The sequence below is a fragment of the Python bivittatus genome, unplaced genomic scaffold, assembly GCF_059951505.1.
Source record: "Python bivittatus isolate LINGU-HERP-01145 unplaced genomic scaffold, Pbiv_v1 ctg000410_np1212, whole genome shotgun sequence".
Taxonomy (NCBI): domain Eukaryota; kingdom Metazoa; phylum Chordata; class Lepidosauria; order Squamata; family Pythonidae; genus Python; species Python bivittatus.
The window spans coordinates 3802592-3936557 of NW_028277067.1; the positions used below are offsets into that span (position 1 = coordinate 3802592).

General features: G+C 40.1%; 5 protein-coding genes across 14 annotated transcripts; 3 read left to right on the plus strand and 2 right to left on the minus strand.

The window, feature by feature from the left end:
• Positions 1-1145: 1145 nt before the first annotated feature.
• Positions 1146-16865, plus strand: HROB (homologous recombination factor with OB-fold). 2 transcript variants are annotated; one of them, XM_025164855.2, is made up of 10 exons: positions 1146-1298; positions 5070-5120; positions 5366-6541; positions 7234-7317; positions 8176-8316; positions 9797-9905; positions 11238-11323; positions 12061-12210; positions 13202-13379; positions 14526-16865. In XM_025164855.2, the coding sequence occupies exons 1-10, from the start codon at positions 1296-1298 to the stop codon at positions 14606-14608; spliced, it is 2061 nt and encodes a 686-aa protein (XP_025020623.1). In that variant the 5' UTR covers positions 1146-1295; the 3' UTR covers positions 14609-16865. The 2 variants fall into 2 exon arrangements, with proteins under 2 accessions (XP_025020623.1, XP_025020624.1); XM_025164856.2 differs by lacking the exon at positions 12061-12210.
• Positions 16866-17179: 314 nt separating this feature from the next.
• ASB16 (ankyrin repeat and SOCS box containing 16) lies at positions 17180-24357 on the plus strand. The gene is made up of 5 exons (XM_007425346.3): positions 17180-17612; positions 19342-19609; positions 20384-20876; positions 21744-21857; positions 23890-24357. Exons 1-5 carry the CDS (start codon positions 17297-17299, stop codon positions 24073-24075), a joined length of 1377 nt encoding a protein of 458 aa, XP_007425408.2. The 5' UTR covers positions 17180-17296; the 3' UTR covers positions 24076-24357.
• A 1784-nt stretch (positions 24358-26141) lies between these two features.
• Positions 26142-33643, plus strand: TMUB2 (transmembrane and ubiquitin like domain containing 2). Of its 3 annotated transcripts, XM_025164854.2 has the most exons (5): positions 26177-26282; positions 26542-26778; positions 27554-27585; positions 29486-30046; positions 30829-33643. In XM_025164854.2, the coding sequence occupies exons 4-5, from the start codon at positions 29499-29501 to the stop codon at positions 31178-31180; spliced, it is 900 nt and encodes a 299-aa protein (XP_025020622.1). In that variant the 5' UTR covers positions 26177-26282; positions 26542-26778; positions 27554-27585; positions 29486-29498; the 3' UTR covers positions 31181-33643. The 3 variants fall into 3 exon arrangements, with proteins under 3 accessions (XP_007425405.1, XP_025020622.1, XP_087999505.1); XM_088143379.1 differs by having other exon boundaries at positions 26178-26282; positions 26542-27585; XM_007425343.4 differs by lacking the exons at positions 26542-26778; positions 27554-27585 and having other exon boundaries at positions 26142-26282.
• A 2360-nt stretch (positions 33644-36003) lies between these two features.
• On the minus strand, positions 36004-58130 carry ATXN7L3 (ataxin 7 like 3). Of its 2 annotated transcripts, XM_025164853.2 has the most exons (14): positions 57819-58130; positions 53372-53433; positions 51073-51196; positions 50075-50207; positions 48707-48878; positions 47122-47219; positions 45791-45813; positions 44885-44930; positions 43479-43510; positions 42781-42849; positions 41852-41895; positions 40451-40522; positions 38984-39117; positions 36004-37423 (listed from the first exon to the last, which is right to left on the minus strand). In XM_025164853.2, the coding sequence occupies exons 3-14, from the start codon at positions 51121-51123 to the stop codon at positions 37272-37274; spliced, it is 1026 nt and encodes a 341-aa protein (XP_025020621.1). In that variant the 5' UTR covers positions 51124-51196; positions 53372-53433; positions 57819-58130; the 3' UTR covers positions 36004-37271. The 2 variants fall into 2 exon arrangements, with proteins under 2 accessions (XP_025020621.1, XP_007425407.1); XM_007425345.4 differs by lacking the exon at positions 53372-53433 and having other exon boundaries at positions 57819-58129.
• A 15215-nt stretch (positions 58131-73345) lies between these two features.
• UBTF (upstream binding transcription factor) lies at positions 73346-119761 on the minus strand. 6 transcript variants are annotated; one of them, XM_088143380.1, is made up of 22 exons: positions 119573-119761; positions 119068-119341; positions 115285-115437; positions 113474-113649; positions 111870-111953; positions 107009-107164; positions 105293-105357; positions 103841-103961; positions 102111-102221; positions 101686-101819; positions 97309-97450; positions 93531-93572; positions 92366-92479; positions 91534-91689; positions 88017-88172; positions 86734-86844; positions 85914-86002; positions 84813-85002; positions 84499-84546; positions 83000-83068; positions 81691-81837; positions 73346-80503 (listed from the first exon to the last, which is right to left on the minus strand). In XM_088143380.1, the coding sequence occupies exons 3-22, from the start codon at positions 115340-115342 to the stop codon at positions 80390-80392; spliced, it is 2283 nt and encodes a 760-aa protein (XP_087999506.1). In that variant the 5' UTR covers positions 115343-115437; positions 119068-119341; positions 119573-119761; the 3' UTR covers positions 73346-80389. The 6 variants fall into 6 exon arrangements, with proteins under 6 accessions (XP_087999506.1, XP_015743077.1, XP_087999508.1 ...); XM_015887591.3 differs by lacking the exon at positions 119573-119761 and having other exon boundaries at positions 119068-119478; XM_088143382.1 differs by lacking the exons at positions 119068-119341; positions 119573-119761 and adding an exon at positions 118725-118910.
• Between the last annotated feature and the right edge of the window lie 14205 nt (positions 119762-133966).

A 133966-nucleotide genomic window follows, 5' to 3' on the forward strand; every position in this document is an offset into this window, starting at 1 on the left:
AAGCGAAATAAAAGAGTGTCTTGTAGAAATAGGGAGTAGGCCTGACAGACTTTTATTTTCCTAACTGGAATGCAATGAGTAAATCAGCATTTACCAGATTTACAATTTGAAAGCGGAGTACAAACGTTTTTCAGATTTCTCTTTTCCTGTTCACCGACTGAATTGTTTTAAAACTGAAAATGTAAAGCTTGCAGGTTGGATTAAAAGAGGCACTATTTCTTTAGTCTCATGTCAACAACCTCAATACTAATGTAACAAGCTGAGAGATTCAATGTGGCCTTTTAGTATTGTATGTTAACAGATAAAATTTCCTCAAGTTCATCTTGATTCTTGGTGATGACATGGACACGTCCATGTAGTTTCTGGGTAAAAATACAGAAGTGGTTTCTATTTTCTTTTTTTCCGTTTTTTTTTTTTTAACTCCTTAATCCAGAATTTCCTAACATTCTCCTTTCCCACTTTTCAGGACCAGCCAAGGTCAGCTAAATGCTGCCACCTATTGATCATGTAACTAGTTAATAAAATAATAAGCATTTATTCTAGCAGACAATGATGCCAAGCCTTTGAGTATAAAAATTTGGTTATGTTGAAACAATTATATTTTCTCTGTGGAATACAGAAATAATATAGTTCGTTTGTTTTTGAACCCATGGTAAATCTATTGGGACATTCAAGGTATATTGCCATATAGGATTGTACTATTAGTTGATTAGATAGTGTGTGAACTTAGAAAATTCAATAGTTAGGTTATATGTATAGCAACCATATACAGGCTGCACAAATCCTGAGGATCATGAGCTGGCAGCAAAAAGGTATTCAGTGTCTGCTCCATCTAATGTCCAGTCCGGATTCGATTAAACCTAGTGATGTGTGTTTTGTGCATACAAACTTTTCCAAAACGTAGGCACTACCTTCTGAACAGGAGGAGGAAACTAATCGTGTGCCAGTGAAGATGAATGAATCATTTGAACTTTATAGAGAGTCAAACACGCGTTGCAGTTTACGCCGGCCTTATAAACCGAGATCTCGGTTACAGTTGCGCAATCAAGGGATTAAATAAAGGAGGCGGGAGTTCAAGCGCGTGCGTAGAGAAGGAAATGAAGCTGTTTTCCCATTGCGCAGGCGTAATGAAGAAGAATGAACGTCATGCCTTCCGTCGGCGGTAGGGTGGCTGATTCGAATGCTCACCGGTGCGGCGTTTAGAGCAATGGCGGGGCTGCGTTTCGGGCGTTAAGGTTCTCCCTTCGTTTCTCTTTCCCCGAGAGTAGCGTTGGAGTCCCAGCCTTGCCTCTGCGATGGTAAAAGAAGGACGGGCGTTACCTGGGAGGAGGAATTAAATATAGAGAATGACTAGGTGTCTGTGCCCTTGGTTTCCATGCAAAGAAACTGAGGAAGCTCTGTTGACCAGCCAGGAAATCCCTGAGGTGGTTTACTGTTATAAGGTCAAAGGGTACAAAACCCAACGGTAAACGTAAAAGCAGTAAACATTTGAATTTAAATTTATAATTTGCCCCAGGGAATGTGTGAGTGTGCGTTATGTAGCGATATAAGGGAATGTGAAAAGGAGGTTTTAGTGTATATGAAAATATGCTTGTTATTTATTGGTTTAGAACAGCGCTAAGCAGCCGGTTGACTTTTGGAAAGTGTTTTGGACCGCAGCTGCAAATCTTTTCTCTCAGCCATGTTGGTTGAGGTTGTTTGAAGCAAAATGCCTGGAAGCTCCAACGGACTTATTCCTGATTTAGAATATTAATATTGGGCTTTGTGGCCACAAGAGGCTGTTAATGATTCTCAAAATAGTGGTTACACATAAAGCTGGGAGTATTTAAATAATATTTACCTTGCCATTTACCTTGATGTCTTTTTGGACAATGGTGGCCACTCTTGCCTTGCTAGCTGCTGTTAGTAAAAGGTACTGTATAGCGGAGGCTATGCCCACAATATATGAAAGCCCTGTAAAAAAGGATTAGTTCTATCCCTTTTGTTCTTAATTGGGACTGTGGTTTACTTTCCCACAAGGAATCCCCTGACTTGTTTCATGGTACACTAGCTTATGACCAGTTGTGTTTAAGTCACTGTTTAGGTTTTATGCATGCTTGCATATTGTTGATCCTGAGTGTTATATGAACTTTGTATGAGTCCTCCCTATTCAGGAAGTAAGTGTACAAATAACATCAAAGTTGGGTGTTTGTTTAATTTATTTCATAAAGTTAAGGAATATGATAGTGTGAAAAAGTCATCACTTCCCCTAGTTTAATCAATCCAATTAAATGGATAAGTAGGGCTAGTTGTGTGAGTACTACATTAAATGGTCAGAGCTGATATGGATCATCCTTGCCTTGTATAAATCTAACAAATCTTACATTGCAGTGAAGCCTCACCATGAGATTCTAGAAACATATGCCTCACTGAAAAGAACTTTATAAAAAAAGACAGTGATGCCCAAGTTTGAAAAAGATAACAAAACCATTTATAAAATACTGGGGCTCCACCAATTTAAATTCAGAGATACAGACTTGAAATGGGAAGATTTTGCTGTTTTCCTCCCCCCCCCCCCGCAAAGTGTGGCCACCCTGTCAAAATCACTTAGAACCTGGTGTAAAATTGTCCAGGAAGTTACAAAGAGCTTCAGAAACATCCAAGAATCTGCAGCCTCTCTTGCCTTGCAGAGAGGTCTGTGTTTATAGTTCCATTATCAGAAAGCATTGGGTAAGTGTGGGATTTCTGATAGAATAGCAAGTTGGAAGCCATATGTATGAATGAGAATAAATTCAATGTTTTGAAATGGCTAACTTGAAGTCTAGACCTTAACTCCATAGAAATGTTGTAACAGGACCACAATGAACAATTCATGTTAGATCAATGGGAAAATATGTGGAATAAAGGTTTGAAGTTTACTCTTAATTATAACTTAAAAGAAAAAAATGATGTACCATTGGTATTTGACACCAGATAAACTGTCCAAGATGTATAAAGGAATCTCAAATGTATGTTGGAAATGCAATCAGTGTGAAGGCACTTTTTATCATTTGTGGTGGACTTGTGAAAAAACTAGGAAATATTGGGATATGATATGTATTTTTATTCAAAAAATCTTAAAAATGGATATACAATTGAAACCAGAGACCTTTCTTTAAGGTATGATGGACAAACAAATAGAAAATATGGAAATTTGTTTCTTTATATAACAGCAGTGAGACTTTTATACACGCAAAAATGGAAAGACCTACAAATACCTACAGCTGAAGAATGGATATTGAAATTAATGGAATCAGGGGAGATGGCGAAACTGACAACTTTGATTAAAGAAAGGACATTGTTTAGCTTTGTTTCTATGCAGAAACCACTCTTGGATTTTTTACCTGATACACAAAAAAATGAAATTTTGATTTTGGGATTTAATGACTGATTTATTTTATAACTACAGAAATATCTTGTATTCTTTTTATATTTTTCCTGATATAACCTTATTTTGTAATTTTTTTAAAAATGTTAGAGTTAAGGATAGTTATTTTTTAGATATTGGAGTAAGAGGTGAATTTATTTTATACCTATGCCTGTACTAAAGAAAGTCGGAAGTTACTTTTCTTTTTTTGTATTTTTCTTTTTTCTTTTTTTCTCTTCTTTGAATCTTTTTGTATTTTACTTTTTTCTGAAACTCAATAAAATGTATTAAAATAAATTGTTAGAAACCCCTCAGATATTCCTAAGTTGAAGCTGTTCATGAGGCAGGAATCATCCAAAAATTCTTACACAGTGAGGTGAGAGATTGATCACCAGTTACAGGAGTGTGTTGTCACAGTGACTGCAGCTAAAGGTGATGTAGCCAATTACTGGAGGCAATTATTTTTTCAGATTGGCTTATTGTATATTGAATAACTTTATGAAATAAATACTAAGCGTTGGTGTTACTTTTTTCACTCAGACTCTGTTTATATATTAGAAGGACACATATGAAGCTCAGATAACACTCAGAGGCAAAGATATGGAAAAATTGAGAAAAGCCAAAAAGCAGCAAATATATTCTAACAGAATGGTATTTGTTTTATGTAGACTTGCAGTCTGTACAATTCATATTGGTTTCTACCCGGTTTGTTGTTCTGCCATATCTACCCTGTTGTTGTTTTTATTGTCATGTTTTCATGTTTTAAATCATTTGTAAACAGCCAGTTTCTCTGGGAGTTGGGTGGCAAATACATTTCCTAATAATGATGTCATTGCTCTATATCTATATAGATATATCTATTTAAATGACCAAGACATGTTATAGACTATGGAAATTGTATAGCCTAATCTCTTCATATTTCATAAAATACTGTGTTTTTACTGTAATGTATTAATTTACCTTTAAGTGGTGTTTCCAGAAGCTCTTTAAAATTACAATTTAATGTTGCTTATCTTGCACTGAACAAGTAAGGTCAGGTTCATGACAGTTTATGGTTAAATCCAAAATCCTCATGCAACACAAAGTATCTGAGCACAAAAAATAATGATTACTTTTAAAATCTATAGGTGACCTTTATTTGGATAATCCTTCAACAAACCTCTGTTGCCACATCTGTGAATGCAAGGAATGGATGGAGCCTATGGAAGGGCAAAATGAAAGGAGCTCCTGTATTTTAAAATAGAAATTCTGTAGAATTGGAATTCATTATAACAAGGAGACAGTTTTGTATTCAAAGATTCTTAGTTTGGATACTATTAGGTAGCAGTATTATGAAGTTTAGTAGAGAAGTCCCTCCTTGTCTTTAAAGTTACCTAAAAAGGAACTTCTTTTTTGGATTTAAGAGAGATTTTTAAAATTTTCCTTAAAAAAAAAAAACAAGCTCTCTTGTTAGATACAATATTTTGTTTCCAACAATGGTTGTTAAGTCTCCAGGAAGCAAACAGTACTTTTAACATCACCTAATAATTTAGTGGATTCAGCTTGTAGTATTTGTAACACAGAAAGGACAGCTTCATTGTAACTGCTGGTGAAGAATGTTTTGAGGTAAAAAGAAAAGTATTGGTGTGAGAAATCCCATGAGGTTTAGAGTTAATTTTGGAAATTATTAAATTGCTCTTCACAGGCCTGCAAGCTCCAGAAGTTGTTTTCTATGGAGGCAGAATTTGAAGATGAGGTAAGGGAACATTTATGAACCACAATTGTAAAGTAGGTGATGAATGAAATTCTGTTTGCTTGATGAAGGGGGACTATGGTCTAATCTGAGATAAGTCAGCCACAAAATCTTAGATCAAATCTCAATGTTCAGTTATTGCTCACTTCTGAGAATTTGAAATCCCCAAAACAACACACTCAGAACCTATACATACAACTGAGATATGACTTTTCATGGCAAGGCTTATCTTCTTTTGTTTTTCATAGGATTTCTTAATGGCTGTGAGCGATGTGGAGACGCAGGCTCTAGATACAACATCTGCTAATTTAAGAGGCCTGAGACCCCTTTCAGCTGGGTTGAGAGGTCCTGGCAATGCCCTCACACCAGTTAAGGATCCAGGCACCCGTAGCTTTTCAGAGACTATGCCCCCTATTTCACAGGCACAGAACTGTTCCAGACTTCAATTTGGAGAAGGTATCTGCACTACTGAGGCCAAAAGCAACCATATGCTTCCCCTGATAAGCAGCTTCAAGGTTCAAAAGGACCCAGCAGGCGTGCTAGCCAAGTGTGAATCAGGTAGCGCTTCAGGCAAGAGGTTTAAATTTGTGAACAGGCCTCCAGCTATATTTCCCTCTGGGGCTGCCCCCAGTGATGAGCTTGACAATGAACTTGTATTGGCTGCGTGCATGGATTTAGAAGAGTCTGGTATGTATCCAGAGTCTTTCAGATCTGACTGTGGTTCCCAGAAGCAGATGAGAGACAATGATGTAGAAACAGCCAAGAAACGACAAGTCACAAACTCAGTGATACCAGTGAATCCTATTGGATTGGATACTTCACAAATGAAAAAAACTCGAAAAGAAGCTGTTGATGAGATTGTCAGCCATCTCCAGCCAATGGGAGTTTCTTCAGAGTCAACTTTGAGGCCCACCTCCATGGATTCTGGCTTTTCCCAGTCTAACTTAGGAATGAGCAACAGTATTGGTTCCTTTTCAAATTCCAGTATTCAGATGATAAAGTCTGTTCAAGCATCTTTGGATAAATCCATTGCTGAGCGCAGCAGTCCTTGCTTGCCTCTAATTAGACCTTGCTCTCCCTTCATTTCAACAAGTACCCCTTCAAGGCTGCCCAAATCACGGGTATTTAGCCCCAGCTGCTCTGACTCTAGAATGGCTAGTAATGGTGGCCAACTCCATATCACATATGGTCCTTCAGTGGCAACTGTGGGAACCCCCCCTGTTATCCCTAAAGCCCCATGTTCAGTTACAGGTCCTGGAAAGCCTCAGACTCCTGTTGTCACCAACCACCTTGTCCGTTTGGTCACAGCAGCCAGCAAGACCCCCCAGCCAATGGCTCATGTTTCTCTGCGAACTAAGACTCGTCGCTTCCCAGGACCTGCAGGCATTCTGCCTCAGCAAATAAGAGAACACTCAGGAGATACAGTAAGTCTCTGTGTAGAAAGATTGGGAAAAGCCTTTCTAAAATATTTTGAACTATGTATATAAAGCAGAATATTCCAATCCTGCTCTGATAAGAACCTATAGTAGCTACAGACCATAAAAAGCAATAAAAGCTATCATCTGTTATCTTTACTTCAAAAAGATTGTTGGGTGAGTTGTCTTTACATTGGAAGTAATTCATGTCTGCCATTGTGAATTTGTTCCATTGCTTGAGATGTCAATAGTTGTCTTACTAGGATGGTGAATACTCCAAGTGGAATACAAAACCAAATTAGAATACTAATATAATTTAAAATTCTATTAACTATTCTGTTCCAAAATATTTTGTGACTTAAAATTACTGTAAATTGAGATGGGGGGATGATTAAAGAGTAAATGTTCTGCATATACTGCCGATAAAGGCCTCAGCATTTCTTCAAAGAATTGCCCTCTTTGAGGAGTTTTCTATTGGGTGAAAAGTATATCTAATAATTTTAGTATGCTGCTATACCATCAGCTTCTATAACAGTTATATGATGACTTGAAAGCACAGAATTTCTCCAGAGTATCAAGCTGAGCATCCTAAGAAATCTCTGCTTCCACTTAAACAATTAAAGAATAAGAGGGTTTTTTTTTTTTAATGTTCATAGTTGATATACATTTTTTTTCCTTTTTTCTCTTTTTTATTTAAAAAGCCTAATGGGAAAAACCTGGATGAGATTCTCATTGCAACTCCCCAGATGCCAATTCATGGGGCTGTGGCAAAACTACGAACTGAGGTAATTTAATTTCCTCTTCGAAAATTTTGTATTGCTGTTGAAAAACAGGGTAGACTTAAGATACTTACCTTTATTAGAAATCTATGCTGCCTCCATTCTGCCTATTAGCCTCAAAAATGAGCTTCTACGGGTGCTTTTGAGAGATCTTCCCCCTTCTTAAAGCTAGCAGCTACATTTTGGAGAAAGGGGATTTTTACTGTGTCTGTGACTAGGGGTGGGTGAAATAAGACTCTTCTTCCCACATCATACTGTCTAGATTAATTTTGTGTCCCATCCCCATAATAACTATTGAGAACTAGACATGCACTAAATGTGTTATTTGGTCCTGAGGCAGTTGACTATAATCACAAAAAAATATAATTTTCTCTTATCACTTCTTTCAAAGAGACTATCTTGAAAATTCTGTCCCTGCAGGATAATTTGGTTATTCTCTTTGCAGAGATGATAAGCTAATATTTTAAGGATGATGAATAAACTCCAGTAATTCTGGAAAGTCATTAATGATAGAGAACTTCTGTGGAAGAATGCCTTTGACCTCATGGTGGATAATCAAGTTCAGCCTTACTACTTTTGGAGCTAGAGGAAAATTTATAATATTTTTCAATAGTTGAGCCATAATTCTTGAATTACAACTATAAATACACTTTTATATACATCAGTATTTTTTTCCTAAATACTTGATCTAATTAAAGGTGAGGGAGAAGGTGAGTATGTAGAAAGATGAATTCAGTGTTGCAGGTATCTAATTGCTAATTTATCTGTATCACCAAAGTAAATAATATATTTCTAAGATGAATATGTTGCCCTGCGGTGGGTCTGAGGTAAATTTTCATCTGAGATTGTCTGCTATCCCTTCAGGAAATGCCTATTTCCCAACAAACGATAGAAGAAGAATTTGAAAGGGGCCCATGGGTTGCCATGAAAAATGAATTAGATTTGGACGAAGGAGATCCATCCTGTTTTCTTCAGATGTACAGCATTTCTATGGTGCTTCGTAAGGTAAAGACTGGAATTTGAATTAGTTTTAGGTATGAAGATTCTATGTCAACTGCAGGGAACAGTGTTTTTTTTAAAAATGCCTACTTGGTAGGATAATGAATGGTCAGGGAGCAGGAGATGATGCAGTATTACCAAAACCATGCATTTGAAGCTTCTCCAAAATATTTTTCTCCTCCTTTCTTACAAGGAAACCATCTTAAAAATTCTGTCCTCACAGGGTTATTTGATTATTCTGTTTGCAGAAGTGATAAGCTAACTCTTTAAGGATAATGAACTACATAATTCTCCAATTAAGTTTCTTTTGTTGTTGTTGTTGTTCAGTCATTAAGTCCTGTCCGACTCTTCGTGACCCCATGAACCATATCGCGCCAGGCCTTCCTGTCCTTCACTGTCTCCCTGAGTTTGCTCAGTTTCATGCTCATTGCTTCAGTGATGCTATCTAACCATCTCATCCTCTGCCATCCTCTTCTCCTTTTACCTTCAATCTTTCCCAGCATCAGGGTCTTTTCCAAAGAGTCCTCTTTTCGCATTAGGTGACCAAAGTATCTGAGCTTGAGCTTCATTATCAATCCTTCCAATGAGCAATCAGGGTTGATTTCCTTTAAGATTGACTGGTTTGACCTCCTAGCAGTCCAGGGGACTCTTAAGAGTCTTCTCCAGCACCACAGTTCAAAGGTATCAATTCTTCGGTACTCAGCCTTCTTTATGGTCCAGCTCTCACAGCCATGCATTACTACTGGAAAAACCATAGCTTTGACTATGCAGATCTTTGTCGGCAAGGTGACGTCTCTGCTTTTTAATATGCTATCTAGGTTTGCCATAGCTTTCCTCCCAAGGAGCAAGCGTCTCTTAATTTCGTGGCTGCAGTCTCCGTCTGCGGTGATCTTGGAGCCCAAATAAATGAAGTCTGTTACTGCTTCCATTTCTACCTCTTCTATTTGCCAGGAATTGATGGGTCCAGATGCCATGATCTTAGTTTTTTTTAACGTTGAGTTTCAAGGCAGCTTTTGCACTCTCCTCTTTCACCCTCATCAAGAGGCTCTTTAGTTCTTCTTCACTTTCTGCCATTAGGGTGGTGTCATCTGCATATCTGAGGTTGTTGATGTTTCTCCCTGTAATCTTAATTCCGGCTTGTGATTCTTCCAGCCTGGCATTTCTCATGATGTACTCTGCATATAGGTTAAATAAGCAGGGTGACAGTATACAGCCTTGTCGTACTCCTTTCCCTATTTTGAACCAATTGGTTGTTCCATGACCAGTTCTAACTGTTGCTTCTTTCTTTAAAAAGTTTAAAGTTTCTTTAGCCATCTGCTATTCTGCCCTGTGTCTCTTCTACGAAAGACAGAAAATATAATACCCAAGAATGTCCCAACATATCTCCTTTGCCTATTGTTAAGGCAAGATAACTTTTCTCACAATTAAATGCATTCCCAATTCATATTTGAGCTTTTCTCTCCCTTGCTTGGTTTCTTCCATGCAGGCAGCTCTGAAGCAACTCCCAAAGAACAAGGTTCCGAACATGGCAGTGATGGTTAAATCACTGATGAGGACTAATGTTGATGCAGGTGCTGAATTCAAAGACCCTACTGGTAAGGGTGAAAAGAGTTCAGCCTAGTGGGTGGGGTAGATAATGCCTTCCCTTGCAATCTGTAGCTTGGCTGGGTGCTTGGTTTGTGTTATGTGGAATAAAGTCCTTTGCCTGTACCATTTTGAGTGACTTGGCTTTGCTTGTGGGTACCTGAGAAAGTGGGCGGCCATTGCTCTGTTGATGTTTATCCAGTAGAACGTGTTGGTACACTTGTCTGGGGACTACATCCTAATGAAAGTTATGGGAAATTTCTCTGTTTCTGTGCTTTTCTGCATTACAAAGGAAGTACAGGCAATCTTTTCCTGACCATGCATTGCATGCAACTGTTCTATGATGTAGACAGGTATTGCAATGACAAGATGAATGATGTCAAAAAGTAGATGGGCCACAAAAAAAATTCCTAAGTTTCCCAAATGGATTAAACAATTAAATGAATGATTTTTGACACTTTGGTCCAGTAACATATTAGCTAACCAAATTTCAGTGTGTCTCAGTAGACAGGCTGTAATAGGTTATGGGGAATGTAAGTGGCCTGTCGGTTGCCCACAACTATTATCATGCAAGGAGAACCTAGCAGATTAAGAAGAAAGTCTTAATTTTGTTTTTCTTGTGATGCTTGGCTAGGTTTCCAGTATATTATGCTTTTCCATTAGTCAGCTAGCCAGTCTGGTCATCAGTTATTCCACACTCTGGGGGACTTGTATATTTTGCCTAGTGAATGTTGCTGCTTTCATGGCCATTCTGAGTGCCTAAGAATTTTGGAGTACAGTAGCCCAGTGATTCCCCCCCCCCCCCCAATTCCTTGTGCGCTTGGAGGAAACTGGAAGAATATTAACTCAGGACATTATTCCCATGTTATGAAAAGCTGTTTGGAGAAGTTGAAATACGTAGCATTTGGGCAGTAAAAAGTATGCTGTTGCTGTTTGTTTTTTAACTGCTAGAACTACTGAGTGGATTTATTGCTTGATTTGATCTGTTAAGGCCATCCAAATCTAAAAAGACTCTTGGATGGCTACATATATAGTCCAAACTTCTCTAGAAGAATTTGTTACAATTGTTATCTACACAACTGTGTTTATAGAACATTTCAGATAATATAAACTGTAAACAGTGACGTTGCCAGGTGATACCTTAAGTCTAAGCAGAAATGTGTAGCATTAAATATTCTGCTATTCATCTGGGAATAACTGCTGTGCTTGGGAAATAACAGATCACACGCTTGAATCCAATCTCTATATTCTATATAAGCGAATTAGAGTTACTGCTAGATGGCTGTTCACACATTGGTAGATTCTCTTTGTTGCTGTCATTTGTCTGATCTTCTGTCATACAGGTGAAATGCAGGGCACAATACATCGTCTGTTGCTGGAAGAAAAAGAAAGTGAATTTAAGACTGGTTCAGTGCTTCTGCTAAAGCAGGTAAGAAAGCAAGAAATTCAAGGCTGGATGAGCCTTGATAATTTGCATGCCAAAAGTGTTAATATGTATGTAAAATCTTTTGTTGCACTTGCCCTAATTGTACTTCCTTGACATTGTGCTGCCCAGCTATCATATCTTTCGGAAAATTTGAAGCATGTTAGAGTAAGATAAAGAAAAAAGCAAGTTCTTGGTGCAAGAAGCTTATAATGTATATTTTCCCGCTGTCTGATTCAAAAGCCTCTGGAACCAGAGTAAAGCCAATGTTTAGAGTCTGGCAAGAGATGAAAGAGAATTAGTAGAACAATATTATTTTTTTAGTGCTTTGTTCAATGAGAATTCTAATTATATAATAGAAATATTCTCTCCCACCCCCCATTTGACTCTTTTAATCTGAGTGTCTTAATTCCCTCCTGTTGACACATATATCCCTCCTGGTGTATTCTTCTTTCAGGGCAATGGACAGAAATCAGATTAACCATTGGTAATATTCTTATATATAGCAAGGCTGTTTCCCTCCTATTCTCCTCCTCCTTTAAGATGGCAACAAGAAATGGAGTTAGGATGAATAAAACATACATAAATCGTTTTCATTTCAGCAAGCATCAGTGGTCTTTTGGAATGGCAAGATTTGGACATATTCCATCTGCTTGCAGCAAATTGTTTAGCATGCCTGTACAAATTAGTTTGTTAGTGGTGCCACATATTATGGTGAAAAGAACTGATAACTATCTTCACAGGTGAGTGTGTTCTCTCCATCCCATCGCAATCACTATCTCAATGTGACACCCAGTAACTTGGTGAAAGTATATTCACCTGGTTTCAAGAGTGGAAATTGGCCTCAGCTATACCAAGAGATTCGGGAAACAAGGGAGACTGTGACACCACAAGTAAGGATGAAATGATAATGACAAAAATAAGTAACATTTTAATTGTCAAAAAATTAGGAAGATAATATAAAACATAGTTATAAATGTGACTATTGTGGGAAAAATGCAGGGAATTTCAGTGTGGATAGATAGTTAAACTGAGATTCAAGAAAGCTTAGTTTTAAATCTGGAAGAGCTAAATTTAGACTCATGTGGAAGTGACTCCTTTAATGAATAGTAGAAAGATATTGTGCTTCCATGAGACCCAGTTTGGTATCGTAGTTAAGGTACTAGCCTAGAAACCAGGAGACTGTGAGTTCTAGGCCTCTCTTAGGCATGAAAGCTGGCTGGGTGACTTTGGGCCAGTAACTCTCAGCCCAACCCACCTCACAGGGTTGTTGTGGGGAAAATAGGAGACAGGATTATTAGGTATGTTCGCCACCTTGAGTTATATATAAAAAAGGTGGGATAAAAATCTAATGATGATGATAATGATGTTCAGAGTACTTTTTCTGGATTTTCTTCAAAGCATGTACTACTCTAGTCCAATCTCATATATCAGCCAGTGATGCTTTCCCAATAAGTGGGACCCAGGGAAGGGCTTCTACACTTGATCTTTAACATGCAGATTAATATGAAGAAAGTGGCCTACAAGTATTCGAGTCATTTAGGACATAAAAGATAATCATCTTGAATTGTACCCAAAATTGACCAACAGGCATTGAAGGATATATATTATATGATACTATGACTGAGTATTCTACAGTTAGTGGGGCTCAGATTAAAACTCAGTTTTGGAGGTTAATGAGCTTTAGCTTATCATTTTGAACAGAATGATACAAAATAGATGAATGATCTGACATGGTAGAATGCATCTCTGATTTTTCCTACAGTTATTGGATGGCGTTCATGGTATGGGGAAGTTATAAACTGTGAAGGGTTCAGAGCTCAAATACTGAGTTTCTTAGCTGTCTGTGGGATTTTATATGTACATGTTGTCTTAAAATTACAGCAAGATCCTCCCACAAGTGCTGTGGTTGTGATGGCTGCTACGGATTACAGAAATGTGGAAGGATGTGAGAGGAATAAAAACAAATGTCATCGTGTATCAGCATCAAATAAAAGTCCATCATTATTACAAGAATCAGGAAGTTATGGAGCAGGCAAATCAGCTGAGAGAGCTGACTTGGGTAAGTAGAATGCTAAACAGCAAAGTTTATCTTCCTATCGTCTTTTACTACTCATCCCTGTGTACTTTTAAGAAATTGGGGAACAGGTACTTGAGAAAAGCTTTGCTGAGCTAGATGCTGCTTGCAAAATGACATATTGTCGACCCTCACATTGCATCTATTTATTTATAAGGCTGCCTACTATGAAAAATGTGATTCTGGGTGGTTTACAATAAGCCAAGAATGTGCAAAAAACAAATAGACAATTTCATTACAATGAAAAAGAAACCCATGATAGGTGTTCAGAAACTCTCAATTATTTATTTATTTATTTATTTATTTATTTATTTATTTTTCAAATTTGTATGCCGCCCATCTCCCCCAATGGGTGACTCTGGGCGGCTACCCTCCCCCAGACAGGGATTCCCATCATCCTGGTCCCAGCACCTGAGGAAAGTGTCAGGTTTTTAATGTTTTTCTAAAGGCCAATAGAGTCAGGCCAAATGTATGTTTGGGGGTGGTGGTGGTGGAATTGTTCCAGAGGGCAGGCATTGCAACAGAAAAGGCACACCTTCTGAGTCCCATCAGATGGCATTGTTAGAGAGGGGACCTGAAGCGTGTCCATCCTGTTAGAATAAGTGGGATGGGCAGATACTGGGAAGAAGTGGTCTCACAAATAACCCATTCCTGTGCCATGTAGGACTTTATAGGTGATAAGGTAACTTGCAACAAGTAATTTTTTAGCTAAAAATGTGTATGCTATAATGCTATAAGATGATGGAGAAATTGGAAATCCTGTTTAGTGTGTTTCATCTATTTCTGCTGCTACCATAGCTATATACTGTAAGGGCTAGCTGTGCTTTTTTTTCAAGGAAAGGAAAACAGAAATTCTTAGAATACGAGAGATGAAATGTTTTATTTGCTCAGTGTCATCTAAGTGTAGAATGTACTAAGCTTTAAATATGAACTTAAATATGAGCAGATCTACAAGATTTTTTTCTCTCTTCCATTTTTTCCCCTGGCACAGAAGAAATGGACACAGAAAAAAACAAGGCAGCCTCTTTCATTAGAGTACTATGTCTGTCATGGAACCTCTTCATGTAGCCCAGGGTAATTAATGTACAGTATTGTTAAAACTTGATCTGATTTCTCATATCGTCCTTGTAGATGATCTGGACCAGCTTCTTGGTGAACTTCCTGATGACTTTTTCTCCAGCTTGGAAGGACAGAGCACCATGACAGCTCACTGATGCTAAAAGACTTTGCTGGGTGGGATCAAGGACATAGTCCTTTGCCTATGAGTCCTTATGTACCATGAAATTGACTTCCTTGCAGGGGCACTTTCTAGTGGAGAAAAAAAAAATCCCCTTCATAAATCAGATATTAACATTCATGGGATTGGATAGAAAACAGATTCAGTAGCAAGATGGTTGGTTGGTAAGCCAATTTTCCTCCTACTTGTGGAATAATCGTCCCTTGTTGAAAGACTTGGCTGGTTTTTGTCAGAGATGCTGTATTATTGCACATCTAGTACTGAGGGCCTGCACCAGACCTTATTTCAGAGTTGCCTCTTCTTAAAATACATTTTGCAAGGCTATTGGAATGACCCATGATGACACTTTTAAACTATTAAGCAACTGTTACTCCATTGGGTTTGAAATTGCCTTTGGTATGAATTGAATGTCTACTTTGGTGCCTTGTTATAAACATTTCAGGCACAACAAACTGTCTTCTAACTGGTCTTCCAAAGCAATAAAAAAACACGTTAACTGATACTGTCTGATAAATAATTGTGAAAAATACATCTGTTGAAATCTTTCTGAAACTTAAAAAAGATTGTGTCTTTCATCTTTTATTAATTTTTCCCATTTTTTGGTTGCAGCCATTGCCTACTTCCCCTTTAAAACATAGAGCATATAGAACTTTTTAAAAAATGAAGGAATCAGCTGTTTAATTGCTTTTTTGTTAGGGTTTTAGGTTTTAGTTCCATATATTCATTGCATGTTCAGACAGAAAAGAAAGGGTCTTTGTGTGTACAAAGAGTTTTATATTCATTTAAGGGCCTTTGGATGCACATGTAACTTGGTAATATTGGATATTATAATTGAACTGAATAAACTCAATTCTCATTTTAGCTTTTGGAAAGTTAGGAAAATTGTATAATAAAAAGCAAAGGGAGCTTTTTATTATATGCTAACATATAGATGGAAAAGGACTTTGGCTATAAATATCAAGACAGAGGTCAAATTTCATGTACTCATTCAAATAAGAGTTCTAAGTCAGCTTGTGCAAAATATTTGCAATGCCAAATGGCTGTTAAACATTCCAGATGAATTGTATGCAAATTTACCAAATTAAGAAAACCTATTTGGTAGGAGGTTTTTTTTTTTAAGGGCCAGTGTGCCTGCCTGACAGATGAATTGTATGAATAAAAAGAGTATGCTGGGATTGGTTCTTCATATGCAATTTTCTGAGAAGTTTCCATGAGGATAATCTAGATGCTGCTATCTGAACAACGCAGGCATAGATGTCAGGATAAATATTTATGAAATAACTGAATGCAGTGATGTGCAAAACAGAACACTGGGTTGGAGGAGAATATAGTATTGAGAGAAAACAATCAACAAGGAAAGGCAGCATAATTGTTAAAACTCAGGGGAACAGCAGCACCCTTTTATGTGATTTCAGCCTGTAAAAGCAATTTACCCTCAGATGATTGTCTGATTAGTGAAAGGCAAAGAAGATGGTTGAAATACAGAGGCCACTTAGTTTTTCTCTTCGCCCATTTGGCATTTTCAATTAGTTTCAAAATTCTAATTCCTTAAAAAGTTTCAGGATCACATGGAGAAGGAGGCATTGCTCAATGATGAAGCATATTCTTTATGTATGAAAGATCCTGGGTTCAAACCTTCACACAGAGATTGCTAGTAGTAAATGGGGAAATCTGACTCATGGAAGGCAGTTTCACTAGCCCATATGTAGAACCTCAGTAGTACTGTCCTGCAGCACATTCTTGAGTGTGCACATTTCTTTTGCCATTCTGAATCCTGGAGAAAACATGCCATGCCATCCTGAGAAATTATTAACAGATATGCTCCAGGCTGAAATTTTGTTTAATGTATTATTTGAGAGAACAGAGTTGCCATTTTGAATCATGAACTTCAACTGCAGTAGAAAGAAAAAAGGAGAACCTCTTTAAAGGACAACATTGAAAAATATTATTTGTACCTGAAGAGATGCAGTACATTCTACTCCCTTGCTTTTGTATTGCTTAATTCTGCTCATCTGCACTTTCTGTGACTTAAAATAGTAGAAAAATTCCCCCAAAGCTTTTATGTCTTTATTTGTGTGTATCTGTGGCTGTCTATAGTAGACTTGCAAACTTTATTCCTTGAGCCCTTATTACATGGACTATCAACAATAATTGATTTAGACCTATTCTCAACCTGGCTGATACTTTGAAACAGCAACTAATTGTCAAGTTCCCTTACTTTGCCACTAAGGAATCTCAAGCCAATTTTCTTATATATGGCTGGGATCAAATAGATAAGTAATTTTGTTTAAAGTTTTAATATTATCTTTATATTACTTTTATGCTGCTTTTGTTTTTTTCATTTGTTACATTTTCATTATAATATTAGGTGGCATAAAAGTCACATCAGTCGATTAATTACTGATCTTCTAACTGAACTTGAGAACTGATGTTCCCTTTTTTACTCAGTTCTAAAAAGAAAGATGACACTGCTCCTATGATTACTCAATTCTATTTATAACACTGAGTAGGCTGGATTATTCTCTAAGTACACATATGTGCTTGTCAGTGAGACTTTGTCATAACAGTAGCTTTTTAAAATTGGAAATAAGGGCTGCTTTCCTAATGATTTGGGGTGGATGAGTTGGGCTACTATGTGAAAAACACTGAATTCCTTCCTTGAAGAATGTCGAAGGAAACTTTTACATACACCTCTTCCACTCTGCGCTCCTTGCGCCTGCAACGAGAAATGCTGGAGTGGGAAGAACGACAGAGGGCTGCATCTCGCCAGTGGGCCAGCCAGAGGTATCATCCAACTGCCAGAAGCCTCTTTTCTCTCCCCAAGCCCACCAGACGCCCTCAATACTGTCGGGATCCTGCTGTCCACAATGCCCTTTACACAGGAGACTTGCCAAGGATCCAAAGCATTTTTAAAGATGAAATCACCTCCAATTTGATTGTGGAGACCCATGCAGAAGAGCTAGAGTGGTCAGCTGAGCTGGGTAAGATGGGTTATCTGTAGCGGAGAGAAAGCAAGTTGTGTTGATTATTTTTCTTCAGTTTTGGGCCAGGTATCAGGAATTCAATGTTTGTGTTACAGAACAAAGGCTTGCGATATATGAACTTTAGTTCCATAAGAAATGGAGGGGAAAGAATCTCTGTTGATTCTTTCTTTTAGCTGGAAAAAAAAAAACGCAGCTTTGAGTAAAGTAGAGGCCCAGACAGGTTTATTTCCTAGACAGCCCTCCCTCCCTCAAATTTGTCACCACCCATCGCATTGAACAACTTTATTGTACTACCACCCTGCCTTATTTATGTGTTCAGTCATCCACTTCCATCTCTAAGCTTCCCATGTTTTTCTGCCATTATTTTTTTAAATATTTCCATTAATCTTACATAAAAGGAAAGAGAGAATACCTGTGCAATATCCCTTTGATTAGTCATGCAGTTTTGATTGAATTGTAAACATCTTTTAAACCTTTCAATAAAAAGTAGAGAAAAATAATTAAAACTATTCACTGTACCTACTTATATTCTTATCTAAAACTCTGATGAGAAAATAATACTGATGAAATTAGAATTGTAGTACGTAAAGTGATATCATTTATAAACATCATTGCAACATAGGTATTCTAAGACTGAATTAGTAACAGTTTTGCTGTGTTTTCCAGAGTTAACCGCCCAGAGTCACTGGAGGTTGGGCAGCATATAAATTTAATAAATTATGATTATTGGTTGCACAGTCAGCCAGTTGTTTAGACTGGATTTGACATTTTTATCCGCCTATCAAATCCTTCCCAAGGACCTGGGATAGGCAGATGTTGTTTGATGAAGTTAAAGGTATTGTCACAGGTTGTTGTTATTAATATTATTCCTGCTGTAAGATATACAAGCTTTCAATCTCTATTTGGTTTGGGGACTAGGGTCTTTAGCTTCTCTGTTTGAGGCAAGACCTGTGTTTATCCCTAATCCTGTACCTGTTTTGATTATATACTTGAATCTAATGATTCAGGTATATAATGATTATAGTCACCAAATTGTAATCCTCAGGAATTGGGTGAAAAGAAACCAAAGCATTTTAAATACAATGAATTCCTCTTTCTATTCCCCCCCACAGCCATATATCATCTTTTAAAAAAATAATTGTATAAGGAAATATACCATTGATGCAGAAAACTAATGCTGTAATTAGTTGTTTTATGTTTTGCATCTTTTATTCTCCTTCTTCCGTTTGTATCTTCATTCTGTGCTCAAGTTAAGCCTAAAAAGTATAGTATTTGCTCAGATCTGTATAATAAAACTGAATCAGGCCAACCTTCCTCCTAGTCCAGCTTTTGTATTTTTAGCATTTGAGGCAGTAATATTTCTTGGAAACCCAAAAATGAAGCATGGTTGCTGAGGACTATGAAAGTTTAGTTCATAAAACTAATAACTAATCATAACTAGTAGCTCTGTTGCCCCTGAATTTGTCTTCCATCTTTCTGTAAGCTCTCCGTGTATGTTATAAAATAAAACTATGTTTTACTGAATTCTGAATAAACAACAGCTTTTATATAAAACAGTCTTAAGCTTGTGCCCACCAACAGAACTAGTGGTAATGAATGCAACAGGTTAATCATGTGTTACAGGAAAAAAAAAAAAAAGTCCTCAGTTTAATGCCAATCAATGTACTTCTTTAGATATATGATACTCTTGTCCAATCAATTATCCCTGTTTATGTTGGTTTTACAGAGTTGTGGGTGTTGATTGCTCAGAAGAAGCACACTTCTCCATTGCGCATCACAGCTGCCAGGGGCTATCAAGACTGTGTGAAGCATCTGCTCTTGAAAGGGGCAGAGGTCAATGCGATTGTTGGCGGGAAAGCTGCTTTGCATGATAGCTGTGCCAACCACCATGAAGAATGCACCCGTCTACTCCTCCGCTATGGTGCTAACGCTAATATTCTTTCAGAGGAGAGACTGGCCCCACTGCATTTGTGCATCACTCAGGAGACTTTGCCGTATGTCTGGGAAGTTGAAAAACTTGTGGGTGTGATGGCTTGAAGGAAGATTAAAGAAAGGTTAATAGGAAAGTAGTAGCATATTTTGTAAAATAACAAAGAAGGCTCTTCAAGTGCAAGAATTATTCTTTGATGTTAAATTACTCTCTTGGGGTAAGACATGTAAGAAGACACAAATTAATTCCTTTCTGAAGGCAGGCTATTCCTATGGAAGTCTTCCATGCCTTCAGTATGATGGAAGAATGTATAGAAACCTTTTAGATTTTATTACCTGAATATGGATGAATTAATGCAGAAGTGCTAGTTTTAAAATTTCTATTAAATTGCTTCTGTCCCCACACAGGTCCAATTGCCCTGGGATGACATTCTTTTTTAAATTGCAGTGAAGTGCATTTTGTAATGAAGGGACTAGTTTACCCACTTTGGTTATTAATGTGAATGTTTTAGTTTGAATGCTTAATCCTGAATTAATCTATAATAAAGTTTGGACGTGTTTGTTTACATGGTTTACTTCATGATAAAAGAGATAATTGGAAGCCTTTTTAATAGGTCTACAGAATTACCAAATGTAGTGGGGTGAAGCCATATATAATTACAAGCAGTACAAGAGTGCTTTCTGATTAACAGTGGGGCATTTAGCTGCATGCACCCAAATCTATTTCTGCAATCTTCAGGGCTAGAAATGTATTTTAAAGCCAACAGAATTTAAGGTTAAATAGTAATGGATTGTGGGGACAGTTGCAAAATTCCTTAATGCAACTCTGTGCTTTTCAGATGTGCTCAACTACTACTGGAATATGGAGCTCTAGTGAACCAGAAATCAAGAGACGGTCTTGTTTCCCCATTGCATGTGGCTAGCAGGCATGGTCTAGAGGACCATGTCAAGCTCTATCTTTGCTACGGAGCAAATATTGCTCATAGAAACCAGGAAGGAGAGACCGCTCTCAACACAGCTTGTGCCAATGCAGATAGACCTGAGGAGGCTGGCCGGTACTACCAAGTGGTGAAGCAACTTCTGGATGGGGGGGCCAATGTCCAGATTGCTGGCCGAAAGAACCATACTCCATTGCACAATGCCTGTAGCAACTGTCACATCGGTATTGTGGAGCTCCTGCTACAGCACGGGGCAGAAGTCAATATTAGTAATTGTGCTGGCAACACCCCTATGGACTGTGCTCTGCAAGCAGTGGAAGATTACCCGGAGGAAGAGCCTGAAAACGTTATAGCCACATTGCTCAACCATGGTGCTGCCTCTATTAATCCTAAGGTAAGAGTGAAGCCTTCAGTTCTAGTGATTTCTTGCCCCATGGGTCACCATCTCTTGAAACTGTTGACTGACTTTTGGATTAGATAATATTTATTATATCACCATAATAATATAGGTAAGGACTAATGTTTGTAAGAAAGCATGTGCAATATTGTGGGATTGGGGTGGGAAAAGGGTGAATAAATCCTTTGGTTATGTAGAAGGGATAGCTGGACTGGTGCCTTTGTTAATGGAACACTATACTGGCGTAAAATAGAGTGAAGTACTGTTACAGTATAGCCAGCTACCAGCTATAAAAAAAGCAATCCATGCAGTTCTGTGTACACAGTGTTTCAATAGGTAGGTCAAATTCTTGCTCTTCATATTTTGACTTTTTTAATGAACACATTCTAACTTGTACTGAATTTTAAAATATATGGGCTAACTCAAGACGGTTTCCTTCCCGGACAAGGACAAGATGTTTGGTCCTTCCATTTTACATATAGAAGGTAGAGGATGCAGAATAGGCTGTATCCTCCAAGAGAGGAGAATGCTCAGACAGCTAGTAGGAATGGCTGAAGAAGACTTACCGCTACCTAAAGCTTTTACAATCTGAGGCAGTTGTTTCACTCTACATAAGTAGTAGGGCCAACCTTGCAGCCATCTCGTCTCTTCAAAGTCCACACCATCCTTAAAAGCTAAAACCTATCTCCTGGATGAAAGTTAACAAGATACTGTTTTTAATGTTTTCTCTCAGATTATGCTTGTTATAGGTGCTGTGAGAATATGGGGTTTCTGGCTGAAGACATTCCTTTTCCCTTCCAAGATGTTCATGCTTTTTGTATGCTTTTTTCCCTCTCTCTTTCTGCTTGATGCTTTTGCCCTTAGATGCTAAAGTTTTGTGCCTTGTCACCTCGATCTATGGAAATTGTTCTGAATTCTTATGACCGAATACTATCCTGTGATTCCTGGGTGGGATCTGTGCCCAATGAAGTGTGGCAAGTATGTCTAACCGACTTCCACTGTCCTCCATTACTTATACGTCACACTTTTCTACCATTATGTTGCCCTTCAGCTTTCTCTTGCTGAGTGAGACCTGGACTTGTATAACAGTGTATGGAGCAAGATGGGGAAATGCTTGATTAGAAATCTGACAGTCAAACAGTTTTGTATGTACCACAACTTTTTTTCTTAAAGGAGAAGTAATCAGTCATGTAGTCAGTCTCACCTCTAGTCATAGCTCAGATTCAAGTCATCTGCTCTTTACAAGAATTAGTTCTTGATCTACTTGATCTTTTGATTTTTTACAATAAGATTGTATATACTAGAATTGCTTCTTATAAATTGCTTCCTATAAAGCCTCTATAGTAAATAGCCATATCCTGCCTGCATTTTTACTACCATCTGACTACTCAGTAATCCAACACTGATCATGTCTTAAAATTAATGATTTCACCATCTAATATTAAATAACTCCTTTTGGTTTGGCTAGACTGGAGGGTTTTACTCCTTTGTATAATGTTAGTTCACTGCTACTACTAAGATGAAATGTGCAAGTCAAAGTATTCAGTGGAGTGGCTGAGGTAAATTGTTATACTTAAGTAGAAGAGCTTATCCCTGTTAGTCCTATAAGGTAGATCAGACTAAGAAGCCAATACCATATAGGTCTAAAACTACTTTTAAAACTACTCTTGCAAGTCTGAATGTGCTTCCTTCCTCCTTCACTTCATTTTTGTATCTTTGAGACATTTTCTCAAATTAGTTTCTTGGGATGGACTTAAGCTGCATTTGTCTGATCCTTGCCTTAGTACTGGCTTTTCCTCCTGTCCTTCAAGGCCATTCCCTATTTCTTCTACAATCTCCCTTTTCTTGTTAAAACTCCAAGACTACTTGTTTAATCTGGGCTCCCATCATGTTGTTTGAATGTTAATTACATGCTCTCATAAGATTAATTCTCACTGTGACAATCAACCTATATTCCGACTATCTACCACTGAACATAGGTTGATCATGTAGTGTAAGCGAGGAATCATATGATTCTGGTCCTGTCTGGAGAAATGTTGTAGGGTGGGGGAAAGATTTCTATGCAGTGAAAACAAGCATTGGGAAGAGGGGCTAGTCTAGAACTTCTCATTAATGACAGTACTCTGAGTACAGGGATGTTTTAATTAATTCAAAATCAACAGAGTTCTGGGAAATTCAACAGTTCATTCACCCTTTTGTTACTTTGGTTGGTCCTAATAAAAAAGTATTGTCCAACTGTGGATTTGGGATTTGGTTTTACAACTGAGCATCATGGCTATTACTGCTTTTTTAAAAAATAAAATCACATTCCATCATGTGAACCTTTTCCATACCATGGGTCCTAAGTAAGGCCTCTCACAACTAGGTTCTATGTGTATGGATTTAATTTCACAAATTATATATATTCCTCTTGAAATATAAAGTGGAATGTCTGAAATGACTTAAGCTTATTTGGCTAGTTGAACTGTGACATCGGAACAGCAACAGATGTCATAAACTCATTTACTAATCTAATAGACCAAATCTGGAAGTTATGTCAAGACTAAACAATAAATGTTAGAAAAATAGTGGAGGAAGAAAGTGCAGAGCTGTGAGACAGATTTTAACTCTTGCCTGTCCTGATGAGGTATAATAGGTGCATTTTAGGAACATTGTTAATATGTAATACACTAGTGTTATACCTGCATTTAGTAAGAAGGGTATATAGTGTTCTAAATGTTTGGGGAAAGTGGTTCAGAATTTGGAAATGTATGTAATAGTACATATAGTAGTATAGCTGAAGTATACTACACAATGTGTGTATTCCTGAAATGCTTGAACCACAGAATTTTGAACAAGTTTGTTCCATAGGGTTTGTAGTCCTCTATTGTTGAATATGAGAGTTTTTCTTCACAGGGAGCTATTATATTCATTTCTATATAATATGTCTGTTGCCTGATGCTAATTCTCTCACATCATATGGGCCATGTATGCACAAAACCACACTTGACTTTTCTTTCTGTCTTCACAGGAGCATCAAGTGTTTTATGATTCAGCTCTTTGCCTGGTGAATCAGCCTCGCCCACTGCAACATTTAGCTCGCTGTGCTGTTCGGAGGCAGTTGGGGATGCGTTGCCATCAAGGCATCTCCCAACTGAAACTGCCCTCTTCTTTGCATAAGTATTTACTTCTCCCATTGGAGGGTTATCTCAAATAAGATGAGGACAAAATAGAAAGAAATTAATTTAACGTGATTTCTTCCCCATTTCTGTGTTATCATTCTTTTAGCTGTTGGAAGCCTCTAATGAAAATACTATTATTGCCACTGAAATGGTGATTAAAGTGCAAAAGGCAATTCTTGTTACCTTGAACTGAATTCTTGTTCTTGGATGATATGCAGGCACAGTAATTAAAAGATAAATATGACTTGGTTGTATCACTTTGAATGTAATGCAGTACCCTTTCCAGGAGAATAAAATGCAGAGAAGTATGAAGAGAAGTTTTGACTGTAATGCGAGGGTGAGTTCTGTAAGAGACTCTGAGGCATACACATCTGAGAGACTGACTCAGGACTGGAAATTATTTTCCTACATGTTGAAGTTCCATCCACACAGTTAGTCTGCCTGCCAATGATTGTCTTATCTCTTTGGTATAAAGGATTCTCACAAATCTATTCTGTCCATCGATCACGATGGGGTTGATTCTAATCAGGCCAGGAGTATCAATCTCTATTTAAGAATGTAAGTGCCGAGGATAAACTCATAGGGAGATTAGGATCACTGGACATATTCTTCCATTCAGTCAATAATCTGATTGTAGTGACAATTCTTGGTGACTTATATAGTAGAGTTCACAGGGGTGGGGTGGGATGAAAGACTGTCATCAGCCAGCATGGCAATGACAATTTGAGCATTGGCAATAATGGGAATGGTCCTCCCTGTAATTACTATGTTTATCAAGGTCTAGACTGAAAATACTAAATTGGGATCAATTGCATGGCATGAAGTCCATGAAAGAAGTAGTATGCTGGGGACATGTTGAGAGAATGATGCAAACCATATGAGCCTCAAGATGAAGATTTTAAATCTTTGGGGTGGAATCTGGAAAAACAAATACTGTAATGTGCCACTAAGCATTTTAAAAAGAAATTGCAGTCTGTAAGATGGTGCAAGACTAGCAGTATTCTTGAAGGAGGTGACAGCAGCTTCATTAGTCTCTTTGTTTTTATAATTAGAGGTCCTCAGATGAAGATATGGTTGCAGATGAGGAGGAATTAGGTACATCATACCTGGATGCCTCAGATGGAGTTTTCTGCTGACTGCTAATGGCAACTTTTGTAGGGTCTGGAAACTAACCAAGCCACAAGACAAAACACATACAAAAATGGATGGATTGGTCTTACTGGGCAATTAATATAATCTTTCAAGTCTATTGAAATATCTACATCCATCCATCCCTCCCCTTCCTGTGAGTGTTAGTAGAACAGAGGAGGCTGTTTCTATTTTGAGTTGTAAGATAAACATTTCATGGAGAAAATCTGTGTGGTTGCTAAGAGTCAATGAATTGATGACACATAATAAATATACATAATCCTTGACTTACATCAGGCTGAGGGTAGCTTGCTTTCTTCTGGAGGAGATAAAAGTATGTATTTTCCTCTTTTGTGATAAGAGGGATAGATTATACTCACAACCTATAGTTGTCTGGTCATTAGCTATTAATTAGCTTCCTTTCCTGCAGTTGACGGATTTTAGATGATGAACAATTCTTCAATGCATTTTCTAAAGAGTTCGAAGAAAGATGTAAAACTGTATATTAATCACTATTATTAGAAAACAAAGATAGATACAATTAAAGTATTAAAAAGAAAAGCACAATTGACACATATAGCACCGTAGAGTCAACAACAACTTCCATCTAAAAACAAAACAACTTCCATCTAAAAGTTAAAAGAACTTCCACCTAACATTTCTTTGTATGTGCTCTTCTAGCAGAAGAAAAACAGCACGAGCGACTTCAGAATTTGTTAGCCTGATCCGGTTGCAAAACTCTCTTTGCTGCCATCTAGTGATCAGGCCGGGTTTTCGAATTACAAAACTCGCTCTGTTCTACGGTATGGGGCGAAGGGAGCTAAGTAGGACGATTACTTTTCTTTTTTTCCTTTTAACCAGCAAAGCATCTACGCTGGTCTCTCTCTCTTGCCGAAGAATAAATATATATATTATAAATAGAAAAAGTAAAACGCTAAGAACGTAGGTGGTCTCGTCGCATGCTTATCGCGTCATCGGCCTATTCTGCAGCCGCTGTTATAGCAACCAGCTTTGCAGCCGAGCAATCCTGTGCGCCTCGAGGTTACGTGTTCAGCGGTCGTTAGTGACGTATCTCCTTTGGGAAGCTGGAGGAAGAGACTCTGAGGAAGGAAAGGTGAGTGACAGCTTTATGCGTCCCAACGCCTCGGCTTTTCCCGCATTTCCTTGAAAAAATAAAATCCTATTTCCCCTGTTGGAAAAGCCGTATAGTTTGCTCCTGTTTCAGAGCTCCACTCTGAGCTCCCTCAACGACCCTTTTACGGGACTCCCTCCTCCTCCTCTAAATAAAAATGGAGCTTTTCCTCCCTTTTGATTTTGTTGTGTTCTCTGCTGCGCTGCTTTTAAATTATGTTATCGGTGCTCTGTGTTCTCAGGAGGCCTTTTTTTGCGCTGCCATATTGCCCCTCAGCCCGGACATCATTGGCTCCCCTCAGACATACTATGGAGCGTTGAAAGGGGGACGCTGACACACGGGAGCAGCGTTTCTAAAAGGCAGCATTGCTGGAGGAGGGACCTGCCTCTGGAATTTGGCACAGCGAAGAAATGAATGGAAACGCAGAACTACAGACTGGGGGAAACACTTTGGATAAATTTAGGAAAATGCTTAAAGGGTTTATTTTTTAATTAATATTATATTATAGTATTATTGTTATTAATTATATACATATTATAAATATATTTATAATATTTAAATTATAGTTTGTTTATAAATTTAGGAAAATGCTTAAAGGCAAGGTGAGACACAGCAACAACCACGACCACCACCCAGTTTGAAGAAAACATGCACAGGCACAAAAAATCCACTCAATTAGCCTTTTAGTAGCTGCCTCTATTTTGGAAAAGAAATCTCTTGCACGCTGCAGTGAATTTATTTATTTCTATTTATTTATTTATCAAATTTATATAGCTGCCCATCTCACAAATGTGACTCTGGGCAGCATAGAATAAAAGAACAATAAAACATATATTAAGTAGACTTTAAAAACAATAAAACATACATACCATGGGCGATTCTTAAAAATTAATACATTGTAAAGCTATTTTGCAGGCTCTCCATTTCCAAGGGATCCCCAGGCCTGCTGGAAAAACCATGTCTTGAGAGACTTGGGGAAGACCAATAGGGTTGGGGCTAACCTCACCTGCGGGGGTGGGGGATGATGTTCCAAATTGAGGATAGTGGTTAAAAAAATCTGTCAAATAGAAAGAAAGGATAGATGTTGATTGTTATCAGTCCAGAGTATTTAGTTACCTTCCAGATGTTGGACCAGCTCCCATCATCCCTAATTATCGGCATGCTGTGTTAGGCTTGAGAATTGTGGTTTAACAATATGTGAAGGTCCAAGGTCCTCAGTCTAATCGTCTGCTGATTTTTCCAATCTGTATTAGGTTCCCTGAGTTGGTTTTAGGATTTCCTATGGGTAGGTATGATCTGCTGCCTTTAAAACTGTTTCATCAAACAGAAAGCATGTTTTATAGTATTTTTATACAGAAATGTAACATTGCAACTTAGTTGCTGCATAAAAGCTAGAATAACTTCAGTAACAAGGATGATAAGCAGAAAGGGGAAAAAACTATCTCAATTCTGTTGGTTTTCAAACATCACCACTTTGCTTGCTATGCCATACTGAACCCCCAAGCGGGGGGTGCTGCAAGCGGGTGCACGCTACAAAGTGTGGGCAGGGGGGTGCTACAGAGTATGAGATCTCTGGGATAGTGGGGCTCCTCAGGAGAAAAAGCAGTGGGAGCAACTTACAGAAGTGACTTGTGACCTTCCTTGCTGGCTTCCCTATTGATTTTGTTTGTGGGAAGCCAGCAGGGAAAGTTACAAATGGCAATCACATGACCACAGCTCGCTGTGATGTCATAATTGCGATCTGGGCACCCAAGTGCCTGGATCACAATCACGTGACTATGGGGACCCTGCAACGGCCATGCCTTCGTGGACCGGTCATAAGTCCCCCTCATTTAGCACCATCGTAATTTTGAACAGTCACTGAACAAGTGATTGTAACTCAAGGACTACCTATACCAATTCAAAAGCAGCAATGTAATATATTCCATTACATCCACCTCAAATATTTTCATAAAGAAATTCTGTTTTGTCACAAACTGGTTCTGCAAATGGAAATTTCCTTTTAAACTGAAAATAACTATATACATTATTAAATATCTTAGATTACATGTAAACCCAGAGCTTCATTCCACTTATTACATAAATTAAATCTACATTTTCCTTGATGAGTAAAAAGAAGTTTTAGGTAGACACAGGAAAACAGTTCAGGCAATTTAAGTGATTTTCAAAGGTCCATTTAGACAAACTTAAAAAAAAATCAGTATCACTTTGGTCAGGAAATCCATTTCTGAGTGACTGAATATTCATGTCTACTATCATCAGTGTTTTTTCCCAATTTTGAGGGAAACTAAATTGTTAAACAAAAGAAGCTATGAAGAAAAAAAATTAAAATCATATGTTAATTTATGTCATAATATTTTTGTCCTATTGCTGACAACCACAATATTATATGAAACATTAATCAAGATATTAATATTATATTTTGTTCAATGACAACTAGCAAGGCTAGGCATTTTCTAACCAAGTGGACTCTGGTATTTCTTCCGTTAGTTTACTCTCTTTTTTTTTATTGCATAAGTGGCTTTTGCGTAGGAGAATTAATGGCCAGGCAGAATTTTGAATATGCATTTTTTAAAATTCCCATTTCAGAGTTTTATATTGTAGTATAGACAGAGGGTACAAGGATATCTGCAATCTTGGAAATAGTCTTCCCCCATAATTACTACATTATTAACTAGTAGTTAATTTTGACAATAATTTGCTATTTGTAGATGTAGCCCTCACATAATTTCCAAGTTTTTGTTTTGCAGCAAAAAGAGAGAACTTTGATAAAGACAGACATCATTTTGCCAGGAAGACTGCATGGTTTAATATGCGGTCCTAGCCTTTCAGATTTAGTTACTTATTCTTCACTATTTATTATTGTAAGGATTTTAAACAATTTTGTAACTTGTTTATAGTTGCATGAGTAAGGCAACTAAGACCAAATAGCAACTTGGTTAGCCTCAGTGAATTCAATGAATTAAGTTAAGAACTAGCTATTCCTATTGTTTTCAGCTTTACAGAAAAGAAAGCAAATTCAGTATGGTAGATACACTTTTTATAGGTAAAAATAGGTTTCTCACAGTTCTTTTCCTTGTGACTTAACTGTAGAGATATAGTACCGAAATCTTAATTCAGTGCTGTCTGAAGTTATTTCTAGTCTTCGATCCAGAACTGAGTTCCATCTTTTTTTCACCTTTTAGCTGAAGCCAAAAGATGGAGCCTCCTGAAGTTACCATAATTGAAGGTGTGGGAGATGAAGTGACAGTGGTGGCTGGTATAGTGGTTCTTATTATGGCCCTCGTCCTGGCCTGGCTCTCTACGTATGTTGCAGATGGTAGTAGTCATCTTCTAGGAACTATCATGGCCAGTGGAGATTCATCAGTGATTCATCTGAATCCCATTGAAAACTATGTGGGAAATCCCGTTTCCGAACAGTCTGAGCCTCAGGATACTACTGAAGATACTGAAGAGAAGGCAGATGAAGGTTCTGCTTCTGGCACAGGTCCTACGGTGGAGCAAGCTGATAATAGCAGTGGCTCTGATGCTGCTTTAGACTGTCTGTTGGACATTCAGAGTCTGCCACAAAGGACCTTTTCTGTAGATGGTGTTTCCCAGGAAAACCAGGGAGTTCAGCAAACAGTAGCCAACATGGAGGAGAGCGAGCCAAACCCAGGCTTCATCAAAGTGCGTCTCAAATTCCTCAATGATACAGAAGAAGTAGCTATTGTAAAGCCAGAAGATACCATAGGCATACTGAAGAGGTACTATTGAATATTAACATATATATGCTTGGTTGCTTTCTTTATTTGCCTGAAAAACAGTTTTAATTAACTAGGTTTAAAAAAATCATCAGAAAGTAGATTAGAATAACAAGGTATAGTTTATACTAACTTGTCATTATATAGTAGATCTGTTTCAGAAAGATTTGATTTTAGAGACTTCAGCATAGTTTAAGACTTTTCTCACTTTATAGTACATATTTAAAAGAACCTCAGCAGATATTCCCACTGTCACAACATGGGAGAGAATCAAACCCAGCTGCTAAACAGATGGATTTTAGTTCAGCAACCACCATACACTTTTTCTTCCTTTTTGGGATCATAGGGGATTGCTAAACTTGTTGGGAGTAATTTGGGTCTGATTCTTCTGCCATTAGAGTGCTTTCTTTCTCTCTTTGCCTTTGGACTACATCAGCAATATTATCCTGAGATAGGAGTGTATATACAACCATGGTTGCAATGGGAAAAAAGCACAGAAATTACATTGTTGTTTGTAGATGAGGGTTATTTACAAAATGAATGTTGAGCATGATACAGACTTTCTTGCATCAGTGAGTTGTTTAAAATATGTAAAAAAGTACATTGGTTTTAAGTGTTATAAATAACACTTTATTTATAAATTCTAGCTTAGGTATTTTGTGATGAAATCATTCTTTGTGATTATATCCATTATAAAGGATCATCAGTTTGTCAGAATATATTATGAGAGTTGAAACATCACCATTTTTTCCTGACATTCTTGTTTATCTATGTTCTTTCTAAAGCAAATATTTCCCAGGCCAGGAAAGTCAGATGAAATTTATCTACCAGGGTCAGCTTCTCCAGGACCAGGCACGGACTCTGCAGTCCCTCAACATTCTGGACAATTGTGTAATCCACTGTCATCTCTCCCAGACGGTTTCTGCCATGCCTGATACTGTAGTAGCGCCATCGGAAACTGGGGGTATTACTTTGAGCATGGGTGACTTGATGATTCCCATTTTTATGCTGATGCTGGCAGTCATCTGGTATTTCCGCATCAACTACCGCCAGTTATTCACAGCGCCTGCCACCATTTCCTTGGTTGGGGTGACTGTATTTTTTAGTTTTCTTGTTTTTGGGATGTATGGACGGTGAGCGCCTATTGGGGAAGAAAGGTTTCAATTACCCTTTAAACCAAAATGCTTTTTATTTGATATTTTCACTTGTTGTTAACATACAGCACCAAGGAAAGCTCTTACCCAGAATTCTACACTGATTGAAAAAAATGCTCTACAATCATTTGGAAAAACAACAGAAAACAAAGCCTTACTTAATTTCTACATTTTCTATGGCTATGTCTGGATATTTTTGAAGGCCGCTAGTAAAAGATGAAGATGTGATACATGAAGAAAAATAAGGCATCAACAGTTGCTCTGCTCTCCATTACTCGTTTTCCATTTAAAACATTGTCCTCTTCTATCACCTACATCTCTAGGAACAATTTGGCTGATCGCACCACAATTTTCTTCATAACTACAATGATTGGAAAGTTATTGATGATTGTACTGAAATCCAATTCCTGTCTTTTATGCTCTTGGATATCTTCTGAGTCCCCCAATAGAGGAGAGGGGCTTTTTAGCTTAAGTGTTTGCCTAATTAGTTTGTTGCTGCTTGGAGAAGCATGGAAGGAATGATCTTGATGCATCTTTCTCTTATTAATTCCACTGTGACCAATTATCTAGTGGTAAAGCAATGACCCAGTGCACTCCATGAATGCCAATGAATCTATCTCTAGTGGAGTGGAACAAATGGAACATCTGCCTTCTGCATTTCACATAGAGGAACATTAATATCTCAAAACCAAGTATTTTTGAGCTGTGTTCTGAAGATATCTGGCTGTACCTTACCTGTGGACTCCAGGTTTAGACAGTCCCTGCTAGAAGTGCACATGCACAGTGATGGGGAAGGCAGTTACTTGAGAATGCAAGCTGGATGCCTATGTGGTGCACCTTGTGCTTGCTTGAGAAAAGGTAACAGCTGCACTTTAGGCAGCTTGTTTACCTTTTATAGTGGATATATGCTGACACATGCCTGCCCAGTCAAGCGGAAGAAAGGTCTGGCTGCTGTCATCTAAATTTCTGAACGTTATTCATGTGTAGGTTAATCTAGCTATAGTTTTAAATTCCATTGATTTTACTGAGTCTCTTTGAAGCATGATTACTTCAAATGAATTAATTTTCTTGTAGATGGGAGTTAATGAAAGTATTAAAGTATTAAAGTCAAGTTACCTCCATGAAATTCACTGCACCATTCCCAGAGACTGAGCTAGAACAGAGAGTTATAACTGAGAGCTGGATTTTCCATTGGAGAGAAATGCTACTTTAAAACTAGGATTGGGTAAAATTAAATCAGCCCTCCAAAGTTGTGAGCAATCTCATTGGTCAGGAGGGATATTATGTTTTTAGGCATCATGGTTACAGAGAAGCTCAAGTTAAATCGCAGACTTAAACATCCAGTTTAATTATCAGTGCCAAGTAAATGTCCAAGTGCTGCTCAAAGCTACTCTGTAATGTTTTTCAACTGCTGTAGCTTCTAAAATCAAGGCATTAAAAAGAGATTATCAGAAATGTGTTTTTACCTGGGGCTGGGCAGATCCTTAGAGAGATGCTTTGGAGTGTACAGGAGTGTGTACGAAGTTCTTCTTTTCAAGTCATTAAAGCAGCAACATTTCTTCTAACGTCTCCGGCTGCTTCAGAATTGCATTTGTGGGCATGCACACAGACTTAGCAGTGAAGTAGCTATGCATGTACATGAATAGAGAGACAATTGCTGCTTCTAAAGAAGCTGTGCAAACCTAGAAAAATGACATTGCTGATTGAAAAGAAGTGCTACATGTGTGTTCCTGCACACTAAAAAGTGCTCTTTTGAGGGATTTGCACAGCTCTAATTTTAAGTTCATCTTTGCTTGATATGTTGTCTGAAATGTATTCTTCTTGTAAAAAAGAAAAAAATATATAAAGACTCCTGGAAGTTGTCTTTTCTGTGCAGACATTTTGAATTTAAGGCTAAAGGGAAAATAAAAGGCCTGTAAATAACTAAATAATTTGAGTGGTCAGATGGGGCCACTTATTCATAAACACCCAAGTAAAATATTCAATATTTTTAAAATATTGTTTGGATATACTTGCAAGTCTGTTGTAGAAAATAAAGACTTCCATAGCAAAATGTACTTATTATACAAGAGGGCTTTTCACATCAGGAAATCTTTCAAAAACTATCATAAAAATCTGTAATAGTAACCTCAGAAAAACTGGATGTTTTTGTAAGATGTTTGTACAAATATGATATTCTGTTGAAATCCAAGTTCTATATTTGGTAAAGTTACATTTCTGCAAACTGAATAATCATTTTAGGTAAGCCAATAATCAGCTTAGGTAAGCCAATCTTTGTTTAGTGTGATAATTTACCTTACTTTGGGGAAGGGTTAAGGTATCTGCAGAATTCAAAAGTCCATTTTTGTGTAGGGCACTGTTTTGTTGAACCTATTTTGTTTGCTTGTTACAAGTACAAAGTGCAATACAAAGATGCTGGCTGGATTCACAAGCCAGGATTAAGAAACTGCAGTTGCTGTTTTTCAAATAATATGCTATGCCCAAACAAGCAATTTTATGGGATGTATTGTATCACACAATATGTTAAGGCAATGACATAGTTCCCACAACACACTGAACCAGAAATCACTTCTCCCTTTTTAGTCTAGTCTAGCATGTTATATAAATTAAGATACAAAGTCCTCAAGCTACCCATGTTATACATGTTATACTTCTGCCTTAACAGTGAATATGGAACCTAAAGAAGGACACAGATTTAAGCTTTAGAAGAACAAAGGATATATACAGGGTCCCGGAAAAGGAAAAAATTGAGTATTTCCGAGTATCTTAGGAACTGCAGGTCAGAGTAGAACAATTAGGGATTTTAAAACAAACAACTCAGGACTCTTGTTTGTTTGAAAGACCTGTTTCCACAGCACATTTTAAGAAAAGCATGTGTATCATTGTAACATATTTCAAAACATTTTGGGGGGGAAAAAAACTGTTCCCTTTCTTTCCAAACATGTAGAGCCAAAAATAACCTAAACCAGTACCAAGCAGAGTTACAGTTTATTTACACAGGCATTTCACAATCCATAGATGGGAAGAAAAAAATTACAGATTTGACAGTTTTTTTTTTTTAATATCTAGCTACCTGTACAGGCTGAGATTATATAGACAAAACAATTTTTTAAAAAATCAGAGACCACAGTACAGTACTTTCTTCAATGATTTCTGCACATGTCCAAAAATATCACATAGGTGCAGTTTATACATCATCAACAAATTAAAAACCTCTCATTAATCCACTCATGATAGAATACAGGTTTTTTTTTCTTCAAGTGAAACAGGCCTACCTTAAAAAAAAAAACGGGTGCAGGTACAGATACAGAGCCATATATAAGACAACCTCTGTCCTCCCCTTCACTAAATTAATGTTCAAAAGCCCCCAGATGCTACACTTCCAAAGTTGCCTGAAACATGATCCTAAAAGCTTCAGTTGCAATCATGGGGAACAAACAAGGATCTAGTCTCACTCTTCTTTCACACTGGCCACCTTTACATTGCTGCAACAGTATAAATTTAGCCAGCTTTTTGGTGGTACATAATTTAAGTATGTAGCTACTCATTATCAGGCAGTGAATAGCAACTAATTTCCCACTTCCCCACCCTGACTCCCTTGGAAAGATTCAATTCACACCAAATAACTCAGCTACGTTACAAGGAGGTGTGAGGCAGTTGTCTATCCATGCTTACATAGCTCTCTTAGAATACTGAGTCATGTTTTCAAAAACATTTGCTAAATATGAAGTCTAGGCAATGCAGGAGTGATGTTTTGTAGATTGTGATCAGATGAAGGAACAAAAATCAAGATTTTTGCAAACAGGTTTTCCTTGTTTAACACACGGCACCACAAAGCTAGGTTTTCTACCACTGTCCAGCAAGATGTTTCAGGAAGGCCTGCCTTGGTCCCAGAATACTCCCTATGCATCATACCTTTTGCCCAAGGATATAATGGGGAGGAGAGAAGAAAACCAATCCCAATAGTGTTAACTTCCTATATATGCTACTTCCACACCTGAAACAATTTGGGACATTCAGTCATGCATCTTCCAGTCAGGAGCAGAAGGTGCAACAGATCCAGCATCTATGCCTTAACATAAGCAAACAGAATTTGCCCCCACATGTAAGAGCACCAGGAAAGGGTGTGGAACTCTGGGGAGGAAGAAAGAACTTGGCAGTCCCTTAGAGATTCTCCCTGTAAACAGTACTGTATGTGCTGAAAGCTTTCCACCTCAGGACAGTTGGTGGGGATTTTCTAGAGAGTCTTCCCTGATGGAATTGAGCTATGGATTTTAGCAGTGGAAAAGGTAGTTTCCCTCCTCCATCTTTGGAGCAAGGATTTTTTTTTTCAGTTGCTAGGAACAAAGAGAGGGAAGTGAAGCAAAAGAAAGTTGTCAGCCATCTCAATCCAGGGAACAGCCTCAAGCAGTTACTGTTAGCTCCTTGGATTCTCTGCTACTGCAGAAACTAGCTACAAACATTCCCACATTAGATGAGGAAACAGGTAAGCTTCAATAAAGTAGACTTATGGGTAGACACTACAAATGTTTTTTTTTTCATGTGCACATTTTTGGAATAGGAGAGGGCACATGTTCAGAAGTGGTTACATGGCTTCTGCACAGCTTTTTCAGTTTTTGTTGTACATCTTGTAAAGCTTCAGGAAAGGATGCAACAAAAAAGCAAAGAAGCAATACTCTCTCTAGAAGTAGTACTGCAATTTCAAGCATCCATCTACAAAATCATCAGACCAGCATGATTTATGGCACTAGATTTAAAACTGCAGTTGTCTGTAAAAAGAATAAAACAGACCAGGAATGAAGTAGAGGGGAAATATATTTTGGGGGTGGGGCTGGGGGAGGGAGAGAAAACAGTAAAACTATTAATCTATAAAAGAAGCACACATTCTTCCTCCCAGCCCATTATCCCTAACTTTCTTGAGTTTGGCTCTAATATTCCAGCACAGTTTAGATTCACTGACTGAATCATTCAGACCAAATAAATCATTTAAACATACTAAGTTAGAGAAGAATTAATGATAGCTGACAGGTCAGAGCACAGTCCTCCTGCCTGGATTCCACGAGATGTTAAACAGAGCTGTTTTAAAATTCAACAACTCAGATTTACAGCCAATTGTCAGGGATGTTTAAAGATGTGTGTTACCTTACATGTATAAAGTAATGCATATCCTTGAGTATTGGCTCATCAAGATTGGATAAATAGAGATTTGTGCCCAAGCACAAGGAAGCTAATTGTTTCACCAGCTTCCTGACATCTATATATCAGGAAGAATGCACCTCCATTCTAATGCTGCTTTGTACAAGATTTTAGAGATGCTACTGGTGAAGAAGCAGATAGTGTCAGGAAAGGAAGCAACAGTGACAACAGTAGCAACATCTGCTCAAACCTCTCTGCCCCATCCCAGCCTGTTAAGACAACTGAGCAGGGCAAAAACTCAGAGAGGAAAAGGCTGATCTACCTTCTTGTGCCACTTCTCCCAACAATAAAGAGCCACTGGAATAGACACTCTTAGAGGAAAGGGCAGGCACTGATTCTTCTCCATTCCGCCATACCCTTCCAAATCAGAACGAAAGAGCACAGGCAGGTTTACACACACAGATGCCTCCCAGCCCTGCCTACTCAGTCTCTAGCATTGCTAAGCAAATACGATGCCACCATATATATAGTCATGATTGAACATCCACTAACATCACAATAAATAGACAAATTGAAACAGGGGAAGAAGGAGGGAGACCGATTCCTCCCTGATTGATGGAGGTGCTGTCCATCTTTAAGGCCCTGCCTCAAACCACCACCATCCCTTTTCCCCAGAAGTGGTGGGAGCCCACTCTCCCCAAAGCAGTCCTAGTCTCTCATTACACATCTGGTGGGCACAGGGCTATGCCATGTGTGTGGGAGGCTTGAGAGGAGGGCAAGGGACACATGCAGCCATCTCTCTTCACAGTTAATTCTTTTAAAAGGTGTCCACGAGGGACCACTTGAGAGGATACCAGCCAGTTCCTGTCCCCTGACCTGGGTCAGAAAGGAACCAGAACAGATCCCCCCCCTTCCTGTTTTTCTCATCCCAGCATTATTCAATTGATGTCGTCATAGAGGCTGGGGGTAGGAGGGGCAAGTGGTTTAGGCTTCAGTTTCTTCTTACTGGAGCTCATTCCTGGAGCACCTCCTACCAGGCTCATGTGTGGTTTCTTCTTTTTGGTTTTTCGGGACTCAGAGTTGTTTGTACCTGTGGTAGGGAGAAAAAAATGCATGTGAACTATTGTGCCTGCCTCTTTTCAGTCCTGTTTTTCAAATACTTCCTTGTCCTCCAATGACTGTGCGCCAGTTTTGCATGGGCAACAACTTACAGTGCTTTGAAAAACTTCTCACTGCCCATTCCCAGGCTGAAAGGATGAATCGCTTCCACTGAAAAGCTCTGCCATGAAAGCATGAATTCTACTTCTGCTGTTAAATATGTGGTGGCCCATTCGCACATGTGAGTCATCAAGTGATGAGGATGCCCAGGAGAATCATCCCAGTATTACAACTACAAATCATCATCAATACAGTCATAATACAGCCCCTAGACATAAACATTACAGCACAGCGCAGCCAGGAAAAATTCAAATGCTATGAGTCAGTACTGATAATACTTTTATCAAATGAAAAGACTTTTCATTAAAGTGGTATCGACAGTGATTAAACAAATCTCAGAATCATTCTTGTAACAATATGTATCTGAGAAAAGTACCTCTTTTGTAATCCTTTTGCCAATCTGATTTGCCACACTTGCACTTACTGTAAGTGTGAGTCAGTAAGAGTAAGTTGCATACTCTTTTATGTCATCTCCAGCTTATAACTTAGGAGCATTTGCCTACTGGGTTTCTGTCAACCCCTTAAGAAACAGAGCAGTTATCAAAAACTTGTGGTTTTCAGATGTTGCAGAACAACAACTGTCACAGGCTTCAGACAGCACAGTAACTGACAGAGGATGCTAGGTTAGCATTTTAGCAAAATCCTCAATGGCCACTGGTTCTCTATCTCTCACTTAGGGGACTATTATTACTCCCAGGGTTTTCTTTTCTTACTGTGGATCTATGTACTCTGCTATGCCCTACACCTGAAGACCAGGAGTTGAGCTTTCTATATGCAGGGGAGTTGCTTTCACTGAGGTAATCAGCAAAGATGTCCCTGTGTACCTGTTACAGAATAAATGAACAAGGTAGAGGATTCTGGGCAGAATCTTCTATATACATCACTGCCAATGAATTAGCTGACCATAGTTGAAGAAGCCAAGAATAATAATAATTTCATGAAGAAACCATTAGATTCTTTGGCAAAATGTAGATACCTCTCAAAACCTCAACTTCTCCTGAGGAGTGCAGTTGTCTGCTTTCAACAGTCATGTTATGCCACCATTACAAATAGCATGATGGAATCCAATGATTCATGAGACAAAATGAGCTACTGCCACACATTCTGCAGCGTTAAGAACTAAAAGAAAGGCTGGAAAGTCTCCAATGCTGACATTGTTTAGCAATATACCAGGAGGTGATTGTGAGTAGGTATGAACAAGATAAACCAGATATTCTAAGTGATGATGCTTTGGTGTCCTTACTCCTTCCATGTTGAATAGAACGTGCGATGAAAAACAAGGCTAAGATGCAAATACTGTCTCACAATTAAAAGTTCACTTGTTTTCCCAGTACTTAAGTTTTCCCAGTACTTAAGTTTTCCCAGTACTTAAGATGCAAGTCATTACCACCTCAGCCTGCTCTCCTCCTCAGAAAGCCATACACGTTCTTACTTGCTTTTGATGAAGCCGAATCAGAGGGAGAGATATCTGAAGAACCATCCCATTGAAGCCGACTCATGAGGGCTTGACTCTCTGCCACATCAAAGCTATCATTTTCCACACTGCTTTCTGCCTCAGGAAGTGAGCTGAGCAAAGGAAAGCAAAGAAAAGAATATATGAGAAGGGGAAAAGAGCGAGGTCAATCACCCTAACTGCAGCAACAGCTACGCAGAGGAGCCCAGTCTGTGGTGGCAGAGCAACAGGCCATCTCCACAAAGCTTGGGGAGCAGCAGCTACAGTGCCTCCAAATGTTGCCACCGTCTTTCTTATGTGATAGATTGAAGACAATGATTAATACATAGGGAGTCATCCTGTGTTTAATTATTCTAATTTTATTTACATTTAAATTTCATTACTTTCCCCTAGCCCTGCCTACATTTTCTGGCATGGCACTGAAAAGTAACATGCATTTCTTGGACAGAAAGAGGCTGCACACCCCTGACATGCCCTGTGTCAGGAAGAAAAAGCAGACAAGACACTGCCCTCGACTGTTCCTCCACATTCAATGCTGTTGTCTCTTCCAAAGAGAGTAGTTAACTATACTTTAGTAAATGCTCAGTATTTTAACCCACACACTTAATTTTTCAGCTCAGATTCTCCTCCCTCTGGTAATTTATTTCAACCAGCTGTTTACTCTAGGAGGAAAACAACTAAGGCCGGCAATCTTTTCAGGCATCATTACATTATCTCATGTGATGGTGTGAATGCTCCAAAATAAAAATATTATTTTTAAAATGGCTCAAGTCACATGAGATTTCAGCAGTCTCATCTCCAAGATTCTAATGAAAATGGCTGAACTTGCAAGATTTTGACACATTTAATTATGAGCAAATATATACTGGGCTTCACCACACTATTGTGGGGCCTTGCAGAGAGCATGCTGCAACCCCAGGGTCTGCCATTCCTTGAGTGTTCACTTACAACTAAAAGAAGTAAAATCCTACAAATGTAGATTCTCTCAGTGCAGAATGTGTGTTAAGACAATGAAGAAGGAAACAAAATGTTTTGAGATGCGCTACTAAAGCAGGAGAATCTCTCCTTAAAACAATGACCAGGCACTGTTATTTGTACACTGCAGTTCCAAGACAATATACTATTTCCCCCCATTTTCCACTACTTTAAATAAAGAATATGAGAGCGGATTTCTAATTCAGAAAGATATGCTTGAAAATCTCTGGATGAGATTTGCCTAAGTCTAAAAAGCCAAAAGAATGTCAAAGTTATATTTTCTCGGGCTCAGAAAGAAGCCTACAGAATGGTAGGTTGCAAAGCAGTAAATTAGTGAAAGTTGTTCAGCTTCATTTATGCAGTTAGCAAAATTCAGCAACATTCATACAGTTAAACAGTATGAAACACATGAAATATACTGTGGAGTAAAAGAGTTTCTGTTCTGCATTCCTTCCATCCCATTACACTTACACAGAGGATCCCAGGAGGTAGACCCTGACTGACCTCCGCTGTTCATCAGTGTGCTGGGGGCAGCGAAGAGACCTTCATGCAAAGGATGAGATCAAAAAACAGTCACAGGTTATGAAATACATGCTTCCTGCTCCTTCACTGGCCATAAAGCTAACCCATCAAGATTCCAAAAGTAGGGGATCAACACTGTCAGGAAAACTAAGGGATTAACCAAATGCTGAGAGCTGGAAAATATATTGTGAGTATCCCACTCTGCCTCTGAAACGATCATAATTCACATACCAACAGGGCAAAATCTAGTAACTGGTATAGAATCTCAACAACTGTAGCAGTTCTTAACTTTTTTCTTTGAAAACAAGTTGTTTTCTTTTGTAATTGGAATCTGAAGCCTTTAAGACTGGGAAGCAAATTCAAACCTAGTCTTAGAAAACTGGCCGCTGAGCAGGATTTTTACTTTTCAGGGCAAAGAGTCTCAGTAACACCTTGTGAGAAGATTAAGTATACTAAGTTATATGAAATACAGACTACTGAACTTGAATTATATAATGTATGCAATCTACTTAATCTATTTAAAAACTGCTTTTTCTAGAAACAGAATTTGAATTTAAATGTTTAAATACAGAGTATTCAAGTTACAGTACCTTAGTAGCTGGCACTACTTGGCTAACATTTTTTGGGCTGGGATACAGGGAGCACTAAAACCCACAGCCATTCCGTCTTGCTAGGGTTGAGTTGGAGCTGGTTCCTCCCCTTCCAGACCCTCATAAGCTCCAGGTGCTGGATCAAAACCACAACGGCATCACCCCCCCAGCCAGGGATGGAGATGTACAACTGGGTATCATCAGCATACCGATGATTCTGCACTCTGTGCCATCGAATGGCCTCACCCAGAGGCTTCACGTAGATCAGTGTTTTTCAAACTTAGCAACCTTAAAACGTGTGGACTTCAACTCCCAGAATTCCCCAGCCAGCATGTAAGCTAGGGAATTCTGGGAGTTGAAATCCATACATCTTAAAGTTGCCAAGTCTGAAAAACACTGATGTAGATGTTAAAGAGGAACAGTGAGAGCCCTGAGCCACCCCACATTGCTTTCTTCAACATTTTTCTGCAATATCACTTCCAATGATACAGCTTTACTCGGGTGGCAAGTGTCTTGCAAGTTCCTCCAATTGTGGAAACACACTTTTCTCCCCTTCAATTTCCAATGCATATTTTTGCCCCGAGTGTGAATTCTATTTTGAGTGAACGGCAGTGAAAAGACCAGTTCTTCTAATCACAAGCAAGGTAGATTCCAACCAGTCACTGCAAATAGGGCAAATTTGTGACCTAGAAACCTTTGCACTAGCAACCAAAGCAACTCAAAAAGGCACCCAAAAACTAAAAGAGAAGATTGTTCTCACCGTGTACACATCTTCTTGGTGTGTTCAGAGATCACTCCGCATTGCTAGAGAAAAAGGACCATACAGCATAAGGTTGGTTGGTAGGCTGGTTTAAAGCGGGAGCTCTATCAAGGGTTCAAGTGTGGCAGAAGCAAGTTAAATTCATTCTAGCCAAACTTTACATTACAAATGCTCAAACTGTGTGTCTTGAGAAAAGTGAGTGCCATGAAAAATTAATCCTTTATTTTCCTATGAACAACCAGATTCATATCTGCATGTTATTAGTTCTGGCTAGTCTTCTCACAATCATGAGCCACAATCAGATCAGTGACTTGTGCAGAAACACTGAGAGGTGAGTACATCAGAAGATGGGTAGTTCTCACTCTTAAACATTCAAAAAGCAACTCTTTCAGAATGTAAAAGTAAAGGGCATTTTGACTCTCAGTGGACATCAGTAGTGGACATCAGAGATTTGCACACCTCCCTTTCCCTTCTGTCTTACTCCTGATTAGGTACTCTAATCCTCATGCCACTTGCCTTCTCCTTAGCGTCATTTGACCTTCATTTCGCCTAAGTCTTGCTTGGGTTCCCTCCCTCTTTCATATTCAACAGAGCAGCAACTGTACATTGCTGTAGTTAAATTAATATCAAGCCCATAATGAACAACGCCTACCAACTGTAACCATTATCTACCTCAAGGGACTGAAGAGTCCTCAAATCACTTCAAAGGGCCATTGGTAGGGGCTGTGTTCTCCTTTTGAAACATCTCTTCCAAATCACATCTTAAGCACTACACAGGCTCTAATGATCAGTTATGCAGACCCTATGCAGCGTTCCTCAGGGAAAGCATCTACCTTCAAATAAATAAGCTTTGGTTTCTTTCTGTTAACTGTCAATAAACAACAGCATACAGAGGCAGTAGCCACAAGGAAACAAAGCTAGGTACTCACTGTAGTTAGCAAAGTACGGAGCTCCTCAGGGCCCAGAGTTTCATAGTTGATTCCAGCAGAATTGTTATACTAGGGAGGAGAACACACCACCCCCAGATATTTTAAGTGTTATATAAATCACAGCAATCCTTTCATTCACATTTCCAACCATAAAATGAAATGAAATATTGTTTATTCGGTCAGTGACCAGGAAAATTTGAAAATATACAACACAAAAGTAAAATCAAATAAATGAGATAAAATACTAGCATAATAAAGATAAAATAACAAATAAAAATGTAACATACACTACTATGAAATCCTATTCTATTCTGGAGTCAGCAACATTAGAAGCCCCATTTAGAAGGCCACAAGGGGTAGGGCAATGATGCAGAATGGATGGGGCTTTGTCATGCAGCAACGAAATACAAAAATTCCTAGGGTGCATTCACTGTTTTTGTTAAAAATAATAAGCTTCTTTGAGGCTGACATTACAGTTTTCTTGCATTTCCTTTCTTAAAATGTAGGCATTTCTGCCATCAAATTCAGGCAATATGCTGGGAGAGGGCTCCAGGGCCACTGCTGTATTCAGACAAGCTGACTCAGGCACCAATAGAGCCTCTAAACAGAGCTACTGTAGAAGACCTTGTACTTCCTGAAGTCCTGAGGAGGAACATAGTATGATAGGACACAGAGTCGTTGTGCTGAACTAAACTCACCTTAAATGGGTCTGAGTTACCACTCAGCTCCCCTATAGGAAGAGGGAAAAAAAGATACACATAAGTAGCCATACATGCGGTCTCACTCTACCATCATGCTCAACAATATACATGCCAGAGAACTAGCATTTGCTTTTAAAGGCCAATTCATATATTCCATATGGCCATTTGCATATCAAGTTGCGAATAGAACCACCCCAAATTATGCCTCAGAAACCCAAATGTTCAATTTTGCATAAGAAAAGATACTGGCATTCAAAAGCATTCTAAGGCAGTCTAAAACATGCTTTACTCAAACTATAGTAAGGAGGGTTAATTAGTGAAGAAAGCAAGCTCAAACAGTGAACCTAGAAAGAGGCTAGCTACTATTCCTTCCAGTCAAGTTTCCAGGGTGATCCAGGACTCCCGTGGTTCAGGAGTCTTTTGTAATTCCTTGTTGCCATTCAGAATGTCTCTCTTTCAAGCAAGTTCATCTGCTCTGGGTTACCCAACTGCCATCACTACCTGCCATCTACAGTCCATCAAGCTTTCATTAGATACCTGCAAATACTCAGCGTTTCTTCTTCTCCTTTGACAGACCACAATGAAAGACTGCCCGTGGTAGAGCTACCATATCTTGATCACCCTACTAGATGGCGCCAAAAAGCTAGAATTTTATTTCTTTATCTCTTCTCTGGTAGTACTGTAGTCTGAATTTTGGCAGCCCAAATAGGGTAACTCTAATCCATCCTATGCCCTCCCTCCAAATGCCCAATCCATTTGAAAGCCATGACAACCTCTCCTTTGTTTTCTGAGCATAGCGCACACTGCCCATGCTTTCCCGCTAAAAACTTCAAATCAAGCAGGCTTTGGCCTACTTAAAGAACCACTGAGATATTTAGCAGGCTGACCAAAAATATTCTGGTAGTGCAACACATCAGTTAACCTTGATCTTCTCTTTTTACATTTTCCCACAGCATGCTTAAAGCAGTAACTGCCAAACAATGCTGAGACATATTATAATTCAGTGAGAAACCTGCTACTATATCAAGCAAGGTAAAAGCATCTGAAAGTCTGGCTACATAAGAGGTGCTCTAATTCACTTCTCCCAGCAAATCTATCCATGCTTGGTGTATTCCTGCTGTTTAGCTCCTGCTTTAGTTGTGCTTGTTTCCTCCAATTAATCCGGCATACCCACATCCATCACTCACGTAGAAACACAAGTAAACAGGGATTTCCAAAGGCAGGTACTGCTTGCAGTTACAAAGCCAAAAGTATGAATCTTCTCCACTCCAAATTTTAATTTTAATTAAGATACACAAAAGCTCTACAGGAGCTTGGGAAATTCTTTGCAATATACATTATATTGTGTCATACAGAGATCAGATGTGGAAACAATGAAAGATCATTTTCCACAATACACTTACCATTTTTATGTTTCAGGGACTTGGATCTTCGGGGAGAATTGGGATTCTGAAAGAAGTGAGGAAGAGTAAAGGGTCTAATTTGGTAGGGGGGGAACAATTCTGAATTTAATAGATCTTGCAACTAAATGCCCTCCCCATCTTGAAGGCCAGACTTTCCAAAGTTGTTTCATTCCAGTTGCAGGCAAAAAGATCAGGCTATTCGCTCAAGGTTTGAACATCAGTATCAATTCAGTCTGCAGATGGTTAGTTTTTTAAAAATGTTTTAATTGATTATCTGGTGCCCAAATAATGGCAAATGAGCTATAAATATTTTAATATTTAAAACAGAGGAAGCACAGACATTATTGTGAAATAAATAGGTTTAAAGAATGTTGTTGAAGTACAGAAATGGAACGTTCATTACTAGAGTGTCTGGGAAGGAAAACTCACATGCCAAGAATGTAGTGAGATCTATAAATATTTCTATGCCTGTTAGAGGCCCTCTCTCTTTTTTCTACATTTGGTGGCTTCGCTTTTTCTTCCTCTTTGTCTAACACTACCTGTGGAGCATGTAGCCTACTACAACTCAAAGGAGCCATATGACACAAAGTAAGAGATAAGAGCTACAGACTCACTGAATGAACTGATGAGAAAAATGTTCCTAGAGGACTCAAATTAAAGCACAATCTTGCTTCGCTTACCACTAGCAGCATTTCTCAGCTCTCAATCAAATGCACATGAGACTCTGCAAGCCAAGTTTCACAAATAGTATACAATCAGGAAAACTGAGAGAAACCAGTGGGTCTGCTTACATATAGAAGAAGAAATACTTGTCTTCATTTTTTTTCCAATGCCAACTGCTGTTTGCAAAAGAGTTAGAAATGCACACTTGGACAGCTAAATCAATATTAAAGGGCATGAGCTTACCTTATCCGATTTCCTCTTCTTTGCTAAGTAGGAGGGGGAAAAAGGAGCTATTTTATTACACATTCCCTTAAAACCTTTTCAAGCTAAAATTTTGGTCCAAGAATTATATGGAGCCCAGGTGGGTCTGTATGTTGGGAAGAATGCTCTTGAAGTGATACAGACCAAATTTCTGAGGTGGCTACTTGCAGTAGCCAGAGGGGTAGCTAATGCTTGTCTCAAGTTAGAAACAGAGATGCCTAAAATTGAGGTTAGGGCATAGAGACTGATATTAAACTACTGGCTAAATTCCAGTTTTTCCCTCTCAGGTTTACGTCAACTAACAATGGTTGATAATATTCCATCGAGTTGGCATAATGTCGTAGAACAAAAACTAATGACATATGGGTTATCAGCAGGGTTCATATGATCCTTGGGGTATGGTAGTGCCAAGCACACACTTCTGAAAAGATTAAATGATACTGAGTTCCAGGTGGAAGTAAATAGCTGGAACATGGAAACAAGGCCTGGCTACAAAGGGTTGTTGGGAGCGGCCAGCTAGCTCTATTTACATTCCTCCAATTTTTCTAGGTTAAGTGTATTTTGTCTGAGATCCCATATCAAAGACTGATTGCCCATGTGGAATCAGGAATATTGAAACAGTCCAACATATGTTATTTTACTGCAGTACCTATAGGACATTAGTAATGCATATGTCTTACCCCTGCTTTGTCAATACTCTGGAAGAACAGACAACTTTTATGATTGTATTTTTTTTCAGATTTCAAATTCTATACAACTTGGACTGCAGTAAAATACTGTGCAGCGGCAGTAAAAATGAGGCACCAACTGATGCAAGGTTTCCCATAGTTATAACTCAGTTTATTTGATAACCACCTTGATGTTATTCAATGTTTTATTGTCTTTTGCAGTTTTCTGTATTTCTGGCCTTTGGCTATAATGATGTCTGTTTCTCTGAAACATACATCCATCAGAGCAAGCCAAAGCCTTTCCACTCTCTTGAGGGCCACTTCTGAAAACTTTTTTGTAGGATCTTCTAGACCCATAGTAGTGCAAAACTGGCCAATAATAACTCAATGTGGCATTGGCAGCCTCTTCCACACCAAAGCTGGGCACTTATGTAAATCCAAATGTTTTGCATTAGACTCCACACCACAAAGTGCTCAAGATGCAGCGCTGCATCTTTGAACTCACCAGGCTCCACCTGAAGAGCCTTAAGTTCTAACTGTCAGAATTTCTGATTGAGTTGGCAACCAAATTCAAGATGAATTTCTCATTCTAGAAAGAAACTTCTACTATCTTTACAAAGAGCATACATCTTTGCTTCAGCTTACCTTTCTTCTCAGATCCATATGACCAGTCGTTATCATTTATGTCATCATTATCCTCTTGATCACTCTCAGATTTGTTCATGTTGTTACTACTTGCTATCCTGCAGCAGGAGGAACAGGAAAGAAGAAGAAGGGTTTTTTTCTTTTTCTTTCACGGTGAGAGACTACAGTTAGAACTGCAGCTTCCTACTCCAAACCACTAACTCACGCAAAGAGTAGCTGCCAGGACTCAGCGCTGTTCCATGGCATTGCCAGGCAGTGATGAAGCCCAAAGAAGATTGGCAAGTGTGCTATCTGAAATGGGTATAAATCCTAGGAAAGGGATGAGCAGAGTTCAGGTTTCCAGGATTGATGTTTGCTTCTTTTTTAAAACTAGAAACTCAGACCCAAGAACACAACATTCTCAGTTGAGAAACTGATTCTGAGTAACAACACTGGCAGCTTGCAGTCCTTCCATACAAAGATGAATTTCTAATTACCTATTCATTACAGTAGTATAATAGGGAGTAGAAGAAAGGGGAGATTATTTTACTGCTTCTACTGATGAACAATTTGCAGCAGAAAAGTCTTCCTGATCAACTGTACATAATTTAAACTTATCAGTAAATCTAGATCCACTTTATATCCACTACTGCCCTAGAATATGTTCCCAGATACTCAGATACCAAAGGGTTCTGCCAAAGAGGAAAACGCAGAAAGAGCTTCCTGAGAGTAGAAAGTTGGAAATTCTGTTAGGATTAAGTGTATTAAAAGACAAAGTCCAGTGCAAAACAAGCAAGCGTCTTAGTTACCAGCTGATGTCTCTATATTTCTTAGCATTTATAGCAGACTTCCTCAGCCTGGGTGCTATCTACGTATGGATTTTAACTTCCAGAATTCAGCAGTCACTATGGTGCCAAAACTGGGGAAAGTTGGTTTACAGATGGGACAGCATTTCACATATAACTTTTCAGCAATCCTGTAAAGGACGTCAATACAGACAGACGCAAACTGCAGTGGAAACAAGAGGCTAAGACAAGTAGGAATTGCTTGTCCAAGGAATTGACAAAGTTACTGCAGAGGTAAAAATCTGTACCAGGTACTTTCTGACTTGCTACTCAGTCCCTTAACTGGAATGCTACAGGAGATCAAACCACCACATTGTGCTGAGTGCATTCCTCCATCATGATGTATAAAGCAGAGAATTTGCTTTTGGGCTCAACATTTTGTGATCACAGGCTATTCCTTGCCATATTTCAGCAGCTGTGGGGAGCAGAGGCACCCTATGGAAACATGGATTTGATTGCCTCTACTACCTTTCATATCTCCACATCCTTTCCCATGGCAAACAGATGTAAAACAGTGGTGCAAAAATAAGCCATTTATCAGTTCAGCTTTTTTTAGTGGTGCAGAATTTAGGCTAGCATGACAAAGAATTATGCATTAGCAGAGAATAAGTATAACTTGATGCTGAGTAAAATCATAGGAATCCTAAAGTTGGATTTTCTTTTCTTCTTCTGATACTTCTTCTGGTTTCAAACATCTCATCCCTGGTCTCAGCTCTTTCCCTGCTATACTGATAATGTTCAGAGCATTCTCATGTCCTCACCTCCTGTTGGCAATGCGGCTGCTGTTCCGGCCCATACCAAGGCACTTCTCCAAGTGTGGGGCAAAGCGGGAAGCAGCAATGCTTCGGCTACAGTTTGGGCACACGCATTCCTTAGTCTTCCACTGGTTATAGACCTGGCCAAAAATATCCAGTCCTGGTTGATCCACAATTTCTGTAACCAAAGAAGAAAGAAGGGTCTCTCAGCTGAAGAGAGAGCCAGGAAAAGAGCTGCATATATAAGTATCTCAAGAGCTTCACCAAAGAGGAGTAGTTTAGATTGACAGAAGGTTAAAAACAATCCAGCTTGCCCTTCTTTTAAGATGAGCATCACAAGGAGAATAGTGACCTACAATGTAGTCATCACTGTTGCCACCAGAGCAACTCTAGATCCTCTCAGTCACAGAGAGAAGGCAGGAACCTCCAGACTCTGGAATGGCTCTGGCTAGCAGACACACATGCATTGCTCTTTAAACTGTACTTCTTTCCCCATCTCTGAAGTTCCTTCTGTTCACTTCAAACTACTAGACTTTGACTAATGAGAATCAGATTCAACTCTCACAGAACTCCCTGGATAACCATAGGCCAATCTCTCTCTCTCCCCCCCGCCCCACTTGCCTAGCTTACCTTTATTGGGGCAATAAAAATTAAAACAGTGAATGGGGAACAATATAGGATATTCTGATCTCCTTTAAGAAGAGACAGAATAAAAATGCACTATATAAGGATGAAATTTTGAGCTAAGCTAGTACGGTTGAATTCATCAAAACAGATTGCCCTCCTGCTTTAAACTCCTAAAAAAAGAAATTCTCCTGAGTTAAGCTGGGCTCCTGGTCACCTCATGGACATTTGCAACAATACAAAATGTCTTCTTCCAGGATATTTGTTTTATTTCCCAGACTAGCCTACAGATCTAGCACTCCTGGCCATCTCCCAGTCAAGTACAAATCAGGCATGATTCTTCTTAGCTTCTGAGCCCAAAAATGGTCAGCCAGGTGCTGCCACGAGCTGGGCTACAGCAAAAAGACAGAGCATAACACTGAACGCACACGTGAGCCAGATCAAGTGGTAGCAAGCATGTCTGATTTTAAACAAAAACATAGCAGCCCAACTGGCAGCTGTGTATGCTTAGCTAGGGATAAGTTTATAGCTGGGTTTGCACAAATGTATCCTAGACAAATGTCAGCCATAACAAAGCAAATATGATTTGTAACCCAGTTTTAGAGAAGCATGTTTAGTGTGTTGTGTGAATCCAATGTACTGTATGTGTAATCCTGAAATAGTATTAGTTCTACTACATCATGTAGCAAGGTTTTACATCCAAGCAAGACACCTGGTAAGAAGGGCTACTGGCTGCAAATACACACTTACCAAAGTCCTTCATACTATCAGGGTCTGTATCATCCAGAAAGAAGTAACCACATTTGACAGCCCGGTGCACCTCAAAGCACAAGCCCAGGCAAGTATCCTCAATCAAGTCAGTATAAATATCATGAGCCAAAGCCTGCAAGATAACAAGATCAAAAATGTCACAAGAACAAGAGACATTGGTGAGGCCTATATATTACGTTATATATTATATTTCCCAGAATAAAGATAATGTGTTCACTTTCAGGAAATAATGATGACAATTTTTAAAGCTCTTTCACTTTACATCTACAGTGGTACCTCGGGTTATGAACGCCTCTGTTAACAAACTTTTTGGGTTACGACCAGCTCCGGCTGCAAAAATTTACCTCGGTTTGCAAACTCCGCCTCGGGGTATGAACAGGATACGCGGCCATTTTCCCTCCCGTGACACGGTCCGTGGCCATTTTTCCGCCCCTGACACGTGGTCCCCGGCCATTTTCCGCCCCTGACACATGGTCCACGGCCATTTTTCCGCCCCTGACACATGGTCCGCGGCCATTTTTCCGCCCGACGTGGTCCGCGGCCATTTTCTGCCCCTGACACGTGGTCCGCGGCCATTTTTCCAACCCTGACACGTGGTCCACGGCCATTTTCCGCCCCTGACACGTGGTCGTAGGGAGGGGGACTCTCCCTCAAGCAATAGCCACCTCCCTGTCCTCCACGCCAGAACGGATTAATGGTAATCACATTGAACCTTATGGGGAAATTTGCTTCGGGTTGCGACCAATTCGGGGTGCGACCAGAGTCATGGAACGAATTAAGTTCGTAAACCGAGGTTCCACTGTATATACAAATGTCAGATAGATGACTCACAGCACACATATCTAGGCTAACCCCTAACAGACCATGGGCTTTTCGCTCTCTGTCCAAAAGAATATGCAAGATTTTTTCCTCCATTAATCTATCCATTTCACCATAGTCTTCTTGGCACTGCTCCATTCAAAACCTTTGCAACTTACCTCTAACTTGCTGTTATCCAGGCCCGACAAAGTCATTTCCTCCATTTTCATTTGCAACAGCTATCAGAAAAGATGCTGAGAACGCAACATAGTAGAGGCCAGGCTGAAATGGGAAGGGATGTCCCTGTATGAAGACAGGCAAAAAGATTCAATTATCACTTTGAGAAAATCTTACTTTCAAAATGGAAACCAAAGCAAAGAGTAAGAAGCTATCTAAGGCAGAAGTATTGATGACAGATTAATTGATAAAGCCTATAAATTAGCAACAATTTGGAAAAAGGCGCCCTTTGGGGCTGATTCAGAGCCATTTTTGAAAAGGCATTCTTGAAGGAAATAAAAGTTTATAAAACCCTATTTTGTAAATAGCCCTTGCCTCCAACAGTTTTTGCAAGTATTTCTTCTCATTTTCTAATATAAATTCCACCACTTTATTGAGAATTTAGTTGAAACCATATTTATCTGCCTCCCCAACTGACAGATCTATTGCTATTGTGTGGTAATGTATTAATGAGAAAGAATTATGGCCTCCTGCACAGGACTCAGTCTCAGAGTTCATGTAGTCCACCAAAGTACTTAACAAAGTAACTGAACAAGTTGCATGTTGCTGAGTACTTGGAACATGGTGCATCCTGACCACGACCTCTGACTACCCGACTAACTCTTGGGAAACTAATCAAACTGCCAGATTCCCATTCCATCCTCATTCACTTGTTGACTACAGTGCATACAGCTGCTCACTCTCTTGCTCTGGCACTGCTTTGTGTAGAAAGATGGGATATACATCTTAATTAGAGATTTATAATATAAATATAGCAAGCTTCTTTTTCTCCTCCGCTTTGTAAAATTTCATTCCATTTTATGGAACCAGATTGATACCTACCAATCTATGGCCTTAAAACTCTCTTATCCAGTGGCCCATTCCAGCTACTGACATGGCTTCTGAGACACACAAAGTATCAGAAGCTTCACGTCCATATTCCACTATATAATCTTCAGTCAAATCACAATGCAAGACTTAACTTGTCATTAACTTGGAGGAAAGGCATGTTCCTCTCTCTTCTTGGCAGTGAGCTATATTAATTACGCTGTGCCCACCCACCCTTATCATAATGCCATCTAACTTATGTTTTCCAATTTTTATGGCTGTCATATTTTAATCTTCTCAATAAGATCTCACATTTATTTACTGTTGTTAAGTATTTAAAGTTGTGCACATATACTATCTTGTTACAGCCTTCCAGGTGTTCTGGACTGCAACTACTGTACCAGTTGGCTGGGAATTCTGGGAATTGTAATCCAGCACATCTGGAAGGCATGAGTTTAGGGAATGTGGCTATACATTTCAGATGGGGAAGGGGAGTCAGGACTGAGAAAGAGTATATAAATAGCTTCCAAATGTGATACTAAATGAAGGAATTATATATATATGTAGCTCATTCTGAACCATTATATAGCTTTCACCCTCCCATTTTCCAGTTCTCCACATCCATACTTACATTACATCATCATTTATGTATCTAAGAAAGTGGGTGTTCCATTCAATTGCTTGCCATAATATATTGATTACAAGCTTTGCTACACAGTTAATCCTTCTGGAATTGAAGGACATCTGAAAATTTCCCAAGGACCTGACTATATTTTCAAACCTCTTGTTAGAGAAACCTCTCAAGGTAGCAAAAAAGCAGAGATGTTCAGGGTGCTGAGAATGCAAACAACATCCAAATTAATCAATATTTTTAAAAATGAGTTGAAAGTGGTTAAGGCCAGAGCCGTATAAATATCCTACGATTCTTAGGGAGCATGAAAAAGGGAGAGAGTGGGATATATTTCAGTGGTCTGAGGGTCTCAGTTTTACTTTTTGGAAAAGGCAACATAGACTTATGTTGCCAGCTCACAGTGATACCTACTGAAATCTCAGACAGCAGATAAATTTATGAATAATGTTCAGTGCTTCAGATGGGATTTCAGGATCAATAACCAGCAAAGCCAGAATAAAACATACAAACAGCAAGAAAGGAAATAATACTATGAGGTATACCAAATCCAAATATCTTTCAAGCAGAATCTATTATTTTAAGCACAGAGTACTTTTATAGCACTGGTTAATGAAAACACTGCTACCTTAATCCAGGATTATCTGCATACCAGCTCATTACATTTTAATCTATCATAGTGCATATAAGCAGCTATATCACTAAAGGATAGAAAACCACTGGTCAAATTTCGGACTGGGGGCATTAGGTAGCCCAATTCCTTTGTGCAAAAATTATTGGCCTAAATGAGAGCAAACCAGACCCACCATTTAGAAGCGGCAATTTCCATAATGTCCAACACTCCATCTCCAGCTTCAACAGTTGCTGACTTCACAGTGGAAAGGAAGGGGAACAGAAAAAAACATATGCAAAAGGGATAAAAATATCTGCAATGCCTCAAATGGGAGAGGACACAAGGTAAACTGACAAAACAAACTGATCCCATTCAAAGATACAGGCATCTCCATCTCTAGAAACATTGAGATTGTATGGACAGACTGTACACATGTGAGGAATGCATTCCAAACAGCCTCAAGAGGTAATTGGGAGATTCAGATGAGGCCACCAGTCAAATGCAGGGAACACCAAGAAGGAAGAAAAGTAGAAATTGAAAATAATCTATTTTAGAGCCATGGCCTTTCCAAATCAACATCCTCACCCACCCATTTTCTGTCTGACTCCTCTTGAGTTTCTCTTGCACCCTTCCACAGAAACCAGGGCCCACAAAAAAACAGCTTTCTTTTTCTTAAACAGTACCAGATTAGATAAAACTAGATTGTAACATGGTTATTTCCAGGATTCAAAAGTTTCTGTGACTCTCTCTCTCGCTTTCTGAGATTGTTCATGCCCTCAGAGAAGCTGTATTCTGTGTCAGTGTAAAGTGTACAGGACAGAGTAGAAAAATTGGGCCCCTTTGGAATACCCTTGCAAGCCTGGGCTGCACAGTACAAGCTTTGCTAATAAGGAGCCCCAGAGCGAAAAGGAAGCAATCTACATTTCAATGGTTTTGAGGGGGAGGGATGAGGAGAGAGAGGCAGAAGCATCTATATTAATGAGCTCTTATCCATTTTTGAAAAGGGAGAATGACCATGAGAAAAACCTATGTTGAGATTTTAGTCCAGTTAACTAACAGCAAGCTCAGATGCCCAGCCCACAAATCAGCTATGCATTGTGTGAATAAAACAGTGACCGGGGATGGGATGGGGAAAATTTTTTAGATAGATAAAGAGATAAAAATCTAATAATATAACAACATACATAAAAGACAGAACTACTGCATCAGTGTAACTCAAAACCTCCCTTGTTTTCTAACAACTGTCCAAAAATGCACCTTTAAAAAAAATCTATATTCTTATTCACAGGCAGCTGTTTTACATAGATATAATTCACAGTTTTTTTAAGATTGCAATGCCCTGTTTTACAGGACGCCTAAAAATGTGATGCCAACCAATAGTTTAACCTATGTATTACACCACAGCAAGGTTGGAACCTTTTAACAAAGGGTGTCGGTTTTTAAAAATCTCCCCCTCCCCATTTTTTGGGGGTGGTTGGCATTGAGAAATGAGAAAAATAAGCTGCCAATGCCATATACACATGAAAACCCATGAAAACACATACAATCTAGCATCAAGTCTAGATGGGGATGCAGAAACTGCCCCTTCCCTAAGCTAAGGGAGTTGCCATCTGCAGTTGATAGACTAAAAGATGCAAATGAACCAGTCTCTGTCTCTCTCTCACTCTCTCTGACACACACCATGTATTGTAATGGATTTGCTCAAGAGAAACCCATCCAATAGAAGAGAAGCACCAAGAGAAGCACTAAGGACTCCACAGAAACCCATCCCTTATTTTTTAATAGAGCTAGCTTACAAAGAATGGGTGGGCTTGCAAAGGCTGGTAATAATTTGAAGCTCTCTTTGGCTCCCTATTGTTGGGAAAAGGAGTCCTTTAACACCAGATGCAGCCTTCATTAGCTTAACAAAGAGAAAACAAAACCCTGACATTATAGGATACCCCAGATCTAATGGTTCCCTGCAGCCAGCCATCTGGAATCACCCTCCCTCCACCCTGGACATTGTATCCATGTCTCAACTCAGCTGCCAAATAGGGAGATTGTCCAACTGGAACGCTAGAAGACTACTCTCATTACCAATGACAAGACTGCACAAAGGTGGCCAGTTTAACCACCTATTTGGGCCACTTGTATCAAAAGTTGCAAATAGGAAAGAATTAATCATGTTCTTATTTAAACTGGCATCTCTTTTTTTGTACAGCATCTCTTGAAGCTCCCATAATTTTCTATTCCACTTCCAACCATCTCCTATCCAGGACCTTGGTGTCTCACTTCTTAATCTCTCTCTGATTTAGTCTTCCTCAAATACGCTGCTCGTCTACCTCTCTCCTTGGCTCCTGCACCACCAAATTCTGCAATAGCTAAAATATTCCTCTCTCTCAATTTGGAGTGCCTTTCAGAAAAGCTGTTTCAAGGACTCTCTTCACTTGGTTTCAATTTTTTCTTCAAGCCACAGAATCAATTCTGGTCACCAGAAGCTGAAATTTCCACCAGGTACTTAAACACCATGTAGGGTTAATTTGGAAACTGCCCTTCTCCTGCACAGCCTTATCTCTTCTGCAGGGCAAAAATTGAACTGATGCTCAAATATAGAGCCTTTATACTGGTAACACTGGATGCTGCACAAGCCCCATGCCTGGAACAAAACTGGGCCTCCCCCAGATGTCTTTATTCCCAATCCATGGGGTAATACAAGCCACAGTTACCCATCACAGAGGAAAATGCATTCCTGCTCTGCTCTAAGGCAACTTTGCCTTTTCAATTATTATGCCCACATTCTAGAAAGAAGCAGCATTGGAAATAAATCTTGGAGCTAAGTTCTACTTCAAGTTACACAGAGAAGGGTCTGGCAAAACAACAGAGATGAAGTAACCAAAGGTGGAACATTTTCAAAGCCCTGGTAGAGATCTGAAAACAAGACCAGATAATAATACTTAACTGCAGAAGAGCAACCCCAATAAAAGGAACTGGTGACCTTTAAGTTTTCTGGACTATAACTCCCATCACCCCTATCCAGGTTAACCAAGTTGGCGGCTGGAATCAGGTTGGGAAGACTGTAAAAACAGCTCCATCTTAAGAAGTACAAAAAGCTCTTGTTCCTTTTTTGCCTCCCAGTGACTTTCACACAGCAATCAAATACATCAGCTTATTTGGCATCTCATACTTTTTTTCTCACTAAATGGGTTATCAATTGAGTTACCTCTGTGAATGTAAGTATCCATGCTGTAATCACAACAATGATATTGCAACAATTGCATCTGCAGTGGGCAAAAACTTTTTGGAGATGAGATTTTAATTCTACTGGGGAGCAAAAAAGGAAGAACAACAAACATCTGCTACTTAAACACCATAACCTTCAGTGAACCCCCCTGCAGTGGGCTGGCATCTCATATATGTATATAACATTTTTACATAAAAGTTTCAAAAAAGGATAACCGTATTTCATTATAATCGTCCATATGATGTCCATGTTTGTAAGCAAATCACAAATAACATCATGTCTTCAACCCCAATTACTCAAACCTCCAAATGTGCTGGAACTGCAATTCCCAGGATTCCCAACCAGGAAGTACAGTTGCAGTGCATCTGAAGAGTGCCACTTTGAGAAAGGCGGATTTCATCCCTGCTCTTATCATTCTCACTTTTCCACTCCCACCCATCCTGCTTGCTGTCTTCTCACACATCCTTCAGGAAATATTCCATCTGGTAAAAGGAGTTGCCGGCCACATACTCCCCTTATTCAGCCCCACTCAGTTACTCTTCCTCACTTGCTCAGCCAATGCCTTATCAGATCAAGAACTGTTAGAATTAGCTTCTGGTTAATCCCAGCAGCCAAACATCTGCCTTGGAAACTTTCAGCTGTAGGTTCCCAACATTCCAGATTTTGAGATAAGCTGGGTCTAATATGAAGGTTCAGTGAAGGTTGGTTTGTTTGCTACATTTATATCCCATTTGTCTTTCAGGAAAACCAGGGCAGGACACAAGTTTTTCCCTCTCTCATTTTATCTTGACAACAGCCTAGAGAAGTAGACTGAGCCAAGTGTGTGGGCCAGGCCCAAGGTTACCTAGTAAGCTTTATAACTGGAGATTTCTAATGGGGCCTCTCCTGCACTCGTATGACATCTAACCACTATCCTGTGCTAATTCTTGTTAAGCCTGTCTGCCAATAATTTACTCCATCCTATACAAAGAAGAAAGTTGCTCTATTATAACATGTCAAAGGTCCCTCTAGCCCAGCTTTCAGTATCCAGCAGTGAGTAGTCCAATGCCCCTGGAAGCCCGCAAGCAAGGGTAAATTTAACAGCTCTCCCTACTTCATTCTCAGCCTCCCGTATTCAGAGGTACAGTGCTCCTGATCACAGAGGCTTTATTGAACAATACTGCTTAGTAGCTGCTCCTCCAAAGATTTAATTATCTTTTAATCAGCTCTCTGAGCAAACAATTCTCCTTCCCAATCCCCTCACTTCTTTAATCCCCAGCCCTGATTCTCACTTGCATCCCCCACCTGCTTATCCACCCCATTTCTTACTTCACCCCACCCCTGCCTATTTGCATGCCCCTAACCCCTCCCATAGCAGCCCCTGCCCCTACTTTACTTCAGCCTTCCCCAAATTATTGCCCTCCCCACCTCATTTACTTACCTCCACACACGGGGCAGGAAGAGGAAGAGAACTCTCACAACCGACCACCTCCCCCTCGATGGCCCGTGGCTGCCCCCCAGGCGGCCTGCCGGGCCCCAGGCGAAGCAGCCATGCCCCCTCCCCACCGGGCCCCAGCTCAGCGCAAGGCCCCTGGCAGGAGGAAGAGAAGAGAGAGCCGGTCGGATGGATAGGTCAATCCGGCCTAGCACATCCACCTCCTTTTCTTCTACAGCGGTTCCAACATTGGCGGTAGCAATAGGGAAGGAAAAGGGAGGGGGAACACCTTTTGCAATAGAGGCTCAACCGAACATGCTGGTGACGGGGCGGGCACTGGAGGAGGGGAGAGAAAGGAGTGGGGAGAAGAGCGCCCAATGGTATAGCTCTCAAGGGGGAGGAAGCGACCAATCGACGTGGCTGCTGTCTCCTCCTCCTCTCCTCCCCATCTCGCTGTCATTCAAGGTTGTTCGCGAGGAGCCGCTGCTTGCTGGTACATTGTTACATTTGTTGTAGAATGTCAGAATTTTCCGGGGTTGTGGGGAAGGGAAGTGGGGCGGCGGCGGCGGGGCGGGGGGGACAACACGTAAACTCAAAACTGGCGGATGTACATACTCGCATCTTTGTGCTGATCAGCTCGCTCCGGGACTGAGCCCTAGACACTAACTTTGGAAAACAAATGCAAAACGTGCCACTGAGCAGGGGCCGCAGGAGTTGCCTACTGTCCACTGCTCCGGCCAGTTCCTTCCAGATATTCAGGTCTGGAACCCATGAAGATAGAAGAGGTGGAGAAGAATGTCGCCCTGAATAACGCCAGCAGCCTCTTCCCGATCTGATGCTCCCCACTAGGTTGGGACTCCACTCCCGGAATTCTCAGACTCTTGGAATTTCTCCACACTTCTGAAAGGAACCGGGATTTCCAGCTGTGAACCCTCACTTCCTTTCCCGTCGCAAATATAAGCACGGCTATCCTGGTTGCCCTCTGAAAATCTGCTTTGCATAGCTCAGCCTTCATCCCAAGATGCAAGTCAGAGATGCAATTACAGGACAAATTCAGGTTTGAAAAATGCAGACCCACAGTCTAACTTGGGGGGGGGAGGGGAGGGGATGCACGTGGTATTAATGATTTCAGACAGATGATCTCTTCCTGAAGGATTTTCAGTTAAAAGGCAAAAAAGGTTGATATGTTAGCTTTTAATGTATAATAAAGTGGTTCAATACATCAAACAGAGTGTTTGTGATGCAATGTATAATGTACATTATCATTTTGTACATTATCATTTCAAGGGGCATGTACAAATGTAATCCTTTAGTGATGAACTGATGTTTTATTTTCCTTTAATCTGTTTTACTTCTAGGGGTTAATTTATTTGGGCCAAATGACGTAGAATTGAAGAATTCTAAAATAATATTTGTCAAATTAAAATTAGCTCAGTTCTTCATCCTTTCCTATCTTTTCATCTTTCATGTTTAAAAGATGTCTTCCTGTATAGAGGTTAGAGGTATGTCTGTAAATGAGTATTATATTTATTATTGTATTTATTCCTTTGTGTCAGTTTGTCATCTCTGTCACATGGACAAAGCAGTCACTGTAGATAAATGTTCAAAACTGCTTATACAAATAATTTGTTTAAGCATTAATCTGCCCTAATGACCTCATAAATCCCATTATTAAAGATTTAGTTGCAAGTAACAGTGTTGAAATACCACACATTATGGCATCATAATAGAAGGGCTCAACAAAGGATACAGAGTCTATGGCATTCCAAAACTCCAGTTTACATTCATGGGAGTGTGTGCAACAGATATGTTTATACACGCACACACATTTAAACAAAATGTGTATGCAGGTCTGCAAAATACCTTTGTGCTTGTTCACTAACATGCAATCAGGAAAAGTATAGAAGGGAAGGGAGTCTGCGTGGGACCAAGTACTGTATGTAGAATTCCACTTCAGTCCTCATGATCTGCCTTATTGATTAGATGGTGTATAGGGGCTTTCTTTGCAATAAAACATTTACTTGTGTGGATGTTACATTTCATGCAATTATAAATGGAAAATCAATGTATAATGTGAAAGAAGGCTAGCACCTGGATGCAACTAATTTACTGCCAATTCCCATGCCAGTTTTTGCCCATTTATATAATGAAGTTTGCAGAAGATAATGGAAGTGTTAGTCCAAACATATTGGAAGGACCTTAAAGTAAGGAATTAGAGGTATTAAACCACCCAAAATCACAATCTGTACCATCAAAACAAACTTATCTTTCTACTAATAATAGAATTAGTCCTAGGATCTGTTTTTCTAACCCTATAAGACCCTTCTCCAACCTGGGTGCCCTCCAGATATGCAGATGTTATTTCTTAGAGTTTTCAACAAGTGGCTATGCTAAATGAGGAATTTTGAGTTGAAATCAATTCAGCTGGTGGGCTCACAGGCTAGAACAGGAAAAGCAACAGTTTTTGGACTTTTTGTGTGAAACAGAAAAAAATGAAATTATGATGTATGGATTTGATGATTAGAAATAATAGTGGACAATAGAAAAAATGAAAGCTATGTTGTAAACTTAGAGTTTAGTGTAAATTGATACTTATATCTGTTGTGAGGAAAGTTGGAAGTCATTCTTTTTTGCCTGCCTGCCTGCCTTTTGACTTTATTCTCTCCTTCTTCATTCTTTTCTTCCTTTTTCACTCTTTAATATTAGTTTTCGTTAGTTTTTATTGTTCTCACCTTAAAATCTAATAAAGTTATTGGAAAAGCAACATAGACTCCTATAGATCTTAAAAACAAATTCTTTATGGAATCTAGTATACAAAGATTTATAATGTAATAAAATGCATTTGTCTTTACTGAGCTGCAAAACCTTTTGTTTTGCTGCCAAACAGATTAATGCATCTACTTCTCTCAAAGGGGTAGCATCAAGGTGGAACTTGCACTCAATTAAAGATTGCGCACTACACCCAGTTAAACTTCCATCACTGTGTGCCAACCACACATGTTGATATGGTATCTGATTTCAGCTTTTCCATTGAGGGCCTTTCTGCATTGCCAAAGTAAAGAGCTATCCACCTGTACTTGAGTTAGCAGAAAACGATGGCTGCATAAAATTTGTTCTCCCCATTGTCAATACACCTGTCCTGTGTCCATGGCCTCTGTTCTAGCTGGCCACTGAATGCTGGTGTCCTTATTAAACGTATGCAGGGCATGTTGCACAAAGGGATTAGTTAAACTTTCTGGCTTTACTCCCCCCTGCTTTTTGGAACCAATGAACAATCAGGACAGTTTGGGGAGGTGGTGAGTTTTGACAAGTGGCTCTACCCATCTCTCCTGCTTTATGTGCATGATAAAGCAGGTAAGGGCAGATCAACTTGCCAAATCCACAAGCAGGGTTGGGGACGCTCCTGCTTTCAGGAGAATGAGCCTTTTTCAAAACCTGGCACCTTCAAAACCCTGCACCCTCCTGCTTCACTGCACAATCTTAGGTTTTAAAAGACCTTTGCTTCCCTAACAACTCCCCAGCTTTTTCTGCAGGGAATGGAAAAGAATAATGATGGTGGAGGAAGTCCATGGGAACCTGGAATGACAGGACATGGTCACATCAGGTTGAAGTGATTAAGGAGCTGATCCTGGCCCATACAGTCACCTGACTGGGCTGTTAACAACATGGCTGGTGAAATGCATCAGATTTGACACATCTTCAAACTGCCACTGGTTGCTGTTGGCTTAAGACAAAACATGAATGCTGCTTTGACGTTATCTTACACATAGACTGAGGAAGATGGACATGGCAGAGTAAAAATGTTGCCAAGGAAGTTCATATGGTGGTTAGAATCGAGTGGGGAAAGGCCCTTCATGTTTAAATATCTTGTTATTATGTGGAAAGGTAACTTAATACACATATACTAATATTTTATATTTAAATTAATATTACATTAAATTATTTTCCAATATGGAGATTGCTTTTCTTATATGAGTTGTTTTCATGTGATTACAAAGGCAAACAGAAAGGTCTGTGTATGTGTGTGTGTAAGTGGATAAATGGGTAAAATACTTGTACATTTTATTTGTAATGGTTAAATATGTAAGTACCACCCTTTGGGCCAGATATTGTTTATGCACCAGTGTCATCTTTTGAAAGACATTTTTTTTACTCATAGCATCATATTCAATGTAGAAATAGATACAGTTTTCATGTAGTTTCCTGAAAAAGATATCTTATGACCATGACAACAAATATAACATGTCATTTGTAGTTGGAACTAATGGACTGGGGTCATATCACACCTTGATTAAATTAATCTCTGTTTTTGGATTTGCACTATACATTGAAGCATAAACTAACCTTGCAGCTATATTTACACAAATGGTGCACTTGATTGGTAATAACTTTGGTTGTTTTATTGCCCGGTTTTTAATTACCTGGTTAGGTCTGTTGTATTGGAAGACCCTTGATTGTTTCATATTCATATATACAGGGCCATCATGTTATTTGAGGTAAGCAACTTTGTGCAGAGCCCAGAAAAGGAGTAAGAATTATTAAGCCAAGGAAATTAAAGGCCTGGCTAAGAAAAAGAAATATAGTTAAACCTAATGTACACAAATGGGGGAATGTGGTGGCGCAGCGGCTTAATGACGCTGAAAGTTGCTGGCCAGAAATGGTCAACACTTCAGCGGTTTGAGCCCAGCTCTACGCAGCAGAGTGAGCTCCTGCTTTGTCCCCAGCTCCTGCCAACCCAGCAGCTCGAAAACTTACGTGAGTAGATACAGTAAATGGGTACTCTCACCCCAGTGGGAGGAAAAATGCTGGCGGCGCCTTGCACAGGAGACGGGAGCAGTTGCCGGTAACGCGGAAGCTGCGCACACCCAAAAAAGGCGAGAAGCAACAGAAACCCCGCCTCCTGCACTCGCCAGCTGGGGTCTGCTCTAGGAAGGAAGCACTGGCAAACCACTTCCGAAACACCTTGCCTTGAAAACTGCAGGGACTTGTCCAGGCAGTCGCCGCAGAATCGGTAACAATTGAGTGCGGATTAAAAAAAAAAAAAGTACACAAATACCATTCACTGTTACCTGCCTCTCCCTATCTTTCTATCCTTGCAGACAATACTTGTTTCCATCAATCTATGTCTATACATTGCTTCATACATTGTCTTTTATCAACTACATTTGATCGTGTACATTTGCTCTCTTTCAGGATCTCATTAAACCCACCCGATCATAACTTTCTCAGTCTTCTCCTGTCTCCCATTTATTCTTCCATATATTTGTTCTACAGTTTAGTTCTCATTAATTCTCTCCATATGTACAAACCATCTCAACATGTTTCTTTCAAACTAGTCACTTACTTTTAGAGTCAATCTATATTTATTCAGTACCCATTCATTCTTGACCCCGTCATAACATACTAATATTAGGTATGTTTGCTGCCTTCAATTATATATATAAAAATGGGATAGATATATCATCATCATCATCCCCACTGCATTCAACTTACAGTATGTTTCTCCTAATAAACCCAATTTTCATTTACACATACCAAAAAAGCACCTCTTATACACAAATATTTTAGCTTCTTTTGATAAACATTGACTCTTCACAACAGACCATGTATTACCCACTACCCTTCTATCAAAGGTTGTGCATCTTAACATTTTTTCAACCACTTCACCATCTTTAGTAAATATTCTACTAAGTACACAAATCCATTGTGTCCCTGTTAGAATTTTTTTGCCATTTATGTATAACTTGCAATGGTTTACTCTGTTTCTCATGTCAAATATAATTTCTTACCACTCTTACCTCATTCAGCAACTAAACATCTTCTCCATATTTGTACAAAATACTCCATAATTCAAGAGTATTCACATTCTCTAAGTTGGCAAATATGCAAACATACTTGCTCACATTCATTTCTCAGTGAACTGCTGAAGAGCCCATTTTGGTTTGCACACTCCCTGCCCAGTATGAAGCAGGGAGTGTATTTCCTGAATTTTGCTCCTTATCATCTCTTTTTACCTTCCAATCAGAATTCTGGCAAACAGTTTCCCTGGCACATTTTAATAAACTAATTTCCCTGTAGTTTCTACATTCACTCTTGCTATCCTTCTCATTGTGTAGGCCAGTGTTGTCCAAACTTGGCCACTTTAAGATGAGTGGACTTCAACTCCCAGAATTCCCCAGCCAGCATGGGGAATTCTGGGAGTTGAAGTCCACTCATCTTAAAGTGGCCAAGTTTGGACAACACTGGTGTAGGCAAACAGTAACCACATTCTTCCAGTGAGCAGGCACAGATGACTCTGCAGTCTTCATACCATGTTGAACAAATCACACAGCCTCTCCATGAGCAAAGCACTTCTACATGTGGACATTTCTCCAGATATACCATCTATACTTGCAGCATTACATTTTTCAGCATTCTTGCAGTACTTATGACTTTCCTTATTTTTTCTTGAACATTAATCTTTATAGCATTTGTTTCCATTCCACTCTTTAACATATATTCCCATACAAATCTCCAAAATGCTTCTTCTAGAATTCACTCATTTCAGTTTCATCCTAAATCATTTTATTTACTTTGCCAGAGGTTCCTTATTTAGCTCTCTTCACTCACTTCCAAAACATTTTGTAAAATTTCCATCAGAATAACTCTGCATTTTCTCTGCCTCTTTTAATCTAAACCTTTCCTCTTTTTGATTTCATCTTTTGTAACTATATTTTTCTCTCAATTCAGTATCTTCATCTACTTTTTGCAGCAATAATTCAATGACATTCATTCTTCTCATCCATAGCTTCTATCATTCTACCAAGCACTTTTTTCATGCTTCCCACTAGCACAGCTCCATACTGTAACATAATTATTTTCAGTCTGTTCCAAACAACTTCCACATCCTCTTTCTGTACAGACACTTTACATTTATTCTTCTGGGAGATTAATCTCTCTTCTAATAGCATTCCAAACAGGACTCATTCTCTCTCTTCTTCTTTCACTGTAGTTTCTTTTACTTCTGCTTTCTTCAAGATCCATTCACAATGCTATCAATCAATTCATTCATGTCATCTAGCAGAATAATCCCCCCCATTCACATTCACTTCCGAGTGTTGCACAATTTCCCCCCAAATTTATATTTTGTGCTTCCATTATCTGTCTCAATTGGAATATAATATGCAGCTATCACCAATGTGTAGATTTCTACTTTCATATGTATCCATAACAATCTACTGTAGACGATACCAGCTTATATTTTCTGATATACATTTTAAGTTCTTTCATTCAAAATTAAATCTTCCCTGCATGTATTCATCAATTTCATTCTGTAAGATTAGACCACCATCATTTAGATTTAATACACCCTTCCTCTTTTTTTTTAGTTTCATACACACATGTGACTTTCTCTTTTTTCCTTTTCAATCCAGTCCAATCCATTCATGTACTTTACCATTTAGTCCTCTTACATTCCAAGTTTTACTCTTCCATATACCATAGTCATCAGCAGGTGGGCACATAGATACCTTGCTTCCCACCCTTCCCACTTTAAATATCAATTACTCTTTTGTCAGGACAACCTTGCGAAGAGAGATCTCTTTGGAGAAGACCCTGATGCTGGGAAAGATTGAAGGCAAAAGGAGAAGAGGATGGCAGAGGATGAGATGGTTAGATAGCATCACTGAAGCAATGAGCATGAAACCGAGCAAACTCAGGGAGGCAGTGAAGGACAGGAAGGCCTGGCGCAATATGGTTCATGGGGTCACGAAGAGTCGGACACGACTTAACGACTAAACAACAACAACAGGGCAACCTTGAGAGTAATTCATTGTGGAAAGAAATCAGGCCTTCATTTTTACACAATTTAATACAGCCATGCTTACTTAAAAGTAAATCCAATTGTACTAAATTAGGCAAACTCTCAGGTACACTGGTATGAAACTATGGTCTGATTCTTCTCAAATGAACCCTAAAAAAGGAATGTTTTAGAATTTCTATTTGAGCAATAAAAACCTGAGATTGAGACTGATGATTTCCCCAAGGGCTGCCCAATAAATCCAAGATAGTATGAAAGATGGTTTTAAACACTTCTCTTAAACTAATGTTTCTGATATTCAGTCCATAGGTCCACTCTTACTTTTTTTTTTAACCTCAAATTATCCTTTAGTTCTGCCCAGCCATCACCCCTTCCCTTAATACGCACCTTTTGCAGTATCAAGCTTCCTCACGTGCAGATACCTCTTTATTTCCAGTCTTGGCCTCCTCTCCAATAGTAGGACCCTGCTTTCAAAGTTGTCCTGCCTGGCAACAGTTGCTAGGCAGCCAAGTTTAGTTCTGTTATAAGGAGCATCATTCTAAATGATGCTTCAGTTGATATGACTCTCATTGGCTCTCTTTCCACTGGTGCTCATAAGATTTTTTTTCCTTAACAGAACTACTTCATATGAGTCATTCCTAAACAGATTTATTCAAAAGACTAACAGTAAAACCATTGGAACAGTGCTTGAAGAGGTTGTGGGCTCCCCTTTGTGGGATGGTCAACCATCTGTTGTGGATGCTTTAATTTGGATTCTGGCCCTGGACAGGCTGGACATGACAACTTAAACAACCCCTTCCAATTCTAAGATCCTTCCCCCCCTCCCCACCTTTTTGTACTTTTGAGTCAGTTTTTGACTCCTGGCGACTGCCTGGGCAAGTCCCTGCAGTTTTCTTAGCAAGATTTTGGAAGTGGTTTGCCATTGCCTGCTTCCTAGGGCTGAGAGAGGGTGACATGCCCAAAGTCACCCAGCCGGCTTTGTGCCTCAGGCAGGATTAGAACTCAAAGTCTCCCAGTCTAGCCTGGTGCCTTTAGCCACTACACCAAACTGGCTCTACAATCCTAAATCCCTATTAATCAGGAACAGCTTCAGTTTGCTAGAACCTGCCCCTGAAGCATTACTTTGGAAGTATCTTTTCAAAATCTGTAATTTGTTGTACATTGCCTTGGTACTCATCAGAATGGATGTTGGTTTAAAATGATATTAATAAATAATATCTATGTTAGAAACCTATTTTTCCAAATATAGTTATCTTTCTCTACTCTGCTGAACTTGCTTTATTATGGAAGAATCCTATTTGCCCCAAGTAGCCATTTTTTAAAGAAAATAATTGTACTTTGAATTAACCAAGATATGAAATCTCATTGGGTTTGATTAACCTGTCTCCCTCAGTGAAATTAAGCTGTCAGATGTCTCCTTTATACCGTATATATACCGTGTAAGCAGATTTGCAGATAAGCAGATAAACCAAAATACCACAAAACTTTCAAGGGTGGATTTATTCATGGGTCGCAAATTTTTCACAGTATTTTGGTTAAAAATTTGAGGGTCTACTTCTTCGCGGATGGGCTTATCCATGAGTATATACAGGATATACGGGTACTTTAAAAAAATATTACGGTATATACTGTAGATAAGCCTATCCATGGATAAGCCAAATCCAATTTTTGGGGTGTATTTTGGCACCTAAAATTCTTGGCTTATCTGCAAATATATACAGTATATGTTAACTTTTTTTTTAAAACTTGCTTATTGCAGTGGCAGGGCTGAACCCATAGCATGAAAGACTGGAGGTTTCAAACCTCTTCTCTCAGAAACCTCGTGGATCTACCACCACATATCTTCCAGGGTACCTTATTGGGCATCCTCCACACTAGCCTCGGCCTGTGGGACAGAGATGGCTCCCAGAACCTGCATTTTTTATACTGGTGCATAAAAAGAAATAAATGCAGAAATAAATAATTTTAATAATACAACCTCTTACCCCTCTACTATAGAGGCATGTGACTAGAGATTCCTGCTGTGCCTCCCGTCCTTGGGAGTGAGATCAATCTCACTAGAAATAAACAAAATAAAATCTTATTTTTTAAAAAAAGGCTAACATGGTATATGAAACCTGATTTACAAAAATAAATGCAGTGTTCATAATAGACCACAAAAAGGTGCTGGTCTGCTATAATTAATGAGGTTAGAGAGGATCTCTGCTATATAAAATAAAATAAAATAAAATAAAAAAATCTTCTTGGTCATTGCCTGATATTATACAAAATGCCCCCCTTGTAGAGGGAAATAAGAACAAGAGACAATAAGTCTTAACTAGCATGTCCAGACAAATAAAGATAATTCAAAGCCTTGAATTCCCATTCCCATCCCTGTTTCAATTTTTAAAGCTGGAAACCAAACCTTCAAAATCCAGCTATTTATTTGCTGTATTATCAAAACCAAAAGAAACTCAGCTATTTTGCTGCTAGATTTCTGTGGCACCATTTCAGAGTGCTTCCTGAACCACAAATGAAGAGCTAGGAGCTATGGTCTGCAGGTCGCTCACTTTGTGTTAGATTATAACTCTAAGAATGTCAAGCTAGCAAAGGCAAAAGCCCTTGCAACCAGTTGTAATCCAACACCTGATTAATATACAGGATTATGATTACAGTAATTAAGAGGGAAAACCATCAAATATAGACAAAATTATGCTAAGAAGCTAAAAAGAAAGAGGCTAGGTGTGCCTTAGAATATAGTCTTTGTTCAGTCAAAATCCATTAGAAAAATCCCCCAAATTTTAATTTCTTGTTGGAATTACACTCATTTACTCTCTTGAATTCTGCTGTTAATATTAATCTGTGGGTTTATATAGAAGAAACTTTTGAGAAAGAGTATCCCTAGAAATTGGCTAGATCTTGTATTTGCAAGTATTTACAAGGATGGAAGAGAATCTGGAAATAAATAACAAAGAAGGAACTTAATATGAAAAGTTGTTTACACTACATCAGAGACTAGCACTATCTTTTCAGATTTGCAACAGCTGTCCTGGGTGTCCAGCATCACTGCTATGTTAAACTATAGGTAGTGCTGCTTAAACCCGGAATCTTCTGTATATACTGTATAGTACTGTAGTGTTTTTAGTTCTCTCTGCCTCTCTCCCCATCTGCCTTCTCTAAAATTCAAACTCAGCACTTTTCAGATGATATGTTGCACTTAGCTCACATTAAAATCATTGGGACTTGTGATTGTGATAAAATTCTCAGTTTGATTTCAACGAGATCTATGTGCAACCAGCTTAGCCTGGATGCAAATGTACGGAACTGACAACTGGATTCACATGTTGTGCTAATCCATGGTTTAATCATAGTTGGTTGAACATCTGTTGGGTTCACACAATACACTAAGTCATAAAGCATGATGAACAAACCTCAGTAGTTGAGTTCATAGAACTTGTCAAACCAAAACTGAACAAACCACTTTTGGGGTTAGTACAATGTGTGAACCTGGCTGCTGTGCACTGTGAAAAGATAGCAAAAGGCAAATAGCTAGCTGAATAAGAAAGGAGCTAGGCCAGAAATAAACTGGCCAATGAATAATATCCACAGGAACCATATTACTTTCAACAGCTCCAACCAAAATGGTTGTAAGGAACAACTGAAGGCCAGTCACATTGTAGAGCAGTGTTTCTCAACCTTGGCAACTTGAAGATGTGGGGACTTCTTGGGGTTTGATGACTGATATTTTTTATAGTTATAGAAATACTTTGTACTAGTTTTTTAAAACATTTTTACTATTATAGACATACTTTGTACTACTTTAAACTTCAGAGTAAGAGGTAAATATATTACATATTTGTACCTATGCCAAAGAAAGTTGAAAGTTATCCTTTTTCTTTCTTTTCACTTTTTCTTTTCTGTACTTTAAATGTCATTATTTTTCTGGTCTTTTCCTTTTTTCCACCCTTTTTTCCTTCTATTTCCCTATATTTTACTCTGTTGAAATTTAATAAAGTACTTTAAAAAAAAAAAAGACGTGTGGACTTCAACCCCCAGAATTCCCTAGCCAACATGCTGGCTGGGGAATTCTGGGAGTTGAACTCCACACACCTTCAAGCTGCCAAGGTCGAGAAACACTGTTGTAGAGGGTTTGGACTTACTCTCACTTATTCCAGCAGGTAAGAATAGAACTAATGGGATGAAACTTAAAGGATGTAGATACATATTAGACATTAGAAAAAAACTTCTTGACAGTAAGAGCTGTCAATCAATGGAATAGGTTACCTCATGAAAGTGGTTTCTTTCCTCTCACTGGCGGTTTTCAAACAGAGGCTGGATAGTCATCTAGTAGGGATGGTGTAGTGCAGTGTTGTCCAAACTTGGCCACTTTAAGATGAGTGGACTTCAACTTGGCTGGCTGGGGAATTCTGGGAGTTGAAGTCCACTCATCTTAAAGTGGCCAAATTTGGACAACACTGGTGTAGTGAATCCTGCAGTGTGCCGGGGGTTGGACTTGATGACCTCTTAGGTCCCTTGCAACTCTATGATTCAGTTAAAATGTATCTATAAAAATGCCAATCAAATAAATGTAAAGATCAAAGCTGTGACTCTGGGTTACTGTACAGCTAGCGCTTGTTTCTAAGAGGCATCATGGGGCTTTGCCTAAGAAAAGTCTCTTCCTAATCTAGGCTAGAACCCAGAGCAAGTCTGACTGGATTTCATTTCAGAATTTCCAGTCCATCTTTCTCAGGGGAGTCTCTGTGGGTATGTGCCTGCAGCCAACAAATTTATTTAACAGAATAGTTATTGGACCAAAACGTTAATCTCACAGAAAGAACATAACAATTACAGAACACATTCTTGGGGAAGAAAAGTTATGCAGCTCGGTTGCTTAGGCGTTTTATTTGTCACAGGTCAGCTAGAAAGTGTCTGTTCAGAAGCTGGTAATGCACAAATGCCAAGATCTATAAAATTTAGAATACAATAACATAATGTCTCTGAACATAGCAAAAAGCATCGAATCTAATGAATAAAAATTGGAGGGAGAAGCCAGAAAGTAGAAATATGACAATTCTCTTTTGGATGGGATCAGTGGATTTTAAAAAAGCCCTTGTTTTACGTCGATGATACTCAGTCACCTACAGAGGATCCTTGAGTGCCATGTGCCTCTTGTGACGGTGCCTCATGAGTATCAGGCTCTCAGTCTTCCAAAGGCTTATATAGTGCCTTTCAGCAATGCACCCACACTAGGAAGGGTGGGGTCACTTTGCCTTTTGGGTGGGGGAGTAAGGTTGGGAGGGGGAGCCGGCGGTCTCAGTAAGGCAAATTGTTCCATTTCCCCCATAAATGGACCCCATGGTCCAAACTAATGCCACTATTCAATGGCAAATGCGGCTGACGTTCAGCAACACAGTTTGGGGGGCAGGGGGGACCGGAGTTCTTTAAAGGTAGAAATCAGTATGGTTTGTCCCCCACCTCCATATTTACTTGGGAGCAGAAAATTCCTCCAAATCACACCATTGAACCCTGGCCATTTGACTGCTGAATTTTGGCAATGCAATCTTGAAGTAGTAGGCGGGACACACATGTGGGGCTGAAGGCTATAGGTGGCCCAAGCCTGTTCTTTAGAGTCTTTCAGAGTTAGTGCTGGGATCCCTTGTGAGGCCTTCAAAACACTTCCGTACCTGTCTTAAAATTGATGTTTAAAATGGATGGATTTAACCATAAAAAATGAAATGAGACCCTTGCATTCTTTAAAACAAAGCACCAGTCCAATATGATATTGTTCCAAGAATATCGCTAGGGCATTTTTAGGCATCTTAAAGAAAGAAATGTGGCGGGCACTGCAGTTTGGTGGTGGAAATCCACCCATATGCCCAGGGAAAAAAAAGTCAAATTTAAGCTGATGATAAGGAACATAGTGAGGGATATCAATGGTACAATGCATCTAATTGGCACTTTAGGAAATGGTTGTTTTGTGATGGGTGACATTCATCTCAGGAGCTCATTTGTGAGTGGCACCCTATCTCCCTACCCCTCAGTGGCAACCATTTTTGGCGTTTGCCAACAGCAAGCTCTCAAAACGCCAACTATCCCAAGGCTGAAAGGGACTGGGGATTCCCTGACTCAGCTCTGCCTGTAGAATCAAAGCAAGCTACTGTATGAATGGACTTCATTTTGCAAGTCAAAAATCTGAAGCCTGAATTGTGCCTTGAAACTAAGAATTGGGGAAGAGACAGAAATAGCCTTCAAACCCTTTATTTCACTGAAGTTGCCACAATATCAGTAATTGATTTTGAAAGTCCCATTTCAAGAGACAATAATCTGGGGGGCATAAATAATTTTATGACAAGTAACAAAAACATGGAATTTATTGTTGAACAACTCCCAGAAGGCCTCACCATTTATCATTAATCACTGTGGGGATTGTAGTTCAGTAACATCTAGAACAACACAAGTTGCCCATCTTTACCCTCTAAGATGGTGGCGACTGGTGAACACAGAATTGGACTCTGGAAATCAAGGCCAGTCCTAATTCTTTACTCAGTAGATCCTAGTTAGGGTTACCAGACATCCAGAAAAAGGACATGTCCTCCTTTTTGTCCTCATGCGCTCCATCTGGCGAGTACAGCCTTGAAATCAAATATTGTCCAGCTTTTTGTGTGTCTTGTTTTTGCTTTGTACTGTTTTTGCAACAGTAGTCGTTCAAACTTTTGTGTACCGCGACCTTGTAAATTGCCTGCTTCTTTCTTTCCCTCATCCGTCATCAGACTCAACAGCCTAGATTTACCTCATTTATTTCCTGATTCCAACAATCAGTTTCAATCTAGCCCCTTTCAAATCTATGATCACTGTAGTCTGTAGATCACACTCATATGGTGAAACTTGGAAAGCATGTTGATTTATTGGAAAAATATTGCAATTGAAAAAGCAGTCTTTCTGATGCTGGAAAAAGTAATTTCATATACATGTAGGCCTAAATACACTTTTTTGTGGTTTTTCGCTGTAATTTTTATTGCAGATGCCAAGAAAGTTAAACAGTGTGTCCTCCTTTCTAATTGTCTGTGTCCTCTTTTGCCTGTCCAGATATCTGGTAATCCAGTTTGGTGTAGTGATTAAGGCACCAGGCTAGCAACCGGGAGACTGTGAGTTCTAGTCCCACCTTAGGCACGAAGCCAGCTGGGTGACCTTGGGCCAGTCACTCTCTCTCAGCCCTGGGAAGCAGGCAATGGCAAACCACTTCTGAAAAACCTTGCCAGGAAAACTGCAGGGACTTGTCCAGGTAGTCTCCAGGAGTCAACAATGACTGGAAGGTGCACGTGTGCGCGCGCGCGCACACACACACACAATCACGGTGGACCTCCTCCATATAAGACTAGCATAAATTTGAATCATCCAGCCATAAACTTCTGAACAATAATTGTGTCTCAGTCTAGTGTAGTCACATGTATGCCATTCTGGGTTCCTTAAAAGAATGTCCTTTTGGAAAACAAATATTCATCAAGCTGGAATTCAAACCTCAGGTCTTTGTCAACCTGGGATACAGCAATGCTGCTAAAGGCCACCTCCAACTCTCTGCTAAAGTACTGTTGAGCAGAAATTGTTATCCTCAATAGCCATATATACAGGAAAGAAAAGGAACAGTTAACTTGGGACAAACTTGGATGGGGAGAAAAAACAGCCCAACCTATTTTTCTTGCAGTTTTTAAAGAATTCTTTGAAGTAATGACATGAGAACAAGAGTTTTATTTTTGCACTTTATTATCTAAAAGGGGAAAAGAAGTGTGGGGGAAGTTCCACAGTTTTAAGTTATTTAGACTTGAGGGTAAAATCCTAGTGAAGTTAATGCAAATAGCACAAAGTTATAAGGAAACCAAGGGATCTTTAGCTTTTCATGTCCCATTTATCAATAGAAATTAAAAATATTTTTGGCATTTTAAAGTTTTTTTTAAAAAAATCTACAAAAAACACATTAAATATTAGGAAAAAATGATTCATTTTTCACAAGGACCTCCATCTGGAATATCACATTTTGTCAACAGTGCAAAAATGCACTGAGTTCCATCTTCCTACAGTACAAACTGTTCCCTCCTTTCCCCATAATACTCTTTTTCTTTAAAAAAGACATCAGTACTGTAAGAATTTTACTTTAAAGAACAAGATTTTTTTTTTTAATCTTACTTGAAAAACACATCTACTAAAATGCAACAGAGCTGGTACATTCAGCAAAATCAAACCAAGTTTCTCAGTTTAAAGGAGACAGAAAGAGACAGAGAGAGAGGAGAGAGAGGATTACAGGATTGGAAACCAGGAGCTTCAGAAAAATGTTGATATAAAACAGGACTGGATTAATCCCACATATAATTGGGCACATTATATCAAAATGCGCACATGGCAGTGAAAAGTAAATTATCTGGGGAAAACCGCAGCCAGATGTGTGTATGGTAAAGGAGTAAATTAGATTTCAAATAGTTTGACATCCCATGGAGCAACAGGAAGCTCTCCCCAGTCCTATACTTTGCTTAATGCATTAACTTTTATGTAACACTCACAATGAAGTAAAACAAAAACTACGTATGCAGCCTCATCCTAAATGAGTATTTTCTACAAATTATTTTGGCATGCAGTCACATTTGCTGGATCACAGCAAGCTTTTAGTCTTCACCATTGTACATTTGATAATTAAGTTAAAGAAAACAGGATATTATTTGAAGTGAGATGGGTAGTGAACCATGCATATTGTATCATTTCATACATGGACAACATTCTGACAATTAGCTTAAAGGCAAAAATGTTTCCCTTTCCCAAACAAAAATGAGTGGAAGAGACTGCAAATTATATGAAAAGTAATTTTCCAGCTACTCACCTCCCCACCAAAGATATAGGCATGTACCTGATGATACCTTACACAATGAAATGGGTTCTGCTAGGAAACAATGGAAGGATGTTAGGCATACTTACCAGAGCATCCTCTGGATGGCAAGTTTCAGCTAACTGGCAGTAAGGATTTCACAGCAATGACAGGGAGGGGCTCCTCATGAATTGGAGATCCAAAGAATGATGCTGCCTGCATGATTCAATGGGCACATGGTTCACTGCACAAAAGCATCTTGTTTTGGCTTCCATGCAGCTCATGTAGCAATGAATGGGGAAGAACAGGAAGAAGGAAGTGTGTAGTTATCTGAACATTACACACCACAGTATAACTACATTTCTTCACCGGCTGCTGGAAAAGACATATCTTTTCCACGTTCTTCCAGTGGATGATGTGCAATAACTAAATTTTAGTTTTGGAAATATCTTGGTTTTCCAAAATAATCTTCAGAAGGTAACAGCCAATAGCAAGCAAGCAAGCGAGGAGGAGGAGGAGGAGGAGGAGGAGGAGGAGGAGGAGGAACAGCAGCAGCAACAGCAACAACAAAGACTGAGTTATGCAAGTTCCAGAGAAGACTGCACATAGCCTGCAGGGTTTCCTATGCTCAGGTGTCCTATTTAAAAAGTGCATAGACAATGTGCTGGCCACTGTGCATTACATTTCCTTTCAGCCACAAATTGCAAATGCTGCAGGCAAAGTCCTGGTGCATCTGTGTGCCCTTTAAATGAGATGCTGACTCTTGGTGAACTATACACCTTGTAGACACCAGCCTAAATTAAATAAGTCCTGCAAACAAGAATTTATTGATAGCGCATTGGTTTTCAGGAGTCAGAAAGCAATGGCAATACCTATTTTAAAGATATTTTTTTCTATTTTTTCCTATCTTATTTGCTAGTCATGCATTATCTTGCCCTTTCAAAATTATTAACTAAAGCATCAGTAAATGTTTGCCTTTTGTAATTTAGTTGTTCTTGTTCAGGTAAAAGCATTAATTTACAAGTTTTAATTCTAAACTTTAAAAACATTTCCCAAATTAACCTGGAGATTTACAACTATAGTTAAAAGTTCACAAAAATTAACCAACCTTTGAATATGATTTAAATGCAGACTGCTCTTTTATGTATTATTATGCCTAATTACGCTCTTTTATGTATATTAACCTGCATGATCTTACACCAAATATTGTACTTTTTCCCTGAAAAAGCTTCCCAAAGTCAAAACATGTTGCATCATTTTATAATTTCCTGCCTGCAGGCAATATTGGTTTTCTTACAAACGACTGAGGAAGAAAAAGCAAAAAAGTTATTGAACCTTAGTCCTTGCTATAACCATCACACATTTACACTTAAACTTTTCTGGATCATTCAAAGGAACCCAGACCAAAATGTGCTGTAGAACATTTAGATACAGGGAAGCTAACTCTTGAACGGTATGAATATATTTGTTACATTTTTGAGTATGCAAAAAGCATCTAGACTCTCTTCACAGTTAAGATCAATTTTATCTGTTGGTGTTCCAATATACGTGACAATTACTTTTCACCCCAATGGATGTACAAAGGGAAACCAATCTCCGCCAGCACTTCTTAGTGGACATCATTGGGACATAATTTACTGAGGCAGCTACTGCCACAGTGCAAGACATTTTCCTATCTCAACATGGGATTTACTGAGCATAACCTTGAGCTGATCTCCAGGTTAAGCCACTACTTTTTATCCATCCATTATGAGGCATACACAGGGGTTGTTGGTCATTAGGAAAACATTTAGGGGGAAAGCTGAAGGTACAAAGATAATTTAAGATAGTCAACAGAGTAGATGTACAGTTCATTGTATCTATGGTTTTCATTTGAGGAACTTAATGTGTTTGCTTGGCTATCTATTTGCTTACAGAATTTGGGTGGGGGACCTGGGCCTAGGATGATGCAAGTTGCCATCAGGGTAGGATGGTTCAAATTGGCGTAACATTTGACTAATACATCTTGTAGCTTCGATTCCCAGCTCCGTCACAGCAGCCACTAAACCTCAAAGCCTTAAACATTTAATTGAAGTTTCATGGGTTCTAGACCTGTGGGATTTTGCCTCGCATTTCCTAAAAAGCATGTATACAAATGAACCCTGTGCTGATTCAGCTCAACAAGACTGATTTGCAAAGGCAACCTGAACAAATTAAACCTATACTGGCAAGTGAAACTAAGAAAAAATGTATTAACCTTTTCCAAAAGATATAGCATGTATCTTCTAAAATAGAATGTTTGGACTGAAATACTTAAGGGGAAGAATTGATGCAACTTGTTAATTGCAAGAAAATGAGGACTAGTAGAAAAGAGCAGATGAGATTATTAAAAGTATCCCTTAAAGCTAGAAGACTAACTTGAGAATGAATCTAACAGTTGATTCAAAAAGTTCTAGTATTTAATGGGTGGATCTTCAGTGCTGACTATAACACCATCTCTCAATGTAACAAATTGAGAACTGGCAAAATTGACTACGACCATATAGTTAGACTTGCATTAGCATATGCAGTTTTTAACTTTTTTCAAATACGTTATTTGGAGTTTTAGTAGTGCATACAAAACCTTACACTGAAAGCCATTCATGAACCCAACCCTGACACTTTGCATCCAAAATCTAGCCTATTCATCTCTTTACCTTGATGCGCTTATTTCTGTATACACTGTGGTTTAAAATACAGCAAGTAAAGAGTGATGTTATGAAAAAAATTGCATCACTTTTTCCTAGAACTCAGAAGTGGGAACATGTGAAATATCTATTGATTATAATCTGAATTATAAAAACTGGAAAATGCAACTGACTGAATTATGATTTCAGAAGTTTTGAATTTTAACATTGCTTCACTTTCTAAAATTTCAATAGATGATCCTTAAAGCATAGTAAATTTTCCTCGGTTCCCTTCCCCCACAAGTCCTTGTGGAATAGAAAAGCATCAGATCACCCAAGAAAATCCTGAAGTCACCACAGCTGCGTACATCTGTTGTTGCTCCTTCACTTGTTTGGAAAAGGAGAGTTTGCATATCTCAGAATGGAGGTGACAAGGTGAGTTCAGTATAGCCTGTGTTAGTTAAATGACACCATTCTCCTCAAAAATAAAACTCTGCAAATCTCCTTTGACTATTCAGGAGGGCAAAACGGAGTCACAAAGGCACTGAACCTTTAAATACTGGAAACATTCCCCACCTCTAACTTCATAGTTCACTTTTAAGCTTGTCTATCACCTCGAGGACCAGAAACTGCAACTATATTGTGCACGCGCACGTGTGCATGCACACACAATGCATTTGTGTGTCCACTTAGGATGCATATCCTCTTGCGTGTGACAAACACACATTTGTAAGGTGAGGGTCTTTAACAAGCAACCCAAATCACACTTATTTCGGATGTGGGTTAAGCCCCCTTAAGTGATGAGACTGAAAGAAATTTACTGTAGAATTTCTTCTGCTTGCACATCCAAATACCTAAGAGTTCCTTTGTTCAGTTGTTTGTCAAGAGATTTCAAGTCCATTAGTATTCACCAAGTGACAACAGCCAACCCCTGCCCATATGATACTTGGAGAGGAAGGCTAGCAAGACATGATTTTCAGGAAGATTCACGCACTGGCACTTCTTAAAAGAAACAAAACGATTTCCCCCAAGTCTGCCACAGTATCCAAAGAAGGAAGCAGCAAGAAAAACTTGGTCTGGAAGCAATCACACCCTTCCTTTGAGTTTTCCACACTAACCAAAGGAAAAATCAAGAATAAATGAATGGTGGCAGGATGGCTCATGGTGCTTTTATCAGAGAAGAGACAGAATTTGTCCCCCACCCTGCCCCATGTTTGGCCACTAGGGTTGACAGGATTGAAAATGTCAGCCTCTTTTTTCATGGGGAGGAATAAGGAGTAAAATACACGTCTTAAGTCTAATTTATTATTCCCAGGGAAGTGTTCAATCACACCTTCCACAGTTCTGAGCAGGAACCCTAAACCAATTATGATTGCCAGCTGCTTTAAATCATATTTAACTGGTTGTTGACTGTAACTTTAAAAATGTGGAAACATTATTAGAACAGGAAGTTTTCTAATAAAAAAGGAAGCAAAAAACATGAACAAAATAGAAAGAGGAAAAGGTCTCTTAAAAATTAACCTGTCCAATTAATAGTAGGATACAATAAGCTTAGTTTCCGCTCTGAAGACAATAACCATTAATAATGTTTTCAAATGTATTGGCCTGTTTGGAGATGGTTTAGTTTCTTATTCACAAATCTTAGCCTTATATGTTCTCCACCCTTTGTATTTTACTTGATGTAGCTATGAAATCCAAGATTGGAATCTTTCACTTCTGTTATCACTTAACTTTGTTTTATTGTAATGCCTAGATACAAAATATAGTTAACTTCTCCTATGATTTAGGAAAACAAGCTAGGATTGCTACTTGTGATCTATACTCTTAGCTAGTTTCTCCTAAATCATAGCCTAATTTACAGAACTTCCAGAGATATTTAAAAGCCATGCTAAAGGAGGTGGGGGGAAGAGAACTCGTGTGCCAGCTGCCTGAATTGGTCTTTTCCTGACACATTTCTGTCCAGAGTTGAATGAAAATTCAGCTTAACATGTTCAAGACATGTTGGAAAAAAGCATACATCTGCATTTCTCTTATACACAGTCTCACACACATCATTCTTCCTCAAGAACTTAAACTACTGGATTCTGCATTGGGTAAGAGACACATGAAGAGCTTAATGTCAAAGAGGGAACGTTTTGTTGTAAAAAAAGATGGTTGTCTTACTTGGTTTATAAAATTTTTTTAAAAAATGCTAATGACACATATGATCCCCACAACCAACCACCCCGCCCAAAGACAGTCAACAAAATGCCCCATTTTGGTACAATTATTGGTCACTTCATTGTAAAAAAAAATATATATATTAACAACAACATCAACCCAAAGGGGTCTGGCTACTACGGTCTTTGTCCAAATGCTGGTCAGAAAAATGACAGAAAAGTCCACCTCCAGCAAAATAAAGTCAGTCACTTGGAGTTCTTGAAATTCTCTCCTTCTTCAACAGTATGCCAGACATTTCCCCTTTGCAAAAAAATAAAAAATAATAAAAAAAATCCTGTTCTTCAGTCCCTCTTCTATCCCTTGACCCTTGCAACACACTCACACAAAATATGACCCCCCCCAGCCCCATTTCCCTCAACAGGAAACGCTGGATATCCAGTTCGTCACAGGAAATAGCTAAGTGCAGCTGCAGCCATTTTGTTCTCTCTCTCTCTCGTCAAAGTGTGAAAGATCAAGACTATACAAGATTGTCCATTTTGAGGAGAGATGGGGCTCACTGGCAAAGTCCACAACTTCCCACAGCTCATGCTCTTTCGGAACCCATCTCTCCTTGGCTGTTTGCTGGGGTTGATGGAGAAAAAGGGGGAAATGTCTCTCACTGCCGTGTTGTTGTTTTTTAAAAAAAGAATTTGTACAAAGTCCCAAGCTGGTGGCTAGAACTGGGGATTGTAAGAGGGATGGAGATGAGAGGGGGAAAAAAATTAAAGGGGCCTGGATTTTGCAATGACCCTTATCATCTCTCATAAACAGAGATTTAAGGGGGGGGAAGAGAGAGAGGAGTATAGAATAAAATTCTCTCCCCACACTACCATCACCCACCGAAAAAGAAAAGAAAAAGGAAAAAGTACACCCCTCCGCTGGTTGTCAGCTTCTGTGTACCCTGCCCCCTGCTCCTCTGCCCCACAGCCACACATCCTTAAATGCGATATGAGGTCTGTGAAGAAAGGAAGCTAATTAAACCACAGTGATTTTTTTCCCCCTCCGTTTCCTCCCCATCCCAGCTCTCCAGCTGCAATGTTACTATTATCCGGAAAAACAAAACCGAATAAAGTACAGCAAGAAAGGTGGCAAGATGAAAGACAATTCAATTGGAGTCCGAATCAGAAGAGTCTCCTGAGGAGGATGAGGAACTGCTGCTGCCTTCTGATTCATTGTCCTCATCGTCGTCGTCATCCTCTTCGTCATCCTCTTCTTCGTTCTGGGAAAAGAAAAGGCGAGTTACAGAGCAAGTTGAGGGATGGTTGGGGGGGAGGCGGGAACAGAACAGGAAACGCGCTTCCTGTAAATCTGTCAGGTGGAGGAGCGTGAGTGCAAAACTCTGGTTTTTAAGAATCTCAGTATCTATTCACCCTTTTAAAAGACTGTTAGCTCGTAGGATACAGACTGACAACCTGCAGCCCAAACGTGCTTAACAAAGGCCTGTACTGTCTACAGTTCTCTTCCCTCACTTTGCCGTCCTTGTTCTGCTGCTGTTAAAACACAGCCAGAAAGATCCCTTAGATCTTGAGAGGGCTTGCAACCACTTCGACTCCAGGGTGAATTGGAGCATGGGGGGAAACTTGTTTCTCTGCTGCTATTATTAGCACGGAAGTAGGACTCTTGATTGCTGGAGGATGGGGGAGAGGAACAGTAAAATTTTCCATTCAGTGATCCTGTACATGTCACCTCTCTACTACTCACTAAAAGATAACCTCATTGTGTCAATAAAGAAACTTGTTCAATTTTTGTAATTTTACAGTTGGCAGAATACAGCTGTTCATTTTTTCAGTGAGTACATAAACCAATGCAGATGTCACAACATCTGGGTTCCATGTGCCTATCTAATTTTAGACGAGGAGAGAACAAGCTATTGCTGCTCCATAATGAGGGAAAAACCTTCTCCATGCTCACAAGCACCCTTCTGTAAGATCACCTTCCAAACATTACCCCAAATCCACACTACGAAGTGTTTTAGTTCATACAGTTCTATCACTGTTGTTCTGATAATTATTTGTAATGGGGCCCGCTCATTAATTTAAGTTGAGTTGAGTAAGCAATCACTGTCGCTAAAACCTGCCATTCTTACAATTAGTTTGCATAAAAGGTATGAAGTGGCTGTGTTCTCAACTTCATCGTAAGGGAGATAAGGTTGTTACTGAGTATTTACCTGAAAAATGTCTTTCAAAAAATAAAACCAGGATATCCTTAACTTGCCTTAACTGTGGTTTTCTGAAACATTTCAGTTGGAAAGACAGCTGTCACTAAGAGGAGCTTAAAAGAAATTCTCACTGCTGAGATGCTCTGCTGGAAAAAGGAAACTGTTGTATCCTGAGGGAAGGAGACCACGTGGAGGGACTTTGGAGGAGCCTGGATTGTCAAAAGCTCTTGGGATAAGCAGAGCCTTACCTCTTCCCCATCTTCACTCTCCTCTTCACTACTTGAATCTGAAGAGTCTCCTCCCTCCTCAGAGGAGTCACCGTTGTCATCCTCATCCTCATCTTCCTCTTCATCCTCATCCTCATCTTCATCATCTTCATCCTCTTCCTCAGACTCCTGTGGATCCAGAGAAGTAGATTAAAAACAAATTATGTTTTCAGATGAAGGGCAGGTACTCATGAGGACTACAATGAATTAAATCTAAAGCAGCCAAACATATTCCCATTTCTAAAAAATAATGCCTTAGTGCACAGATGCTCACGGAGGCACGCATGTGGTTCAAGCCTTAAATGAAACAGAAGGCATGGTTAGTGTGCAGGAAAGGGAAAGTCAATCCCTTCCCCAAAGGACTGTGATGAACATGTGGCTTTCCAGATTACAATTTCTATAATTCTCAACAGCTGACCAAGATCGGTAGAGTTAATGGTCAATACATGGAGAGCCATAACTTTCTCATTACTGCTGTAATGGGAGTAATATAAAAACAAAAAGTTGTTTTTAAAGTTCCCCTCAATTAAATTTAACTGATGCAGCTCCAGCTTATTTTGATTCAAGTAAGCATGCAAGCATTCCAAGATGCTTACCACATATCATCATAGTCCTATGGCTGCAACGGAGAACAATTCTTCCCTTATTACTGATTGGCAGGAAGAATGCTATTGGGAAAGTTTAGAGGTGTTGTAGTAATAAGATCAAAAATGGGAAAGGTGCTTGGGATCTGGTGTGCCACATCTTTTCTTGGGTTTGAATAATAGCTGCCTTATCCCAAGAAAATATGGGTTTGAGTTATGGAAGTAGCAAATGGGTACAACCACATGACACAGGCCTATCACTGCCTTCTTAACTGAAGCACTTTTTCTCCTGGGACTGCACAGCTGCCTTGCAAGCTCAGGAGAAGACACAGCTTCTTTAAAGAGCTGCCAACAGGTGCAGCAAGCACTCCTCCAGATCTGAAGCACTGCTCCCACTTTGGATCTGAATACTGCACACTTCAAGAAGACTATATCTCTTCTTAAGAGAAAAGATAAAAAGGAAGTTCAGCTTGGGCCCTACTACTACCTACAAGATCCATCAGCTGCAGAAACATTGTTCTGCTCTCATTCCTGTTGGAAAAAAAAAACCAATCAATTGTTGGGTACAGAATTTCTGGATTTTACAGTATTTCCAGGATCCAGTTACTACTTTGAAGCTATCAGCTGACCCCAGGAATAACATTCTCTGGAAATTTTCACCAGGCAATAGCTGTATAACATAGAAGTGGCACTGTTAAGATACTTACTGACTTGGACTGCATTGAAGGTTTCATTTTTGGGTTTGGGCCTCGCATCTTCCCCATGTTCTTGCGTTTCTGATGAGACAGAAGTGGAAGGAAGAGGTGGCAAGAGAGAAAATCAACATGGGACATGGCTGCATTCCTTTCCACAAATCAGAATCTAAAGGAGGCACAACTTCCCTTGCCTACATTTTTCATCCTTACTGAATTACAGCCTGTGGCCCTCAACCATACCCCTGAACAAATGGCACCATGGAATCTGATGCCGAAATGGGTAAAATGAGAAGGCCTTGAAGACAAAACTAACTTGACCCTTCCACCCAAGGATTATTTACAGCTAGAGAATTCTCTTTAATCTCCAGTAGTCTATCCTTTACTGCAAGGGTGGAAAGCCTTTTGGTGGCCAAGGATTACTTTTAGTTCTCTGGGGGCAGACTAAGGGCTGGAATGAGTGGAATGGCTTTTGGGGGAGAGGAATGGTGGTTTCCTCTGCTTTTTAGCAGAGTGATGTGTCTACTTTGGGGTATATCACAGTTTTTATGTGTTTCCCACCCCCAAATGGCAAGGAATTGTACCACCAGTTTTCAGCAGTAAGGGACAGAGGGGGTCACAAACAGCCACAAAAAGAGGATCTGAAGGCCAGGAGTTGCCTACTCCTGACATACCGCTACCATCAATTTCTCCTGAACTTCATTTTAAATATCTGGAAATTGACTACGCATCTGCTCCTTTCATTTTGATTACCAAGCCAGCAATTTCTAAACAGTTGTCCCCAGACCACATTTTCTTATATTGTAACCTCTGTAGTTTTTTCAAACTCTTATCTTGTCCTGATGTAGTAGCCCACAGTAAACATCCAACTGAAAGGCAGCCAGCATATATACTACCTAACTTGGTCTTCCCCAACCTGACTGCATTTCTGCTGATGATGGAAGTTGCCCTCTATCATCTCTAGAAGACATCAGTTTGGAGAAGGGTAACTAAGCATATATATGGCTGGAATGCCTGGAAAACATAATTTATTTGTTGTCCAACAAGACTTCATCTTTATCTTCAGCACGAATGTTCAGTGCGATTGAAGTGCTAAAGAAAAGGCGCTATGTTGTAATTTCAGTTTCACTGCCAGCCCTGTGTACACATACCTGGGACTAAAAAGTAGGAAGTGGATGAATGTGCATGGTCAGCCTACAATAACCCTGTCACCACTCTCTGTGTTCTGGTGCGCAGTTAGTAGCCACTTCAGTATTGCTATCCCTGACCAACAGTATGTCATGAACCCAAATCTCTATTAGCTCTGAAAACATTCACCTCCTCATATTCCACTATACCAAGTGGAATACTGCACAACATGGACTTTGAAATGCTTGGCAGGCAAATGCCACCTTCCTTTCAGAGCTACAGTCCCTTCCAAGCTACGTTCCGTTTCAAGCATAAAGCTCAAGAAACATTCTTTTCAGCCCAACAGATATGCAATCTCCCCCGACAAATACTTGCAAGACACTAACACTGGAGGTATGCTCCTTGTAGGCAGCTCTCTCTTGCGGTGACAAGCTCTGTAGAGAAAATAGATGGGAAATGGAAAACCAAAATTAAAAGCTGATCAGTGAAACAGGACAGTGAGGACTAAGAAGACGTGAGAAATCTGAATTAAAAGTCATGAAGGACCCACAACTGTGTGTTACTGATAAAGGAGAACAGTTTTTCATACAGAAGCTAGACGGGAGGACTCCACTTAAATTCTCAGTGGCTTTTTTATTGCATCTTGGGCTTATCAAGGAGCTGTTACCTGCCCTCTTCTCTTCCCCAGTTCACAGCTCACCTTGAGCCACATATCCAGGTGCACTTTGTACTGCTTCTGCTGTTCTTCAGCCAACTTTTTGTACTGATCCTTTTGGTTCTGAGAGATCCGTTGCCAGCGGCTCCCAATCTCCACCATCCGCTCCTTCAGAGGAAGGTGGTTGAGTTCACCATTTGAAAGCAGCTCCTGAGAAAATTTCTGATATCCATTCCTGATACACACAAGTCAGGGAAATTGTCTATTACTCTAACTTCTCTTCCAATTCAGTGGAGCAATGCTATTTAGAACAGGTAATTCATTTTCAACAATTTCATATATGGGAATTAACGCTGGGAGATATTTCTGGCTATCCCACTCTAAACTCTTTAACAAAGTTATCAAAGGTAGGGCTTTGTTGATGAAAAGATGAAGCCTTGTGGATAATTAGTGGCTGGGATCATTGTTATAATAAAAGGCAAGTTTAGTTCCAACTAAGTAAGATCTGTTTATTATCTACCCCATTCCCTGACACTTAAGGCTGTAACCTTCAATGGCATGATTCCCACAAGAGAAATGTGCAAAAAATCTCCATGTGCCCACCTCCCACAAGTCCTTTCATGCCTCCTTTTCATGGACACTCCAGCAAAGTATCTTTTCCCACCCAGCCTAGAGAGAAACCCAAACAAGCCACAAGAAGGTAAAAAAGCAACAGTATTCTTTCACAATTTCCAGACACCTGTTTAAACAAGTTTTTTCTTCTGTCTCATGAAAGTAACTGAGAAGTTTCATGAGATCACAATTCTAACTTTGCTTTACCAAATTTTGTGAAGTTATGCCCTTTTATTCTGCTGTTTGGCTGGGTTGTTGTATGAGAGCGTGTGCGGGGGCGGGATAGTGTGAATGCATATAGTGTATTGTAACTCTAATATGATTTTAGCCCTGTACGGTTGTTTTTTTTTTAAGTTGTTTTGGAAAAATTCTTTGAGAAGTTTACTTTGTACCTTGTAAATAAAACAAACAATAGGGAAAGGCTTATTCCACCCCCAAAGGTGGCATCTACAAGTACTAAGCCAAGCCATAAAGATACTTCCGAAGTCAAACACACAATCCCACATTTCTGCATCCTAATAAGCTAACACTTACATGGGGGGTTTCTTCGGCTCACCCTGGAATTTCATCTTCTTGGAGGCATTTGTTGAGCATGGGGGTGCCCTCATCTCACTCAGTTCTCGCTACAAAAGGAAAAGGAGGATTAATAAAGGCTGCCCTGCCCTACTTCCCTAAAGGTAGTTGAGTTTTCAACAAGGAAGGAGCACTTAGGTCTGCTCAACAGCCATGAAATCTAGAAACCTTTAAAACACAATACTAAAGATTAAAATTCTGTGCCAAGTAAACACTTAATCTGACACTTTGGGTAATGCCTAAACTTACTTAGCCATTTCAACAGCCTGTGAAATGTCAGCTGGAATGATACTTTCAATGTACTTTCAAGCATATTTTCCTGCACTAGAAACCTGATTTATGTTTTTTAAAATGAAGACAGAGAAGTTCATTCTATGCCTGATTTATTTATTAAATTTATAAGGCTGTTCAATTCCACAAAAATTCTGGGCGGCGTACAATAAATTCCTTCCTAAAAATGATACAAGTCAAAAACCACAGGTGTCCAGAACATAGACCATCCATTCTAAAAACTATACAGCAAACAGGACTTGTCACCCAGTCTAATCTGAAATCAGTGGGAAGAGCCTGATTTTAAGGGATTTTTTAAACAAGGTCAGGATGGGGCCAGATGGATCTCAGGGGGAATGTTGTTCCAAAGGGCATGTTTCCTAGGCCCCATCAGATATCACCCCTTAATGGATGAGATATGGAGCATCCCAACTCTGCCCAGTTTCCTACATTCCTAAAGAAATGACACATACACACATACTTGCTCTAATACAGTATAATTAACGCAAACCTCATATCGTTTTTGATCTTCTGCTGCTTTCTTGATCCACATAAGTTTCTCTTTTTTCTCCATATTATTCCAAGTAGCTTCCATGGCTTTTAGTGCTTTCCCCCTGTCATTCTGAGATAAAACAAAGACTGTTATCAGACTTTATGGACTCCATAAACTGCAGAACCATCCAAAGGTGGGCTTCCAATCATTTCAAAAAGACATAAAGTGGAAGGCACGTGTCTTTCCCTCCACATACTTACTTAGCATATTCACTTCCTTCTCTTGCCACCTATTTCCCTGGCATAACCTTTTGTCTTCTTCTCTGCTACACTTCCTCTCCACCTTCATTTTAAATCCCCCCCATAATCCTTTCCTCCCAGCAAGTTCTTTCTGGCATTTATTGAGGCACCTGACAATAATTACCTACCTTGGAGGAGCTGTCAGAAGCAGGAAAATATGTAAGTGTATATGTGGTGCATGTGTGAAGCTAGAATGGGAAACTGGGAAAGGCAAGCGTAACAGGGGGAGGCATACATATTCTGTAGCTTTGCTGTACAGTGGCTAGTCAGGCAGGGGCATTCAGGCTTTTTCCTCTGAAAAGGAGGGGGAGTTATTTGTCTTTGAATCACAGTACCACTTTCCAAATTGCTGGTACCGAGATGTAACACGCTAACAGAATCATTCCTGAGCGCCATCAAAATGAGGGCTGTTGTGAGCTTGGAACATTTCTGTTAAGACTGGAACCCCTGTCTCAAATTCAAAATGGCGCGTCAAGCTTGCAACAGGGTATTTCCAGTGTGAAATGTTTAAAATTTACAATGTTTTACACACTTCTATTGAATACATAACATCAAGAGACTGCCAAATTGTACAGAAACTCAAGTCTAAGCACCGTTCCTGACTAAAATGCCTAATTCAGAACTCAGTGCTCAATATGTGTGGCTGAAAAGAAATCTAGTTGAGAAATATCACTCTTCTCCAGCAGTTAAATAGGACTAATAGTTTATATATGGGCTCCCTCAAAGGTCCCAGCAAATAGCAGCAACTAGATGATCTAAACTAGTGTTTGTCAACCTCAGCAACTTATGCGTAGACTTCAATTCCCAGAATTCCCCAGGCAGCATGGGAATTGAAATCCACACATCTTAAAGTTGCTGAGGTTGACCAACACTGGTCTAGACTGATCTCAAAAAAATTGAACAATCAGACCTAATAAAGTCTTGGAAGGGAGACCTAAAGAAAATCTCAAAGCTATGAACATGTTTACTATTATGACCATGCCTGTCCTTTTCTCACTTTACCTTAAAGCGGGCAAGATAATCGCCAATAACACTTTGCTGCCAGATCTCCTCAGCAGTCTTGGGTGACTCAGGAAGTTTGCCACGATCTTCCTTGTCGGAACCATGTTTTTTCTCTGTCTGAGCTTTCAGGGCAGCCTCACGAGCCTTATATTTGGCCTAGATGAGGGAAGAGCAAGGATGGTCAAAATCTATGAGTTAATCAAGAGTTACTGGCTAGCTAGCCAAAAAGAAAAAAAGAAGAAAAATCAGCTGACTCAAATCCAATGTAATTAAGCTCTGAAAAAAAGTGTTTTACAGAACCCTGGGATTAAGTAGCTTAAGCGAGTTCGAAAATGAGAAAAACAGCAGATGATCTGCTTCATTCACCAAGCACCCCTGCAGGATATTGCTACATACCTCATTTATACCAAGCAGCATTGGATCCCACCCAATTTCTCCATGTAAACTATATATTAACCCAATAATATGCCTAAGAATCATCTATTCAGATTGAGAATATTTTGCTTGCCCAAGGTTGCCAATAGCACTAACAAAAAATTCATTCTCCCCAAGACAACAACTCCTCTTCTGGAAAAAAAAAAAAAAGATGAATTTGTTCTTTTCTGATCCAGTAAAGTGGATTTTAAGGAAGAACTCCCCCCCCCTTTTTTTAATTAAATGGTATGCAGGCTTACTGTGAAGCAAAGCGCTGGTTTCTAGCACCATGACTATCAAGAGTGCCTCTAAGCCTAAACCCTATCCTAGTAATTTTGTGAGGGTGCCTACAACATGCTTTCAAAATTAAAAATACAACCATGTGCTTTAAAAAGGACAGCTGGATGGAGGCTTGAATTATGCAGCTCATGCATTAAAAAAACCCCACACAACTATATATCCATAAATATTTCTATTAGTATTTAATAGAATATTATTATTTTATAATTAAAATTAAATTAAATTAAAATCAAAATTCTGCAAGAAAAACAGTATGATTATAAGCAAAAGCCCTTTTCATTTTTTACTTAAATAACCTATTATAAATAATTGGTGAGGCCCTCACTTCAAATTCTCTGTGGGAAAAAATATTATCTACAGGACACAAATGCCTTCTCTGTATGGAGTCCCCCCACCCTCAATTTTCCTGAACATTTCCAAGAAAAATTGTCTGGTATATAGGAATGTTTTACTTCAAATACTTTAAAAAATATTAATGTCCATTAATAGCCTTATGAATGCATTTCATGTTTTGTTGCTTTTTCTAGCAAATCAATAGACCATAAGTTTCAAAGTATTTAAAGTATGTTAGGTGTGAAGCCTTGCTACTTTTTTTCATTTGCTGAAAAAGTAAAAGATGTAGCCAAATCTGAATTTCAATGAGAAAGGAATTTAGATTTATCATTGTATTACTTATAAAATAGACTGATGTTTTGTTTTGTAGCATATTCATTTTTTTTTCCTTCTTAAGTTTAACTTCAAGAAAAACACTCCTGATTGCTATCTCCCAAAGAACATCTTTCTGCTTTGAATCTCTCTCTCTTTGTTTCTGGAAATGTGTTAATGGCAGGACAGGAACTAGTAGCTTTCATTTAAAATATTGCTACCTAGAAAAACAATGCTAATTTAAATGGATACATGCTTTTATTCTTCCTAGGGAAAGTTATTATCTATGCTTTTAAAGCGGTAAGCCACCCAACATCTTGTGGAGTCAGGCAGCCTCTAAATTATAAAATTAAATTACAATTATTATAGAAGGCAGGGACTATCAGAACTGCAGACCTGAAGCCATATTCTCTCTCTTCTGGAAAGTGCCTCTCTTGAGTTACAAAACAGCTGCAATAAGAATTGAAGCCCCCACTGCAAGGAAAAGATGTCCTCACTCAATTTGCTGGTATGCAGGAAAAGGGCTTATCTTGTATGGCTCCCAAACAAGGGAATGTGGTCCCCAAGAAGGTGCATTCCCCTCCCCCCGCAGTATTTTAGAATAATGCAAAAATCTATATCTTCGTCAAGGTTTTAACTGATTTTAATGATACTGCTTTTAGTTGTTCTACTTTTACTATCATGTTTTATGCTTTATTGTTGTAAGCCTCCTTGAGTGCTTCTATAAGGCAACAAGGTGAGATATAAATTAAATAATTAAAAAACAGATGATATACATAGTAGAGATGTGGCTGGACTTATCAGAATCCAGCTTCCTAGAGAATTCAAAATTTCATTTAGTTTCTTTCCTTTCTTTCCCATGCTTCTAGGCCTCAGGGTTACAAAGGCAATTTCAGTTAACGAAGCCTACAAGTGATGTGTTTTGGCAAATCTATTCTTATGCTCTCTTCCCTCCCACTAAAATGACATGGATTTTGCAAAAAAAGAAAGGATGAATATAGGAACTCTTTTAGTGGCAACAGCTAGTTCACTGTGCTTCTTCACTGCTTCCTAGATCAGTAAACATGAGCAACTAAAACTAGCTAACAAAATTTGAAAGCAGCAATTCAATTTATGAGAGCCAGTTTAGCGTAGTGGTTAAGGCATCAGGCTACAAACCAGGAGATCCTGAGTCTGGCCTTAGGCACAGAGCCAACTGGGTGACCTTGGGCCAGTCATTCTCTCTCAGCCCTAGGAAGGAGGCAATGGCAAGCCACTTGCAAAATCTTGCCAAGAAAACTGCAGGGACTCATCCAGGCAGTTGCCAGGAGTCAACACTGACTCGAAGGCAACAAAGATAGATAGATAGATAGATAGATAGATAGATAGATAGATAGATAGATAGATAGATAGATAGATAGATAGGTGGGTGGGTGGACGGACGGACGGACGGACAGATAATGCTCTGCAGCATAACGAAAACAAATAAAAATCTTCCTACTGCTCACTAGGACTTCCTTGTGCAAAGATGCTTTTCAGCTTAAGGATGCATGCTACAGACCATGAATGTTCACTGTAGTTTGATAAACAGCCCTGCCTTTACCCTAAATCAGCCTCTGATGCATGTACCTCAACCACACCAACTCTGCCTCATCCCTCTCAAACCCAACTTTCTAACTGGAAATCAAGGTGTGTGTATAATTCCCCCAAAGTCCCACACACTCTCCTTCTCAGGCTTCTAAACCAAGCCTCAAGACCTCTCCACATAATAGTCGTAGATGTCCTGGGAAATGGCGATTATTGAAGAATACCTAACAGGGCTCTGATTGGGCCCATTTTGGTACCAAGAAGGTACTGTCGAGGTCTGGCTCCACATGCAACGCCCAGCTAGGGAAAAATATAAGAGAGGCAACGCAAGATGGAATGGTAGGAGCGCCCAGACTGTGACGGAGCTGCTTGGTGCTGATGGCTCTGGAAAATCCCAGAACCCACTGCAGGTTTCTAGCAGGTATTTTTTTCTTTTCCTATTTTTTTAAGGGTGAGGGAGAGGGTCAAGATCCTGGTTTCATCTAAGTCAACAGAAAAAAATCCATGTGACTGAGATATCCAGGAATACATGCTCCCCCACACCTCCCCCCCAAAAGATGATTAGGAGAATGTGCATTATTGATTAAACAACCTTTTTTTTCTCTGAAAGATCATTCCACATCCGCGCCAGCAACCGGGCCAGTTCACTCTCCGACAGTTCGGGTCGCTCCTCCTGCAGCTGCTTGCGTTTCTCCTCCGAGAAGATAAACATAGCAGAAACGGGCCGTTTGGGTTTCTCAGAACCTCCCTGTTAAAGAGCACAAAGGGACTCGTGGTTGTGGAACTTTGCGTTTATCTTTTTTGTTTGTTTGTTCGTTTGAAAGCATTATGGAAAAAGCAAATAAAAAATAGTAAAAGGGAAAATTTAATTTTAGATCTGCAAACCTTATCTACTAGATTAATCAACTAGCATCTTACTTCATTAATCAATAGGGGAAGCCATTCATACCAGTGAGATCAAATTTTAATTGGTAGGGCTGTAAGTTAAAGCAATTTTTGTTCAGCTGCCTTAATGCAATGAAAAATGAAAGAAAAAAAAAAGCTCCCGAAAGATGAGTATTTAAATATAACAATGAGATTGGTAACTTATTAAAAGTCGAACAATTATTTCACACATCCAATATCTCAAAAAGGTTTCTCTGTTGACTTTTGAGCATATATGAATTTATTTTAACTAATTAACAGTTACTAGGTTAAAATGTAGATGGTTTATCAAGTAAGCTTTCTCTAAGTCTGCTGGATGGTTAAGGGGATGGTGGTGTCACATTTAGTAACAAAATTTCTAAAGCAAGTCCAGCAGCCATTTAAAATGAAGTCTTGAGGCTGGTTTAAAGGTCAGATTTATCCCACTGTTTCAGTGTAAAAATGCACCCATATCCACAGTATGTCCTTGCTCCTACCCCTGAAGTGGGTATGTCACCCACCTTGCTGGCATCTGGTGATGACTTCTTAGAGGCAGGGCTGGTGGCACCTTTCTTGTTTATTCCCAGCATTTTTTCCTCTCCCAAAACCCTCTGCTGTTCTTCTTCAGGCAGGCTCTAAACAATAATAGCAATCTCTTTTAAAAGTTTATAGAGGCAAGACACTGGGGTATTTGTAATTTTCTCTATTTAGCAAATAAACCTATACACAATTTGGCAACCTTTTCAGCATCAACAGAAATTTCCATAACTGCCTATTCATTTTCTTCTGAGAAGGACAGCTTCCCAAGAAGGTACTACATTAGTAGCACAGGTAGTCCTCATTTAGTGACTGCCTCAGACAGTGACCATTCACAGTTATGATGGTGATGAAAAAATAACTTTGCGACCAATGCCTGCATTTATGACCTTTGCAGGTCTATAAAGCAAAGGTAAGCTGAAGTAAGATCGTAAGCACAGTTGCAGTTTCACTTAGCGACCACTTCGCTTAATGACCGAGTTGCTGATCCCAACTGTGGTCACTAAACGAGGGCTACCTGTTCAGCATCTACACTGTCTTCATCTTTTATCTGTTCTCCCCTGCCCAGGAATAAGAAAGCCACCTGTGAAAACCCCTGAACAACACAGAACTCATAAAATATGCTGAAGGGAGAGAAGGCGTGTATATGAGCTTGTTTATACTACCCACTACATTTTTCAAGATGCTTTCTATGACTGAGGTTCCAACATGGAGAAGAAATTTGTCCAAGATTTCTTTTCTAGAAACCCAGTGTGATTTTTTCTAGAAACCCATACACAGACTGGTATGTAACACACGGAGACTGCTAGAATGCATCTTGAAATATTTATCAACTCAAATATTGTGCAGAAATAAAAGTGGACATAAACACAACCGCAGTTTATTATTAACTTGTTTCTCCCTGCTAAGAAAAGAGAATTCAGTTTTGGCCAGAGGAGGTTTGAGCTTTGTCACTAAGGTCCCATGACAGATTAAAAACCTGCTGGGTTTGAGAAAACGGTAGATCGTTTTCCCCTCCTATGCCAAATTAAAATCAGTGAACTGTTGTAGTGGTTACGTTCCAACCAATGTCAATTTTTTTTCAAGTTCAATTCATTTTAATTGGAGATGGTTAGACATGTATATCAGTGTGCTCTGGGTCATACTCACCTCCAGGAAACGCAAAAGCTCAATTTCATAATCTTTCTTTTTCTACGAAAGCAAAACAGCAAGAAGAGAAAGTTAGTTTCTTGAGTAGGCTAAATGGTTCCCATCTCCTTTTCCACCCTCCATCCCTGATTTGTCTCTCTAAACCATTTGATTCTTACAAGTTTGTAAGAAATTGGTTTCTAGAAATTCTAATAAATTACTGGACTTGGGACCAAATATTTAATTGACCTAAAATAGTAGCTCTGAAACACAGCTGTACTTGAAGAATCAGTAACTGGAAATCCTCAGTAAACACAGCTGGTGGACTTTCCCCCCATTTTCTGATTCCACAGGTAAAAGATGACAATATCAAGCATAATTTAGTATTCAGGAAGGAAGAATATACTCATTTAAAAAGTCCTGCCAAACAAGGTGAAACTAGGGCACTAGAATTATCCTTTTTAAAGTCAAGGTCAGACAGCATGATGTCCTCCAGATATTCTGGACACATATTCCCATTAACTGACCCAGCATGATCAATTGCAAGGTGCTGTGGGAGTTGTAGTCCCAAGCATTTGTACGATACTGTTGCCATCCTATTTTAATATGTTTAAGATAAGTGTACATGGGGTGGGGGCTACTGCAATTATAAGAATCAAAGGGAGCTTGGGAAGGCAATTAAGAAACAGGGACATTAGAAAAGTAGAGACTGCTGTAGCTATTACATTTCTGGTCCTTCCTAATTGTAATAACACTTGTAGGCAAGAAAGCAACCTGCCTGTTCTCAAGACTGCTATTGTTATATGCCTGATTAATGGCAAGTCTACCTCCACCCCAAATGTGATCCTGGAAGAGTGCAATGATCTAACTGACATCCATCAGATTTCAGCTCCCTTTTCAGCTATTATATCCCAAAGTCAGCTAGCTATGAGTGTTTATATTTAGCAATGGGCACTTAAAACAGGATTAAGATTCTATCAGCATACCAGCAACAATACTTACCCACCAGCCTTCATGCCTCATAAATTAGTTGGGAGGTAGCTTGGAGGATATCCACAGCTCGCAAACATGAGGACTTTGATGTCCACATAAAGGCTGCCTCGTCCAATATGCCTTATAATTTCCAAAGCCTCCCTGACAAGTAATGGGCCTGACTCAAATTATATCCAGCCAGACAAATCTGATAGAATATAAGACAGAAGACTGCCCAAGACTAGAGAATGATTTATGTGGCCACAACTACCAGTTTCAACTTCCCTGTCATGGTCAGACTACTGATTAATTATATTTTCAGCTATGAATTACAACTCATCTCTGCAGGTCTGCCTTGGGAAGCAAAAATATTGTGATAGTTTCCTGGTGTCTCTGGGAGATTACTTTAAATTTGGCAGAGCTACTGAATTCCTTGGAAGATGGGCCAATCACTTCTGGAGGATCCACTCAAACTGAATTAACAGTCAAGTCCAAGAATACAAGATGTGATGGTTATGTTACCAGAAAAGAGAGGGCCGTGTTTTCGACCCTGTTCCTTTTCTTTCTTACACACACACACACACACACAAACAATAGTTGTTTTATGCGTATAAGAGGCAATGCCCCTGCTTTCTTTCTTATTTCTGCAAAAAGCAGGTCGAGTGCTCACCCCTCACCTATATTGAGGAATGAAGTTAAATGAAATAGCTGGGCTAACAGAGAGCAAAGAGAGGGATGGATGCCTGATGACAATTAAAAATGTTATTACTTGCATTATTGGCTACTATAACTAGGTACTGATGGTGAGAAAAGTGAAATTTTGATCATTCCATTTATACAATGTTGGCTAATCCAGCTGGGAGAGAGAGGGGAGAGCTCAGCTGTAATACATTCAACAGACTGTTCCAATTTAAATTTTACAAGTGTAGCAGAGACAGAGGTGCCCACAGTATAGAACCAATTGGCTAGGACTGAGTTGTGTTTCAGCTTACAGCAAATGAAGTTATGGACAGTCTGCTTGGATGACTGTGTCATCCTCTATGACATTTGCCCTTCCTGGGCAGTTAAGAAGGGCCAAAATGGGCTGTTCTATCACCACTGCAGCTATTAGTATCAAATGCACAGAGAATGCAACGTGCTGCTGCTATAGTGGTTAGAGGAGATTCTGAAGGCACAGAATCAAAGTGCACAGGGAAGAATCTGCAATATTTTTCTTACACAATTCCTTCCACCAGGTGTCCTCCATCACACTCCTCTGCCTTCTCCTTTCTATTCTCCTAAACTGACTACTTTTTGAGGTTTCAGTGTGCTCGGGTTCAAACAAGGCACCACTCTCAATTCAGTGTCAATTAAACAAGGCTGAAGTGAAGTCTGAGAGAATCATAGTTATAAATACATCTGATTGATCAAGGCCAGATAGCTATTACCTGAAATAAACACATTCTGATAAATAGATAATACATTGAAATGGCCATAAATTAAGCAGCCGGATTCCGTTCAGTCTTAATCATTTTATTTTTAAAAAAGGATAGAGAAAATACCCAGTTTTTATAAGGAACCAAAGGAAATGACTTTATTATGGATAAATCTGGATTGCAGCTGGGTGAATCTCCTCCTATAGCAGAAGGCAGGCACAGAAGCCAGCCAGCATGTTTGTGGTCCTCAGAATCCCCTAGCCTGTGTGCAGATAAAATTTCCAGTCTTTTTCAGTTTGGGAGAAAAACAAATCCTGCTCTGCTCGCTTTCGGAGTGCAGTCCTAAACATGTTAAACGCGCCTCACGCAGCCCAAATAGCAAACTCCTGTCCTACCGGCAAGACGGAACTTGCAATGACTAACACGCCTGCATTGTTCAGGGAATAAGGCAGCTTCTGCCATGGGGGGGAGCGGGGAGGTGCATTTTATTTTCTGAATTTTAGTTTTCCTTTATTTCCTTTTGCTCTGAGAACTCACATGAACTTCATTTTTCCATATCAGTGAGTTCACAATGGTTCCAGATTTGAGATTCCTCTTCTCCTTTCTTTCCTTTTTTTTTTAATAACAGCCCTCAAAATAAAGCACAGCAATTTCTCCAATATCGGGCAGCATATCTGGAATATTGAGAAATATGTTGTGGGGCAACTCATAAAAATGGCTGCCCATCCACAAAATGTCTGCCATGAGGGACCAAACAGTACAAAACAGCTGAACAAGTAGAATGGAGTCAGGCAGACTTTTAGCCTCGCCGAGCACCCCATCACGTGTCGTCTACCTGTCTTTTTTGTGGGCTCACTTCCAAACAAAGAGCAGCCTGCCGCTACCCTTCATTGTTATTTTCTAAGAACGCCTATGTGGACCTGCAGGGTCTATATGGGGCCTAGAGACTTTCTACCAAATCAAGAGGATGACGATGGGGCTGGCACTTTGCTCTACAACATGTCTGCCTCCCTTTTTTATTTTTAATTAAAAGAAAGTGAATCAAGTAGGGCAGGGGACTGATAGACACCCAAAGGCACGCCTGTTAATATCACATTAGCCCAGGAATTGGTGAGTCACTAACCCAATTAACTGAATGATCATTTTACACATTTTATTTATTTGTATTGCATGTAGTAGCACGTAGTTTATCTGCACTCTGTAGGGACAGATGTTTATTTGCATTTTGAACACTGGACTAGACTTCCAAAACAGCTGAACGCGACTAACACATTGCATTTCTGAATGTGGGTAAATAGAATTCCCTATCAACAGTGGGAGAGCCAACTCCAGTTGAATCCGAAATCAGGAAATGGATTTACTATTTGTCTCTAGAAAACATTTTTAATCCTTGCTCTTCCAGCTGTGCTTACCTGATCACACTTTTTGTGGTAGGCATCCTTTTCCTTTTGTGAAAGAAGTTTCCACTGCTGACTGCAGAGCACCATCCGTTCTGTGCTTGGGACATCTTTCATGTTTGCCATCAGTTCAGCACAGTAAAGCGAATAACTATTCCTAAAATAATAAGTTGCTTTATGTAATACTGTCCCACTGAGTTAGTACTGGGTACACTTTATACTAATCAACAGCAATCAAATGTCTACGATAATAATTCTATGTCTCCCGTGATAATCCTTGGAGATAAATTCCCATTTCAGCTACAAATATTCATTTGGGGTAGGGATTCTCACCAATAATTTAAAATAGAGGTGCCTTGAGGCCTCAGAACCGCAGTCAGCCCCCTCAACAGTCTTGAGTGCCCCCCCTCAAAAAGATGTCAGCAAATTAATCAAATGGGAGAACTGTTAAAAATCCAGGAAGCACCAAAAGACATTGCATGCTTAGTTAATTTATTACGTTACTTTTTTAATTCAATTTTTTGTCCTAACCTGTCAGCCCTCCCAGGTAAACCGGACAGGAAACACAACCAGATGAGCTAATTCTACGTTATTATAAGGCTACATTAACAGAATCTTGCAAGTCTGAAAATACAAATCTCCCGCTGTCACTTTTAACAGCCTGACACCTTAGGGTGGATCCTTTTTAAGTTTCTTTTTTTTGCCCATTGTTCAGCTGCAGGCTTCTCCCCCTTTTATCTGATCATTTCCTAGGCAGCATCTTTTCCCCTCATCCCTCAAGGTCATTCCTACATACCATTACATAACCCCACTTCTTAGACTACAGTTTCTAATATGCCACCCAAACGATGCAGCCCCAAAAATGTTGCACATTTGCCCTAAACTGGGAATGCACATTGTGGCCTGAGATTGTAAACCAGTGGGGATAAAGGGCTCTAGAGCTCTTCTTCTGTGGCCCTGGAAGCCCCTGACCATAAATGAAGAAAATGGGGTGGTATGATTTTGAGGTAAAAACACACAAAAATGATTAATACAAGCCCTGATATTGATACAAACCTTCCAAGAAAAAAGCTCAAAATCCCTCCCCCAAACTCAGGAAAACAAAAACCACCTCCATTTCCAACATCAGCCCAGCTACTGCGGTCTGTAGCCTCTTCCCAAACATTCACGTGCACCCCTGGACCTCAAAATCATTTGCCAATTCTGAGAAGGCAATCTTGGAAACAGCCGCTTGTCAACTAATGTTATCCAACCCCACAAGCATCAGCCTAAGAAAGAGAGAGAGGGAGATAAAGAAGTATTGGTTTTATACAAGCTTCTTTGCTTGCATAAAAATCACTACTTTGGGTGATTTTCCACCCTAATCCAAGGGTCTGGTTGCTAGGATGCAGGGGTTTTTGAGGTGTATTGTTCTCTTTCAGATTTTTACTGGAGCACTGAATTGGATCTACCACTGAGAGGGAGATGAGAGCTAGACAGCTGCAAATAAGGGCTGGGAATTAACCTGCAGGATCACAGCAGGCAAGTTTTATTTCAACACAGTATCCTCCAGACAAACTAGAACTGAACTGAACTCCCAAAACACCTACCCAGCACAGCCAAAGAGTTTGGGGATGGCAAATTTGTTCAAATAGAATCTCACCCTCAGGATAAAGCAGTGGAAGGGAATGAAGAGTTGGATGACCTTAACTAGTTTTCAGCTAGACCGGTGTTTCTCAATCTTGGCAACGTTAAATGTGTGGAGTTCAACTCCTAGAATTCCCCAGCCAGCATTTGAAGTTGAAGTCCACACATCTTAAAGTTGCCATGGTTGAGAAACACTGAGCTAGACACTAAAAACTAACATGAGCACATGTGCCCCAAATTTGAAAAAGAACAGACTTTCTGTCATTGGTGTCTTGGCAAATGCATCAATTGCAACTATTGCAGAGAAAAGCAGGAGGAGGAATGTGGTGGGGAGCACGCCCATAATTCTGCTCATCTGCTCTCTGAATAGCCTTTCAGAAGCCAGCTGGAATGATTTGGGATTTTTAACCTCAAAAGTTTGGAGAATAAAAGCAGGACAGGAACAGGAGCATCTCTTGCTATGTATTCACCATCCTACAATAGTATAAAAGTGAAAGAAAACTATCCTCTTTTTAAATACCCAAGGGACTACAGACCAATCCCCCACCCCATACTAGAAAGGATGGGAAGGGGAACAATTTAGGGCAAGTGAAAATGGGCTCAAATAAATTCCCAGGGCTTCTAGCCTTCTTCAAACTGCACTGGAGTAAGGATAAATATTTCCTCCTCCTTCATGGAGGAAAGAAATATCACAGTGCCAGCAGGGTGTGTGTGTATGTGTCAAAATCTTCAAAATGGTTGGCACAATGTTGTGATGCAAGCCCTGCCTCTTTGTGTAAAGGGTGGGGCTTGAATCACAACATTGTACCCACCATCCTGCACATTTTTATTTCCTTGCAGATGCCACTAACCACAACATTAGACCACTGTTGGGAATTGGGGGGAAAATGAAGAGTTGCATTCTGCCCATGAAGATAATTGACAGGCAGGCCCTGGGCCAGATTCTACCTGCAGTGGTCAGGTTTAGAAATGTTCTCTCAATGCTCTCTTTAATGCATTTTCATTGCCAGCTGAAATGGTCTTTTATCTTTAACAAGCTTTTAAAAACACTCTTTATTGGTTTTACCTTGTCCCCAGTGTTATCTTATTTTTCTTAATTGTGGTTCTGGGGTGTGGTTTTAAATGTTCTCATTTGATTGTAAGCCACTTACTATTACTGTTTAAACTGAAGGGCCGGTCAATTTTCAAATTAAAAGGAGTGAAAATCGGTTATTAGAGCTGAGATGGGTGGCTATTCTATTCCATCCCATTTACAAAAGAAAACAATCTGCTTGGGGACATCTGGGTAATATTCTGGGGCACAAGGGGTTATACTAAACATGGCTTTAATTATCAGCACTGAGCTTGATGTTGTGGCACACAGAATTCTGCTGCTCTTCCCAAGCTGTTTGCTTTTGATTTTAGCAACCTCTTTTAAGAAAGGGGGAATCAGAAAACCTTGCTGAATTTATGCTTCTGATCAACCTTCTACCAACCTTTGCTGTGTTAAGAGGACTGCATTCAGAAGAACAGTTTTTGTAAGCAGGTTTGTAGGTAAAAATAAGGAGGTCATTGTTAATCTTATAATACCTGGGCAATGATTCAGAACAAGTGGAAAAGATTCTAATGTCTGTCTATGAGAGGGAGGGGAAGGGGGGAAGGGAGGAAGGGAGGGCAAGCTGTGTGCATTTTTCTCCCTCCCTCCCCTACACTATGTGCTAGCAACGGAACCAAAAGCGGGACTGATTTTCTTTAACATGGCAACCATGGACGCAAGGAAAGGATACTGTTTTGCACTTTTTTGGTTAAAAAAGACCCCAAATTCTGTTCATAAGGAGCTCAGTATAGCAATATATAGTATGCCTTTGTCCTGATATATATATAAATAAAGGTTCTAGAGTAGGGATGTTCTCCACTTCAGATCCCAAACTGAAAAAGTACTATGGAGCAGGCACAGATCTGCATGCCATATCTACTTGGCACCTCTGAAGTAAAGCTGTTTCTTTTCCCTGCTTTTTTTTTTTTTAAACAGAAACTGCAATCCCAGGAAAATATAAATTTGAGTTAAGCATGCCTGTTCCAAAGCACGTTACTACACCCTGTCAGCCCTTCTTAACTCAGACACTGGTAAAAGAGACAGCGACAGGGGCAGCATGCCTATCCACGTGTGCTCCAAAGCACCTTTTCAAGCTTTGGATGTGAAGGAAAGCGCACAGAGGTAGATCAGGCACAGCACACAGGCACATGAAGCCTCCAAGTGCCTGTGTACAGAGAACAGACTTAGCTTGATCATAAACCGATTTCTAGGTTCACACAATTTAAATTTTTTTTAAAATGATTATGATAGTCATATTGATATTATCGTTGATATTTTGGTTGTTGTTGACTTTTGTATACTATGAGATTTTTCTACTGTGGCTGTGGCATACAATTATTACTACTACTAATCATAGTACATTGAACCATAATGTAACTGGACAGGCACAATATATTAAACCACAAAAATCTAATCAGCATTATCATTAAACAAGGGTAGCAGCTACTAGATCTTTAGTGACCTAGTTAAGTGTGTTGAATGAACAGAGCCAATATGTGATGTGCTGGGACAGGGACTTGAATCTGGGTCTCTTTTATTCTAAATTCAACTCCATGTTCCTTTTGCCACACCAAACAGATGTAAAGTGGATCTCCATATTTCACCTGTTCTAAGAAATACTGTATATGTGAAAATGCTCCACCAATGAAGAAAGGGGACAAGCCCTCCCTAACATGACCACCCCAACTTACGGAGGGGGCTTGGTGGGTCGCCCATCAAACTTGTCCTTCAATTGCCTCTCTGCTTTCGTTAGGGTGGACCGCGGTGGCGCCCCTTCCTCAATGTTCATCTCTGGATGCTTCTGTATGTAATCTCGCATCATTTCCTGAAAACAGCAAGCACAGAGGGTGGTTAATGCAACACATTGACAAAGCTTTGGGGAGAAGCCCTTCCTAGGCTTAGGGCAGGAGAGAACCCACTACTTGTCCCTGACCGATTTCAACTCCTGGCAGACGAAGCAAAGAAGGCGTTGCTCTGCAACGACCTTCCAGCTTGGTGAAAGGGAGTTGCACCCACAAATCGGCTCTCGGAGCGTGGCTGGGTTTGGACAGCCGCGACAAGGCCGGGCTGAGCACAGGGGGGAGAATATGGAGGGGAACGGTTGATTGTTCCCTACCTCATACTCCTTCCGCTGCTCCAGAGCCTTATGAATCCATTTCAGCCTTTTTTTGTCCGAGAGCTGAGACCATTGCTTGCCCAACGCTTCCTTCACCTCCTTCGTGGTGGCCTGAAAAACCCAGGTGGGGAGGGGGAAATAAAAAAGGTAGGTACAAAGGAAAAAAATGGGGGAAGGGGAGGGAACACTGCCCACCCTAGTGGTACAGCAGTGAATTAAGCTAAACTTTGGGGAAGATGAATTCTGTTTTTTTTTAAATATCTTTTTTCTAGATCCTGCAAGGAAGCGAAATATAATTTGCTGCGTATGCAGAGAATCCAATATGAGAATTCTGGAGAATCTTTGTTTCTGGTTTTAAATACATATAAAAAAGATTCTAAGCCCATACAGGTCATTTTTAAGGGTCTCATGTCTTTGCTCTCTTTCTATCCTTCTCTTTCTCACCAAAAGGAGCACTGTCTGGATAATGTGAATTATGGAATCTAATACAAATAGCAAGCAAATATTACAGACAGACACTAAGAGCAGTGTATCACAATATTTATTAAGTCTCGCTGCACGCCTCCAAGAGTGTCCCTCCATGCCTCCAACAAAGATGGAAGTTAGTGACCCACAGGGTTTTTGTGGTGATCTCTCTCTGGCCTTATTCTGTTTACCATTCTTTACAAATCTAACACTTTAGAAGCCATTTGTACATGTGACCTTCATCACCTTGTGGCCATGAGTTCCATGAATGTTCACTGCATGAAAATGACTCTTTGTCTACCCTGTATGTTTTGTTCATCATTTGTACTAGATTACCTTAAACCTTATTGTTTTAGAAGTAAATCAGAGACTTGGCTACACTCTAAAAGGGCACTTAGGGCTACTCAAATAAATTGCAATTAAAAAAAAAAAGCCCCCTGGAATTGGCTATTTGAGGAGGAAGTATCCGAGCCATCAGCCAATCAATGGCACTTGGAGCTGAAAAAGTTGTCAACCCCTAAAGTAAACCATTCGTATTCACTGCCCCATTTTCAAGAGAGCATGGATTTATAATTATTTCCACTTGGATGTCTTTAAGATGGTTCTCCTGTCTTTAATGGAACAACTCCCAACTTCTTAAAACATATTTGTCAGGATTATACTTCTCCAGTCTTTACTTAGGTTTCATAACTTTTTCCTGATCCTTTGGCAGCTCTTTCAAGACCAGTTTTACATATTCAGCAGAATCAAAGACAAAGCTTTTCCTGAGTGTAACATCTCCAGATGTAGATGGGGGAATTGCTTTTATTTAAATGCTTTATTTATTTAAAAAAGCAGAACCCCTCTGTGGATAAGAAAACAATATGAAGAAACCGTGAAGCTGAACATTTCCTTCTGACGGGCTAATAGCTCCTGTAGCAAAATGAAGTTTTCTGGTAAGAAAAAAACACTCATGTGCAGGATGAGAAGCCCAAACTTTGTAACTCAGGAAGGCCTTTATCACTTGGTTCTGCTTGAACTGTAAGCCAGACCCCAGAGCCTCAGATGACCAGAAATTAAAATAATTTGTCTTACCCCAAACAGCAGAAATTACATTTACAGACTGCAATACTTACATTTTTCCCCTTGCTCCAGTCTCAGAAACATCCTCCTACCTTCCTCTCTCCCTTTGTTTTCACCACTTTCTCTGGGCGGTCTTTATTCATGCCTCCCATACCCACCTTTACCCACCTTGGCCTCAAACTTATAAAGGTAGAGCTACTTACATCAGGCCGGACTTTCAGGTAGATCTTCTTCTCGTGAGTATACCAGAGCTGTTGGGGGGTCTTGGGTTTTTCTGGGATATCAGATTTCTTGGCATTCTGAATGAGGTCAGGGTGGTCTTCCCTTCACAGAACAGGGATGGTAACAGGGGATGGAAAATGTAAGGCATCACCATACTGGAATTAACAAAACACACTTTCATATAAACCTCTCTAAGGCCCTATGAACCAGTACCCACTCTTTAATGCCAAGAAATCCCCAAATTGCAGGATCAATCTGCCCGTGTCCTATCCATAGGATAATTTTATTTTCTCTCCATACGGCCTTAAAAAATGTTCCCTCACAAGCCTCCAACCTTCAGCCATAGGCAAAGAGGGCTGTGGGTCTTCCTTCCAATAGTCAACTCTGAGCTTTTTCATTGCCTCCCCCCTCTCTCATTTTAAAGAGCTGTTAATCATTTGACATAATACCAACATGTGTTCTTGGCACAATTATATGCAACTCCTCTCTTGCTCTGAAACCTTCTAGCATCCAAGAATAAGACAGGGCCATGGAAAAAAGAAAAGTATGAGAGCAAAGGCCTTATCCACTGCCTACCCAAACATTCTTGGAGAGTCAACAGGCATGAGTCTCTGGGACAAATACAGCATTTCACAAAAAAGTCTACTGGCTGGCAATGGAGGCCAACAAGAAAGAGAGGAGGAAGGTAAACTGGATAGGCACAATAACCAACAGCAATCACCCAAGCAACTGTTGTGCTAGATAACAGGACATATTTCCTACATGATACAGATGTTTCCCTTATCAAGAAACACTCTGTAAATATAAATGCTCAGCACATACACTGTTTTTGTCTGGTTTTTTTCAGAAACTGGAAGTTTAATTACATGCTATAGAGCAGGAAAGGGCAGCTCCCTTCAAATTTGGTGGTTGTGCATTGCAGAAAATCTGGCTGGTCTACATTTTCCTTTCCCAACTTTGTCTCCCCAGAAGTTGTGGTCTACCGCTTCCATAAGTGCAAATGACAGCTTATGTCATTCATTGAGCGAGTTATAGTATAACATCTTGGGACTCAACATATCTCAAGCTGGGAACAGCTGCCTAGCTAGATCTTTGGTTTAATTCAACATTGGCTTATAGGATTTGCTTTCAAATATTCACATGGAAAATATTCACCTGCCTTGCAAATATATAAATTTATGGACTTTGTTATTCCATCACTTGGCTTTTAACATGGGAAACGGTTCCTATGCTGTAGAACATGCAATTTTTGAAGCCAAGGAACCTTCCACCTGCACTCATTCCTTCCACTCTCTCTTCAGCCACCTCCAAACCAAAGCAGCTTTCACAGTAAAGTTCAAAAACCCTTCACTAAACGTGTGCAACTGAAGTCTACAGCTGAGAAGCCTTAGCTAATGGACACAAGCAAGACACTGTTGCTTAAGGTCTCTTACCTAAATCTTGCCAGATTCCGCTCAAAGTCTTGTTTCTCTCGTTGGAAATCCTGAATATACTTCATCTAGAAAACAGAGAAGAGAGGAAAAATACTCCACAGCTGCTATGTATATATAAGGTGGCTACATGAAGTCATCACACACAGGCACCCCCTCATCAGGGACAGAGCTATCTTGATTCTTTATGCTGAATATCTAGTTCCCCTAATTCTATTTTCTGAAATCCCAGTTACATGGTGTGTGTGTGCATGTACAAAATGCCCATCCTGTCTTCCACAGAGCCCTGTGACTGCTCCTTATCTCTGGGAATGGCATGAGAGATTCAGTTTCTTGGCATGCAGAGCTAAAATGTCCCAAGCAAATATACTTCCATGCTGCCCTGGAGAAAAGTCAGCTGGAGAAAGTGAACCAAGCCCTACCGCAAATATCCATCTCTCTGGACTCCAGACAGGACAAGGACTTTATGCTCCTCAACGGAGAAGCTGGCAAATAGGCATCAGCCATTTCCTGATTCTATCTAGGCAGGTCCCTCAGAAATGCTAAGCAACTTTCCAGCAGTAGCATCTTCGGTTCTTCTTAGCTCAGAGCAAGAATTGTAGGAATTTTAAATGCTCCCCTACTCAGGAACCTTTGCCTTCAGTCAGCAAGGCAAAGGTTCCTGAGTAGGGGAGCATTTAAAATTTGGCACATTTGCATACACAAATTCTGTAGAATGTTATCTTGCTTCCTATTTAGTTAAGCAGAGACTCAGATAAAGGAGGCTTATCTTCACAAAGGTAAGGGTTTTTTTTAAAAAAAAAGCTGAGGTAAAACCAACCCCCCTTTTATAAGGAATTTCCTACTACTTAAGCACTCTGTGCTGACCCCACTTGTATCTTTTGCTGGTTTCTGCATTTCATTTATGATCTGCAAAGAGCTCTGTGCTGTCACCATTTAAAATAGGGACGCAGGAATTATGACCCTGGGGCTTCATGCAGCCTATTTTTAGCGGCCCCAGAAGTAATAGGGCCAAAAATGTTTTGAATTTTTGTTCTTTAGGGTTTCTTTTTTGCATATAGGGGGATTTCAACAGATAAAAGCACCTTGCAGATGCTCAGACATCTATATCATCTCTTAAAACTCGCCTCCCAAAATAAACTACAGACCAGCTGATTTTTGGAGTGTGGATCTCAACATGCTGTACAAAGCATGGTGCAGTCAAGCCACCAGAAGTTGTTCACTAAATGTCAAGTGATTGCCAATTCAGCAGGCAAGTAGAGTCAAGTTCCTTCAGCCACCCAGATATATAAAAATAATGGTTGCAACCAATTCATGGGATGGTCATTCTAGAACAGAAAGGTCTATAAACAGGCCCTCCACAAGGCAAGCATCCAGCTTTAAGCTCAAGATCCTAACGATCTGCAGCCATTATTAAGTAAGTCTAAAGCAAGTGGCCTATAAACTCATTCTGTGGTTCATAATTTCAGCTTTTTAACTGTACGAGCCCTTGAAAAAGGGAGTATCTTTTTTGGCAGAAAGCATAAGAAGTAATTTGTAGGTACTAAGTTCCCCAAGAAGGGAATACTAGCCTTTTCCTTTCTTTCATTTTCTCACTTGCATAGAGCTTTGCTGGGAGCACAGATCAAAAAAAAGACTTGCTTTTAGTATGCAAAACTACTTATGGACATCTGCCATTCCTGATACCCCTCATCACACTCCTAAATACATACTGCTCACCTTTTTCTTTTCGGGGAGCTCCTTATATTTTTTTGAAAGAATCTTGGTTAGATCCAGGTTGCTCATCTCTGGATGCAGCTTAGCGTATTTTGCTCGCTTTTCCATGAAGAAACGGAAATATGGGGTCAAAGGCTTTTTGGGGAAATCAGGATGCTTCTGAACAGGGGCAAGAGAGAAAGGACATAAGGAAGAAATATTTTGAGATGGTTTATTTCCCCACAAAAATGGAAAAATCAGGGTTTTACTTATTCTTCTCACTGTGTTTTGTTTATAACATTTGTTTTAAATAAAAATTAAGCTGAGCCAAGAATTTGGAATAAGGTAATAGCATATTTAAGTAACACATGCAATTAAACTCAACCATGAAACTCCACTGATCTAATAATGTAAGCTTTATTTCAGGTTAGAATCTCTATGGGACCACACACACAAGTGCAGCTACTTCTGAAGAGACATATAAAGTTTGTCTGTTTTGTCATTGCTGTTCATTATTGTTTTAAACTAGTTGTTCTCAGGCTGAGGCAGGATAACTGTGTAAGGCAGGACAGCAAACATGGAAGTCTATCACAGTCTTCCCAACCCTGCGTCTCTCCATGGGCTGGGACTGTAACACCCAGAATTCCCAATCGTTTCCCAACATATCTGGAAAGCACCTGGTTAGGGAAGCCCACTGTATGCTATCAACCATAAGTTGTCCTCAACTTGTACCTTCAATTCGTAATTATTATTGCTACACAAAGATTTCTCTCCTTTCATTCAAGAGCTCAGGTTGCATACAGAGTGTTCCCTCTTCCTATTTTCCCACAACAAGAACCTGGAGAGGTAGGTTAGCCCGAGAGAGAGTGACTGGCCCAAAATCACCCATGGCATCTCCAATTATAGGAAGACCAAGATCCAATCAGAGTCAGCAATATTAGACTAAATGAACAAATCATCCTGGCCTAAAGCAGTTCCTACATTTAAAATGCAACACTACAAACCTAAAGGTATGGTTAGAATCTGGAGTTCAACTTTCATCATTAATAGCAATGTAAGAAATTGGAAAAGCGTTGTTAAACTGCAATTTTTTTTTACAAATCATACAAAATATTTCATTAGAGGCTTCAAGCTTCGGTGAGCATTGCAGCAATTAAGAGGCTGCTAATTTCAATACCTGTTGACAGCTAATGCTGCTAGTCAGTCTTCCTCAAAAAAAAAAAAAAAAAGGGATGGAGAACTCATCTTCCACTATCATTTCACAACCAATAAAGGAACCTGCAGCCCTCCAGATAATACTGAAGTACAATCCTTTTATTCTTTATAGTCCAAGCAATCCATCCTGGCTAGTACTGCTGTGATTCAGAAGGGCCACTGGTTCCTCATACCTGTGATAAACCTTACTTTACAATGCTACTTCAGAGATCATTGCAGTTCACAGGAAATTTAACATATAGTGCCTTTGTTCCAATTGTTCACATATATTTGCATATCAATGCTTCTGATTGCATCTTTTGGAAACTTTGCCTGTTAGGCCAAAGGAAGACACTCCTCCTACTTGAGGTTTTATTTCATATTCAACCAAGCAAAGGGGGAGGGCCCAGGCCAACAGTTAAACACTCTTAGGTTGCCTATTGTAGAATGTAACAAACAGTAAATTGTCTTTTCCTTCCTGCCTGGTTTTTCTAAATATCGCAAAATCTTATATCCTTACAAAGTATAACACACTGGCTTTGTATATGATAAAGCTGCCAGGCTATTTTATACTTCTAACTGGAAATCACGTATAATTCTTTCTCCAGAAGAATGGCAATCCAAGTTGTGTTAGTATGCATCAATGTAAAACAAAAACAAAAACCCTCATTTAAAAAATAAGTATGACACAGAATTTGACATAGAAACCATTGATGGATTGTAATTTTACACATGGACTTGTACTGCCTCTGAAGTTTGGGTTTCTCTTAACATAAGGTTTTAAAATACATCTTGTCTGTTTTGCGTAAGGATAGGTCCTCCAAATTTGACTAAAACATTTTCATTCTGATTACTGACCATTGATATGGTTCATAAGATTACTTTATATGTAATATTAATTTTTTTTCAATTTTATACAGTATGTAAATCTCTTTTAAGGACTTTTTTTCCTATTTTTCCTTTTTTCATGGCTGTCTATTAAGTAACTTTAAAAAAAAATCTCTTTGCTTTCTTTCTGCAGTTATCAGGAGCCACAGTATTGTATTTTATGGTTTCCACTTGCAACCCACCCTACTATGAAAAGCAGCATAGAAAAAAAATAAGATATATATTAAATAATCAAAGCATTACAAGATATATTGTCTTGTTAAGTTCAGACCTTCAAGACAATATGTCCCACCTATGTAGGCAGAAAAAGGAAGCAGATCAGAAAGAGAAAAAATAACTAGTTACTTTGGGCCTTGGGCCTGAGATCTGGAAAAAGAACAGCCTTCAATTGGGCATTAAACACTTAATTTTCTCTGAATTAATACTTTTAATTAAATATTGCAGCTTTTTAATGTTTGATGTTCAGGAACGTTTCCAGGCTTGTGGAGCATATATTGCACTGTCATTATTCTTGCAGAACTGATAAATTAGATTTGTATGTGTTCTTGCAATGTCCTAAGGAAAGCAGTTAAGACTAAAGAAAGGCATGCACAGTCAAGAATAGCTCCACCTGGACTCCTCTGGATTCAAGTAATCTGAAAATAACTAAATTCAACATTGAGGCTGGGGATTCCTTTGGATTCAAGAAAACTGAAAATGACTAAATCCAGCATGGAGGCTGGGTTTGGAATAGCTGTGCCGTCTCAAAGAAGAGATTTTGGCATACAGGACTGCAAAGTCAGGCTGCTGATTCCTCTATCACAAGAGCCTACGATATGTGCAAGATATTAGGGGTGGAGCTATCTGGACTTCAGCTTGTTTCCAGAACTCATGGTCAAAACTTATCAAAACTTTTCAAAAATGATTTGCTATATCTAAGAATAATTTCATAGAAAGGAAATGTGGGGGTGGGGGTGGTGTCTTTCAAATGATGCATCAAGAAATCGCCTGAAAACATACCCACTCTTCAAGGACAGAAATTACAGGAAAATTCATCTTTGCTTAATTGTGGATGAATACATAGTACTTCCAGCTCTTTTTCAGATTCCTGACACATCCAACATCAGCTCTGGAGACAGTTTCAAAATGTTGGGAGACAGTTTCTAAATGTTGTTTCCCCACTGTGAATATCTTTATTTTCTGATTTTTGACACTGATTGGATTGCTGTAAAAAAGGTACACAATCAAATCTTTTTGTTTTCCTGATCCAGACAATCAATGCCCACCTTACATTGTACAAGTCACAGAGAATTTCCTTGTTTGGTTTTCTGTAATATATCATGGAATGAAAGCAGATTCCCCTATCCAGATTTCATTCAACAATTATTTGTAAAGTGTTGGATTAGACAATATAGTAGAGTTTGCAAAGGCCCACACAAAAGGTAGGGAGATTACCTAACCCAAGTTTATCTGTCTTCAGAGAGAACCACCATCATGTTTATTAATTGTGCACAAATCAATATTTTGGATTTCGAACAAGGCATGAAGGGAAAAGTTATTCTGTTGAACGTCTTCACCAGAAGAATGTTGAACAATTCAGCTGTATTCAAAATACAGAGGTTGCAGAAATACCTTCTCTTCATCATCTGCTGATTAGAAGAATGGAATACTGAAGCAATGGATTATGCGGAGGCGCAAGATGTAATTGGTCATGCAAATCCCCACAAGGAAGAGGAAGGATGCTCGCTAGTTTTTATGTGCATAGTGGGGCAAGATTAACAGCATCCGATTGTGGGGGAAATGCCAGCTCCATGCAATTATTTTTTCCATTATTTGCATTCAAACATGGACACTCTGGCTCTCAATCAGTTTTAATAATTAATATGTTTGTTATCATAACTGTAACAATTCTTTCTTGGCACACATTTTGGGATGAGTCATTTTCAATGTTTCACACTCTAACAGTAATGTCTGTTAAAGAGTAGGTTTGCTTCTATCTTTAATTCAGAAATAAATGGAACCCTTCCCCTGCCCCATAATACTTAGATAACAAACTATATTCAAAAATTGTACATGCTAATGGTGTTATCACAATGTGACTCCCCAATAAACTTGTGACCCTCAATATTCACATCATCCACTTTTACAAGCACTGTGCAATGAATAATTTATTATTTAATACTTATGTTTTAATCAATATAAAATAACTACCTGTACTATGTTGGTAAATGGTATTTGGAAATATGCACACACTTAGGACCATAGGTGTGTGGTATTTAACTTTCTCCTGTTCGCCTGATTTGGAATAATCTCAACAGCCTTTAGCAAAGCTTTCACTTGAAACACAAATATACAATTATGCATGTGTGTGCATCTGCAGAGTTGGGGAACATCTGACGCAGTGGTTAAGATGTTTGATGAGGACCCAGGACACCTAGGAAGCCCACCGGGTGACTCTGGGTCAGCAACTATCTATCAGCCCAAACTGACATACAGAGCTTAGGTGGAGGAAGGAGTATCATGTGACCACCTTGAGCCCCTGGAGAAAAGATGAAGTCTAAATCTAACAAGTAAATAACTCTGCTGGGAAAGTTATAGGCAAATCCACGGAGTGTGACGTGTTACCAATTATGACTTCTTATAATCCATTACTAAACGTAGAAAAGATAACTAGAAAAAAAGAGAGTGGAAAGAAGTCTTAAGCAATATCGAAGTCACAGATCCCAATTTTGCGCCATTTGAGCAAAGGCAGTAACTGAGCAGCCAACCTGATTCAAAAGAAAGTTCCTTCGCTGACCATGTCTTCCTCAAAGTCCACACCTACCTTCAGTTTTTTGCCTTTGTATGGGTTTTTCACATGTTCTTCAGCGTCCATGATCAATTCTGTCAGGGTCCGGAACTTTCTCACCTGCAGGAATAAGCAATAAATAGTTCTCGTGAAGCAGGAAGAGGGACAAGAGAACAGTGTTGCAATTATTTTGAAGGGTGCTAATTTAAACTGATAATTAAAATAAATTAGAGCTGTATGGTTCAACTGGCAAGTGGGGCAGTGTGCAAAGGGTATCTTTCCTTAATTTTGTGAACCTAATTGTGCAGCTTTAAGCAGGAACTAGTAACAGAAGAAAGATTATTCTCCTGCCAGTGAGGCAATTTTTTTTGTTTTGTTTTACTGAACTGAAATTTCTTCTTGTCTTTCATTTCCAAAAAAATACATCTATGCTGAGGTTATCGGAACACTAACATTTACCATGAACATTTCTCGTGCAAGCAGTTGAACAACGGATAGCCCTAATAATTATACCAGTGTTTCTCAACCTTGGAAACTTGAAGATGTGTGGACTTCAACTCCCAGAATTCTGCATAGCTGGCTGGGGAATTCTGGGAGTTGAAGTCCACACATCTTCAAGCTGCCAAGGTTGAGAAACCTGAATTATACTGTGTACTTGGAGAGACTAAGCAATGTTCTATGCTGCAGCTAACATACAGCTGCTGATAACAAACATTAAACAAAAGCAACCTTTCCCAACCTGGTACCCTCACTTCACAACCATAAAGTTGATTGCAAATTCTGAGAGTTACAGTTGCAATGGATCTAGAAAATTCAGTAACTGGGAAACCTAGGACCAAGATTTGTTTTAAACCAAGATCCCTCATTCAAATCACCAGGAAATCCACATTCTTGAAAAGTGAAACTTAACTTAGCAGTTTGTACAAGGGAAAATCACCGGGGGGTGTTGTGTGTACAAGCTTGATGTATGGTTTATATTTGCTGAGGCTTATCCCCATAGAATTAAATCGGGGGTAGTGGAACTGGGGTCTTTCAGTGGTTGATGAACTCTGACAATCCCATCCAGTACCACTGCTAACAATAAGATATCCAGGGAGCTGTAGTTCCTCCATGTTTTCCATAGCTTCTTCAGCCCTGCACTAAATCATGGTTCAACACTGCAGAGAAATCAGGCTGGTAACTGTCTTTGAATAGACAGACGTAGGAGTCTACAAAGACACTTACTGGCCTGATTTCTCTGCAGTGTTGACAACAAGCCTCAGGCTTACCCCCAGGTAATTCAGTACAGAACCGCAGCCGGAATACAGTATAGCTCTTAAGAGCAGTGAGAAGCCAACCCAGGCAGGCCAAATGAAGACAGAGGAATAGAAGTGCCTTGATTGGAGGATATAGGAAAGAAAAACAGTTCTTGTGCCTTGAGGATATAAAAGATATTGAAAGAGCTCCTGGGATACAAATGGGGAAACCTCTATAGGCAGACAGCACAAAAGACCTTGCCATCACCCTGGAACTGTTACTGGCTCAAATGCTCAAATCAAATTAACAAATACAGCAGATTTGCAAGCCCAGGCCACACCAGAACTCAGCCTACGTAAAGCATCATTTCATGTCAGTCCTCACTGAGCCCAGCAAGCAGTTACCTCATTGGAGATCTCAATCCATTTCATCTTGCACATCTCACCAGAGAAGTCTTTGAAGGCAACTTTATCCCAGTCCAGATGGGATTCGGTGGTTTTGAACTTGCTGCCGTCATTGGAGGGCAGATTATTTTTCATGCACTCCAAGAGGGTCAGCATGTCTTCTTGGGTCCAACGGTCTGGAGGAAAAGCAACAAGGAAGAGGTCACACATGCCATTTTATATGCGCTTCTGCACACTAGGGTAGCCATTCCCAACCTAGTGCCCTCCAAATGTCCTGGCATCGCTACTCAAGGCCAGCACAGTCTTTGGAATTCTGGGAGTTACAGTTCCAATACATTTCATATTCAGTTTTTTTAATATGAACAGCAGCTAGCAGTGTTTGTGAAACAGTGTATATATTACATTTTTTAAAAATCCAAATGTGGAAATTTTACAAGTTTTAGTGTACAATTAGGATTACAATCTTATATATTGGTTCTTAGTAGTAGATACCACTGAATTCAGTGGAACATGTTTCTAAGTACGTAGAATAATTGCGATTATAATGATAAACAGTGGACCTAATTCTTATACCCTGTAAAATTGCAGCATACAGTTCTTATGTTTGCTGATAAAAATAACAAGTAGCATGCTGCTTGAAGGTCATACAGGCAATGTCATGGGTTTGGAAATATTACATTAAATAAAATCCTTAATCTGCAGCCAAGAAAAATCCAAGAGTATTATGAATTGTATCATGGAGGAAAAAGCTTGAACAGGTAGTGATTGGATATTCTTAAGGGTCCTGACCTCATTTGTTTAACTTTATTCAGTAATTAATGGTGTAAGCATATAGACATATTTACTGAAATGTAAATCTCACTCAGGTCAGGGGGTCTTACACCTTCTAAAGCATAAGCACTCTTTAGATTTGGACTAGTGTTCCCATAAATTCAACTAAACACAATGAAAGGTAAGAGATTATTAAAGTTATAGCTCAAAATATTACAAAGGCATGAACTGACTATTCTTGCTGCACGGCAAGTAGCTATTAGATTGTACCCTAATTCCTTCAAAAATCCAAGATACTATTGCTCACCCCTCTCCTCGAAAATTCTTCTCCAACTACAGATGCAAGGACACCAGCATTGTCAGTATTTGTACACACGCAACACCCTAAGCCAAGCTGTGAACACACTTTAGCTGTGAATGCAGTTATAGACTGCAGCTTCTCCTCCCTTTCCACAGGAAATATGGCTGCAAACTCTAGTCTGTGATTTGTTTTGAAGTTGCTACATCATCTGAATATGGCACAAAATGGCTTCTTCCAGCCAGTATAAGCAAGAGAGGAAATGCTTGGTTGGTTTTTAAGTGTATATATTTTTATCGCACCACATTCAGATGATATAGGAACCTTAGAACAATCTATATGGATGGCTCCAGCTGCACAGCTTGTTGGTGGGCAGCCCGGAGATGTATTCATGGTTAACTATGAGCCAGGGTCACTGCGTTGTCTGAATGCAGACAAGAACAGAATGGCTAATGAGATGAACCTGCTGTTAAAACCAGCAGAAGTGTCACACTTTGTTTGTGTGATCACAGAAAATATCTGAGAAAGGATCATACATGTTTAAAGCTTTTCTTCCACATGTTACCTGTTAACAATAGTAATTGGCCCAGTTTGGGATTATTTTTAATGAAAGCAGCTAAGCATCTTTAAAAATTAGTAACTATTTAGGAAAGTTGAATATTTCAACGAGTGGGAGCTGGGAATATGATTCTGCAGAATTTTCTACTGTAGTATTGGCCTTTCCAGGAGCATTCCTTCTCACCTTGATTTTTGGGGGCTGTCATTTCTAAATCGGTTGGACTATCTGCTTCTCCGTTCATCCTCCACCTCTCAGACCCAAGGGTGACACCTCCCGGGTCTCCCCCTTCCAGCTCCCTGTCTTCCCCCTTCACGGTGGCGTCAATCAATTTTCACCCTGAAAAAGACAAATTGGAATAATGATCTCTGCTTACCAGTGCTACCTTCATGAACAGGTATAAGAGCCAGCAGGGCAAACATGGAGTTCAGGTTAGTAACTCCTGGAAACTAATGCACTGAACAAACAGTCCTGTGAGCTATTCACGCATTCAAGGGCACTGTGAGCTGAAAGAGAAGACAAGTCCCCACAATGCCTGTATCTGAAAAGGCTGAAAAGTTTGAGGAAGCTACTAATGGCCTAAGATGGTTACGGGAGCAGCCTAGAATTCTCTCTTCAGAATACTGTAAAAGAATGTGGGACTGCACCTGGAGGACTTAACTATAAAGGAGAATTCTAAGGGGGGCAGGGAAATGGGGCTTGGTGGGATCTACTTAACTGGGAAAAAAATCCAGTGATGCTGGTGGGGAAAGCTGCTTCAAGCAGAATCCTTTACAGGTGAGGAAGAAAACCAAAACAGAAGTGGGGAAGAGTTGACAGATTAGGAGAGGAATCAAAGGGGGGGGGGGGAATCAAGGGAACCAGCCAGCTGATCTAGGACTGGTCTTGCATTAGGGAAGCTCAGCAGCAAAGATCACTGGAGCAGTTAAGCTTAACCTGCCTCACAGGATTGTTAGGAGGTTAAAATGAGGGAAGGAGAACTAGAAAGATCCCTGGAGGAAGGCTAAGATACAGATTCCAGCTGTAGGAGTCGACACAATAATAAAGGCAATAATTTTAGACAAGTGACAATGAGAACCACAACTGAAAGGAAAAAGTGACTGACAGCGTTGGCACCAAAGCAGAGGAATTACAGGAGCGAGGTATCAGCCAGCATTCATGAAGGGGGAGGGGGGAAACGGGGGCCGGAGCGGATCCCCGGGCGAAGGAAATGAAAAGGCGCAGATTTTCTTGGACGAGCGAGCGGATATTCTTGGAAAGAGAACGCGGTGCCCAGCCACAGGGTGGGCGGAGTAAAGGCGAATCGGCCGGGAGGGGTGGAGAGGAGGCCGGCCGGGCGAGGGGGAGGGATCTGCGGACCGCTCTTCTCTCCCTCCCCTTCCACCAGCCCTTCAGAGGCCGCACCACCGCCAGCCAATCTCCGTCGCCGCCTTCCTGCAGCAGAAGAGGCGCAGCTGCTGCTGCTTGCCGCCCTCCCCCTCTTCGCCTGTCTCCAGGCAGGCGGGAGAGCCGAGCCGAGCCGAGCCGACGGAGCTGGTGGTGCAGCTGCTTCTGCTTCGCCTCCTCCCCCCGCCTCCTTCCTCTCCGCACGCCCTGCGGGCGCCACCGAAGGGGAAATCTAGCCGCCGCCGCCACCTCGCCTGCCTGATTCCGCTCCCACCCCAGTTTTTTTTCCAACCCCAGCTCGGGCTCCAGCCTCCTGGCCCCGTTCCTTCGAGCCTCCCCGCCTTGACTCTCGAAGACGAGAACGTCGTGAGCGTTTCGCTACGGTCTCGCCCCCGTCGGCTCTCGGCAGTGCCAGCGTTCCTCGCCAACCAACTTCGTTCGCCCTTCCAGGGAGGGGGAATTTGGAGACCGCCGGATTCCAGGATCTTTTCCCTCCCTCCGCAGGATTTCGCTCCCTTCTCAATTCTGATTCGCTCTACCGGATTTCTACGGGATTTATTCAAGATCCACACACACACACAACCGCGTTAACAGAGATCACCCTCCGTCCCCCGTGGAATCCTCCCTACGAAAATAATCTGAAGGAAACCAGCTCGGTTCCCAAGTCCAGAATTTCCCTTAACTAGCAAGATCCCGTCCTTATCTCAATAAATACCCCAGCCCAAGCCACGACCCCTAAAGAAGGCAGCCTTCGATAGAGTAAATCGTTCCTTTATCCCCCTTCGGAGAATCTAGCTGGGAAGGCGAGCTCCCGCATTGTTCCCCGTCGATCAGGCGGACGATGAAAGCAGCTTTCCCCGGCCACTTAGGAAAGAGCCTCGGTTCCCCCAAACCCCTGTACCAGAGCGCGAAGCAGCGGATCCCGCTTCGTCGGCCGCGGAGCAAGGCGCCGAGCAGTGCCCAGCGCGTGCGGAGGAAAGGGGAGCAGCAAGCGAGTTCCGCGTCTCTCTTCTCTCCGTCGGTGTAACCTCGCCGAGGCGGTTAATAAGGATGAGACAAGCCCGCCTCGTTGTGGCGGCGGCAGTCGCGAGTGGGGAGGAGCAGGAGCCGGAGAGCCGCTGCAGCAGCAGCCCCATCGGAGCCGCTGGTGGAAGGGGGGCGGGGATGGTTGGCTGGCGGGAGGGAGAAATGAATGCCCGGCTGGGGGCGTCCAGGCAGAGCCGAGGGAGGGCAGCACGTCCTGGCTGCGGCAGCTACTGCCGCCGCCGCCGCCTCCTCCTTTCCCTCTACCAGCGCCCAGACCCCCGGGGAGCGCCTCCCCCTGCGCGCCTAGGGCGCAGGGGAAGTCGGCGAGTCAAACCCCGTTAACCCGATTCTCCACACCCAGCCGCAGCGGGGGCCCCCCGAAAAAGCTGCTCGTCGGGAGAGAGCAAAGAGGAGGGAGGGACGCCGAACAGTTCGCCTGCACTGATCCACCCTCCGGATGGCGGAGCGCGCTGGCTCCAACCGGTCGAAAAGGCCATGCTGGTGCCCGACCTCGCTGAGGCTGCCCAGCGCGGGAGAACCAGGGGACAGTAACAGGAATCCAAAGCGGCAGATTCCGTAAAACGGAGGCGAAATGCTTTGCACGTAATCTACAAAGCCAGTGTGCAGCAACCGTGGGAAGGCGGGAAAAAAACAGGACTCTCCCCCGCCGCCTTTGGTTTCCTTCACGCTGCAGGCGATGAGAGAAAGGCTTACAAGGCGGCGGCTCGTTTCCACCGCTCCTTTCCCTTCACGCCTGGGTAGCGCCCCTTCGGTTCTAAAAGCAGCGCAGGCGGGAGCGGGGAGAGATCGGATCTCCGCGCCCCAGCCTGCACCGCCTCGTTTTTTCCATCTACCTCCGCCGCGACTCAACGGCGACGGGGGCAGCCGCCGCCTTCCGCTCTCGCCCTGCTATGGCCGAATGCCGCGGCGCGGCCTATCTAGAAGGCGCGCGGAAGACAGCGAAGGGGCCCGATTCGATGGCCGCTGCCAGTGCTTAGGCGGGCGCCTTGGGGAAAATGCAACCCCGAACACGTTTGCAAAAAAACAGCTATTTTAAAACCTCAATCCTTAACTACGGCGACATTAAAAATACACCCCCGAGCTCTCTAAAACGTGCTTGAGAAAAAGGAGGATTAAAAATTCAAAAGGTTATTTCGCTTTTTTAATGTACGCGCCCCGAAAAATTCGATCGAGCCCCTATTTTTCAACCTTACCGAGGAAACGGAAGATGTTGGCGGAAAAAACAGCAACGGGTGGTGGTGGTGCCGCCCGCCTGCCTGCCCGCGCTGCTCCACCGCCGGAGCCGAGGAGGTAACAAAAGCGCCTCCCTCCAGCCCCAGATGGCGGAGCGCAGCGTCGGGTTAATGGCGAGCTCCACATGCGCTCGTACTGCCGCAAAGCCAGCCCCGGCTGTAGGCAGCGGCGCCTCGGATCGTGCCTTCTTCCCCCCCTCCCCCTGATCCGTCCTTGCCCACCCGCCCTCCTTTGCAACGGGGGCTCCATCCTGGAGTCGATTTGAGGGGAGATTTTTAGCCCCCTTCTACGTCTGCAACCTACCTGCAGATCGGAAGGACTTTGGAGAAAAGCTCCCCCCTTTTCCCCCCTCTTCTTTCCTGGGCTTGCTTTAGCTGGGAAGCGTTGGTTGAATGCACGCCAGCTCTGCAGCGCTGGCCCCGGGCGTGGACTCGCTCCAGTCCCCGCAGAGAGCTCGCACTTCCCCCGCCTCCATCTCTCTGCTTTTTTCTTCCAATCAGCCGGTCTCTTCGGCTCCCGGATCCTTAGGCAACCTCACAGCCCTTCTTCACAAGTCCCCACTTTTCCCATCTGCTCCCTAGATGGGATTGGAAAAAAGGAAACATGTTTGCAGGGCTTCGGTCTCGCTTTCTCTGTTTGATCTCACCAGGTTGTGGGTCTATCTTTCCCGGTTCTGGAGTGTGTGTGTGCGTGTGCGTATGTTTTTATTGCTCTTTGCTTTTGCAACACTGTAGTCAAACGAGGAGAGGGAGGAGGGGAAGGGAAGAGAGAGAGAGAGAGAGAGAGAGGAGGGGAAAAAAACCCTTACATTTGCCACAAATCCTCTTCGTTTGGCGTTTGTAAAACGATCACAAATCACACGCACTCGATTTTAATTCCTCCTGCGACCTCCCCTTTCTTCATCCCCCTTTCAAACGATCGTATCGGAAGAGCCAGGGAGGGGAGAGAGGAGAGTTTCAAAATTACAACCCGGAGAGCGCTAGCTGCTGCAACGCCATCAGATTATTTCTGAGGGCAGACATATTTTTGGCAACGAGCGAGCTTTTTTTTTTAAAGGTCCCACTTTGCCTTATAAACAACGGGGGCGGGAAGGAAGGGCTGTAACTCCTTGTGCCCCGTCGGATTTTACTGACACTCATTTTGGGATTGGATTCTAAATCGTTGCGTGAAAATGACATTCGTGCAAATTTCAGTCAAAAGCCCAGCTTCTCCTCCCCCACTCTCCTTTGCTCTCTCTCTCTCTCTTTTTTTAAATCTAATTTTTTCCAGCTCCACCTTTGTTGTTAAGGGCGTCATCTCAGGGTACAGCCAATCACCTCCTTCTGGAGTTGCCTGTCAAATTAAAGCCGATTCTAATACGCAAACGCGACTTTTACAGACCTGCCAAAATGCAATTAGAAATTATGAGGGATGGGGGGGGTGAGTGGGGATGGGGAGATAAGCTAAAAATAGTCAACGTGCTGCCTCTATGTACAAACAGGCAAAGACGAACGAGCCTACGTTGTGCTTTGCCAAGTTGAAAGGAATGGAAAAAAACAATTCTCCAGGCCATACTCCTCTTCCTCCCCCTATTCAGGGGGCATTTAAGTATGAGGGGGGGGGAATCCCACAGTACCAAAATATATGAATTACGTTTATGACCAAAATGAAAGAACTCATGGAGCAGAGCTAATATTCACTGTTATTTACATAATAGGCCCGATATGCATACGGAACAACAGAACACCGTTTTAGGTTTGAAAAACCTGACAGACATTTTTAATGTTTTGTGGGAAGAATTTCTTCTTCCATAGTGTGGCTGGAATAGTGATGGTTGTGTATTTTCTTTTTGGCTTTCTGCAGCTGTTGGAACTGAAGTTTGGGAAGTTTTAAGCACCTTTATACCTTAGGTTTGTGCATATTACGTGGACATTTCCTTGCAAGAACTAAACATCCCTGTATTTAATGGAAAGATACGATAGAAAGATATTTATTTATTCCTTATACGAAGAAGGAACCCCCCCCCCAAAAGTAAGAATTAAATCCATGAAATTGAAAAGGGATCCTCTTAGTTTCACATGGTGTTTACATTGGATACACTGGAAGTTAGTTGATGACCTTGGAAGTTCAACTGCTAGTGATATCAAACTACAGTTCACATCCATCTCCATAACAGCACTATAGTAGTTTCAGTCTGGATGTTTATTTTTTAAAAAATACTTATATATTGTTTTTTAAAAATCTTAAAGTGGTTTACAATAAACCTCAGAAATTAAAATAATGATTTTACAACAGTTAAAGCATATATGAAAGCATTATGTAAAATATGTAGTATAAAAGAGCAAAGGCATTATAAATAAAAAGCTGCAATAGGAGGTTAAAAATCAGCAGATTATATTTTGTCTGTTTTTAGCAGTTACCTGGTGCAAAAAAAGGTAATAATACCTGAAATTACCATCAAATTACAGGTCATATTTGATTCTATGGACAAAAACTGGACAATTGTAGATCTAGTGGTATTTTGCAACCCTGGGCCTCAAATAAGGATCTGAAGCATGAATCCTCATGGATTTTCATGGTTTTTAAAGAGTCCAGAAGTCAGCATAATATCATTAGTTGCAACTGCTTTCATTGACAACATGTTTTGCATTGCTATGCTGAAAAATGTTGATCCAAGGTACAGATGCACATAGATCTTCACAATTTTGCATGGCATCTGTCTGAAACCACTGTCCATACTGATATCAAGAGAATCACAGATGACAGCATTTTTTGAAGCTGTGACAATGCCAAAATACCTGTCTTAAGCACAAATCCTTGCCGACTCAATATAGTTATACTGGCTCCAATTTAAAATACAGGAAAACCACAGATCACATCTGAACTTAACACAGAAGTCACAAACCTTATTTTTGACAGTGCCATGATGCAGAACATCCTGTAGAACGTAACGGTTTTTATCCACTAAAGGCCATGTCAGATTACAGGTACAATCAGAAAAATTACGGTTTGGGTATTTGGGGTGTTGCCATGTAGAAAAACATAGATTTAAGTTATGAATCTATGGATCATATGATATTTACAAAAGGATTTTTTTTTTTTTGGTTTATGGTGATAAACCATACCTTTAATGTTATACTTCCTTTTTGAACCACTGTGTCATAAGCATGGCTCTGTGACCCTCATTTTTCCTAATATTCAGGTATTTGTGATTCAGTAGCAGAGAAAATAATTGTGCTCTTGGTTGTCCTAGAACAACATATGGATGTGGATGCAATTTATTATCTGATCAACATTTTGAGTGTTCATTTGTGATAATCCACTCTACAAACTCAGAGGATTTATGATGTTTTTCCACCGTGGGGGCAGTGTGAAATACAAGATTCTTTAAACTGTGAGGATCTGTAGTGATCCGTGCCTGGCTTTGGGTCAAGATGGCTCCATGAAATATATAATCTATTCTTTGTATGGTTTGGCTTGATCACAGTGGTGATATGTAATTTTAGATTGTTTGTGCATAAACATAATGATGATCTGAATGGTCTATTGATCTGCTTTTTTGTGCAGTATTAAAATAACTAGAGCATGGTTTTTCTGGTTCAGACATGGGAACATATCTGATGAATTAAAATTAGTCTGTAGGTCTATTGTAAAAAATTAAATAATATCCTGAATTTCATTATATCTGTTATATAATTACATTGTAACAATGTTATTGTGAATAGCTTCTTTTATGCACAGGAGACATTTGGCAGAAGCTTCACCTGGCTCTATTGGGACAATGAATTACATTTCATAGTCAATGTATTCACACTTCAATAGTATTCGATACATTTCCTATCATTAGTTCATGCTTAGTATTGGGATGATGGGAATTATAGTCCAACAGAGATGGGGGCCATCCATGGGGGCCTCTGACAGAAGACTGAATCAGTAGATGAATCATACAGATTATAACATTGATATTTCCCAATATCCTTGGCATCTGTGTGAATAACACATTCTAAGAATTCACATGCAATTAAATTAAAGTATGTGTCATCCTAGGTGCAAACAGTGTTGTTGGTGGAGGCATCTCAGCATCTCATCTCAGCATCTCACTTGTCTTTATCAAGATCTGAGCATCCATGTTTGAGGTATGGTCCAGAAAAATGCCCAAATGATGTTTTCAAGGGGAAGCATACTCAGTGGAGATTGAGCCCTAGTTCCCAGATTAGCTCCTTTGACCAAGAGCATCTTAATTCGGTAGCATGCATCCTGTCTATTACTGTTCCTGGGCAATGGCTCAGGATCTTGATAGCTTGCTTAGAACAAGGTAGAAACCAAATTGTGCGCCATTTGTATATTGGTGATATACAGTTCCTAAAACCCGAATAGCCCCCTTCAATGGTTGTATATAGATACTGACTGGGTTTGTACAACATGCAAAATTAAAATGTGGTTAAGTATGTTGTACAAACCAGACAATGTGGCTACTGTAATTCATGATTTGAGGATCTGTGGAAACTCAGATACTGTAATTGAATTAATTCATCAACTGTGGATATATTCAATAAGGTTAGCTCTCTTTTCTCCAATCTGACTGTGCTCCAGATTTCAGCTCCCAATATTCCCTTGGTAGTGTGGCCATTGGTGAGACATCTGGGAATTAAAGACTATATGTGGATGACACGAGGGTTGGAGAATGGTAGCCATTAAATAACATGAAGGGCAAAACAGAATCTTCTGAAAACTTTGTAATCTGGCGGGCATATTTTGAATTCTTAGGGATGTCATGGGGGCATGGCAGTGATTAAAAAAAAAAAAACTGAAGGAGGCAGGCTGGAGAAAGGAAAGGGAAGTTCTGTTCAATTACTTTATTACAGGTCACAGACCCAACATATGTATTAGGACAATTAGATTAAATACAATAAAATAAGAGTGATAAAAGAGGAAATAAAAGAAAAAAAGGGGAAAGTACTATATTATAAAATAGGGTAAAAATGCTATAACGCTCTAGTGCTCTATGCAGTACTCTACAAAGTACAGCCAAAAAATCAACCTAAAATTAATTGGCCATTAATAACACATGGGTTCTACAGGCTGCAAATGGAAATTTTGCAACAGCTTGTGTGTTATTTTAGGATCCTTATCTGCCAGAAAGAATTTTACATAAAATTCATCTGGATGTCCAGGGAATGGCCTAGTGAGAGGTGTTGAAAGCTCCATACGTGTGTCTCTATAGAAGTTACAATAGAGTACCACGTGGGCCAGTGATTCAATATTCCCAGATTGACAGGAGCAATTCCTTTTTGCACAGGGAATTTTCTGAAACTTACATTCTAATACAGCAGATGACAAGATATCAAAATGCAACAGCATTAAAGCCCTACAAAATTTATTAACTGTAAACTGGTTAAGATATTGAGCTGATTTGAAACAGATCTTCATATGACCTAATTTTATACCCTCTGATATTTTACCATATTCAGTTTGCAATTCCATGTCAAAGATTCTTTGTCTAAGAATAGCCATTGCCTGTTCTTGTCCCAGTGACAGTACTACCTCTGGTGCAAAGCCCAATTTCTGAATTTTATTTCCAATGTTTTGTTTCCAGGTAGATTTAAATTTGTCAAATGAAATAAGAGTGATCAAGCCTTGAGAAAGGGACATACCTGTGTGAACATTAGTTCTTACACCCACCATCCAAAGCCCAGTGAGAGACCAAAGATCAAGATTTCAAACAGTCGTCCCACAGGATCAGCTGGGACTGGCTTTCTAGAATGGACTAAAGCCAGTATAACAACATGCCACAAATCCTCTGGGAACGGAGGTGGTGTAACCATCCTGGCTCTCCTTGATCTCTCCACAACCTTTGATACCATTGATCTGACTGACTACCAGGGTTGGGATGGGAGGCACAGTTCTGCAGTGATTCACTCTTCTTTGGGGTCAGTTCCAGTTGGTAGTGACAGGAGGAGAGAGAATGAGCCCAAAGCTCCTGTTTTACATCTACATGAAGCTGCTGGGTGAGGTCATCTGTAGCATGGGGTCAGCTATCAGGGTCAGCCCTTTGAGGTAGATCAGGTCAGGAAACTGTCACCACAAAAAATACTAGAACTCTATTTTACTGATATAGGTTATAATAACTGTGTATCTCGACCCCTGGCTGACCAAGTGATGTTGTCAAAGTCTTGTCCCACTGCTTGGAGGTTACTGGAGTATGGATGGAGAGGAACAGACTTAAGCTCAACCTGTCAGGCTCAGCCCAAGAATCACCACAAGTCAGTCCAGAAATCAGCTCAGCTTCTTTATTAGCTTGTGCCTAATAGACAGACTCTCGCCAGACTAACTCTAATCCCCCAATGATAGCAACTATAACCATCATGCCCTTAGGGAGGGGCCAGTCTCTTTCTCTTGACTTTCACACAGTCCAGCTGGGGGCTGAGGAGGCACTTGCCCTGGAATGTCTCCTCCCCTCCCTGTAACCTTGAAGCTCCATTCCAGAATCCTCCCCACTCATGCCTTCCATCACACAACCTTAGCAAGACTGAGTGGCTGTGGATGCATGGATCATTCAGAGCTGGAGATGCTCCACCTTTTGTTCTGAATGGGGCTACACTGGTGTGCAATTGTGTGCCCTTCAAGGTAGACCAGTCTAGGAAACCAAAGTTATGAATGCTAATACTACTTTTATTATAAGGTAACAGTAACAGAATCTTGCAAGTCTGAATAAACTTTTTCCCTATCTCCCTTTATCTTTGTGAGAACTAGGGAGGGTCATGTCTGAGATGCTTTCTCAAATTACATTTCTGCCCTGGACTCAGATTTCTTTTATCTGACTGTTGTCTTGGTTGTGTCTCTTCCTCCTGTTCCTCAGGGTTATTCCTTCTGCCCATTATAGCAATTTGGGACTCCTCCTGGACTCTTAAGTCTTGTTCAAAGAGGAAGTGGCAGTTGTGGCCAGGAAGGTATTCACACAGATTCATTTCAGGCACCAATTGTGTCCATTCCTGGATCAGAACATTCCCTTCTCCTAGTTAATTATGCCTTCGTCACCTTGCATGCAGACTATTGCAATGTGCTGTACAAAGGGTTGCCCTTGAAAACCACTCAGAAGCTTCAGCTGGTCCAGAATGCAGTGGCATGAGCAGTTATGGGTGTGCCGTGGTGTGCTCACTCTGCATCTCTGCAACCAAGCTATACTAGTTTCCTATAGGCTTCCAGGTGCAATTCAAAGTGCAGGTTGTCATCTAAAGATAAATAAATAAAAATCTGATACCTTTATTATGGCCTTTAGTCTAAAAAATATTACCTAGAAACACATACACCTAAAATTATTAATACGACTAAAAAGTAGGCATAAAATACAATAATGTTACATATAAAAAAAATTAATACAATAACAATAATGCAAATAACAGTGGCAATTACCAAGATTAGCACTAATCTTCAGTCATAGGCAGGATAGATAGAGGGACAGAACTGGCCAACCTGGAAGATACATCAGAGTCCTAGTTGGATAGAAGAAGTGACAGACGGATAAGCATTGTGCTCTCTACCAAGGTCATTCTTTAAAATAGGACAGGGTCTGGTCTGGAAGAATAAGAAGAATCATGGCAATGTAAGTGATGGTAGTGGGAATTCCAAGGAGCAGAATTGTGTGGAAACCAGTTTAGGGCAGTGTACATAGTGTTCTTTTTTTCCCACAACCACAAACCTGTGAGATAGACTAGGCTGAGAAAGCATGACTGGCCCAAAGTCACTCAGTGCGCTTTCATGACTGAAGGTGGACTTAAACCTGAGTCTCCCTGGTGCCACTCCTATGCCTTAATCCAGTGTTTCTCAACCTTGGCAACTTTAAGATATGTGGACTTCAACTCCCAGAATTTCCCATGCTGACTAGGGAATTTTGGGAGTTGAAGTCCACACATCTTAAAGTTGCCAAGGTTGAGAAACACTGTCTTAATCATTATCCCACATTGTCTCTTTGGCCTGAGCTTACTCAGCAAGCTTTGTGACTGAGGCTGAATTTGAACCTAAGTTTCCCAAACACTAGTCCAATATTCTAACTGCAACAGGCTTATTTGTTTATTTGTTGTTGGTATGTCCATGTGATACCTTAAAAACCAGCAAACGTATCAGAGCATTGGCTTTGTACATACATTCCAGTTCATCTGATACATATGTTATTCTAAACTGGCAGGTCTGTATATGACATATGACTGGGAAGGGGGAGACGAGTTATAAAGAGTAAAGTTAGGTGGGAAATTAAATGCAAAAAATGCAGACTGTGACAGAAAGTTACAGTGATCATTCACAGAGCAATGTTGATGACAACATAGTAGATACCCTGGCATTTGTATGCTAATTAAGATATGTAGTGGAATAAAAAATCTATCCAGGAGCTAAAGGTCTTGATAAATTGCGATTCTGTAATTTTATGTTGGACTTTTCTGTTTAAATTCCTTTGCTCAAGCACGATCATCTTAAGCTCACTAAGTGAATGTTCTTGGGAACTGAGAAGTTTTCCCTCTGATTTTTGAAAATTATCTTTTCTGATATCAGATTTGTGTTAATCTATTCATTTTTGTAGAAGAGTAGCTTCTGAATAACCCAAGTGTCAGTTCATTCCCTATACCTACTCTGAAATACTAGTACTGGATTAAATAGTATCAATCTCAATATGTGAATCTGCTCACATATTGCTCTTGCACTTTAAATAGGTCAAGGGGTCTAATGTTGACATTAAATATATTGTAAATGGTACACATCTGACATCAGAAGGGATAGTATTCATAAATCACTACTTTTAAAATATTTCACTGAAAAGGGTAAAATTGCAAGTGAAATTGTCTATTTGTCTCCCAATATTCCATTTTTCACTTTTATACACAAACACTTGGGTGGGGGGGCTTTCTGGATTTTATCCAAGTACTAGATGGTGAATCATTTGTAATTTTTTTAAATCTTTGTTTAAACAAACAGGATGTCAGCAAAGCATCAACAATAAGAATTATTATTAAGGGTATTGTAAGGGACAATTGTCTCTTTTTTTAGGACCTAGCAAGCATATGATATCAGCAGACCCTGCCTATGAATTTCCAAGATGGGGGTACTCTCAATCTGGCAATCCTAAGTATTAATAACAGCAAATTTGCAGGCATTTCTCAGATTTAGCTACTGCCTCCATTTCGGCATTGGTGAAAAAGTTTGTTTTTAGGAGAGAACATTTGGTGGCTGTTAATGCATGCCAGAACAATTACGGTTATTTTAGCAGATAGACGTTTTGAATATCAGTTAACAATTCTGATAGTACTTCATAGTGGTATCCTGATTTTATTTCCAAACAAAATATTTTGGGATATTACTACCAACTTTGGTGGGTAGAAGAGTTTAAACACTAATATTAAAAAACTGAAAAATATCCTAACGTTATTTCACAATCTTAGCCAACCTGCAAAACCAGGGAGTCTTTATGTCGACTCTAACTCTAAATAAAATAGGAAGAGGATTTCAAAATACAGAGAGAATGCTACATTCTAATTGCCATCTTATTTCTTGTCTTATCCTGATGGTACCTAAGACTAGGCTTCAGCTTTTCAAAAGCAGTCTTACAGAGCACAATCACACTCACATTCTTTGTCCTGCCCATATTTCTCTAATAGGGCCCAGATTATTCTGAATAGGGCTGCCACAGAGGAATCTGTGGATGCTATAAATGCAGAGAAACAGTGAGGCTTCACTGCTCTTTTGCCACTATGTGGACTTGAACATGAACTCTTATAAGTGCTTAGTCATATCCCTTCTCTCTCTCTCTCTCTCTTTTGCTTTCAGTCATTTAATTTCTTTCAGTTCTTCAGTGAATTAAGGAGCTACATGGGCTTGGGGGCTTGGAAGAGGCTTTGCTGGAGCAATTTCATCCAGCCCTCTGACCCCTTCTGTGTTTCACAGATCCACCAATTTCTCCCGTGTCACCTTTACAGTCCAAGAAACTAGTGAGGGTCCTTTTTGAGATGTTTGCCACACTCCCATTACTTCTGTGGGCTAAGCTGCCTCTTATCTGACCATTGGGCAGCCTGCAGCTCCTCTTCCTCTTCCTCCTGTCTCTCAAGGACATTCTCACAGATCATTACAGAGGGCCACTGCCAGGCAGCCAGGCAGTCAATATACCATCAACTGCCAGCTTGTTGGTGGTGTGGCCCAATTCCATGCATAGACATAACAGCTTCTTGGTGTGGACCAATTCAATTGCATATGCCACCTCCTGAGCCAAGCTCCCCATCTGCAATGGTACGTGGCAATGACCTTGGGAGACAGGGGGAAGAGACATAGCCAGGGGAACAATCGGATAAGAAGCAGCTTAGCCCACAGAAGGAATGTGGGCATGGCAAGCATCTCAGAAGGGTCCCTCTCTAGTTTCTTGGGCTGTAAAGGCAATGGGGGAGAAATGTACTTTCGGATGTGCAAGATTCTGTTAATGTAACCTTACAATAAAGCAGAATTAGTTCATCAGGGCGTGCTTCCTACCTGGACTACCTCCCAAGGCTGAAAACCATTGCTGTGAGGGTCTCATGCACAATAAGGTCTCCACCTTCTCCTTCACCTTGGTGTTGCAGTAGCTGCAGGATTTGAAATCCAGCAGGCCGAATTTCCAACAGGCGTATCTCTCTGTCACTACACAGCCAGATCTCAATCATACATGCTTGGTCTGCCTGCATAGCCATTATGAGGCTGTATACTTGTGGGGTAATTGATTTTGCCCCCCCCCCATCATCTTGAATGTTTTTAGTATTTATGTACAGGGTTTGTTTTACAGTCTGACTTTAACTGATTAATTCATTTTAATTATTTATGTGGTATTACTTTTAATTGTTCATAGGTTTTTGGTTTTAATTGTGAGCCGCCCAGAGTCACCCGTTGGGGGAGATGGGCGGCATATGAATGTAATAAATAAATAAATAAATTACTGATACAGTGTTATTGCAGATGGCTCTGACATTTACCAGCGGTAGTTGGACATCAAGGTGCCTGACAATTTGGCTACCTAGACTTGGGACAGGGACAACTGGTTTAAAAGAGGGGGGCCTCCATGAATGTGTTGGTCCTTTTCATCTGTAATGGCCTATCCTCTGCCATAAGTACCTTTCCCCATCACTGTCCCAATTGGAGCCCCCACTCTTTTACCCTAGAAGCATCCAGCGGTCCCTCCTCCCTTTCTATCATTGCCTGCCCCAGTCTGGTAATCTGGATGATTGCAATGCACATTTTTCTGGGATGGCCCTTGAACACAGTCCAGAAACTGCAGCTGGCTCACGATGGGGCAGCATGGGCAGTGAAGGGCATTTCTTGCAGATACTGCATAATTCCTGTATTGATTCTAGCTGCTTTTTGAACTGAATTCAAGGTGCTTGATTTGTTACACAAAACCTGGCTTACGCCCAGCTCACTGCCCTCTTCCATACCAGGTTGGAAGCTTTCTGACTAAACTGAATGCCACATCTTTTACAAGTCCTGCAATTAGCTTAATAATGAGATTCAACACGGCTTTTTCTGTGATGGGACCAGTATTGTGGAAGAAACTGGGTTGAGCCTTACCTCTTCTTTACAACAGCTCAGGAAGGGCCTCAAAACATATCTTTCCACCTAGAGTTTTCAGGATTTTAGAGCTTTTTTAATACTTGACTTTGGTTTTCCAATTTTTATATACTTTTAATTCATCCAGGGCAATGTGGGAAGGTACAGGATATAAATTTGTAAAATAAACAAACAATGGCTTGGCACACAGTGGAACCCAGCCAACGTGATGGAGATTGAGTTCTATGGTGCTGCATTGGCCTAGTACCTGTAACATGAATGGTGTGGCAGGCTTGGCACAAATTTAAAACATTTGTTGTAAAAAAAAAGAAAAAAGAAAAAAATGAAAAATGTTGCACAGAGGGCCAAACCTGCCATGGGAAAAAATGATTTGTCTCTCACCAGAAATAGCATGTGCTGAATGGGAAACGATGATCTGCACTAAGCATACGCTAAAGTTTAAAGGCCCTTTTCCTATGTGCTGTTCAGCTCCAGCTCAAGGCACCCACACAATTTTCTTTTTCTTTTGGTAAACATGACCAGGTTGGTGTAGTGGTGAAGGCATCGAGCTAGAAACCAGGAGACGGTGAGTTCTAGTCCCACTTTAGGCACGAAACCAGCTGGGTGACCTTGGGCCAGTCACTCTCTCTCAGCCCGAGGAAGGAGGCAAGGGCAAAACCACTTCTGAAATCTTGCCAAAAAAACTACAGGGACTTCTCCAGGCAATCGCCAGGAGTCAAAAGACTCACTCGAAGGCACGCACACAAACATGACCAGAGTTATTTACATGGGGAACTAGGGCTATCGGAGTTAGGATTTAGATTCCTCACAACTCTCCAAGCTGGCTTCTTTTTGCTGCAGAACTGAAGACTGGGTTTGCCTGTTATAGAGAGAGTCAGGCCATCTCTCAGTGCATACCAGAGTAACCGTCTTGATCCTCCTTCTTTTGGAGAGTTTACAGTTCCTTGCCTGGTAAAGCACGTCTGCTGACAGGCCTTAAAACATTGAGCCAAGCTGGGCTTTATGCCAACCTGAAATATAGGGTTTTTTTCCCTGCTGCTTCTGCACAACAGATGTGTGTTTTATTCTTATAACACATGTCTCCCCCTGGTGGTGGGAGGGGGCCACATGAAGAGCACATAAAGCAGCGCATAAAGAACAGGGTAGGGACCGGAAGTGATATGCTGTGATGCTGTGGCAGTCCAAAATCCAAAATTAAAGATGCCTGATGGTTAGCGAGACTGAGGAGAATTCTGTATTGCAAACCCCTTCTGCTTTCACAACCGACTCCCAAGCCCTGCCCTGAGGTCTGCGATCCACAAAAGCATGATGAGTTATTAATGCATTTTAAAGGCTCTGTTAAATGCACGGATCACTGAAGAACTCACTTTGATTATACGTAGTGTACAAAATATTGAGAAAAGGGACTGATCACAGGTTATGATATTATTAGTTGATATTGCCAATAAGTTCAATAAAAATTGGGAGGAAAAAAACATGATTGCTTTTTTTCAGTAAACAAGCCTAAATCATTCTTTTTAGAAAGCTAACCAACTTTGTTTAAAAGTCAACATTTTCTTTATCAACTGCATGGGGTCTCCAGATGATAATCCATTCCTGGCATTGCCCTGATTTTTCATATTAGCAATTGTTATTATAGTTTCCTATTTCTCCAAGGAGTTCAGCCAGCAGGTAGTTTCTGCACAAAAACCCTAGGAGGGAGGTAAGGTGAGGAGAACCAGCCTATGCATGCTTTTTCTTTATTTTTCAGCCATCTCATGACTTATTTCTCCCTGCACCTGCCATGACATCCTGGGTTGCCTTCAGTGACTGCACCTCCTTTAGCCCAACACTGATATAAACATGGGACAATTTTCCCCAGTTCTTGCAATAGCAAAATTTGAAATATTGGGGATAAATATGGGAAATTACTGAGAAATCATTCTTCTATGATTTGTTCTTTTTTTTCCCTGAGAGTGAGTGACAGGCAGATTTACAAAATATATTCCATGACTTTTACGTAAGACATTCTTACAGCACTAAACGTAATTCTGTAGAACGGTAATTACTAAAGGTAATTCTGTAGAAAGCTAGGCACTTTGATGCCCTGCAAATGCTTTGGGTTCAACTTCCTTCAATTCAATGGTATACAGTAAGTGAGTTGTAGTTCAGAACAACTGGGACATATCAGGCCACCTACCCCCAAGCAAATCAAGACAACTTTTATGCATATGGAGTATATAGCCATTCTCATGAGAGGAGCTTGCAAAGTTTTGGTTGCTTCTGGATTGTTACTTTAGACAAATGAATCCTGTTATGTGCTTTTTTTCTCTATTATGGCCGATCTTTTCCTTTCAGACCACCCTTTTTTGCTGTTCTCACTGCTCAGAAACCAGATGAGGAGAAGAGGTCATCTTACCGTCTCTCCTCAAATGTTGGAGAAATGCCCGAAGCAGGAAGCATGTTTGTATCTTCTGATTTAGACCCTGATAGTGAAAAGTTTTAAAATTGCATGGAAAATCAGTTTGCTTAACACATAACAGAGGGGTAGTCCTGGTTGTTAATCTTTTGTGATGAAACCCCCAGAGCCTTGTGACACATAAGCTTTTGTAGATCCCAGTCCATTTCATAAAATGGGTGAAAAGTAGTTCTGAGAAAGGAGAATTATATATTCACCCAGCCATTATTGGGAAGAGGGAAGTATTCTATCACAGGGTTCCTCAACCTCAGCAACTTTAAGATGGGTGGACTTCAACTCCCAGAATTCCCCAGCCATGGGAGTTGAAGTCCACCCATCTTAAAGTTGCTGAGGTTGAGGAACCCTGTTCTATCAAATACAGGGCTAGGGTAGAGAAGAGAGTTAAGGAGACTAGTTCAGTTCCACTCTCCCCATAAATACAGTGACCATATGTTCTTTATTATAGTCCTATACTTCAGAAAGCTGCCCCTTAGATTTATTTAATTTAATTATGTATTTTCTTGGTTTTGCTCTTGAATTTTCCTTTGTAAAATAAAGTTATAAACATAAACTTTTTTTTTTTATTCTTATGACCCTCTTTCAGATTTGCCCCCTTTTCAGGATTGTCCTTTATTTTTTCCAAGAAAATATGGTTGCTGTACCCATAAGACATTGTAGGAGGAGAGGTGTGCTGGTCTATGATAGCAAAACATCAGGAATCTGTTAGTCCCTTTTCCAACTAACAGATTTTATATTACATTTTATTAAAAGGCATAAAATTTCATCAACTGCAGCCAAAAAAAAGAAGAAGAAAAGAAAATCAGGAAGAGCTTTTGCCTTTTAATAAAATCTGTTTGATGGAAAAGATACTACCATCCTCCTCCTGATTTTTTTTCTCCCCCTAAAGCAATTTTAATTTTATCAGGAGAGAACATACTCTCCACACTCTGGAGGCTTACCTGAAAGCAAAATTGACTAAATAACGTGAATTTGGCTTTTGACTAAATTTGCATAGGAAAGCTGTAGGAAATTGCAACCTTATATCTACTTGCCTAAAGATCTCTGCTAATACCGTGGGAATTACTGTTGAATAACCATCCACAACAAGGGTTTTCCAACTGTGGGTTGAAACTGTCAGGGGAGTCCTGAGCTACTTAGAGAGGCTTCATCATTTTTAAAAACTTGATCAGGTTTGCATGAATAAAAGGG

Bases quoted from the DNA above. Each gene is read 5' to 3' on its own strand.
- UBTF (XM_088143380.1), bottom strand. From the start codon at position 115,342: ATGAACGGAGAAGCAGATAGTCCAACCGATTTAGAAATGACAGCCCCC. The intron at 92,480-93,530 runs GTGAGTATGACC...ATTATTGTTTAG, and splicing joins AGCTTTTGCGTTTCCTGGAG to AGCCTGCCTGAAGAAGAACA. The intron at 86,003-86,733 runs GTTTGCGTTAAT...TTCCTTTTGTAG, and splicing joins AAGATCAAAAACGATATGAG to CGAGAACTGAGTGAGATGAG.
- TMUB2 (XM_007425343.4), top strand. From the start codon at position 29,499: ATGGAGCCTCCTGAAGTTACCATAATTGAAGGTGTGGGAGATGAAGTG. The intron at 30,047-30,828 runs GTACTATTGAAT...TTCTTTCTAAAG, and splicing joins ACCATAGGCATACTGAAGAG to CAAATATTTCCCAGGCCAGG.
- ATXN7L3 (XM_025164853.2), bottom strand. From the start codon at position 51,123: ATGAAAATGGAGGAAATGACTTTGTCGGGCCTGGATAACAGCAAGTTA. The intron at 47,220-48,706 runs GTGAGGACATGA...CTCCTGCTGCAG, and splicing joins AGCCGCATTGCCAACAGGAG to GATAGCAAGTAGTAACAACA. The intron at 41,896-42,780 runs GTGAGTACCTAG...CTTTTTCTCTAG, and splicing joins TCCGTACTTTGCTAACTACA to CAATGCGGAGTGATCTCTGA.
- ASB16 (XM_007425346.3), top strand. From the start codon at position 17,297: ATGTCGAAGGAAACTTTTACATACACCTCTTCCACTCTGCGCTCCTTG. The intron at 17,613-19,341 runs GTAAGATGGGTT...TTGGTTTTACAG, and splicing joins AGAGTGGTCAGCTGAGCTGG to AGTTGTGGGTGTTGATTGCT. The intron at 21,858-23,889 runs GTATGTCTAACC...CTGTCTTCACAG, and splicing joins TGCCCAATGAAGTGTGGCAA to GAGCATCAAGTGTTTTATGA.
- HROB (XM_025164855.2), top strand. The intron at 7,318-8,175 runs GTAATTTAATTT...CTATCCCTTCAG, and splicing joins TGGCAAAACTACGAACTGAG to GAAATGCCTATTTCCCAACA. The intron at 11,324-12,060 runs GTAAGAAAGCAA...CTATCTTCACAG, and splicing joins CAGTGCTTCTGCTAAAGCAG to GTGAGTGTGTTCTCTCCATC.